We start from the raw sequence: 130,127 nt of genomic DNA, 5'->3' as shown, positions 1-130,127 counted from the left end.
GGTTCCATGGGCTGCCGTGGGACGGAGCCCCCTCCACCTCCGACACCCTTCCTCGAACAAATGGAAAAAAGCAAATGTTACATTTCCCTCCTGGCGAGCGGCCAGGGCAGCCCCGATTGCTCCGCGTTCACCCTCGGGGACGGCCAGCAGTGACACTGTGACCTCTCCACGGGGACACCACGGCCGGAGAACAGCAGCTCCAGGTGGGGCGCTGGCACAGGAGCAGCCAGCGCTGTCACATCCTGCAAATCCAGCGGCAGGGAGTCCTGCCAGTGCCAGCAGAGGCAGGGGAACGCTGTCCGAGCTGGAAACCCCTGGGCAGCACAAGTGGCAATTAGGAAACATCTGTTCCTCCCAGCGCATGGCAACGTAATGGGATTAAAATGTATCACCGGATTAGGGCAGTGCTGCACAGATCAGCTGCCCTGGATGTTCTCGGGGTGAAAAAAAAAAGGAAAAGCAAATTTCTCTCTTCGCCATGGACATAACCTTTATGTTTCTTTTTTATTTGTACCTTATGCACGGTGCAGAGCTGGAGCCAGACCTTCTCTCTGCATGGTTCAGTTCATCTCAAAGGAAACTGGGCCTGAGTTTAAGCGATTTTAGATGAAATGGCTGTGTGAGCAGCCAGCCCCTGGTGCTGCCACCACGGCCGGAGAAGTGGTTTTAGCTGGGAGCCTGGGGTATGACACGGTGGCCTGTCCCCTCTGTCACCTCTGTAGGTGTTGGGAGGTGTGCCATGAGCTGCGTTTGGTCCCTTTGGCAGAGCATTGGGTGGTGGGAGGATGGTGCAGGAGGAGGCTGTGTCTGGAGCATCCCTGGGGCTCTTCCCCTCAAGGCAAACACACAGGCTGCAGAAAATCCCTGAGCAAGCATCAGGAAAGAAGTTTGAGGTAGGAACAAGAGAGGGGCCTGCACTTATTTCTCCCCATGGCTCCCATCAGAAAGGCACAGCCCTCCCACCCCATCCTGGCCACGGGGCCACCCCGGACACAGCTGGGCTGGTCTGGGGTCTCCATCCCTTTGTACCCAACGCCTCCACCCCGGCGGGCCGTGCCAGGCATGGGCCCTGCAGACAATGGGGACATTCTTGGGCAAAGCAAAGCAATAACGCCGAGAGCCGCCCGCTATTTTGGGAACTCATATGCTCCAAGGCAAATGTCATTTGTGTGTAAGATCCATTTAGGGAGCCGCGTAATGAAGTGGTGCATCATGAGGAGGGACCAGCTCACTTAGCAACCTTCCCGCGTGTGACGTCTGGCGCTCCTCTGCAGGACGGGATTGCTCCTTCGGCAGCCGCAGAGAACAAAACGCTGCTCGCAGCTGCCGGGAGAGGCGCCTTGGGCTGCGAGCAGCTCCCAGCTGCTGAGATGACCCTGTGCTGGGCAGGGTTTGGGTGCTGAGAGCAGCTCCCAGCTCCCGAGGTGGGCTTGTGCCCCTGTGCTGGGCAGGGCTTGGGTGCTGAGAGCAGCTCCCAGCTCCCGAGGTGGGTTTGTGCCCTTTTGCTGTGCAGGGTTTGGGTGCTGAGAGCAGCTCCCAGCTCCCGAGGTGGGCTTGTGCCCCTGTGCTGGGCAGGGTTTGGGTGCTGAGAGCAGCTCCCAGCTCCCGAGGTGGGTTTGTGCCCTTTTGCTGTGCAGGGTTTGGGTGCTGCGAGCTGCCCCTGCCCGCGGAGCCTCGGCTCTTTTAAGGGTGCAAGAAGCTACGGGGACAGAGCCCTTTGGTTGTGGGGGTGAAAGGGAGAGCTGCGGTCTCATACCCCATCCGGAACTCCCCCTGGATGGACGTGCGGGTGTCCTGATGTGCTGGATGTGCTGGGAGCTCTGGGCACAGGCTGGCAGCAGGAGGAGGGCAGGGAGGGAGAGGATGGCTGTCTCACACGGCGCGGGAATGTCCGTCCGGGTTCTCTCCAGGTTTCCGGATGATGAGCAATTACGGGAGAGATTTACAGCAGATTAAGTCAGAAGGCAAAGTCCATTATGTGCCCAGATGAGCTGCAAAGGCTGAGGCCGTGCGGGACGGGAACTGGGGCGCTTTAACCCTCATCCCCCTAGACACCCGGCTCTCTGAGGGACAGCTGACCCCTTGGGACAGTGGCCGCTCCAGGCATGGTGGCATCAGGACCACAGCAGGCCCCTTCCCACCGTCATGGGATTTTGGTGCCCGAATTTGCCCTAATTCCCTTAGGGAACACATGGCACCGGCTGTTGCCTGTGGGAGACCTGCAACACCCTCCCCGTTGGAGGTGCCTCTTCCCAGCCCCAGGGCCAAGCTGAGCTGCAGATGCTGAGGCCATGGGGATGCATTTTAGCAGCAAGATGCTTTTGAGGTCACTGAGGGTTTATTCACTGTGCTCTCTGACGTGTAAATCTCTCTGAGAATAGTCCCTGCTCCCCCGGGGAAGGCTGTCCTGGGGGGGCTGCATCCACCCGTGTGGATGTGCCCACTGACCCACTCCAGAGAGCCACCGGGCTGTGGCCTCACTGGTTCCCTCAGCTGTGAAATGAAGGCAATTTACTGCTCTGCTTTACAAGGGCACCGAGAGGGAAGATTAACTGTTTGGCATATGGGGCTGCAGACAGGATGGGCTATGATCCCCAAATCCAAATGTTTTGCTCTTTGCAAGGCACTGCAGGAGAGGATCGGGGGCTCCTTTCCCCAGCCTCACTCCGGACCAGGTGGCCACGGATTTGGCACAAGGGCAGATCCAGCAGCCTGGGGACAGCATGGCCAGTGGCTCTGGTGACCTCTGAGGCCTGACATGCAAAGGGCAGCTCAGTCCACAGCACCTGCGTGCGGGGCGGTGACGCAGCTGGAGGCACTGGCTGCGACACGGAGCTGCCGAGTTGGGATTAAACTTGACACTTAGAGCCCGAAAATCTGCTTAAGGGAAAGCTGACACAAACCTCAGCGCTGCCAGGACCTGTGCTGGGGAGCAGGGTCAGAACTCTCCCTGCACTCGGGCTGAACCGAGGCCAGTCCCCCAAGGGGTGTTACCCACGGCTGTGATCCACACATCCCACAGCCCTCGAGCGAGAATTCCTGGTGTGGGATGATGTCAGGGGCCTGCAGCAGATGTCTCAGCCATGCCAGCTCAACTACAGCTCCCAGCCCTTCTCCGCAGCAGGGGTGTCCCCTCCTCACTCCCTGGGGATGCAGGACCAGAGCCCCATCCCACAGCCCTGCTCCCTGCTCCTTCCCAGTGCAGTGAATTCCCAAACATCCCTGTGCCCTGTCACCAGCACCAGCCTCTTGGTATCCATGCAGCTTGCTGGTGTGCTCCTTGCACTCCTTCTGTGCCAGTCCTGGAGATTTTTGCTGCAGCATCAGGAATTCTGTGGGAGAGGTGGCACCCAGCACCCTTGCCCATGCTTTTGGGCACAGCACAGCTCCTCTGGGACCTGGGTGCTACTGATACCAAAGTGAGCTGTCAGTGTCATCTCCCAGCGAGCTGCAGAAGGCAGTAATGAAGGCTGCTGAGCACGCACTTCTCCCTAAATTACCTCATTTATTCAGGGAATCAGATGCCGCAGTCTTTCATGGCTTCTTGTGAGGCTCGGATCTTGTGGGATGCAAGGCTATTAATAGGACCCAATCTTTCCCCTTCTTCTTCTCCAGGCTAAAGGCAGAGGAATTCAAACAAGGGCCCCTTTGATGTGACAGAAGTACAAATAAACCCCGTGCCATTTCGCTCCCAAGCTGGCAGTGCATTCCCATGTTTCTGCTGGCTTTGCCTGGCTGAGGGCTGGACCAGCAGCTCCTGGGAGCTCCAGGGCCAGGCAGCCAAGGTGGAGGAGCAGCCTGTGGTGTCCCTTTCAGCTGTCACTGCCCCTGTCTGTGGTGACATCAGGAGCTCTGAGACCAGACGGGTGAGATTGGACGCGGGTGAATGGTCAGCCAGGGCAGCAATGCCAATTTGTGTGTAAACAGACTCGGAGCACAAGGAGCCAGGGAACAGGAATAACTAGAAAGCATTTCCCACACAAGCAGACTTGTTTCCAAGGAGCAGAGACAGCCTCTCCAGCGCTCTGGGGGGATTTCAGCCCCTCATCCTCTGGCTGCCGACCCCCTCTCCCTGTGCCTGGTCTGGCATTGCTGTGGCTGGAGTGAGCTCTGAGGCCTCCCAGCTCCTCCAGCACTGACCCTGTCCAGATCTACCCCTGTGATCCTGATCCACGTCTGTGATCCTGATCCACCCAGCAGAACCTCCCATGGGGGAAAGGCTCTCGTTTCCAGCACTGCACAATTTACCTTTCATGGATGCTGTGACAGAATCTGAATTACCTTCTACTGCTTCAATATCTGCACAGTTGTCGGTTTTTCTCCTTCTGTCCTTTAGAATTTATAGCCAAATTAGGCAATTATTGATTTTTTTTCCCCCTTTATCAAGTTACATTCAAGCCAGCCTGTGGAACAGCAAATGCTCAATGGGTCCCACTTGACATCTGTTTGTCTGCTCAGTCTGTGCAGGGAAAATGCTCCTGCAGTGTCTGATCCCACCACAGTGCTCAACAGGGACACTTTGACTTTTTGTGGGGCTCTGAGACATTTGCTGTTCCAGCCCTCATTGGGTTTATTTGCTTTAGCTTGTAACAACACACTCTAGTGTTTTTAAATCAGGGAGTTCTTGAGGATGGGTCGGTTCTGAGCTGGGCATGGGATGTCACAGGCTGGGGGACACGGGGAAGGGGCCCTGTGACCCAGGAGGGGGGGGTCTGTGAAGGTCAGTGCCCCACTGCCCTTGGCTCTCAGGCCCCTCTAACCCCCCTGGGCAGGGCTGGAATGAGCTCCTCCAGCAAGGAGCAAGCCAGATGCCATGTCCATATCATGACTGACCTGTAAGGGCAGCCACAGGTGGAGATTTATGTGTGAAAATGGCTCAAACTACCCTGCCCCCTGAGAGATCCTGCAGAGGAGCCCAGGTGGGTGCAGGGGGATGTACCAGGTGATGCTGTTTAAGGAGCAGAACCAGGGCTGGGTGTTGATGCAGATCCCTGGCTCTCCCTCCTGCACTGGGTGTTTCATCTCTCCAGTGCCACGCCCGTGGTGCCTCCACGAGTCACCCAGGATGGTTCTGGTGTGGCAGGGCTGGCTCTGTGACCCAGCTTTGTGCTGATGCTGCTCCTTTTAAAGCTTGCCCTGGCCAGGTGAGGGGGTGATGCTCCTTTGTTTATCAGTGTGTATGGAAGGAGGGAGGGAGGGAAGCTGTGCCATCAGCAATGTCCCCGTGTGTGCTGCCAAGGGGTCACAGCGAGGGCTCCAGGCTGCAGCTGGCAAGGCACAGCCTGGGGTGGGAGGCAGCACCAGGACATTGCTGTGTGCCATGGAAGAAAATGTGCAGAGGAAAATGTCAGTAAGGTATTTTTATTACATGGTGAGAGGGGTGATGTGATGCAATTGCAAACGGGAGGCCCCGGTCTTCTCGTGCCTGTGTTTTCTCATGCAAGTCTTTATAGATGTTGCATGACTTTCAACTCTGCTCTTATCTCTGCCCCCAGAGGACATAATTATTGCTAGTCTGACTATGCCAGTACAAATGTTTGATGGTGAATAATATTTTTGAGAACTGAATTGCCACTTGTTTCCTAATTAAAACCCAACCTCCTCATCATGTCAGCTATTTGCAAAAGGGAACATGACGATGATAAGGTGCATTGAGGCTTTACCTGTCTGAGGTGGCTGAAGTGGCTTTGTTAAAAGCATTCAGGAGCAAGCAGGAGGGATCCACAGAGATGCAGAAGTGCCACCCTGCTTCTCTGAGAGGCCAGAGCTGAGAAGCTCTCCCCATGCTGGAATTTGGGGTGCCAAATGCAAGGGCACTGTGAGGGCAGAGGCTGCCTTCTGTAAAACTGCTCCTCCTGGAACAGACAGTCAATAAAAGCAGCAGCAGCCGTGGCCATTAATTACTCTATTTGTTTTCCACATTGCCTCTCACCACTTATTAGTGCAGCACTAAGGAGATGGGATGCAACCCCAGCCTGGGTGTGGATGCTGCAGAGGAATGAATGCCTGTGGCACTGGCATGGATGTGCCACTGCAGGGGAGAGGGGCCAAAGCCACCCCAGGGCCTGGCAGAGTGCAGAATGTGACAGGCAGAGGGGATGGAGTGAGGCTGCTTCTTAGGGATGCTGGGCTAAAGCCACGGGAGCGGTGAGGCAGCAGGATGGGGAGTGCTGGCATTGGAATTCCCAGGAATGCATTTGTATTTCTGTCCTACTGGCCTCCAGGCACTGCAGCACTGATGAATCCTCACACAATCTCATTAAACAGGAGCTGTTTCCCCTCCAGGTAACCCCGTGCTCAGGAGCAACTTGGGAACACTGAGGTGAGCGTGGGGAAAGGGGTTCTGATCCCTCCCCTTCAGTCAGGCACCCCAAAAGTACAGCCAGAACTGCAGCAAAACATAATCTTGCTATAAACAAGCCACAGAGTATCAGATTCCCATGGGGATCCATCACCAATAAATGATTCTCCACCAGTGCTGCCAAGGAGGAGCAAATAATTTGTCCTCTCTCTAGAGAGCAGTTCATGGAGGGAACTGAGCTAAACACTCCTTGATGCTCTTAATCTCCACCTATGTGCATTTCTGGCAGTGTATCAGAAATATTAGTAAAAATCATATTAAAAATAATATTTAAGGATCTTTTATGTGAACATCCCCCTTGAGAGATGTTGCTGGCATCAGCATAGAGAGGAGATCTTATTTGATATGGGATTTGGCACAGCTTGGAGGGCAACAGGACGGATGTGGCTCCGTCCTGGGTAATGTGTTGCAGCATTATCTTGATGGGATGGTGTCAGTGTGGGACGCATTAATAAATCTACAACAGCCTCGTAGCTCCCTGGAATATCATCTGTCACGCTGTGAAGCAGAGCAGGGCAAAATTAAACATTTAAATCTCACACAGATGGTAGGAGGAACTCGTTCCTTGGAAGGAAGGAGCAGCAGAGGGGAGGTTGGGCTCCTGGCTCTGCAGTGGATGCAGAGCCTGCAGCCCAGCCAGGCCTGGAGACACACTTCAATTGATTGAGCAGTATCCATCACCATCCCCAGAAATGTCAGGAGATGCTTAAATGCATTCAGAGTGTATCATGTTCTGACCTCTGCTCACCCTGGCATCGATTAACTCTGGGTTTCCTTTACCTGGGGGAATCCCCAGAGCACTGTTTATAAACATTCACAAACACCAAACCCCACACAGGAGCCATAAAACAACACAGGAACAATGCAAACGCTCGGCCTGGGATGCAACACAGGCTAAGGAAAGCTGCAGGCTTGCACCTGGGGAACTGAACTTCCCTGAAAAGGAGGAGGCTGGCACTGCCTGTTCTGCTCACTTTGGGAAAAAAGCAGGTTTGATTTCACTCTGTTATTAAAAAGTACCCGTCCCAGTGACCTTTAAAATATCTGAATATAACAACAAGAAATGCATGTGTTTTACATACTGCTAGAGGTGAGGATGAACAGCCTGATGTGGGCTGCCTTCCCCAGCCAGGGCCTGGGGTGGCTCTGGGGATGTGCCACCACCTCTGACTGCACTGCAGCCACACCTGGGAAATCAGCAGAGCAGAAAACACCTTTGCTTATCACCCACCACCACCCTGGTGGCTGCTGCTGCTGCTGCCACACCAGCACCAGGAGCAGAAAGAAGAGAACAAATTCCTTAACTTGGCCCTCACCAGACCTCACTTCCTAGAAACTGTCACCAGGAATGTCTTCGGTGTCTACACAACAAGAATATCCAGGTAATAACGGTGAAAACGTGGCACAGCAGTAAAAAGGAGAACATTGGGAATTCTAAGGGGCATCTTGGTGGCTGCTTTTGCTGTCACCACCACTGTAAAGCCATCCCAACCTCTGAGCAAACACAGAGCCCTCCTCACCAGGGTGCTGGTTTCTGTTTGCTTGGGGTGTTTAGCAACACCCTCAGGTCAGTGCTGAGATCCTCCCCGTGTGCTGCTGCTGCTGCTGCAGGAAATGAAACCTGGCTCTTCCCGTGGATTTGGGAAGAGGGACTGCAGAACTGGGGAGTCCCCTGGGAAGAGCCAGCACAAGGCACGTGCCCAGTCACATCACCAGGCTGAGGATGTGGTGAGAGGAATTTCCCTTCCATCACGCCCCTGCGAATGGAGAGCCCATGTGGAGGCTCTGGAAGAACTTTGGGAGAACCACGGGAACCATAGCTAGCCCAGGGGATTTCAGGAGATAAAAATACCCCTTTCCATGGTGTAGCTTGGATCAGTGAAACCTTTAAACAGGGCTGGTGGGAGACTTTACCCTGAACCTCTAGGAGGGATGTGCCCCACCTTTTTTTCTGCTCCCTTCCACACTTGCTTGGACACTCTGAGCCTCAGCTTTGCTCTGGAGCCACTGGTGGAGGAGAAACCTTCCCCAGTGGATCTGTTCCGGTGGAAAGTGTTGGCTTAAATTAACATTTTCAACAAAAAGCAGGTTCTCAGACGGTTCATAATGAGGCACATGGTGAAATCCTCCCAGCTGTATGCTCTACCTCGCTTTAATCAGATCATTAACTTTCATAAAGATGTAGGCAGGAGGAGTGGCGGCACTTGAAAAGAACTCAAAACACGCTGAGTTTCAAACTTCAGACTTGTCATTGACTTAGCCTTTCATTGAGCCAATTATTTATGACATATTTGACGAAATTCAGAAAAGAAAGCACTTAAAATCTGCATATCTGCTTGGCTGCAGAGGAGCTACTACTACTTGAAGGAGGAACACGAGCAGGGATCTCTGCTCAGAGCCTGAGGACACCTGGGTGCCTTGTTTTGCATCATTACTTGCCAGCAAGTGGTTCAACGAGCACCGATGGGGTGTCACACAGACGCATTTATTTGTATCCTGTTTTTGTTATGCACGCCTTTTAATAAATTATGAGGAAATTAATTCTGAATTTATGCGTCCAACTGGGTGCTGAGGCTTGCAGGCAGCCCAGCGCTCCGCGGCTGGAGCTGGCTCTGGTGTTCCCCTCTTGTGGAACCGCGGAATCCCAAACTAGTTTGGGTGGAAAGAACCTAGAATTCCCATCCCACCCCTTTACCATGGGCAGCGACACCTTCCACTATCCCAGGTCGCTCCAAGCCCCATCCACCCTGGCCGGGGACACTTCCAGGGATCCAGACACAGCTTCACGTCAGAGCGGGCCCCCGGTACCGCGAACCCCGCGGGTGCCGTCGCCGCTCGGTGCCGGTGCCGTGGCCGCTCCCGGCTCCGGCCGCCGCCAATCCATGTCGGGATTTCGGGCGGCGCCGCGGGGCAGCCCGGTCCGCCCGCCCATGGCTGCGAGCGGCGGGCCCGGGGCCGCGGGGGCCGCGCAGGCTGCGAGCGGCGGGGGCGGACCGGCCGCCGCCATGGGCCCGGCGGGGGCGGGCGGGCGCTGAGGGGGGCGCGGCGGGGGCTCCCTCCTTCCTTCCCTGCCTCCTTCCCTCCGTCCCTCCCTCCCTCTGCCGTCCGTCTGTCCGTCCGTCCCTCCTGCCGCCCGCCCGCCCGGGGCGCAGGGCGGGAGGCGGGAGCGGCCCCCCGCGCTCCGCACACGCGCACCGGGAGCCGCTCGGCCGTACCGGCGGAGCCGCCGCCGCCGCCCGCCGCCAACCCCCGCCCCGGGGGCGGCTGCCCCGGCGGAGCCTCCATCTGCAGCCCGGCGGCGGAGCGGGAACATGGCGGACCTGGAGGCGGTGCTGGCCGATGTCAGCTACCTGATGGCGATGGAGAAGAGCAAGAGCACCCCGGCGGCCAGGGCCAGCAAGAAGATCACCCTGCCCGAGCCCAGGTACCGCCCGCCCCGCCGCGGCCCCGGCCCGGCCCCCGCCGCCCTCCCCGCGCCGGACATAACGGTCCGGCCGTGCCCCCGCGGCCTCCGCCGGCACCGGCTCCGGCCTTGGCGAGCGCGGGGCCGGGCTGGCTGTGCTGGATGTGCTGGATGCGTGTGTTTATTTGCTACAACTTGTGCGGGGTCCCTCGGCGGGTGAACGGGGCACGCCGGTCCCTGCAGGGACGAATCGCCGCAGCTCGGGGGTTTATGGATCCCCAGCCCGGTGCTCCGTCCGGCGGGTGTGGAATTCCCGTCCAGAGCAGTCGGTAGCACCGAACGGAGCCGCTCTGGCCGTGCTGCTCTGCAGAGCGGTTTTTTGGTGATGCCTCATGGGGTTTGACAGGGGATGCGGGAGGAGAACGGGGCCGGAGCTCGCCCTTAGCAGGCGGCTCACGGAGCGGAGGTGCTGGTGCCGGTCTGGGCTCTGTCGCCCCGACCTTCCCCGGTCCCTCCGCGGGAGCAGCCGGGTGCCCTGGCACAGCCGAGGTTGTTTGCTAGGGGCTTGGCGCTAAAAGCAGCTTTTCTTCTGAAAAAACAGCTTTTTCCCGTGGTTATGTGTTTGTTATAAAATCACCTGAGCATCGCTTATTTATTGATGAAATTAAAACGGAGCTTTTCCTTTTTTTCATGGCTCAGTGTGTGTGTATGTGTATGTACATATATAAAATGAAGATTCAGCCAGCAAACAAAATACTGCAACAGGAAAAATCTAAACCAAATTTTACTGCAGAATGTGTAGGCAGTTTGGAAGCCTGCTGGTGGCCTAGCCTAGCTGTCTGCTGTGAGCCAGGGATCGCTGGAACCCTCTTCCCACTTCTCCACTCGTTTTCCTGCCTTTCTGCTGGAATGCTGGGAGGCTGCAGAGCAGGGGAAGGTGAAGGATGCCCAGCCCATGTTTACCCCCCTTGCTGGGGCAGTCAGAGCTCAGGTGATGAAGTTTGGCTGTTGTGCTTAAGGTCTGGTTGAGGATGGTGTTGCTGGACGGTGCCTGCTTTTCTCCTGGTGTGTGTTTACACTTTAAAAGCAGTACAATATCCGTGACATTTCATCTGCCCTGTTAGCCTGAGGTGCAGCTTTGCTGGAGGTGCTGGTGGCTTCATGTGCCTCAGTGCTCTGGTGATGTCAGTGCTGTCCTGGGTGATGTGCAGCGGTGCTGCTCCCTGTTCCCAGCAGGGATGTGACCCCCGTGGGCAGGTGAAAGGTGGGATGTGGAGAATCGCAGGGCAGGAGGAGTCCTCCCAATGCCATGAGAAATATCGGCAGGGTTGGTGCTTGTGGAGAGGCTGGAAGCTGCTGCCTGCGCCGACATCCCTCATGCCCAGCGCGGCGGGAGCCTCGTAGGGAGCGCAGCTCGAGGCCTGAGGAACCTGCTGAGCTTTGCTCTCCTGCTCCGGGATTTAGGTGTTTGGTGGTTTCCCTGAGCTGGGAGAGATGGTTCACCTGTGTTTGGCTCCACAGGGTGGGAAAGGCAGCCAGGTGCCACAGGAGGTTTTGCAGGGAAGGCGAAAGGGTCGGTGGCCAAAGCGCCTCGCTCCTTGGGCTGCCTGTGGAAGGGCCTGTTGGAGGTCAGGAGAAACATGGCTTGCCACCCTCCCTGGTGTGTGATGCTCTGCAGGACGTGAGAAACCTTCAGTGAGGAGAGGTTTGGGGCTGTACGTGGTGCTGTGGGACAGGGACACGCCAGGCCCTCGGCACAGGAGCGGAAGGAAGCGCGGACATAACCAAGAACAGGGACTTACCTCAGCCCAGGACCACAAACGGCTCTAGGGTGCCCAAAATGACTGAACCTCTCAGCTTCTAACTGAAACCAGGGATTTCCTCATACAGTAGGAAATTGTGACCGTTATTCTGGTGTCAGATATCTTTGTGCTGGCTTCTGGCTGGTTTTTTTGATGCCTCTTATTAGAGCAGACATGGTGTGCTGGGTATACTGAAATATTCTGTATCGCTGGCAAAGTGATTCATTTAAAATGACATAAATCGGCTGGTTAAAGGCAGGTTGATATAGTAACAGGAAAAAAAAATACAACACACAGAGTCCTCTCTTGTTTGAAATCAAACAATTTTTCCAGATATTCATTATTTCTGTGTGTGTGAGCAGTTCCTTGGAGGAGCATGAGCCCGGCTCTGTAACATTGGGTGTGCAGCCATCCCTGCCACCAGTCCTGGTTGTCACTGGGACAGAGAGCAGGAAGGTCACTGGAATATCACATCCATGCTTGAGAATAAATGTCCCTGCATTATTGCAGTGCTCTGCTCACAGGAGGGTGTTGGTTTATCTCTGGTGGGCTACCACAGCCCAGGGACAGGTCCTGTGCCCTGGTGTTATCCCCTATTGAAATATTAGAAAGGTTTTACCCCTTGTCTCCTTGCTGGAGCCCTGTACACCTGTAGGCACCCTTTTATCTTTCTCAGATCAGGCTGAGGTTAAATGAAGCAAATGAATTTACTGTAATGCAAATTTGAGGGGGCTTCCTGTTTACAAGGAAATAGTTGTAGTGCCGGCAGAATGAATTCCAAGGCTGCAGGCCAAGGCTTAGCAGCAAATAAACTATGAGGGTGAAGAGTTTATTGGCCGTAGGGCTGATTATTGCTGAGTTTTCCTGAATTATCCTCAGACTGGTTTTGTCCTGAAATCGTTAAATATCACAGTTTGGGGAGGAAGCACAGAAAACACTAATGAGCCGGGAGTGCCTAAGGAAGAGGATTAGTGTGTTTTTGTTTTTTTTTAAGCACCAAAACAAAACAACCCTTCTTCCATCCTCTGTCATCTGCTTTTCCTTCCCTTCTGCATTTCCTCCTTTCGTTCCTAAGAGCCTTGCCAAGAGCTGTGAGAGCTGTGGTATCTTTCTGTTGTACATTGTTTCCTAAAAGCCTGTTTTTCAGGGAGATTCGCATGGGTGGGCAGAACGGCTGTCAGAGGCAGAATATCCTGCTGAAATCAGGCCTGGAATGGGAAGGAAGTCAGCCCTCTGGAAATATGAACAAATATGAAACCTAAATCTTATCCTGCAGGATTGCTCTCAAATGTGTTAAGTTTTGGTGGGAAAGGAGTAAATTAACTGCATTCTGAATTTTTTTGGCTATTCAGCAGGCTGCTGAGGGTTTTTACTTTTCCATGTTGATTTTACATTTCCCTTATTTTGGTCAGAGGGAGTGGAAGATCACTATAGAACAGCTGTTTTTATTTGCCAGCAGCTTGTTCTGGTTTGACTAAAGGATTTGTGTAATGTGAAGCTGAGCAAAATGGTCCAAGAAATCAGGTAACGAATAGGAGGAGAGGGTTCAGGGCTTGCAGAAGCCTCTTGTGTGTGCCTCTGGAAAGTTGACATTAAACCTTTCTTGCTATAAACATCACGTAAGCTTTGGGTGCTTTTGGTGTACAAATACCATGGGCATGGTAACAAAACACAGCATCCATCTGTCCAGGCTTCTCTCCCCGAGGCTGTAGATACTTCTCATCCCGTCTCTCCTTTTCTAATTTGCTTTCATTAATTACCTCTATTCCAAGTTAGTTCTGATTTTTCTCCCACTCTTTTTCTTTGGTCTCCTCTGAATCTTGTTCTGCTGGGGGAAAAGGCAGCATGTTGCAGTCATTTTTTTTTTTTTTATAAATCATGTTTTTAACATGACATTTTCCTTGGGTTATCATCCCATCTTCACTTCACTTGTAGGGGTGAATTTTGGCCCCTGGTACCCAGCTGCTTCTCATAGGGTGGTTGATGTGCCCTTTGCTTTCTCACCCAGTATTCAAATTGGCTTGTTAAAGCTCTGATTAAGGGTTGTTGAAAACACAGAGGTTAATTTGCCTTCCCAATTCTATCCCGAGCTGTTTGTGATTTCTTTTCCTCCTCTCTTGGTGCAGGATATTGCTGAAATCCAAGCGACATCTCCCGCTCAGGGTTAGGCATCATTGCTCTGTTCTCTCTTGCTTCTGATTTTGTAATTCTGTGCTCTTGGCCTTACTTTCCTCTTTCTGTGGATTTCACTTCATTCTTTGAGGTGGCCTTTGGGGACTTCTTGCACCTGGTGAAACTTGTGTAAATCTCCAAGTTGCAGGCTCACATTCCCCTGTCTGTGCTGTCAGTCCGGGTGACTTTGGTGGTGTTTTCTCTGGCATTGTTTAACGCCTCCGTGTTGTGTTTATTCATTTACCCTGCTGTCTCTGGGAACATTTTCCTGACAATTGCTTGTGTAATTTTCATTTTTGTTGCTGTTCCGCCCGTGTCAGCCCTCTGTGTCTCTCTAGGTGCTTCTTTGTTGCTGCAAGAAAACGGTTCAATTTTGGGTAGCTCCTTCCAATCAATGCCTGACAATCCTTTCCATGAGAAATTCTTCCTGATATCCAAATTCTAAAGCCTAAATGAGTAAACCAAAGCTTATCTTGCTATCTGCACTGCTAGTGTGAAAAGACACACCTGAGGGTTCATTGGGAGCCGCTTGAGGAAGGGGAAAAATTTGCTTTTTTCTGAACTAACAGTACAAGAAAGGCTGAACACTTGTGATTTTTGGTGGATTAGCTCAGGGTGAGACAGAGTAGTGAAATTTTGATTGGAAATTCAGCCTCCCTGCTTTGCCATCAGCAGAAGTGTGTGGTTGTGAAGGCAGTAAGAAATGGCTCTCCCAAAATAATTGGGTGTGCATACAGAATGCTGGGGCTGCTGACAACGTGTACTTGCTTTTTATCTCGAGTCAGCTTTGTACTCCAGCACTTTCTTGGGAAGAATGCATGCCTGGGGATGGATTATGGCCTGTCAGTGTAGGAGGATGTATGGGAGGGCTCCTGCTTGCTGTGGGTGCTGCTCTTGGCTCTGTTTGGGTGCTCTCTCTCTGTCTTGGGAATTCAGTTTTTACTGTACCTGCAGTGTCCCATACCCTGATAACAGACAAGCCTCTACAGCAGAGCACAGGAGGATGAAAGCTCTTTGCAGAGCTGTAAGAGACAAGGAATGAGAGTCTGGTGAAGGACAGCTTGTTATTATCTGTATTGCTCAGATCAGGAGCCAGTTAGGAAATACCTGATGTGCCTTTGTTCACATGTAGCACCTTGGGCAGGTGCAGGAGTTGAAGCTGAATTTTCTGAGCCTCAGTGGAGACCCTCGACTGTCTCAGCTGCTGAGCATCCTGTGCTTGGAGCATCTCTGGGCACAGGAAGGAGGGATCTGGCCTTCAGAGAGATGCTCCAGTTACTTCTCCCTGGGGATGCTGCAGGATTGCAGCGTATGTTTTGCAGCACAGACCTTCCCTCGGGTGTCATTATCTTAAGTAAGAAAAAAAAAGGGTAAATCAACGGTGATCTGGAGGGAGATCAGTGTGCAGCCTTCTGTTCCTGTGCTAAAAACGGAGGGATGATGCTAGATGTCTTTTTTGGGGAAAGCTTCCGAAATGTGATGTTGTGTTACAGGTGTTCTCATTTGATCTGGTGCAGGTGAGCTGCAGGGACCTGCCAGATGATTTTTCAGTGAAATTGATGGATTTGTAGCTCTTAATCCTTTTATAGCTGATGGCTTTTCAGTGCCCAGACTTTCCTGTGTAAAATGGTTTCAGCCAACAGTGGAACTATAGCATCAGGACACGAGCGTGTGCAGCCCTTGGTTTCTGTTCTGGTGAAATCATGTGGAATGGCCTGGTTTAATCTTCTTATCAATAATAGCTTTATTTTGTTGGTAATTAATAAAATTAGCAGAAAGCCTATCAGGAGCCGTCAGGTCCAGGTGCATACACCAAACAACAGAATTTAATTGAACTAAATTGGTGCAAAAAGCAGCAGTTTCTAGCTTGGAAAATACAGCTGTTTTCCACTGGAGCTTCACCCCATACTTATCCAAAAAAATCATTTCAATACTGACTAAACACCTATATAAATACGCCTTGCAGAAATAAATAACAACTTTTGAAAGCATTTGAAGGATCATAGAGCCCCTCAGCCCCCTTCCAGCATGCCAGGAATTTGTCCTGTCAGCATGTGTTGTGTCCTGTTGAAGGAGGGAACCAGGGAAAGGGAGGATTTCTCAGGATCTGGTGGAGCTGTGCAGATCAAAGCCATCATTAGGGATCGAGTCTGGGATGTGTGACAGCAGACAGGCACCAGCTGCACTTCCCAGCTCCTGCAGCCTCCCTGGGAGCTGGGAATTGCTGGGTGCTCAGGGGAGTTCTACCTCTGCTCAAGGTGCACATGAGCAAAGAGCTCCTCCGTCCTCCCGGGAAATTAAAAAGCTCCAGGGAAGCCAATGAAACACTCAGTGCTTCAGACCTTGGAGAAAGACACCCCTGTCCCAAGGGGCCCTCTGGGATGTGACAGCTCTGGGATGTGCCTTGGCTGCTGTTGTTTGTTGTGATTCTGCCTCAATTTCAGCAGGGAAATTGAGCTCTGAGGCTGAGCTTTAGGTGGTGGGGCCAGAGGGTGGTGGTGAATGGAGCTGGATCCAGTTGACACCCAGAGGAAATGGCTTCAAGTTGCACCAGGGGAGGTCTAGGTGGATTTTTGGGCCTCAAAATGGTGAAATTTGGAGGGGAAAGGACCCAAAATCCACCCAAAAATCCACATTGGGATAATGAAATTTGGGAAAAGGGACCCAAAATTCCTGGAATTTCAGGGTCCCAAAAATTCCACAAAAATTCAGAGGGAAAGGTGGAAAAACGGTAAAAATTAGAGGGAAAATAGTGTGAAAATGTTGAAAGTTAAATGGACAAAAATCCCAAAATTCACCCAAAAATCCACCCTGGGACCACAAAATTTGGGAATAGGGAACAAAATTCCTGGAATTTCAGGATCCCAAAAATTGGTGGGAGTCTCTATCCCCGCAGGCATTTAAAAGCTGTGTGGCTGTGGCACTTGGGGACATGGGTCAGTGGTGGCCTTGGCATTGCTGCAGGAACAGTTGGTCCTGATGGTCTCTGAGGGCTTTTCCAACCTAAAAAATCCCATACCTCAATTAAAAGAAGACTCTGGCTTCTCCATTTCTCCTCTATCCTCTTCTGTTCATTTTCATGTTTGAAGCAATTCTGTGTTGTGCTCAGTCCTCTGTGTTTTTTTTAATTAAGATTTTGATGTTTGGGTTCTTTCTACCCGAGATTTTCCTAATTGTTCAAAAATATAGGAACATCCCTGTAGTTTTAACTTGTTGTTTAAAAGAGCTTTGAAAGATCTGATTCTTAGGCCAAATATTTCATCTCACTTTTCACTTTTGATCAATCTTGCATTGCTGAACCTTTTAAATGCACTTGTATAAAGAGAAAAAAAACCAACCCACTTTAGGCTGTGGTGGCTCTGGGCTGTTCTGCCAATGCTTTGAATTGTACTTGTTGACCCTGTCATGCTTTCAGTTCAGAGGCCTTTGGGGCAGGATCTTTGGTCCAATTTTAGCAACTTTATGATGGATTTGGATAGTGGAAGTAAACATTTAAAACCTCTGTAAAATTGCATCCTGAGCCTATAAATGAATAAATAAATCAGAGGCGTCTGTCAGTGTTGGCTGTAGTTCTTGGTCTCTCAGTCAAGGTTTATACTTGCTACTTGCAAAGAAAGTTCTAAACATTTGAGATTGAGAAAGATTAGAAAAAATTGGCACGTCTTCAGTAATTTTGTGTTTGTTTAAAAAAAAAAGTAATTTATGATTGGCGAATGCCTTAATTGCAGTCAGAGCGAGGAGATGTGATTTTGCTCTGATTTCTCTTTCTTGTAATTTCTCAGCAGCAGCAATCTGGTGGAAGGGCAAGTCCTTGACACTGCAATTTGGTGTAATTATTCCTGCAAAATTCATGTACTTAGAAGCTTTTATATTAGTTTCAGATTTCAGCTCTGATAATGCCTCAAGGATCTTAGGGCTGGTGTTTTGTGAAGTTGGAGCTACAAAACTCCTGCTTCTGGCTCCCTCCTTGTAAACTTTCTTCATTAAAATAATTTGCATAAGTGAAGCTGCTGATGCAGGAAGGGGAGGGGGTGTGGGCAGGTGTTGCTGAGCTCTAATCCCTTCCATCCCACAGGGCTCTGGGGTGAAATATGTTGCTAATCACCCACGACAGCTCTAAGAGCATTAGTTTGCTGCAGTGAAATGACTTGGCTTGGTGTGAGGGCACAAAATGGGGCAGAAATGGGTGAAGTTGGGCCAGAAAATGGCAGAAGTCCCATGGAGGTGGGGGTGTGTGTGGTGTGATGTGTGTATGGAGAGAAATCAAAGTTTGGGGTCACTCTTTGCTTTGTCGAGTGATGAGGCTGAGCATGTGCATTAATTAATAACTGACTCACAGAAGGATTTGCACTGGGAAAGATCTTCAAGACTGAGTGTGATTGTGTGAGTTTAAAAGTAATACATACATATATCAGTTTAGGTGGTGAAATGATCTTTCCTGTCTTTCTGTGCTGGGAATTTGCCCCATGAACTGCTGGAACCACAGTGACCACGTGTGTAGCAGCTTTTACAGCTTTGAGAGCCCAGTCATTTGGAGAAGTATTGACTTCTGCTGAACTTTGAGCCGAGTGCAATCTGAGAGAAAGCAGAATGAAATGGGTTCAGTGGCTTGTGAGTGTTCAGTGTTTATTACCCCTGACACAGGAATAAATGAAGGTGGCTGTGATGTGGAGATGGGATGCTGGGAGTGCAGAGAGTGGACAGGCACTGCCAAACCTTGGCAGTCAAAGCACTGGCCGTGGAGTTGATGAATATCTGGCATTTTCTTGAAATAATTATTAATTTGAACGTGCCAGGAGACATCAGGAACTTAATGTGGCAGAAGAATGGTACCTGCTCTAATGACAAAGAGGAGGGAAAAAGTAAATCCAGCTTTATTTTACAGACTGGAGAGCTGAGCTGATGAAGTTTATGACCTGCTCTTCACAGTACAGGAAATGTTGGTAGAGTTAAATCCTGAAATGAGCTCTTAGTCTCTGTGAAGCTGCTGTTTCATTCTTATTTTGTTTTTCTGTTCTCCCATTTCAGGCTATTGGAGAATATATTAATGACTGGAACTGCTCATTTTTAATGCAGATGTGGTTCTTCAATGCTGGCCATTGTTTTCCAGCCTGTGGTGTGCATGTGTGCACCTGTACACCAAATAACATCCCACAAATCTGAACTCTTATTGATTTACAAGAAAAAAAATCATCTGCTCTGATGATAAATAATTCAAAGCTCTTTTAAGACCCAGCAGTAGGAAGGGCAGTAGTAAGGAGTTTCTTGACCTAGTTCCAATAGTAGGAGTATTGTACATATGGGTAGACCCCATTGCCTCATTCTGTGCCCTTTCCTCTTCTGAGGTGTGAGGTACTTTCAGAAGAACTTCAGGGACAAAATCTGTGTGAAATGAATGGCAGAACTTTTATAGAGTTGTGGAATAGTTTGGGTGGAAAGGACCTTAAAGCCCATCCAATTCCACCCCTGGCTGTGGACAGGGACACTTTGCACTATCCCAGCTTGTTCCAAGCCCCATCCAACCTGGCCTTGGACATGTCCAGGGATGGAGCAGCCACAGCTTCTCTGGGCAACCTGTGCCAGGGCCTCACCACTCTCTCACAGAGAAGAAATATTTCCTAATATCTAATTTAAACCTCCTCTTTGCCAGTTTGAAATCATTCCCCCTAGTCCTGTTGCTACATGCTCCTGGAAAAAGTCCCTCTCCATCTTTGTCAGAAGTATCAGAGCGAGTGCTGATTGTTTTCCTCTCCTCTGTAAATCCTGGTCTGGGCATATTCCCACATCCATTGGGGCTGTGCTCCAGCTGCCCTGTGGTCAGTTCCTCACTTCCAGTGGCCAGCCTTGGGCACACACACTCAGACACCCAGCAGAAGTTTGATTTCTCCTGCTTGGCATGCTTCTCCTTGGAGTCCCAGGCTGTCCCTGCTGTGTTCCTGGGAGCAGCAGGAGTGGCTGTTGTTGTCCAGTGCTGCAGCCAAGGACGAGTCCTGCCTTTGGCTGAGCTCCTCTCCGAGGCTCCTTCTGCTTTTCTGCTCCTGCTGGAACTCGTCTGAGAGGCAGGATCATAGATGCTCTTGCCTTACATGGCCTTTTCTGTGTTAGAAAGGACATAATGTGTTTTCTTCTGAGCTTTTCAGACGTGTTTTCAAGTAGACATTTTCCGCCTGTGCCGACCTTGGCACTGCGGCTGCTGCCTGTGCCCTGCCAGGCTGCTCACAGACAGTGAGAGCTCTTTCATACCAGAATGGAGCTTAACCTTGAAGGATGCTTTTCAGCAGGTTTCTTTGATCAAGGCTGGGGTAACTACGGCTCCAAGATGCAACTTCAACAGACTGTTCAGCTCGTGCTTGAAATAAATCCCTTTTCTGGGCAGGTGGAGGAGCTGACCAGGTTAGAGCGACCTGTTTATGGTTTGATGAGGGTGCAGATCAGTCATCTTCTGCCTGCTTGGGGCTGGCAGTGTGCTCCAACCTGCTCTGCAGGCCTGGGGTGCTTGTTCAGCTCCTTCTTTGGGGGCAGCTTCACCCAGGGGCTCTCAGAAGTGCAAGAGCACGCAGCTGCCCGTGCCCAGGCACTGCTGGGCATCTCCCTGGAGCCAGTGGCAAAGGGCTTCCCTGTGCTCCCAGTTAAACCAGCAATGACAGAATCCCACAATCACTGAGGTTGGAAAAGCCCTTCAGGACCATCAAGTCCAACCTGTTCCTGGTCCCCACCTTGTCACCCAGCCCAGAGCACTGAATGCCACATGCAGATGTTCCTTGGACACTTCCAGGGATGCAGACTCCACCTGGGCAGTCCCTTCCAGTGCTTGACCATGTTTTCAGTGAAGATAAAGATGCCCAGAAAGAGGTACCCAGGGTCCAAGCTGCATTTCTTACCAGATTTTAGGCCTGACTTTGACTTCCCCTAAACATCCTTCAGTTGACTTGTGGTATGTGGATAGTAAATGGAGTGTTCCTGAATTTTTTGTTGTTTGTGGTTTTCTTCCTCTTTGAAATGAAAAGAATACATGAACAAAAGGTTTTGCTGCAGTCCAGTTGGATGTGCTTTTGTTTCTGAAGTTTCCCTGGATTTTGTTTTTAGCCAACTTTTATTTCTGCTCCTTGTGAGTGCTGCTATTAAGGTGGATCATGCTGTGAACTGAGATGACCTTGTGCAGAAATGGCCACTTCTTGCATTAGTGCGTGGTTTGTGCTGATGGCATCTCTGGCCAGGGAAAGCTTTTCAGAAATGGCTGCATTTCTGTGAAATGCAGTTTTTAATCCCAGATTGTTTATGTCTAGGGCAACTAATGAGTCAATACACTGAAGCAGAGAGGGAACCTTTCTTCCTGTTTGTGGGAATGTGCTAAGCTCCATTTTAAAATTTTCCATTCTTCTGAAGGATGCATGGACTTTGCTTCAATTCTTTGAACTCCAGAGGATTTCTACCTGTAACTTCCATGTGAGAATTAGGAGGTGATTATTCTGGATAGTCATAATCCACTCCATGTCCTTTATTCCTACTTATCCATATGGATAAGTAGCAATGATTTCAAAGCTGTGCGAGTGTCGAGGAGCTGGAACGTAGCACGGACTCCTGCAGCCTGTGATCATTTTACAGATTTGTTCAGTTTCTGTGGCTGCAAAAGACATTTTGTTCCTTTGACGTTATCCATCAGACCAGAAGTATGGGATGTCAGCAGAGGAGGAGGAGGTGCTGGAGAGGTTTGCTCCTTACACAATCACTGTTTTCCTGGGCGCCTCAGTCACACGGTAAATTTTCATTATCTTCTCCCATTGTCTAGACTGAAGATCTGTTGATGTAATTTCTTGCAGTGCACTCGTTGGAGCAGAGGAAAGCTTCCTTGATGTCATTATTATGAAAAAGGCTTATTCTCTTACTGCTGGTCTGGTGGTCAGTGGGAACGGGGACGGTGCCGGGGGGCGATGGCAGCGCCGAGGGGCTCGAGGAGGAGGGGGAGCTGTGGGCTCTGGGAGCTCCTGCCAGGCTTGTTCATCTCCAGTGGCTCCTCTGTGAGCTCAGAGGGAAGAGGGGAAGGTCTGGTCAGCAAAATTTTGGGTTGGATTTTAGGAAGAAGTTGTTCCCTGTGAGGGTGGTGAGGCACTGGTACAGAGAAGGTCTGGCTGTCCCATCCCTGGAAGTGCCCAAGGCCAGGCTGGAGCAACCTGGGATGGTGGAAGGTGTCCCAGCACATGGCAGGGGGTGGAACAAGATATTCTTTAAGATCCCTTCCAATCCAAGCCATTCTGTGATTTCACAATCTCTTATTTACTGCTCCCTCTTCATTTAAAATCAGTATTTTGTTTAGATTGTTAAAATACACAGAGGGCAGACCCAGTTCTTAATGAACAAATAAACAGCAAGTTCGTCACTGAATAATTTATCATCTCAAACCTGATTAACAGTGTTCAGCCCTCCCAGTTCTTGTCTGACTTGATGTGGTGGTTGGCCTCCAGAGCTCTCGCTTTGGATCACACTGTTCAGAGATCCGTGTTCCTCGTGGGCCTTGGAGATACACAGAGAACTATTAATAGGATTTTTTCCTACATGGGAGTTTAGGGCCTTCCAGAAAAGTCCTTGGCTTTATTATAGACTTTTTTCTGGTCAAGTCATTCAGACTTTGTGCCTCAGCTCCTCTGAGGAGGAGTGTGGATGCTTTCCTCCCTCAGTATTTGGGAGGCTTCTCAGAATTTTAATGATGGGGTCCCTGTGAGCACACAAGAGGGGATGTCCCTGAGGTCAGCAAGGCTTAGCTGCTCAGTCTTGCTGCTGCAGAAATATCAGTGATATTTAATGGCCTTGTTTAGAGCATGAGTACTTTGTTCAAGGTTATTTTTATAATAATAAATAGTATAATTATCATAATAAGTAGTATAATTATAGTAATAAATAGCATGTATGGAAATTATTGATTTTAAAATTGGAAACAGAGAAAGTCTGGTGGAATTTTGGCTCGATACTGTGACAGTAGAGTTGCTTTACCAAGGCCCAGCACTGCTGGCCTGCATTGATTTTAAGATTTATGTTCTTGTATTGTTGCCCATATGAAATTTTTATGGGCATTATATTACAATGAATATTGAAGTTACTTGACAAATAAAGGAAATCTTTGTTAATGTGGTTGAAGCGAGTGATTGTGACATTATAAATTAGGCAAAGTAGATGTTAAGTGCACTGCAGCCAAGCAGGGCCTAATGGAGCTGCTGTTGGCTCCTTGTGTGGCTAGCTGGGGGTGACTTGGGCAGTTATTTTACTGTACAAGCTAAACCTGAGACAGGAATAAAGTGGTGACCAGGATGTCCCCTGGGAAGTGACCTCAGGGATCAAAAAGCAATTTCAGGTAACTCCTCTTTTTTTTTTTCCTTTTTTTCTTTCAGTATCCGCAGTGTTATGCAGAAATACCTCGAGGAAAGGGGTGAATTGACCTTTGACAAGATCTTTCATCAGAAAATTGGTAAGTCATGTCTCAATAAAGTGTTATTTGTGTAGATCTTTTCAAGATCACTTTGGTTTTTACATTTCTCTGTGGTGCCTGCTGAGAAGCCAGTGCTGTAGATTGAGGAACACTGGAGGGTGGACAGGACTTGGTGAAACAAAGGTCTTCAAGAAGATGAAGTGTTGTGAAAGGGAAGAAGACAGAGCAAGGCCATCTGTAAACTTCAGGTTCTGGAAAACTACAGGGAAAATAATTAAATTATTTGGAAACATCGAGGAGAAAATGATATTACTTGGTATGGGCTTGTCAACAATGTAATGTGTCACATCAGTTAAACTTTTTTTTTCTTTGCAGAGGTAATGAGCCTGTTGATAAGGGAGCAGGAGAAAAGATCCCAGATGTGTTGTCTTGGCCCTCTGACATGGTGTTCTTGCTCCCAGCATGGGGGGGTGAAAACTGTGTGTGCAGGGGGTGAAACTGCTGGGAAAATGGACTTGTGGAGCAGTTAATCATGGAAAGGTGGATGCAGGGAATGGGAACATCAGAGATCAGTGTTCAGTTAGCTGAGTGCTGCAGTGAGGAGCCTCTGTGTCCTTCTGACACAAGGACAAACACTCCACAAACCAGGGGAGGGGGAAGATGCAGTGCTCCCAGGGAAATCCAGCAGTGTCCTTCCTCTCCACCTGTGCCAGAGCAATCACCAGGCACAGCCTGGGGACCCTTGGGGCAGGGACTTGGCTGTGACAGCCAGCCCTGAGCTGTGTTGGCTCAGCTGCATCACACGACTAAATATAAAATCAGTGTTGTAGCCAGTGAGGCATGTGAAATAATCCTCTTCTGGCAGAAAGTTGTGTCCATCCTGGCAGTGGATTAAAAAAATGTACATGGACCTGCTGGGAAAAGTCCAGGAAAGAGCAGTGGGAATGAGCAGTCTGTTAAATCTGACCTACAGGGAAGTATTGAAATAGGGTGTGATGTGGGCAGTGGAAGGGAGAAGTGAGGTTGAACATGATTCAAAACCAGAAAAGCTGTTGCAGAAATGATGAGGTTAGTCCATTTTCTAGAGCCTTAATGTTTCAATGAAAAAAAAAAAGAAAAGATTTTAGTGGTAGTGTGGGTAATAAAGCAGGGAGATGATTTCATGAGGGGCTCTTGGGATTTTTGGCTGGCAGATTTGAGGAGTTGGCTGGGATAGCACAGCTGCTCCTGTCCTGGAAATGGAGAATGGGCTGGGAAGTCTTGAGCAGGTCAGTGGTTTTATTCCTGTCTGAAATGAGGCTGTAGTGAACAGAGTACCTGATTTCCCAGGAAAAGTGGTGCAATGGGGGCATCTTTGGGCTGCTTGAGTTTTCACTGGCCTCCCTCTGGCTGAAGCAGAAATAGCCCAAAGCCTTCCTGCTTGCCTGGCAGTGTGCAGCTCACTGGAGTGGGAGTTTTAGGTATTGCCAGATAAAAATAATCGTTTTTCCTGTGTCTCAGAGTCTCAGAGCCATTGGAAGTCTTTTCACTATGTTTCAGCAACTGGAGTGTGATCTGTACTTGTGCCTAAAACTATGACTTTTTATTGTGCCCAGAACTTTTGCCATGTAAATGCAGATACCTTGTTTGCTTGTACTGACACCTCAGTGTGTGCTTCAGCTCCAATGCGTGTGCTGAATCATTAATATTTTGCTGTAGCCTGGCAGTTGCAAAATAAGCAGAATTTTAAGCAACCAAACACAGCCTGACTTCAGCTGAGTCTCTTTGGGGGCAGGGAAATGAAGAAGTCCTTTTTTTTTTTTTTTTTTTCTCTATAAAAAGAGAAGTCAAACAGACCATCTTCTATGTAATGGATATTTCTATTTATGTAATTGAATACTTTTCATTACCTGTTACAGCGAGGACTGTTGCAGTTATTTTGATTAGTTACAGCAATTACAGTTAGGTAACTGGAACCTTGGAAGGATTAGATCTTTCTCTTTTTTTCCCCCATGTTGGTAGTAGCCATTAAAGCTGGAATTTTAGAGCCCAGTTTCATTAACATTTTAGTTTCTGTGCACAGAGGAGAGGTTTCTCCTCCTCTCCCCGGGTACAGTCAGAGCAGGACTTGCCCTGGATTACCTGGAAATGAGGAGCAGTTCTGTGAATGCTGTGCAGGAGTTGCAGTTCATTCTGAAGCTCAAATAGGATTTAGAATGAAATAAAAAAAAAAAAAAAGATTAAAGCTAAACGCGACTGTTTTTAACAGCAGACTTTGCATCACGCTGGAAAATACAGGATTTCCTTTACTGTGGTTGTTCATTTAAATTTGATTGCATTTTCTAGCGTGTTCTTTGCCACTCAATTAGCTCTGTTTCCAGACATTAGCATAATTGCTTGTGGTAAAGTACCTGCAGTTTTGAGCGTTTCTGCAAAGGGCTGTGAGAAGAAGTATGGGGAGGTAATTAAAACTCTAATCACCTTTTTGTTCTGCTCCTTGTCTCTTTGGCTGGGGGGGATGTGGTGAGACCACAGGTGGGGCAGGTCCTGGGTGTGCCAGTGTGGGGTTGGAGTCTCCATCAGCCTGGATCTCCAGGAATTCTGCTGGATCTTCCCTGGTTTTTCCTGCGATGATTTTGCTGAGGAGCCATCCAGCACTCCCTGCTTTATCCTTACACACCGACTGTAAAATGCACCCAGCTCCCCAGTTTTTCCTTGGCAACTGCTCTAGATGAGAACTGGTTTGTTTCTTATTTTATTTTTTTTTTTCCCAGACCTAAATTTTTCCTCACGGCTCCAGGTCACTGTTTTTTTTTTTTTTTTTTCTTCTTTTTTCTTGTTTTTCAGTATCCTTTCAAATGTAAACCCAGGCTTTGATCAGCTGTCTGACAGAAGGGCTCTGATGTCAGTATGGATGTTTCCCTGTGCATGTGTCTAATTATGGTGCTGGTCTCATCACCTGCGAGTGTTTATTCTTAGTGAGCCCTAAAATCATTTTAGGGTCAGTGCTTTCCTGGTCCCACAGCCAAAGCTTGGCCCAGATTCCCTTCCTGCCAGGTGTGCAACTGCAGGGAGTCACAGGGGCAGCTCTGGCTTGGAACCCAAAACCTTTAGGATCAGGATAAGAGCAGGAAGCTCATCAGGGATGAAAATGGCCCGGAGGCTCCATCAGATTTGCACAAACAAGTCTGTCCCCGATTTGCATCCCTTCCCTCAGGAAGGCAGCAGGCTGCTCTCATCCCTTGGTGCTGGCACTGCTGTTTGCCCCCTGAGTGATGCTCCAGAAGGATCTGGAGCTCTCTAAGAATGTCCTGGTGAGTCAGAGGACATGGAGCTCGTAGAAGCACCCAGAAGAGTGCTCTGGCAGCCCAGCCCAGCCGGCTGTTCCTTCAGAAGCTGCTTCCTCCACAGCAGAAGCCTCTTGGGGAAGTACAGCCTGTCTCGAAGCCGAATGCGTAACCACCTTAGCTGGTTTTCTTTTACCACATCCTGTTTGCTACAACACCAGATTAGGAGTTTCTTTAGAAAAAGAGACGTTTTGAGAGGTTTTGGAAGCGTTCAAGGCCAGGTTGGGCAGGGCTAGGAGCAGCCTGGGCTAGTGGAAGGTGTCCCTGCCCATGGCAGGGGGTGGGATGAGATGGTCTGTAAGGTCAAACCAAATCATTCTATGACTCTGGTGTCCCAATATTCATAATTTATAAGTGGAATCCACTCTGCTTCTCAACTGTGTTAAAATGGCACGTGGAGTCCTTGTCATGTTCCCCTGCCCTGTGGGGTGGGGACACTTGGGGAGCCCCTGCCCTCAGAGGGCAGGTGGGGAATGAGCAGATCAGGGGCTGCTGCAGCCAAGGCCTTCAAGGGAATCTATGAGATCATAATATTGCTTTGGAACAGGATTCTCCTGGTTATTAAATGCTTTGGAGCAAACTTGCTGCCAGTTACAGCTCAGTGACTCTGGTGTCTGGCTCTGGGCTTTCAGACAAGCTGTGCTGCAAGGCAGGGAATGGAGATGGGTTAGAAATCCTGGGATGTGATCTTAGAGCATCCACAGCTCCATGCCTGGCTTGCTTCAGCCTTGGGCTCCCTGGTGACTGCTGGAGACCCTGGTGAAGGCCAGCAGGCTGCTCTCATCTCTGGAGCTGGGGGACGTGGCAGTTCCTTCACACCCTTCTGAGTTTCTCATCTCTTGCGGGGCCGTTGGGCTGGGGGCAGGATGAGAACAGGACGTGTTTTAGCTGTTTCAGCAGCTGGTCTTGCTGCAGTGTGAGTTTTGCACCTTTCCTAGGAAGTAACTTGATTTTTTTTTCCCCCGAAGGTGGCTTAGGTTTTTTTTTTTTTCTTTGTGAAATAGAGCTAATTAAAACAACTTGTAGTTGACGTAAGAAGTTACAAACCTTTTTTTTTTTTTTTCCTTATTTACCATCCACTTTTGCAGAGTGAGGGATGATCTTTCTGAGGTGATTCATTCCACTGTCTTCCATATCCTCCTCAACCAGCTCCAAGCTGGAGGTTTTCCCAGCAGGGGGGAAGCATCTTGCCATCTGCATCAGGGGCTGGTTCCAACCCACGGGGGTTTGTGGGGGCCCTCAGCCCCTTCCCTGCTCCCCTTGTCCTGATCCAGCTCAGCATGGATCATGTTTGTTCTGCAGCTCCTCAGCTGAGCTTCCAGAGCATTTGGTCTGTTTTGTAGCTCCTTCTGCACAGGGACTTCTGTTCCTGCCCTTCTCATTTTCAGGGAAATGTGCTCAAACTGACCCTGCTGGCTGCTGTTTCCTCCAGCTTGGTCAGGAACAACTTTCTGTTAAAAAAAAAAAAAACAAAACAACCAAAACTGGGGTGAGAACACCTTCAGCAGGATTTTTTTGGGGCAGTGAATTATGCTTTCTGTTGCTTCTTTCTCTAGTTAAGGACTCATATTTCATTATTTCAGAGCTTTGGTGCTAATCATTGGATAGGAGTTAAAATCTGTTGAGAAAAACATTCTTGCTCTTCCTCTTTCTGCTGGCACCATGCTCCCTGAACTGCCTAAAAATAACAGGCTGGGAAAAGTGACTCCCTAGAGCATTATTTAAGCTATTGTTTAATTTAAGCAGAAGATCTATGTGCTGTTGGCATTCTGGACTAATTAAATCGTCCTCTGAGGAAATAACAATGAAGGCTATAAAACTTGGTCGGGAGTGAAGAAAAGCACCTGAATTTTTGGCTGTGAAGTGAGCAGGGATGACTTTTCTGAGCTGTATCATGAGCACTGTGATGAATTTGCTCTGTTCTGGTACTTTGATGTTAAATAATGTGCAGCCAAGTAGCTGGGACATATTGCCTGGTGAGTTTTCTGTAAAAGCAGGGGCACAGGTCGTTTCTGCAAACTGGTTTTATTCTGAGGTTCTGGTTCTGACCTGGCAGCCACCACACAGAAGTAGACACCACCAAAATTAGGAAGTTGCCTTCCAAACAAAAATTGCATTTTAAATGCTGTTTGAGTACTGATCTTCTTCTTTCTCATGGTATTTGTAATTTTCAGTACAAGATCAGCCTGGGATGTGGGGTTGTGGACAGGCTGCAGGAGGCTCTCAGGGGCTGTGGAAGCCCCTCTGGCCCTGCACACTTCTGTGATCTGTTAAAAACAACACAAGAGCCCAAACCACAAGGAGACATCGGAAACTGTGTGGCTGCAAACTGAAACAGAAACCGTTAATGTGAGATATTTCACAGGGGATCTGCTCCTCACACCATGCTCTGCTTGTACCAAACAAGGTCGGGGGCGGGAGGGACAGTGAAAGAGAAAATCCGTGCTCTGAGCCTCCTAAAAGATGGTCTGGTTTTCTGTTTGCAGTGTTTTTTCACCAAATGAGTGTTATATTTAAGATCTCTTTATTATGTCACAATTTTCGGTGTTACTGGAAGCTCCATTTCTTTCAACACCCTCTTGTTTTGTGGTAAAATAAAGTGAGACTTGGCATGATTTACTTCGAAGATCATTTTGAGGGGTGTTGCTGAAGCTCCTGCTGTAGATTTTATGTGCACTGGAGTTGTCTGTCTTGGTGTCAGGGATAAAGAGTATCCAAAGGCACTACCAAAATGCATGTATTCATTTTGGATTTTCTTTTGATGAGAAATAATTGAGCATTTCTTTGCTGGGCTTCAGCCTGCCTGCCTTTGTGGGGGGTTGAAGATGCTGTGTTGTGTGATTTCCCAGGGGAGCTGCAGATTAAATCTGAGCTTTAAAATAGGAAATATATATGCCCTATCATCTGGAACATCCCATGATGGATAATGTACACATCCTGGTAGATTAGCATTTATATGCAGTGCAGTTGTTGGAAGATATAAGGCATGGGGAGAAAGTCTTTATCTCAGCAGAGCAGTGCAATGATACGGTTTTTGGGTTAAATTATCAAGAATTCCAGGCAAACTGGCAATTTGAACTGAAGTAGTAAAATAAGAGAGAAGAAGAGAGTGTTAAGGAATATCACTCTATAATAGAACAAATTAGAAATTATTTACATGACATTTCCCTTGGCTGTTTCCAGGGAAGCTTCAGAGAACACACACAAACACAAGCACCTGCTCTGCTGTGCACCTGCCAGAGGTGTGTTTGCTTTGCCCCTGGAATCCTGTAGGAAAATTCTTTCCTTTTGGATCAGGAGGGCCCTGGGTGGTTGGGTCAGCCCTTTTCAGCCTTTTCTTGAGCTCTCTTTGCCGTGGTTTAAAATCATGTGAGGGAGGTTTAGGCTGGGTTTTAGGAAAAGGTTCTTCCCCCAGCGGGTGCTGGGTGCTGAATGGATTCCCCAGGGAATGGGCACAGCCCTGGGGCTGCCAGAGCTCCAGGAGCACTTGGACACTGCTCTCAGGGATAGCCTGGGATTGTTGGGGTGTCTGTGCAGGGCCAGGAGTGGGTGATGATCCTCTGGGTCCCTGCCAGCTCTGGATAGTCTGTGATTAACACTGTGCAAAGTGGCTTCCATCCCAAAGGTGATGTTCCCTCTCTGCTTGGCCTCACTTGGGCTTTCTTCACCCCTTCCTGGTGCAGTCTTCTCCTTGTGCCCCACCACTATTCACACACGGTCCTGATTTCCTCCTCTTCCCACCCTGCAATTCCTCAGTCAATCTGGAACAGTTGCACTCCCATGGAGTTTTTATCAATGTGTCTTGAAACAGTTCACAGCTAATTAAGCCTCTGCACACCACTGGGAAGTAGGGCAGTGTTGGTTTGCCATGTCTGAGGTGGCATGGTAACAGCTTTAATGAGCTTTACCTGCATAGCTGTAAAAGCATTATTAATGTTGTTAATAAAGCAGATTCTCTGGGCCTGCCAGTGCTGCTCATTCCCCTCAGTGGGATCCCTCAGCACTGACAGCTCAGAACCAGCACCAGTCCGTGGAATCTAAATTACTGGAGTTAAATGTTCTCTCTTTCAGCAGTGCATTTAAGGGATAGAGAGGTCAGAGGAGCTGGAGAGCTCTGGCTGTCAATTACCCCATTTCCAGATCCTTTCATTGGTCCATACAACATTTCCTCTGTAAAAAATGTGGGCAATACACCTGACAAACCCCCTTCCCTGACAGTGTCCTGTCCAGCCAGGGTCTCTGGGACATCCTGCTGTCACCTGTGTGTCCATGGAGGTTGGATAGGTGGGGTCAAAAACCTGCAAACCAGTTTCTTAGTGTTTCTAGATACTTCTGCCCATGATTTCTGTGATTAAAAGAGGAAGAGCAGCAGAACCATCTGTGTCTGAGCCTCCAGCTCACAGCAACTTTCTTAGAGTGCCAGAATGAACCAGAGGAAGAGTCAGAAATTCCTGCAGCAGAATCAGCTGGGCTCTGTCACTGTTATTTTAGTGGTTTTGCTGCTCTTTACCTAAGTGCTGTGTGTATTTACTGACTGAATACTGCTGGCTTTGTGTTTTGATTTTGACCACAGCACAACAGTTCCTCGATGCTCTGGCTGAACAATTTGGCTCTTCACAGTGGTTCAGATATTGAGCAGAGCTTGCTGAGGCTAATGCTGGCACCAGGGGCTTGAGAACACCCTTTTGTTGTGGAGTTATTCCATGTATTCATCAAATGATTCTGTCACCTAGCTGCCACTAAAAACCACACCTGGATTTAGGCCCTTCCTGAGGAGCAGAGCTGCATTTCCCAGTGGAGTTTGTGTGTTCAGTAATTGGTAGCAGTGAAATTCTCAGCTTGGAGCAGGGCAGAAGGAAAAGTGTGTTTCTCAATAATAAAGAGATGTTGGCTTGTGTTATGTAATTAATGTTAAAATGTTTATAATGGAGAAATACTGGTCAGGAAAATAACTTTCACATCCTTGGTAGTGCCTGAATTGTGATGTGAGGAAAAAACAGAGGCAACAAAGCCCAGTCCACCACCATGAGGTTTTTAAGCTGCTCCTGGTTGTTAGCTTGCTGGTACCAACTATTACCAGTTGCAAAGGGCTGTGAGTTTCTTCTGTTTACAAGTGAATTAAAAAGAAAACCTCAAGTGCTGTGTATTCCTTGATGGGATTTAGTGAAGGAATTTAATCACATTCTTTGTAATAACTGATTGAAATGAAATGCTTCCATTCTGTGTTTAGTGGTCCTTTTAAAAATCAGAATATTTTTGTGTATTTTTGTTTAGTGTTTTTACTCCTCCATCTTATAGAGGAGCTTTTTCTTGTGTAAAACCCACTTTTTTCTTTCACCTTTGATATGTTGAATGCCTTTGATTTTCTACTTCAGTCAGCTGGAATCTGCATGTTAAAGGAGACCAGAATATGAAGGCTACATAGTAAATATGGTTCAGAGCTAAGTTTTCCCCATTATTTTCTCTGCATGGCTTTAAAAAATGATTGGTCACATATTCAGTATTCAGAGCTACTATTTCATGAGGATATTCAGAGAATCCCTGAGTGCTTTGGGTTGGAAAGGACCTTAAATCTCATCCATTCCACCTTCCACTATCCCTGGTTTCTTAGAGCTCCATCCAACCTGGCCTTGGGCACTTCCAGGGATGGAGCAGCCCCAGCTTCTCTGGGCAACCTAAATAAGGATAATTGAGTGAAGCTTTCAGTAAATCTGTGTATTCACTGCTTGACATGCTCTACTTGGCTCAAGCTTTTGAGGTTTGACACAGAATTTGTGGATATTCCTCCATTATGTCCTCAGTGTCAGTGCTGGAGGAGCAGCTCAGCTCTCCTGCTCCTCTCCCTGCAGGAATTCCAGGCATGCACAAGTCTGGTGTTTAGAAAGAGGGCTGACCAAGCTTCAGCAATGATTTCCCTGGGTGAAAAGCTACTGGAGAACAGGCCTGGAAATAAGAAGTTTTTCTTTGACAACACTTAAAACCTTTTAGCCAAAGCTTATTTTCATATAAGGATTTCTAGACCTCATTAAACAGGCTACCTGGCAACTTGCAGCCTAATTTTGAGCTCAGTTTGGTTCTGTTCTGGGGAAATTGTTCTGTTCTCCTCACCACTGGATGCACGTCCTCATGAAAGACAGTTTGTTCTTTTCCCCTGCTTCCTATGCACAGGAATATGTTTCAGTCTGTTATAATGTATTATATTTAATGCAAAGGGAATGAACATTAGGCTCAATTAGGAAAGAATGGAAAAAGGAAAGGAAAGTAGTGGAATGTGTGATGCTTTCTGGGCTGGGAGAGTTCTTGTGGCTTTGCACCTTGCCAGAGCACAATTCCTACACAGTTTTCCCTGGTGATCTTTGTTCCTGGAGAGGGAAATTGGTGGTTCTCTCAGCTGTGGAGCTCTTAGGTGGCCTGAATTACTCTGTGCTGTGTCAGCTCTGTGTGGGCACTGCACAGAACAGGAGGCTGAGCCTGGCCTGGTGTTCTGTGACAATTGCAGGCTGGTGGGAATCACAGGTTTTATGTGGTTTTTTTGAGACTGTGTCCCAATGTTTGTGTCTATGACCCAGATCTGTTCCTGGTACTGATGGATCTGAAGGTCACTGAGGGCTATTTCAGGAGGTTGAAGACACCCACAGCTGGATTTAAACACAGCTGTGCTGTGCTGTCCTGTGGCAGGTCTACAGGGAGACATTCCTGAGTAGAAGATGCCCCAGAACCCCAAAATCATGTGGGTCAGGAAATTCCTCCCAGAACCATCGAGTCCAACCTGTGCCAAATGACCACCTTGTCACCACTGAGTGCCACATCCAGGATTTCCTTGGACACCTCCAGGGATGGGGACTCCAAACTCCCTTGGGCAACCCCTTCCAATGCCTGACCACCCTTTCTGGGAAGAAATTCCTCCTGATTTCCAGCCTGACCCTCCCCTGGCCCACCTTGGTGCAGTGTCCTGCCAGGGAGGTGCAGAGAGCAGGATGTGAGACATCCCTCTGGCCGTGGCTTCTTGCTGTTAGCTGAGCTCACCAAGCAAGAAAGATCATGAACCACATCTTGGAGGGACTGAGATTGGAGACCTTCAAGTGTCCTGAGCAGGGACAGAGGCTGTGCTGCAGCCTTGAGCACCATCCCACATTCCCAAAGCTTTTCCTGGCCAGGAGAGGAGCCCGTGTCTGGTGCAGATGTCACTGCTGCTTTGGTTGTCAGGCCTCTGTATTTATACACAGCACGTTTCGGGAGGATTTGGAAACAGCTTGATATTTTTGTTCTCTAATTTGCTATTTTGCCTACTAGAAAGGGGCTACATCAGCATTTTGGACCACGTTCAGGCCTGCTGTAAATAGATGCAGCTTCCTTTCAATCAGTGACATTGTGAACGCTTGTATCGGGGCTAAAGCTGGCTATTTTTAGCTCTGCTCTCTCACCTAGTCACTCCTGTTTGCTTTAATAAGATTTTTATTTACTCCTGTTAAAAGGTCACTTGAATCTGATGCTCATAAAATTCCAGTTAGAATTAGATAAGTCGTTTTCTCCGAGTGTTTTACGATGGAGTTCCTCGTTGTTGTTCTGTTTTATTTTATTTATGATTCCGTGCTCTCAGCTAACTGACAGGGATGAGGAGGTGGTGCTGTGGCTGCAGGTGACCTTTAGACTGCTGGAGAAGGCAGAGGCCAGTGCTGGCCCCTGTGGCTGCTGCCCTGGGGGGAATTTGGCAGGGCCACAGACAGGAAAATGCCACGGAAATGGAAAATGAGAAGGTGGCTTTAATCCTGCTGAGTGGCCCTAGTGAGGCCACATCTGGGCTGTGGTGTTCAGTTCTGGTCTCCACTGCTCAAGAAAGACAAGGAGCTCCTGGAGAGGGTCCAGTGGAGGCCACAAAGATGATGAGGGGTCTGGAGTGTGTGGCTGGTCACCAGCAGCATTTGTGTTCTTTGACTGTGGGAAGGGCTGAATTCTGGAGACAAACAACAGGGGTGGAGGGATGCTGTTGATTAGAGTCAGGACTTCATGCAAAATTCCTGTGCTCATGCTGGAAAAAACCACAATTATTTGAAATAAATACTGAAGTAAACATTCATTTTCTGTTTTCAAGAGATGGGTTAACTTGGTTCCCCTCCTTGTGACAGGGACCTTGTCCAGCTGGGGATGAGCTCTGTGGGTACCTGGTTGTGGGTGAGCTGCCTGACCTGAATCTGCTCTCCCCACCAGCCCATCCCTTCCTGCTTCCTCTGCAAACCTCAAAGGTGGCCTTCATCCCTCCTTGAAAGACATTTTGCCTTGGTCACTGGAGTCAGTGCAATTCATGGCACTTGGCAAATTTGTCTTGGGATTGTAAGTACAGAGCTAAAGGGGAAAATGATTGTCCAGAGGCTGGAGCCCAGAGGGGCTGGGTGCTGCCCCACACTCTGTGTGTGTATTATTGATATCATCCATCACTTTGGTGTTGCCAGAAGAAACTCTTAAAAAATATTTTTCCTTTCCCTTAACAACCAGTGATCTGGTTGTTGCAGAAATTATATAGTTATAGCAGAAGGAAAAGCTGTCAGCATCTTTATTTCATAAATAATTGCTGGTTCTTTTTAGCTGTTACTTAACGCTATCATTTTATTAATTCCTGCTTTCTGTTCCTGGGCTTATTTTTCTGTGTGCTGTTAACTGTGCTTATTGTGCTCCTCGTCAGCTCCCCCTGAACTTCTTAAAACTCCTGTCACTTACTCAATGCTGCATCTGTCACTTCGTTGTGCCATTATGTGAGAGCTGCAGTTTCTGGCTGATCATTTTTCACTCAATCCAAGAGCAGCAGTAAAGGAGGAGATTTCCTTTGTGCTGCAGGGGAAGTGCAGGGTCTGTTGATAGAATGGGAGGGCGAAACAGAAACAATTCCAGTCTGGGGAACTTTAGGCTCTAATTGGATTTGTCTGAATTATAGAATCACTGAATGGTTTGGGGTAGAGGGGACCTTAAAGATCATCCATGGGGTAGGAGCATCTTCTACTATCCAAAGTTGCTCCAAGCCCTGTTCAATCTGGCCTTTGACACCTCCAGGCATGGGACAGCCACAGCTTCTCTGGACACCCTGTGCCAGGGCCTCAGCAACCTCACAGGGAGTGATTTATTCCATATATCTCACCTAAATTTCTGTTTCAGTCTGAAGCCATTCCCCCTTGTCCTGTCACTCCAGTTCCTGATGCAAAATCCCTCTCCAGCTTCTTTGTAGCTCCTTCAGATCCTGGAATGTGCTGTGAGGTCCCTGCCCAACCTTCTCTTCCCCAGGCTGAGCAGCCTCAGCTCTCAGTCTGTGTATTTTGGGTATATCTGGGTTTTTGCAGTGCAGTGCCAAGGGGCCTCAGGGAGGAGCAGCCCGTGTCCTGTGGCTGCATAAGCCTCTGATTGTTCCCTGTGCCATGGGCTTGGGAACCTCTTCTTTCTCTGCCATAATTAAATTTAAAAAGTTTGGAAAATACTAAGCAGGGCTGGAATGTTTGGCGTGGCCCTGCTGGAAATGTGTGTTGGTATATTTTCACACTCCTCCCACAGTTGTCTTTGTGGTTTATTGTTGTGTTTTTTTGTTGTTTGTGGGTTTTTTTGGGCACCAGCCAGGAGCTGGGACCAGGCCAGGGATTTTTCTTTCACTGCATTCAGAGCTGTTTGTGCCACTCTTCAGTCTCTTAATTACCCAATCTTTGGTTCATTGTCCTAGAAAAGTTCAGTCCATTCAGCAGGATTCTGCTCCGTGCTGCTGCTGGTTCCGTCATGTGGGAAATAAGCAATATTGAATCAGCTCCCAAAATGTCACTTTTTGCCCTCAAAAAGCCGAGCTGGCAAGGAGAGGTGCAGGTGCATGGTCTGGCTGAGGAGATGGGGGACTTTGGGTGGGTTTGGCAGTGATGGGGACATTTGTGACACGGATTGCTGTGTGAAATTCCAGGGTAGCAGGTGCCAGCTCAGAGGCAGGGAAAGACAGAGCTTCCATGGGATGAGGCTTGTGACAGTGCATTAAAATGCTCCTAATGGAAGATTCTCATCTGCAGCCTGCTGGGGTCATGCTCTAAATTACTTGCAAAGGAACTGTAAAGACCCTGATGTAATTTATTGAGCAATAAAACCCATTAGAGGTAACATGAACCGGTAATTCTGAAATGGGAGTGCAGAAGAGGTTGTGCTTCATCAGTGAAATGTAGGTAAATCTCTTACAAAAAAAACCCCCAAAACGTGAATAGTGTCTAGTTTTTACTGGGGGGAAAAAAGAGAAGAAAATGTGGTCTGTGAAGAGGAACAGGATATTTTGGTGCATTATGGAAATGCCTCATAAAATCCTCAGCAGGTGGAAGCAGTAATGGGCTTAATACACCTGTGGGAGGTGAGGCAGGCTTGGGATCCTTTTGTGCTGGAAATGAAGAGCTGGAATCAGAATCCTAAACCTTGGCAATTGGGGATGCTCACACAGGTTTATGCAGCCCGTGGTGGAACTCAGGTTGTTTCATGAGCCTTTTTACAAGTGTAATGAGACAAGTTTTTCTGATCTTTCTGTTTTTCTTTCCAGGATTTTTGCTCTTTAAAGACTATTGCATGAATGAGATCGATGAAGCTGTCCCTCAGCTGAAGTTCTATGAGGAGGTAAGTGCTGGTGATGGAGGTTTGGGGCTGTGCAGGGAGTGAGGCTGTCCTGCTCCATCAGGGAATGCTGAGAGGGAAGGAGAGGGAGATTGAAGCAGTGTGGACTGGTAGAAGAGGATCTGGGATGAAGTTGCTGGTGTTGGGGTGACACTGAAACCCTTCAGGTCTTTCCCCAGCAAAGGCATCAGGGGGGGATTGTGGAGGGATGAGGGGTGGGAGCTGCTCAGATGTTTCAGGAGCTGCTGTGACAGAGGGGACACGAGAGGTGGCTTCAGATGGATGAGTTGTGTCCCTTGTCAGGAGATACCCAGTGAAGGAGCTGACAGGCACTGTGCAGGGCACATCCCAAAGGATCAATAATTCCAAGGAATGCCCTGGTCCTCCCCAGCTTCTGCTGCTGCAGGGTCTGAACTCCATGGCTCCATTCATTCATCCATTTCCTGTTACATTTGTGACACTGAATAAAGCCCCAGTGAATCCTGTCCCAGGTGCTGATTTCAGGGCAGACCTGCCCATGCCTGATGCTCAGGGTTAATTAGAGCTGGAATAGCCTTGGCTGCTTCACTCATGAACTGAGAATTTAACTTTTTTCTTGCTATCAGCACAAACAGCTGGTATCAGTTTGGAGATCAGTCCTCAGCAAGATTCCATTCCCCCACTCAGATCAGATACCTGCTGTCAATAAAGAATCTTTTTCTATCATTTCCATCTCTTTATACACTGAAGATATCACTGTCAGAAGTAATCTGAGGCCTGTTGTACCAGATTATTTAGCAGGATATTTTTGGCTGCCTCTTTATCTCTGAAACAATTCAAAATTGTATTTTTAGGTTATTAGCAAAATGTTGCCTCAAAAGAATTTCAGTGCTTTGTCATGTACTTCTGGAAAAATCCCATTAAAGATATTTAAAGAGAGGTTCATTGTGTTTTCCTCTGTGACATACCGGATCCAGGAACTTTTCCTTTTTTTATATATTTGATTTACTTGCTGCATTTCTTACACATAGAATAATCTGAGTGCATTGCTACATTAAAAATTGCTTGATGTAGAAGAGCTCTGTACTCCAGGGATTTCATATCACTGCAGCTGGAGTCACGATCAGGCATTTAACAGGATGAGTGATTCATCCCGATCGGTTGCAGAAGGAAAAGAAAAGAAATTAAAAAGAAAAAGGATGGAAAATGGGTAAAAAAAAAAGAAAAAAAGAGCTTCTAAATACTTGAAAACAAATGCATTCTGATCCCAGTTTTTGGGGAGATCCTTTTGGTCTCTGGGGGACTCTGCTGAAACCCCTGAACACTGACTGGGGAGTTGGGTCCTTTAGCAACCAAACATTGAGGGATAGGAGGTTGTGCTCAAATAAGACAACCAGATATCCATCAGGCTTCCTCCTGTACTGCTAATTATTTTGTGTCATTGCATTAATTAAAAGTGTTTCTTGGGCAAAGACATTTTGAGTCATTTTAATTATAAATTGGTATCAAGGGGGAAGCAGCACAGATGGCAGATCGGGGTGGGACTGGTGCCTTATCATGTCAGCAAACACCAGCAGTACAGCTAGAAAGATACTGACTTTAATTAATGTTCCTCCTCCAGAGGTAGGTTGGTTCCAGTTTGTCTCTTGATAATTGGATTTGATGATCTTGGAGGTTTTTTCCCAACCTAAGCAGTGCTGGGATTGTGTGGCACGGAGCAGATCTGCTCACTGCCAGGGATCTGCATTCCAGGGCTTCACAAGCAGATGCTGGAAGGTCCAGGAAGGCAGTGCTGAGCCTTTCCCCTCGCATGTTTTTTTACATGTTGTCACTTCTGGAAGAGCTCTTTCCCTAAATATGCTCCAGAGGACCCTTGGACTGGGTGAACTTTTTGTTCTGGAACTGGTTGCCAGGTTTTGTTTTGTAAATGAACTGTCTGGGGTTGCTGTTGTTTCACCTGGAACACCCTGATCTGCTACAGCACACCTGAGGAAACTTGATGTATTTTGTAAAACTGTCTTTTAGCCACCTTTAGGGTTCAAATCCACAGTGTAGCTGAACTGTGTGAACATTTTGAAATGTGCTTTATATTCTTTCTTGGACGTCTGTTCCTGATGTGCTGTGACGGTGATTGCAGGGGTCTTAGGATGAGGGAAGAGATGAGAATCTTGACTCCATGTTTCAGAAGGCTGATTTATTATTTTATGATATATCTTATATTAAAACAATACCACAAGAATAGAAGAAAGGATTTCATCAGGAGGCTTGCTAAGAATAGAAAAGGAAGGAATAACAAAGGCTTGGACTGACCGGAACAGTCTGAAACAGCTGGACTGTGGTTGGCAATAATTAGAAACAACCACATGAGACCAATCACAGATGCACCTGTTGCATTCCACAGCAGCAGATAGTCATTGTTTACATTTTGTTCTTGAGGCCTCTCAGGAAGAAAAATCCTAAGGAAAGGATTTTTCATAAAACGTGTCGGTGACAATGTTCTGTGACCAGGGAATTTTTGTTTGGAAGGGCCCTCTCAGCCCATGGAGTCCCACTGTTTACTCAGCACTGCCAAGGCCACCACTGAGCATGTCCCCAAGTGCCACATCTTGTTAAATCCCTGCAGGAATGGGGACTCCACCAAAGCCCTGGGCACCTGTACCAGAGCTGAAAAATTCCAATATTAAAGGGAAATCCCAGCCGTAACTGTGCTGTCGCAGGTGATTTTTCATCAATAAAGAAAACAATAAAATAAAACTTCAGCCCAAGCCCTGTTTTGACCCAAGGAGTGAGAAATCACAAGGGAATGTGTGTGTGTGCTTGTGCTGCAGATCAAGGAGTACGAGAAGCTGGACTCGGAGGAGGAGCGGCTGTCGCGGAGCCGGCAGATCTACGACACCTACATCATGAAGGAGCTGCTCTCCTGTTCCCACGTGGGTATCCTGCCCTTTCCCCCCTGCCTGGAATCTGCATTTCCCTTTGAAATCCAGGATATGGGTTTGGCCAAATTCACAATGTTGCTTTTTTTAATTTTTTTTTTTTTTTTTATTGAGATGTAAAGGTTGGTGGCATGCTGCAATTTTCATTAAACTCAGTGGCAAGCAAAGGAAGTATCAGGAGATTTTTCTGGTTTATGTTTCTTTAGACTAAATGTCTGTTTCCAAAAGGATGAAATAAATGCAGGGTCTGTGTATAGAGATGTGGCTAAAGTCATTGAAAAGACACATTTTCTCTAGCTGAAGTTTGGGCCCATTGATCTGTTCTTACCAGTTTCATGTGCTCTCATTTGAAAGAAGGATTTGCAGGGTGTTGTATCCTGGTGGTATCATGCTTTGGGTGGAAGGTTTAAGCTTTTATTTTTTTTTTTTTATTTCTCCCAGAATGCATTATTTTATTAGTAAAAAGTTCATGTCTGCTTCTGGAGCTGTGTCTGTAAATGGGATTTTTCGTGGATTTGTTAAAGGAGGATCATCACCCCCTTTAATTTTTACCTCCCTCCTCTTCATCTTCCCCTCTCCCGCTTTTCTGCTTCAGAATAATCCTGTTACTGGATCATTCTGCACATTTCACACAATATTCACTGGGATATACCTGTGGGAGGCCCTATTGATTCCCCTTGGGGTCGGTGTTTCCATGTGGGGAAAAGAACAACAGTGCTCTGACCTGAAATGAAACTCCTGACAGTTCCAACTGTTTGAAATCTTCCTTTTTCTTTTCCAAAAGCCTTTCTCAAAACAAGCTGTAGATCATGTACAAACACATTTAGCCAAGAAACAAGTGCCAGCCAGCCTTTTCCAGGTGAGCTTTCACAGTCTGAACATTCAGCTTCTCTGACAGAAAGTGACTTTTTAGATACTCTTTAAAGAGACTGAATAAATGGGACTGGTACATATTCTGTGCTGTAAGTGGGATTGAAGTGCTTTTCCAAGTCAAAATTACAATTTACTCTTGTTATCTATAATATTTTCAAGCACATTTAGAAAAGCAAACTATAGCTTGGTGTGTGAATAAAAGAGTTTTTATAGTTGTGTAATTTTGAGCCATTAAATGATTTAGAGTAAATCACTTTCCATCAGGAAGATGCTCATCCTGTCAGGGTGAACTGAGCTGCAACAGTGGAGAAATAGTCTTATCCATCATGGGGGTGTTTGTAAGCCTAAATGTCTTTTATCTAAATCTGATGTATTTTTATGTGCTGAAAAAAATGTGGAGGTTGCCCCTGCCTGTTGTCTGTTGTGCTCCTGAGCTGTTCTGGCTGCTGCCATGAGCTGGAAATTGGTGATTGCAATGCTGGGCCCTGACACACCCAGGGGAGGGATTTCCCTGGACAAAGTCACCTGTGATTTCAAGGTGCTGATCTCTCAGCAAGGGCAGAGAGGAGAGAGGCACCGCAGAGATGAGGGAGCAGCTCTGGGAAGTTTGGATTCCACAGGGGTGACAATTTATTGGTTAAATGCATTTGAAAGAAGAATTTTTTTTGCCCCCACACCCCTTCAGGTTTTCTAGTTGATGAAAATATTTTGTGTTTGACTTCAGGGCACCTGCTCAGAGTCCTAAAGCCAAAATAAAGCTAAAATGCTGTTTTGGGGCTTCTTTAGGGCAATCCAGGAGCTGTGTGGGGCCAAGGAGAGTTCTCTGTATTGGATGGGATTGAAAAAAGCCATTTATTGTCTGCTTAAATACTAATTGTGTTTCCTCACCCTTTTTAGCCATATATAGAAGAAATTTGTGATAGTCTCCGAGGAAAAATATTTCAAAAATTTATGGAAAGGTATGAACTTGGAATATTACCTGAATTGTCTGCCTGCTGCAGTGGCAAGCCAGGTCCTTTCAGTACTGCTGTAAATAAGGCTAAAAATGTGTATTAATGCATGATTAATCAAATTAACCCAGCTTTGTGGGATATCCTGATCAGAGTCAGGATGGATGAGTGGAACAACTGAAAAACTGAGGGATTTCTCAGTCAGGGCATGCAGAAGTTGGAGTTTGGGCTAAGAAAAGGCAGAACTGGGCTTTTGGGGATATTCTGTGTAATAAAGAACTGAAGGCCCAATTCTGGCTCAGCAGAGCAGCCCTTTCCTGCTCCTGTGTCTGGCTCTGCAAAGCTCAGCTGCCAACCCAGCAAGACCCAAATCCATTTTCTAAACTGGTTTGGTGCCATTCCATGATAATTATAAAAATGCCTCCATAAAGCTGTTTTTTTCTTACTTTGAAAATAAATACTTAATTATTCATGTAGGAATAAGCAACTATTTTATTATTTTTTCCCAAAGCCTGTGGTATTGCTGATGCCTTCCCTATTTTAAGATAAAATGAGTTTAAAATGTTCCTTGGAGTATAGGGAGGTTCATTAACATAAATCGAGCTGCCTGTGTTGTTTGTTTTTTTTTTTAATAATTATCTTTCTCTTGATGTAATTTAAATGTTTGTTAGTTCCAAACATAGTTGTTTAAAAATTGAAGACCATCTTTGGTTGAAAACCATGCAGGAGAGCTGTGGGGGCACAGTGAGCACTTCCAGGGAAAAGGTTATCTGCTCTCTTTCTCTCCCAAGGATGTAGAACATGGAGTGTGCTCTGCCTAGGAATTGTTTTTCTTGGTGGGGGTAAGATTACAGTTGGTGAAAGGAAGGCTGTCATTTATTAAATACCACCCCACGCCCTAGCTCAGACTAGATTTTAAATATCAGAGTCTTGACATTTCCTGTAATACTCTACACAATAGTCTCAGACAACTTTTAAACTTTTTTTTTTTCTTTTGCAGTGACAAGTTTACTAGATTTTGTCAATGGAAAAATGTAGAGCTAAATATTCATGTAAGTACTCACAAGTATATTTATCTTGTCAGAGGCTGATACAGGAAAGAGAATGTTCAGTTTTGAATCCTGCTCTGCAAAGGCCTCATTAAGGAGGGTGGTGGATGTCACTGCTCTGCTATTCTTAGGCACAGCCCTGATGATTCCTGTCTGGACGTCCCCTCTGCCTTCCTCAGCTAATAGAGTTTTGATTTTTTTAATGGCTGAAAGAGCTGAAGTGCCAGAATTTCTCAATCCCTGTCCACATCCCTTTCCCACTCCAGTCTGTGATCCCAGCACCCTCTGAGCCCCTTCCCTTGGCCTCAGCTTTTGTCCCTCTGCACTTCTGTGTGATAACTTGGGCTGCAAAAATAGCCCTGAGAAAGACTGGCAGATTTTGGGAACAACAGCCTCATTCCCCTTGGTGCTACTTCACACTGTAGTGCTTCCAAGTACATGGAAATATCAGCAGTAAGGGGCTCCTTTTCCAGCACAGTAAATGCTGTTGGATTACAGCTGAGGATCTCAACACATTCATGGATCATTTAGATGTTTTCTCAGTAAGTTTTTTTTAATGCTGGAAAAATGAAGGTTTTGTTTTGTTGTTTCTGTTTCCACTTGCAGCTGACCATGAATGATTTTAGTGTACATAGAATAATAGGAAGAGGGGGATTTGGTGAAGTGTATGGCTGCAGGAAAGCAGACACTGGAAAAATGTGAGTATCACCCACTCTGTGGCAGAGGTGGTTGTAAACTCTGGACTAGTGAGGAAATCCTTCCAATCATTTCTCAGGAAATCACTGGGAAGCAGCACCACATTGCTGTCAAGTTGTTTGTGATGAAGTTTTATCCCCAGAACTCTGGTTCCTGGCTCACTGCAGGCCCAGTGGATGCTGTTCCATGCCATGCAGGGGCTCAGTGTCACACAGCTCCTGGGCACATGGAAATGTCCTGTCAGAACCTGTGGAAGATGCACAAGTGTTAAAATCAGGTGTGTGCTCCAACAGTTCCCTGGATCAGAGGATATTCCTGTGGAACCCATGGTGGCTGATCAGGTGTCACCTGCTCCAGGTGGAGCTGGGGGTGCTGCAGGTAGCTGTCCCCAAATCTGGGCAGTCAGGGCTGTGCCAGAGCCCATTCCCAGTGTGCTGCTCCCAGTTTGGGGAATTGCATTAGTGTGGTGGAAGCAGAGATCCTTGCTGCCATCTGGAAGGGAATATCCCACTGCTGGGCTTGTGCTTCCCAGAGCTCTCAGTGGGAGCTCCAGGGTCAGCCCTGGGTGGTTTTTATTCTTTTTGTGATCTTACCATTCACACATCTCCCCTGATCATCAGATTTCCTTTTCTAGGCATCATTGTCCCTTTGTGTTCTGGTGTGAACATCTGGGCATGGATTTAACCAGTTCTCAATATTAATCCATTCCTTTATTTACACCCCAGCCTTTCATCTTGCTTTTTTCTCCTAACAATTTTAGTCCACAGCCCATCCTTAAACATTTCCCTTCCGAGTGAGCAGGGCATGTGTCAGGTGCCCTGTGTCTGGCTCCTCTGGCATTAAAGTGTGCCTGACATCCTTGATAATAATAAACTTCTGACTCTTTAACAAGTGGAAGACATCTTAGTGTTGCTATTCTTATATTCAGTATTTCTGCAGTGACTTCAAGTATTTATATTAATACTCTTACTAACAACGCTGGCTTTATTCTTGCTTTGGTACTTTTTGTCCATGTGCAGTTCATTCAGTTGTCCATGTACAAAAATAAACATTTTATTTAGCTTGAGGCACGCTCAGCAGGCAGTTCTCAGAGTCCCAGCCATCTCCATGTCTGAGCTGGGCTCTGGCAGGAGGTGGATGAACCCTTGGGAAGTGAGAAGGACAGGAAAAGTGAAGCAAAGGACAGGTTTTATTAGATATAAATAGAGCAAAGGGAAGCAAAATGTGGGAAAACCAACCTTCTTTTTCAAATTTGAAGCAAAACTTGAGATGAGGTTCAGCTTGTGGGTAGAGGTTTGGTTTAGTTCTTTCTTGATCCAAACCTGTGTGCCCATCCCTAACCCAGCTCCCATCCTCTCTAGGCTGCCTCTGCTGCACCTAGAGCCTGCAGACTTGATTTGGGGCAGATTCCCAGAGAAGCTGTGGCTGTCCCATCCCTGGAAGTGCCCAAGGCCAGGCTGGATGGGGCTTGGAGCAGCCTGGGATGGTGGAAGGTGTCCCTGCCCATGGATTTGAGGTCCTTTCCAACCCAAACCACTCTGTGATTTCCATCAGCCTTGAACACCCCCAGTGCCTCTCTCTGGTCAGGGCAGGGTCAGGGGTTATTTTTACTCACCCTTCACAGACTCCTCAGCAGGAACACATGAATATATTCCCAGTCTGGAAACTTAAAATTCACCCTCACTCCCCCACTCCCAACACATTGATGTCAGGAATGACGTGGCTGTTTTTGGCAACTGGAGCTCCCAAAATCTGAAGCCCTGGGGCTGGATGGGGATGGGATTGAAACACTGCTGTGATGTGGTGATCTCCTAAAAATCCAGGAGTGCCCATGCCTAGAAGTCTTCTGTGAAGGAGCACACATGTCCTTCTCACTGATGTCTATTAATGAACTCACCAACAGCTTGGAAAAATACCCAGCCTGGATCATATCCTCCTGTGGTTGGTGGTTGTTAGGGTAACATCCTTTGTGAGCAAAATTTTATTAATTTGTGTAGCACAGATGGTAGAAGACTAAAAAAGCTTTCTTGTGTGTATCTGACTTTTTCTGAGTAGAAAGAAAATTAAGGGAAAAAAAATAAATATAAAACTCAGCGTGTGTTCAAGTTATTGCTTTCCTGATAGAGTTGAAATTGTTGGAATTAAATGGTACCATAACAGAGTTTCTGTTATTTAATTCCTAAGGCAGATCCTTGCTTGTAGGTATGAGAAAATGAATATATGTTGTGTAATTCCTATCTCACTGCGATGGTTTGGACATGGAATTATTTGTTAAAGCACATTTCTCTGTCAGGAGGCTTCTGCTGGAAATGTGTTAATTCTGGGAGATTTTGGAGGTTTTTTGTTTAGCCTGAAATGATGGGTTTTTTTTTAGTCTTGGGTTTAAGTCTTTCAAGAGCTTGCTTACAGGATCTTGTGAATGTGCATGGCCTGGCTGCCATTGGATAGTCCTGCCAGAGGAGATTTTTGGTGCTTTTTCTGAATGTTTTTGGTTTTTTTTCAGGTATGCAATGAAATGTTTAGATAAGAAGAGAATCAAGATGAAGCAAGGTGAAACATTAGCCTTAAATGAAAGAATTATGCTGTCTCTTGTCAGTACAGGAGTAAGTATCACTATGTTATTCCTTCTTCCTTCCTATAATGTAAAAGCTGTTACATATGATGCATATTCCATCAATTGCCTTGTGTGACATGCAAAAATGAACCCCCACTGGAGCCTCCCCCTGATTCTTGCAATGTGTCTGAAATGAGAAGGGGAAACCAAACTTGCTTGATCAGTTTGGGTCCTACAGAATGAGCATCTTTGCTGCAGAGGCTTGAGGGGGTGCCCATTTCTGAGGTAATTCATCCTCCCACCCTCCTGATGTTTTAAATATCCTTTTTAAAGTATTTTTCTTTGAAACTTTTCCAAAACACGATTCTGCCTTGTAAAAAAGGTTCCTTTTTTCTTTTTGTAGAGTTAGATAGTACTTTGGTGGGATCTAAAGTGCTCCTGCAGACAGAACTCCAGTTCATCTTCCCTTTCCTGTTAGTCCAATATCCAATTTTTCTCTTTTTGTTTTCTGTGCAGCTGAGTCAAGGTGTACCAAGCCATCTGTTCTATTTATAAATTGGATTAAAATGAGATTTAAAATTGAAACCATCACTGGTGTGTGCAAAAAGCCAGCACCTGCCTGCAGTTGGCTCCCTGGGGTCACTGGGTGGTGGCTGAGCTGTGTTGGGCCCAGAGGGTTCCAGGCAGGAAGGGAGGTGGCTCTGCCCTCCTTGCAGTGACACCGTGGTTGCCATGGCTACGGGGGATGCTGGCAGGAAGGTTCACTTCCCTCACCTTGTGGTGCATGAATTAAACACTGAGTGTGGGAGCACAGCCCCTGTGCCCACAGACAGGGGGGGATGAGGGTGAGGAGGAATTGTGTGTGGTTTTGTGCCAGAGCTGTGCAAAGAGCAGCATTCCCTGCATGGCCCTGAGCAAACTTTGTTCTGTGACCCCAGGGCTGTGTCCCCAGAGATCAGGGGATCTTCTCTGTGGGACTGACCTTGAAGATCCTCAAATCCAGGCATTACCCCCCCACTGCCATGGCCACCACTGAGCCAAGGAGAGCTTAGAGCCTCTTCCAGTTCCTAAAGGGGCTCCAGGAGAGCTGGAGAGGGACTTTGGACAAGGGGGATTGGCTTCCCATTGCAGGAGGGCAGGGTTGGATGGGATATTGGGAAGGAATTATTCCCAGTGAGGGTGGAATTATTCCCAGGGTGCCCAGAGAAGCTGTGGCTGCCCCATCCCTGGAAGTGTCCAAGGCTGGACAGGGCTTGGAGCACCCTGGGACAGTGGAAGGTGTCATTGCCTTGCAGGGGTGGGACTGGATGAACTTGAAGGTCCCTTCCAACCCAAACCATTCTGGGATCTGGGATTTATCCCTTCAGGCTTTTTGAGCAAGTTACCTGTTTTCACCAGAGATAAGGTGTGGTTTGTCCACGTTTGTCAGGATTCCTGAACACCAGTGGGGAGTGGGTCTGAGGTAGGGACTGGACCAGAAATGGAGGCAAATGAGTAATAATTGTCCCATTAACTTTACTTTGTGATTCTGTGGCTCCAGCACTGAATGTGAATTTGCATGTCTAGAGAGTCCAAGAGAAAATAGTTCAGGAGCTGCTGGTGGAAGCAGTTTTCTCCCAGGCCAGCACACAGGGAGGCTTTAAGCAGGGGCAGCAGCAGGAGGAAACATTTGTTTCTTTTGTAAGGGATTATCAGATCATTGGAGTGACATTTCTTTTAGATTCTCAGAAATCTGAAGGACTTTGAAGAGAGGTTTTGTCCAAAGTGCTGCTCATTCAGATCAGGTACACCTGGGCAGGAGAGGCTGGAGCACTTGGAATATGCAGAATGAGATAGGTGAGAAGGTGCTGGAATAAGAGAATTCCTTCAGTCCCTGAACAGAAGCTGGGAGGCTGCAGTGGCTCCTGGTGTGCCCAGGGACAGTTCTGCACTGCCCAGAGCAGAATGGAACTGGGAAATCCATCACAGCACAATTAGTCATTTAACTGGGAATCCAGATGTCTGTGCAGAATGCATAATAACAGCTGTGCAGATGACACAGCTGGTTGTGTAATCAGTTCTGTTAATCCACCTCAAGCTCTGGCATTCCCCAGCAACCCTGGAGTCAGTCATGGCTCTGTGGTGAGAGCAGCTTTCCATGGCCACATTTCCAGTGGGTTCAGCAGTACAACAGGCACCTCTGCAGAGCATCTGGAGCCTCTTGGATGGCCCTGGTGGCACCAAGCTGGGCTCTGCAGGGCTCAGTCTCCGTTGGTGCCTTTGCTGTGTCACTGTGGTGTAACGGGGACAAACTGTCACTGAGCTTTGGGTTTCCTCTCCTGCAAGACACAGGCCCCATCTTCCCCTCCCACAGAGCCCTCCAGGCTGGAAAGGCATTGTGAAATCCTTGGGAGGTCACAGAGTAGGGAAAAGATTTTACTTTCTGTTAAAAAGAAAAATACATTTCATTTCTGTGGTAGCCAATATTTGCCTGATTTCTGTTGAAGAACTGGAATGTGGAAATCACCAAGGTGGTGATGGACCCTGTGAAACCAGCCAGTGCCAAGGTGCTTGTGGAAGGGATGGTGATTCCATTCATCTTTTCCTGAGGGTAGGAGGGGATCATTCCATCTGTGTTGCAAGACTGGGGCTGTGCAGGGCTGTGCCTCCTCTCTGTTGTGGCTCCCAGTTTTTTCTTTGTGAAAAAACCTCAGCAGTTCAGCTGCCTTACCCAGATCTCCTTGAGATGATTTTGCTGATGGCTGCATTCAAGATTTCCTCCAAGGGATGAGAAATATAATCCCAGAATATCCTCAGCTGGAGGGCCCTGCTCAGGACACCCCAGGAGATCAATAATCTGGTTTTTTGGAGCAGAACAGGTACTTGGTTGGTTTTCATGTGTTTCAAGCAGTGACACATCTTTAGGTGACATGTCAGGACAGAGCTGCCCTCCAGTTAAACTGGGACACAGCTGCTCTGTGCTCTGCACACCTTTGTCCTCTGTTTGCTGTCACTTTGTGTCCAGTGCTTGGCTTTCAGGGAAGAATCAAACCCAAAGGTTTCCTCCTAAAGCACTTTTTAGTGTGCTAATGTCTTTAAAATACCACATTTCTACTTTTATTTTATGGTTGCTGTGATTTTTTTTTCCTTCCACATGATCTATTGCCACAAATTTGACTTCAGCAGTTCTCTGGATTCAGTCCAGGATTGCTTGGATGTAAGGAACTCTTTCCAAACTGGTCTTAATTCACACATTAATGTCATTATGTTGCTTATTTTCATCAGAGCAGAAAGTTGACTGCAATGAAGAATTGCTCTCCTGGGAAATTGGTTTTATTGCTTTACGTGTTCTTTAAAAAAATAACTGTAGGGTGTTATTTTTTTTAAATTTATTTTTATGCTGTAGAATACTCTTTTGCTGGGGTTTTTGTCTCAGGAAAATACTGCAGTACAGTTTTTCTCTCTGTTAAGCAAGGAGAGGGTAGTGATGAAATTAGGAATGCTTGCACAAAAATGAGTTATGCATCACATTTACACTTCCAGATAACTTCTATTTTTAAAATCCATAAAAATATAAGCAAGCTATCTTCTGGTGTAGAAAAACCTTTTTATTTGTCTATTTGTGGTGTTTAAATTCTGCCACTAAACCCTTCTGGGTAATTAGATTGCTCTGAAATTTTAGGAGCCCTGCTTGGGGACACTTCTGAATTACCCAGTCGATGCAGGAAATTAAGTTAATAATTCTGCTGAAGCTGCTGTTGTGAAGTTAAGTGGCAGCTACAATAATCCCCAACACAGAGTTCATAACCAGAGGTGGTATCTTGTGTTAGACACCACATCAGCCTCCTTATTTTTAGGGCCATTTAGGAATTTGGCTTTTTTCCTGGATGCTCTGCAGGTGTTTCACACCCATCCCTCCCCTCTGCAAGGGAGCAAAACACAAAGTGCAGTTGGCTTGGAGAGGGGCAGGATGTACCCTGGTGTGGCATTCACATTCTCTGAAAAATCCCTTTGCCCAGGAGTTTTCTCCTGGGAAGCTGAAAAGCCTCAGAGAAAAGGGAAACAATTCTTAATCTCATTTGATTCTCCTGTGTTTTGCTTGTCTGGGATGTGTTTGGAGGTTGTTTACCCACAGGTGATTGTTTCATTAGTTTCTGCTGTGAGTTGTTTTTACTCTTTGGCCAATCAGGGCCAAGCTGTGTCAGGACTCTGGAAAGAGTCACAAGTTCTCATTATTATCATTTTAGCATTCTGTGAGTATCCTTTCTGTATTCTTTAGTGTAGTTTAGTGTAGCATTCTTAAATATAATATAGATCATTAAATAATAAATTAGCCTTCTGAGAACATGGAGTCAGATTCATCATTCCTTCCCTCATTGGGACACCCTGCAAATAAAATACCCTGGCACTGTGGGGATCCCTGAAATACCAATTATAGATATACATATACATAAATAATATATATAAAGATAGAAACATATTTATAAATAGAAATATTTATAAATTTATAAAGATTTAGAAATATAAAGAAACCTTTCTATCTCAGCCCATGGAAGGATGGAGGGGCTCTGAAGTGTCCCTGTCCCTCCCTTTCCTCTCTGCCCAAGGCCACTGTGTTTTGCTGTTTCTAAATTGGGAAGGGAGCAAGTTCCTGTCAGAGATTCCCAGAGCTTTCCCTGCTCCATCCTGCAGCTCCAGGACATTGTTGGAGTCACGTGAGGCTCTGTTTCCTGCGGGGTGTCCTGGGCTGCTCTGCCTTTGGGATCAGATGTGGGATGGGGCAGCCCAGCCCGGCCTGGAGCACAGCCATTCCCAAAGGGATCACTGCAGAGCCACCAAACAGCCCTGCTTTGGTACCACAGGGTGTCCCTGCCCATGGCAGGGGCTTGGGATGAGATGAGCTTTAAGGTCCCTCCCAAGCCAAAGCATTCCATGGTTCCATCCCATACAGCTTTGGAGAAGAAGTTGAGGAGGTGACAGCCACCCCCTGGTCGTTAGCCAAGAGCCTCCTGGCTTGTGTCAGCAGTAGTGTGGCCAGCAGGACCAAAGCAGGTCCATTCTTCATGGGAAGGCTTCTCCAGGCCTGGCACAGCTGCCCAGGGCAGTGGTGGAGTCACATCCCAGACAGGATTTAACAGATGTGTGGATGTGGTATTGTAAATGCAGATCCACCAGCGAGGGGAGAGAGTGATGCATCTGACTCCATGTTCTCAGAAGGCAAATGTATTCCTTTATTATAGTATATTATAATAAAGAATACTATGTATACTCTACTAAAGAATACAGAAAGGATACTTACTGAATGCTAGAAAGATAATAATGAAAACTCGTGACTCTTTCCAAAGTCTCAACAAAACAATTCACAGCAGAATCCAATGGAACAATCTCCAAACATTCCACATGAACACAACACAGGAGAAGCAAATGAAATAAGAGTTGTTTTCCTTTTCTCTGAGGTCTCTCTCGTTGCCTTTCAGCTTCCCAGGAGAAAAACCCTGGGCAAAGGAATTTTTTCAGAGAATGTGAATGCCACAGATGTGGCACTGGGGTTAGTGGTGGCCTTGGCTGAATCCCTCAGTCTCAGAGGTGTTTTCCAACCTCAGCAATTCCATAATCCTGAATTAGCCCTTGTATCCAGCACAGGCCTGGTGCAGAGGAAGCTCTGCCAGCTGCTGCCATGGGGTTTTGAAGGTGTGCCATGGAGGTACCAGCACACGAGCAGACCTTGGGAACAAAGATGTGTTTTTCCAGTGGAATTTTTTACAGCTGCTTGTCTTAAACATGGGGTGAATTGAGGTTCAGGTGCATCAGGAGGTGAGGTAAAACCCATCCCTGCCCTGGCTGCTCTGCTCTCACCTCCTAAACCTGCTCCCACAGCCCTTGTGTTGTGGGTTTTGCAGGATCTGGATGTTGCTGTAGCTGCTTCCTGAACATTGTAATGCTCCAGAATCCCAGCTCCTGCCTGGTGTGTTCACATTCCTTCAGTCCTCTGTTGGAAATGCTGCTGGGGGGACAAACACCTTCAGTGTCACCTGGGCAGGGCCCTCACAGGGGGTCAGGGATTACCAGTGAAGCTGAATTTCAGGAGAGAACCTGGCAAATAGCACAGGAAAAATACCAGATGTATTTTTAGCTTCCCTAAGTCACACTTTGCTTTTTGCCCAAGGTGAACCTCTGCTCTTGCCTTGCAGGACTGTCCTTTTATAGTCTGTATGACCTATGCCTTCCACACCCCTGACAAGCTCTGCTTCATTCTGGACCTCATGAATGGTGAGCAAGGCTTGTTCACATGTTGATGATGATGATGTTACAGAAATTTTGGCTGGAGGATTGCTGAGATGGTTGGTCCCTCAAGCCTGGGCTGCTCTGTGAGCTGATTTATTCTGCTCTCCACAAACCAGTGTGTGGTACAGCCTTTGCTTGTGTGGAAACCCTCTGCTGGATTAGTCACTGAATGCAAATGTTTACGAAATAAATGCATTTTAAAATGGAGTTTCAGACTGATCAAATCTGTGTATGAACTTTCTCAGCTGTTTTGTCACCACACAGATTTGCAGAGGGTGGGGCTGTGTGATCTCCAGGTAATAAGAACCTACAAAAGCTGAGCTGTTCCCCCACAGTGTCACCCTGTCTGCCCGCAGGGTAAGATTTTACTGTTCACTTAATTACATCTCAATTCTCATTTCAGGAGGAGATTTGCACTACCACCTCTCCCAGCACGGAGTGTTTTCTGAAAAAGAGATGAGGTTTTATGCTACTGAAATCATCCTGGGCTTAGAGCACATGCACAATCGCTTCGTGGTGTACAGAGACCTGAAGGTAATGCTTGGTGGGTGCCTGAATCCACCCAGCCCCTCAGAAAACTTCCATGGATTACCCCTCCTGAAACCTTTCCTTGGCAGGATTATTTCTTGATCTGCCTGATTTTTATACTGAGTTTTTAAAGTCCATCTAATCTGTGCCATTATCCAGTTTAACCAGCCTGGGAGAGGCTTCCTGGGGGGTCACAGAAAATCCTGTGAAGTGTTGCTGATCTCCCTGATGGGAATGGTTTAGGGGATGTACTGTATTTCTGGGAGCCCTGAGAGAAGCCTTTGTGTGTGTGATGGGGGACAACAGCAGGAGAGGGGCTGGGGGGTTTCACTGACACTTGGGAAATCGAGGACAGGTCCCTGAGAAGAGTCCCTGGACCAAGTGGCAGCACAAGGGGATGAAAGTCTGCCCAGAGACTGGGAATAAAAGGTGTAAGAGCCACACACAGAGCCACCCTGCTGTGAAGAAAACCAAAAGCAACTTGAGGCCAGAATGGATTATTCATTTCTTACCTGCTTTGTGTTCAAACCTTGCCTGGTTATTCCCTTCTGTTATTCAGTATTTCATAACCTGTGGAGTTGATGGTAGTGCTCTGTGAGAACGTGGATTTTTATCTAGGAAGTGCCTGGTATATTGATGTTAAATAAAAGAAGGCAATTACCAATTACCAGGGAGTATTGATGTTTGAGTTGCTGTGCTGGGAGAGTTTGCAGTTGTCAGCTGGGGAATACCAAGCACTCACCTCCTTCTGTTGGTTTCCAGCCTGCAAATATCCTGCTGGATGAACATGGGCACGTGAGGATATCAGACCTTGGGCTGGCCTGTGACTTCTCCAAAAAGAAGCCACATGCCAGTGTGTAAGTATTCTGTGTGAGAGCTCTGCTGCACACACAGGTAGTGCTAAACCCATCCTGAACTTGTCTTTATAACTTAACTTTGCCTGAAGGGGAGGAATGACACTTGTGTGGCCCAGGCTTGCTGAGCTGGTGGCTCTAATGAGGTTTTTTGGGCTCCTGTCCCTGTTTTCCTGCACAGTTGTAGCAGCTGATGTGTAGGCATGGCTGGGAGATGACACATTATTTCAGGATGATTCACTGCTCAGAGAAGAACCTGACTGAGTTAAAGTACCAGATTGCTTTAATTGTCCCAACCTGGTAATTAAATATTCCCAAACTGACTAAAATCCTGGATTTATTGTGTCTTTCTCTTTCTGGATCTTCATGGAACTGGAGGTAAATTTTGTTCCTTTCTTCCTCTCACCATCAGGATTTAACTGGGATCTGAATTCCTGGAGTTGGGTGTGGATTCACATCCTACCTGGCACGTTTCATTCTTAGCTCCTCAATTGACCTGATTTAGTCTTGGAATTTATGCAAGAAGGGAAACTCCAGCCTGTCACACCTTAAGAGATTTGCAGTTCAGTATCTTCTTGAAAAAAGTCCACATGTTTTGAGTATGTCAAGGGTAAAAGCAATACCTGGTGGCCTCTTCTGGTGGTGCCCAGGGGTGATTTCAGGAGTGTCCTGTGCTCACAGAGGTGACACATAAAACCCATTGGAAGCAAAATAAAATGGTCAAAACGAATTCTTTCCAAACTGGGCTGTCTTATTGAGAGAATACTGATTTTTAATGATTTTTTTTCCCAGTGATAATGTTGGATGTAATGAATGCTTTGTGCTGTTGTGCTCTGCAGAGGAACCCACGGGTACATGGCCCCCGAGGTGCTGCAGAAGGGCACAGCCTATGACAGCAGTGCTGACTGGTTCTCCCTGGGCTGCATGCTCTTCAAGCTGCTGAGGGGGTGAGTGGGGCTCCTGCCTTGCCTTTGGGAGCCTGGTGGCCTCTGTGGGTGTCCCTTGGAACAGCAGGACATGGTGTGTCACGGGTTGGCTGAAGTGATCCCTCAGTGCTGGCCCATGTGTGACAAACCAGGCTTTTTCTTCCAAAGCAAACCCAGCCCAGGCATCCTGTAGCAGCTACAGGTGTGGGGCAGGAGGAAGGCAGGTTCTCTGTCTGCTCTTTGAAATGCTGCAGACAGCAGTTTGCTCCTCTCTGGCAGTGTTTTAAATGTGTTGCTCCTTGGAGTGCTCTAAGCAGCCCTGTTAAATCATGGGCTTTGTGTTGAGACCTGGTGTTGTGAAGTCCTTGGCTGCACTGATCCCTTTTTGGGTGCTACTCAGCCTTCCCTCCTGCAGGGTTTGGGCCAGGTACAAGGTGTGGATCCTTCCATTTGCTGAATCTGGCCTGTCACCTTACCAGTGTCCAAAGGTACACGACAATTGCAGCTTTGTCAGCAATTACCTCCTCATTAAACTCAGAATAGATTAATGCCATGGGATTTATCTGAGCAGTCAACAAGCACTGATGGGCAAGTGCTTGTTGAAAATGGCATCCTCAGTATTAATGGCAAACCAGAAGAAATCTGAGGCTTTTCACAGTGCTTCTCTGTAAAGATTGATCATTAGGTCATCCCGTGTCCTCACACATAATTAATTATAAGCTTTTATCTCCATGCAGACACTGTACAAAGGAAGGATAGTGTGTGACTTGTGAATTGAACTCTAGAACTGTATCAATTTAACATTAATTGTGCACAAAGCAGACTGTGTAAGGGTGCAAATAAAGAAAGAAGTGGTGTTTAAATTGCCAGTCTTTGGGCTGTGATTGTCCCTGGCAGAGATGTTCAGGGTGGTATCAGTGCTCAGCCAGAAGCCAGAGCATTATTCACGGTGAACTCTCATTCCTCATCTGTTCTGGAGCCAATTAAACACATCCCAAAACAAGGGCTGGGCACATGGTGCCATTTCTTGGTATTTGGTAAATTTAGTCTGGCACAGAATCTGCCCATAAGTCGCCAGTGAATCATTTTCTTCCCTGATCTTCTCAGAGCCTTCTTGTCAGAGTACATGAGGCTGTGTGGGAACCATTTACCTGTCATGCTGAAAAGAGAAAAATTGAAGTCCTGGTCCATCCATTGCATTCATCAATCAGAACATTTTTGAGGATAAAAGGAAAATAGCTTGGGAGTAGCAGGTCTCCAGTTGAAGCATGCTGGTACACTCTGCCATGTGGTAAGCCAGAATGCTTTAGAATAGCTAATTAATGGAATTGATAAGTGAGTAACATTTTGATTGTGAAAAACATCGTCCCCTCAAGGTTTTAAAGAAAAGAAGCAGGGAATATATCCTAAATATAATCAAAATGTCTCTTACTACAATACTGCTTCTTTCACGAGGGACTGTGTGATAAATCTCTAATGGGTCACAGTCTTCCATAGCTTAGAGGAAAATTCAAATTCAAGCCAGAATTATAAAGCAGGAAAGGGATGAAGCTGATAATTTACAAGATACCATCAGATATCTTCCCAGTGGCTGATGCTGTGGGATCTGTGATCTCTTATCTCTTTACTCTCCATGATGGGGAATGGTGAGTTCAGTGGGTCATGCTCACCTTCCCTATAGAAATCCTTGGATTTAAATCCCTGGGGGTGATGGCTGCTCGGGGTTTCTTTGTTAGCTGAAAACTGTTCATGTTTTGGGGAGATAGATGTAATTGGTGAGGCATTTGAAGCACATCTTTAAGGCCAGATCACTGTTGAAGAATTACCCAACTTTCTGTTCACCTTCCTGTGGATCAGATTCCTCTGTGGGGCAGGAGTGATGAGGGGGAAGGATGGGACTAACAGGATGCTCCACTCTTTCCTGGCATTGCCCCAGCTGAAATACCCTGATATGCTGAGGCTTGGCATTTATTTATTAGCATTCTTTTTCTCCCTTCCACAGGCACAGCCCTTTCAGGCAGCACAAAACCAAAGACAAGCACGAGATCGACCGGATGACGCTCACCGTGGTAAGGGCTCAGTGACATCCCCGTGTTCCCTGAGCTCCCATTCCCCCTAAAACTGGAACTGCCCCCCTGCTCTCCCTGAGAGCTCTAGCTGCACGGGGGAGAGCTGTTTCCAAACAAGAAAGCAGAGCACACCTCTTCCATCATGGAGCATCTCTTTGTGTTTCCTTTCTCCACAGAACGTGGAGCTCCCGGATTCCTTTTCCCCTGAGCTGAAGTCCCTTCTGGAAGGGCTCCTGCAGAGGGATGTGAGCAAGAGGCTTGGATGCCAAGGAAGAAGGTAGGTGTTGTCTTCTCCTTGGACCTCTGCCTTGAAAAATTTCCACTTCTCTGTCAATGAGTGAATTCATTTCAAGTAAAAATCTGCTTCCTGTTGTGAGGATTTTAATTTTGGAAAGAGAACATTACAAAGTGCTGCTGCATGGAATTACATTTCAGATTCCTTCGGTTTGGACATGTTTTTTGGACAATTTCTGTCCTTAAAGCCTTTCCCTGAGTTCCCTACAGTCATGCTTGCATTGGGTGGTGTTCCTGCTTCTCATCCCTTGGTTGTTTTTCTGGTTTTGCCTGATCTGTTTTGGCATGAAATCATATGACATGACTCAGACATACTGATAGGGAAAATTTATTGCTTATATTGTATCTGTAATGATAGGAGCATATTACAAAAACAAAAAGAAAAAAATCCAAAAAACAATCCCAAAACCACCAAGCAAAATCTGGGAATATTGCTGGTGCTGCCTTTGTCACTTGATTATTCTGAGGAAGAGAGCTTTTGTTTTGTTTCTTGACTACAAAACACTCCTTGCTCCTGCCAGGCTCACCTTGCTTGTAGCTGTTCATGAAATTATCTCCTGCTTCAAAAGCCAGTGTGAGAGTGACATGGAAAAGGAGAGGAGTAAACAACTGTTGAGAAACCATTGGGATGTGTGATAACAGGGAGATGGTCACACCTGAGCCTGGGGCTGCCTCCAGTTCCAGTGGGAGATTCAGAGGGTTTTTGTTTTGGAGCCCTCTTTGGTAATGACCTGAGATTGCTTTTCCCTGGGAGATAACAGGAGTAGTTGATTATTTTCTCATATAATTTGTATAATGTGGAGTAATCTGGTTATTTACAGACAGTGGTTGGGATCTGACCCAGATCCATGTTTGGGATCTGACCAGAGCAGTGGTTGGGATCTGACCTGGATCCATGTTTGGGATCTGACCCAGATCTTTGGGATCTGACACAGATCAGTGTTGGGATGTGACACAGATCCCTGTTTGGGATCTGACAACAGAGGAACTTTGTTTGCTGTTGGAAAGGAGTTCTTGCCTGCCAGCCCTAGAGCGCTGTTCCAAGTGTTTCCACCTGAAAATCTTCTCTCCTGTTGTTTACTGAGGAATTATTTTCTTTTTTTTCTTACAAAAAAGAGCGTTTCCCTGATGTTCTCAAGTGATAGCAATGTGACCTTTGAGGGCTTTGTATTCCTTGAATACACTTGAAAAGCTCCTTCCTTTGTTGACTTCAGTCACTTCTGTTTTGCAGCGCACAAGAAGTAAAGGAACATCCTTTCTTCAAAGGCATTGATTGGCAGCAAGTCTATTTACAGAAGGTAAAGGATAAAGACAGTAATTTAACTGACTTGGTAAAGCAATAAAAGGAAAATAAACCCAAACGGGTACTGAACAGAAAACTTGAGGGTTGCAGTGCCCAGCAGAGTGCTCACTCACACTAATACAGGGAGGGTTGTTGATGAATATTCATTACTACAGATCTTCCTGATTGTTAGGAGTAAATAATAACATTTCCAGGCTCAAATGGCTGCATGTTTCCTTTGCTGTCTCTAAGCTGGGGAGTTTTATCCCCAGACTTTTGAAGGAGCTCTAATTAAAAGAAGTGCCAGAAATTTTGCACTGAAGTTTAATTCCAAGGGGGGCACTCTGGCACAGTCAGGTGTAATCTGTGCAAAAAACCCCAAAGTTGTGCATGACTACAGCATGGAGTTAAATAATACCCATTAATTTGTCTTTAATGATGCTGATTTCCATTTCTAGTACCCTCCCCCCCTGATTCCTCCCCGGGGAGAAGTCAATGCAGCAGATGCTTTTGATATTGGCTCCTTTGATGAAGAGGACACTAAAGGCATTAAGGTACCCAACTCTCAGTGCTGGAGGGTGGCACTGGGGCTGCTGTGCTTGGCTTTCCATGTGTGTGTGGCATTCCTTTGCTTCAGGGCTCTGGATGTGCAAGGAATTCCTTCAGGCTGGGAGAATCAGTCCATGCTGGCACCTTGGGCTGGTTCCCCTGTTTGTTGCTGCTTTCCAAGTCCTTAAGTTTTTAGGTTAACTGAAATCTACTTTCTTACCAAAAGTTTTATGTGGCATAGAAAGTGTTTCAAATAGTCAGGAAAGAATTGGGAGAGCCTCAGTTTTTCAGTTTTTATGGTTTGTGTGTTTAAAAGGTGGGATTTATTTCTGGTAGCTTGGAGAAATGGAGCTAAACCTTATTTTAATAGTTGAGTGGTCAGAGAGTGCCAGGGAAAACTCTTAAAAATGACAGACTGTGTTAATAGTAGCAATGTCATAAGTTAGAAGAGTGGTAAAAGAAATTTTCAGGTTCTGATATTATCCAAAATGTGATGAAAATAATATTAATTATATTAAAAAAGAGAGAAGTGAGAGCTGCTGGCCCCTTTGGTCCTCACATGAAGGGGGTGACCCCCCTGTGAATTCCTCCACTCTCTGAAGTTTCCCTGGGATTTTGGGGCAGCAGGGCTTGGGTCAGTGCCCTTCATTGTTTTCATCACCCATTTCTGCAGTAGAACAGACCTCGTTCTTGTTCTTACAGAAGTGAGTCAGGAGGGAAACTAATTGTTCTAAACTTCATAAGGAAGAAGCCCCATTAAGCACTCACTGAGCCTAAAAGGGAGCTCGTCTGTCAGTGTCACCTGCTGTGGTGACAGAAGTTGGCACAGAAAAGTGCAGGGAGCCCAGGATGTTCTTTATCCCAGAAAATTCCACATCTTCAGCATCAATGTTAGCCTGGCAGGATTCCAGTCTCCTGAAATTCTGCAGTGCCAGGATCCAGAGGAACATTTTGCAAGGAGGAACCAGGGAGTCTTTTTATTCCTTGAGGGGCTCAGAGATTCTCAGTGACATGATTCCTGTCATGGAATGTGAATCACCAGCAGGTCAGTGCTGTGTCATCTCCAGTTTGATCTCAGAATCTCATAGCTCAGGCTGCCCAGGGGATAAATTTACCCTTGGGGGTGAGTCAGGGAGGGACAGCACAGCCCCCCTGGGTGTCACAGGCTTCCAGAGGGGACAGGAGGATTCCTGCCTGAGTCAGCTGCCAGCGAGGTGCCAGGAGCCCTCTGTGCCCTGGGCACCACAGTTTGAACCCCTTGCTCTCCTCCCTGCTCCCTGGGGTTGTGTTTATCCTGCAGAGGGTCCTGTGGCCCCCAGAAGAGCTCAGGAGCTTTGGGGTTATGAGGGGGAACCCTCTGGGGGTGCCTGTAGCTGTTCCCCTCCCTTGGGTTCCAAGGGAGATCTCCTGGGTGTGTATTTTCCTGCTGGGATATAGCATGGATCTCTGAAAAGGAGGAGAATATGAATTCCAGGAGTGTCTGGCCTGGCTGCAGCAGGAGAATTAAGCTGTTCCTGCAGCTGTTGGTGCTGCATCCACACAGCTTCAGTCTCCTCCAGGGATGGGCATTCCACCACTGCCCTGCTCAGTGCTGGGAAACCCTTTTGGTGAAGGAATTTTTTTCCTGATTTTCTTCAGTGCAATTCAGTTTAAGTACTCAAAGGATTAGTGGAGAAAAGAATCCTTATACCAGTAAAATTGAGATCTGCAACACATGCTGATGAATTCTGAGGGTTAATTATTGAGAATATAGAGCCAAGCTGTGGAAGCATGGAAGGCATTGCTGTAGAAAAGGTATCTTTGCACTTACTCATGGAGTTTTTGGGCTGGGGAAGTTTTTGTGCAACAAAATTAAGAATACTGCTGCTTACATGGGAGTAGTTATTTAAATGTCTAGAGAGCATTATGGGGCAGTGTTGAGTGAGGATTTTGGAGCTATCAAACCAAACAAGTTTTGAGCAGGTGGCCTGTTCTCTGCACATAAATTAATATCTTTGCTTAAATTAGTGTCTGTGCTTCTCTTGCTTGCATCTGTTTGTTTTGTGAAGGTTTGAGTTCAATCCATCGTGTAAAATAATACTGTTGCATGGGTAACTATTAACTGTTGGGGATAAGAGTAGTGAAAGTTATTAAAATGTTGGGTTTTTTGTTGTTTTTCTCTTGCAAGTTGCTTGATAGTGACCAGGAGTTATATAAGAACTTCCCTCTGGTAATATCGGAGCGTTGGCAGCAAGAAGTAGCAGAAACTGTTTATGATGCAGTAAATGCAGACACAGATAAAATTGAGGCCAGAAAAAGGGCTAAAAATAAGCAGCTTGGCCACGAGGAAGGTAATCTGTCCTTACACTTCTCTCATCTTTTGCTGCTAGGTAGTAATTCCTGGGTTTGGAGTTCTCCCATTGCTGTCATTCCCAGGAATCGTTAGGATTTGTTTAATTGCTGTCGTGTTGCTTAAGATGTTTCCTAATGTTTTGAAATGCTGAATGATGACATCAGGCTTTGGAAAGAGATTCATGGAATCATAGAGGCCTGGAATGGTTTGGGTTGGAAAGGATTTTAAAGCCCATCCAGTTCCACCCCACTGCCATGGGCAGGGACACCTTCCCCTGTCCCAGGTTGCTCCAAGCCCTGTCCAAGCTGGCCTTGGACACTCCAGGGATGGGGCAGCCCCAGCTTCTCTGGGCACCCTGTGCCAGGGCCTCCCCACCTTCCCAGTCTGTGGGGTTTGATTTCCTGCCCAGGAGCTGGGAAGGGCCCCAGGAGGTTTTGCACAGCAAACTGCAGCTTGCACGGGGGTATTACATCAAACCCCCAAACTTTGGAGAGCGCTTTTAAAACTTCCTCCAGTGAGATACTTCTTTAAGAGCCAAGTGCTGTCCTCGTCCCCTGCTCTGCAGCCACAGCAGCTGTGCAGTTTGGGCAGAGCTGGGGCTCTGTGTGTGATCTGAACCTGCTGGGGGCACGGCAGGTCCGGGGCTCCATCCCCTTGGCACAGGGCTCTCTCAGAATGCTTTCAGCTGCACCTCTGGCACTTTGCTAACCTCTCCTCTTGGTTTAGATTATGCCCTGGGGAAGGACTGTATCATGCATGGGTACATGCTCAAGCTGGGGAACCCCTTCCTGACTCAGTGGCAGCGGCGTTACTTTTACCTCTTCCCCAACCGGCTGGAGTGGAGAGGAGAAGGAGAGTCCCGGGTGAGTGAGGGGCCCTGGGAGCTCTGCTGGAAGGCAGGTGGAGCTGGGACACACCTGGAGAGCCCAGGAGCTCTCCTGGGGAAGGGGTTTTCTCTGAGTAAAAGCCCATTTGAGTATCTCCTCTCCTGTCTCACTGTAGTTAACGCATGGCTTAGCTGCAGACAGGAGACGTAAAGTTGACTTGAGAATCCTTTGTTTGTTTTGTTGTGTTTCTAAAGGATTTTGGTAGTTGATGGTGTTGTTTTTCATTTAGGACCTCTGGAGTATTTATACAAAAAAACACAAACTGGTAAGGTGACAAATGCTATAGCATTTTGTTTCCAAGAAAATGCTATAGTGGCTGTAGTGTAGCCCAGCTGTGCTCATGTGCAGGGCAGATAATTTGTATATTTAAATTAAGGAAGTTTGGAATTTAAGACATTGTGTGCTCTGCAGTCCATAGGGAGAGTTTTCCTGCACACTGCTGTGTATGTTCTCTTTGTAAGTATTCAATGCTGAAATATTCCCTTTCAGCTCTTTGAAGTAGTGAAATTGCCTTTTTTTTTGGTAATAACAGTAATGCTTGAAAAATGTGTCAAATTATATGCAACTCTTGAGGGAAAATAGTTAATATTCTGTTTGCAGACACACCTATTTGTAGATTCTTATTTCATGCTGTCATTACTGGCTTTTAGAAGTGATATTTTGTTGTCACTATTGAAGCAACCAAGCCCCTTGTAAATCTCTCTCTTACCTTACTGTCTATCTTTAGTTCATGACCCAGCCTTCAGAAATAAATGTTTGTATAATCACATTTAATGTTCATCAGGTAATTCATGTGGATAGTCCAGGAAAATGAGGTAGTGGCTTTCTTTGATGGACAACAGCATTTTTTTCAATTAATTCTCTGCTCTTTTGCAAATGCTGCAGCAAAACCTGCTGACAATGGAACAAATAGTATCTGTTGAAGAAACACAAATTAAAGATAAGAAATGCATCTTACTGAGAATTAAAGGAGGAAAACAGTTTGTCCTACAGTGTGAGGTAAGACTTGATTTTTTGATAACTTGATCAGATTGTTTTGCATATGATAAACAATTGACAAGTTTTTCAGCTCATCCTCTTGCATGTTAAGGCACTTGGTGAAGCAGAGCTGAAGTGTTCATCACTCTTGAATTCTGAAAGCAGGAAACCTGCAGCTTGCCATGGATTTCAGTGGTATTTGGGACAAAATGAGTTGGGTTTATTAAATAGCTGAAAACTCCCAAACTTCTCAAGCTCCAAGGGCCTCGTTGGCTCATGTCTCACTTTGGGGAGCTGCTGGAGCTCATGTGTGGAAGGGGGGAGTGCTCAAATCCTCAAAACATTGTACCAGCTTTCATTGGGGTGATGGAGAATTGCACGTGGGCAATATCCAAAGTTGCTCATCCCTTTGGGAAATTAAAATATCTTCCCCAAAGTGCTGTCTGACAAAGAATATCGTAGATATTTTTGCCCCTGACGAAGGAGAGGAATGATGAGGAGGACTCCACTGATAAACTAAGGCTAATTAATTACTTTATTGTACTATATTATTCTATACTATATTACACTATATTACATTACATCTAAACTGAATCTGCCAAGCACTCAACTGCACTCCCCTGCACAGCATCTTGTGACTGTCAGCCCACAGTCCCGACACACACACACCTGTGTTAGGAAAATTAATCCACAAACACCAGAGGTTTATGTCCGAAAAGGAAACAGAGGAGTCCTTTCTGGCTTTATTGAATAAAGGGAGAGGCCATGGGGCATTCCCCTGGGATCTCTCCAATTTTTGGAGGACTCAGCCTCCCTTTTTATCCCAATTTCCTGGCCACATTTCCCTTCTCTCTTTCCCCATTGGCTGAGGTACTTGAGAGGTACAGACTTCCCAGAGCACCTGATCCCAAAGATTTCCCTCTAATGTATAACCCTTCCTTTTAACTTTTAATTCTTGCAGAATTTAGGAGTTTTTCTTCCCCATTGTTTCTTTCATCTTTCAATGCCTAATTTCACTTATCAGCAAACCTAAAGTTTATTTGTAAAAGCAAGTATCTTCTTCCATTCATCAATCAGTGGAATCCTTCCCATTGTTTCTTTTATCTCCCAGTGCTAGTTTTATCTCCCAGCAGACCCCCAGCTGGTTTGTAAAGAAAAATCTGCCATTCCTCTTACCTGGATTCAATTGGTCAGTCAATCAAAACACTCACACCAGAATCTAATTACCAATTCTCTTCAGGTAAACACCCTTCCATAATGCATTACACTTGTGAACAAAACAGGAGCAGCAAACGAGATAAGAATTGTTTTTCCTTTCTCTGAGGTTCAGAGAAACCCAGAAATATTCTTGGGAAGAACTGTGCCTTGCTTTTCTCTGTGAAGAGAAATGTGGCTACAAGAGAAGACACCACTGGCCCCGTAGCATAAAGTGCCAAACTCCTTCTGTGTCTCTTGCAGAGCGACCCCGAGTTTGTCCAGTGGAAAAAGGAGCTGACAGAGGCTTTCACCGAGGCCCAGAGGTTGCTGCGCCGGGCTCCAAAGTTCCTCAACAAATCCCGCTCCACAGTGGTGGAGCTCTCGAAGCCCCCGCTCAGCCACAGGAACAGCAACGGGCTGTAGGAGACACCCACCACCTTCCCGCAGGGAGAGCTGCTTGGTGCACCTGCAGAGCGTCCCAGAATCCTTGTGAACGAATGACTTTGTGCAGTGCTGGAGGCGGGATGTGCCTGGAAGAGGAGGAGTTCCGTGTTTACAGCGCGGCGTCGCGCCAGGACTCTGTCTGCGGCAGGGGGGACCCTGCCCCTGGCAGCAGCAGCAGCGCTGGAGGTCACCAAGCCCAGAGGCTGCTCCTTGCTCCCCACCCCCGGCGGGGCCGAGCTCCGTCCCTCTGGAACTACTGATGGAAGGAAGGAAGAGGCTTTGTCCCTGCCGTGCCCTGGCTGGCAGGGGGGTGACGCTCCCGTGGTGACACCGACGGACCGTGGTGGGTGCCCCCCCTCGCTCTGTGGTGTTGCCGTGTCCTTGCCGACCATTACTGCTGACTCTCTGATCACCTTGCTCCATACTGCTGATGATCAACAGTGTGACTCTGATGCACTTCAAAGTACTGAATTCTTAACTGTCCTGTGGTTTAAATGTTATTGCTACTTCATGGGAGCGTTGAACTCGAATTATTCCCTGGGTTTGTTGTACTCACTAATAGTAGCTACCACCGTTTTGCTTCTTCTACGTATATGCAGTACTATAACTGACACAATAGAGTAATAATTGGTGAAGAGGAATTTATGGTAGCTTCATCTAGTGCTCTGTTGTATAAATTGACTATTTTAGCACAGTTTTTAAAGAGCAGATTCCTTTTGACAAGTTTACAGTGAACATAAAAGACAGTTCTTTTCCATTTCAGGTCAACTGCACTTTTTAAAAAAAAAATATTAAAAAGAAATGATTCAAATCCAGTGCATTCTAGAGCATGTGCTGGGTTCAGGTGTGTGTGGGTACCTCGGTACGTATCCCGGATCACTCCTCAGTCCTGGGACTCGGGATCCTCCTCTGCTGTACACAGGTGTGTTCCCATAGCATAGAAATCCCCAGAAATCCCCTGGAGCCTGGCCCAGGAGGTTCGTGCACATATCACAGCTCAGCTTGGGAAAGGATCTCTCATTTTCTGTTCTGAAGAGTTCAAACTGCCCACAGTGAAAGCAGTGTGAGAAAACTGAGCATGGACGAGCTGATCAAACGCCAGGTTTATGTTAATCCTACCTGAGGCATCAGGGTGGAAAGTCTTGCTGGAGGAAAGATCTCATCCTGAGCTGTCCCACCGCTTCCCCAAGCTGGGCCTTGCCCTGGGTGTTGTGGTGGTTTCTAAGAGAGAAGGTCAGGGCTGAACTTAAGCTGTTTTTCCAATTCAGTGAGCAGCTTAGAGAAGATTTTTCATCCCAGCTACAGAGCTACAACTCTCACAGTCCCTGAAGAGAGTGGAGCTGTGCCTGTGTCAGTGGGAGTAGAAGTTGTGCGTGGTTTGTCGAGCGTGTGTGGCTGTCAGATCACCCCAGAGTTCCTTGGAGAAAAGTAGGAAAAGTGGCTCTGTGTGCTTCTGCATGGGAGCTGGGTTTGCTGCACAGCTTGTGCAAACCCTGGCTGACCACCTGGGGCTGCACCAAAGGGAAAATGCATTCTGGAAAACACCCCCCTGAGAAAGTGGTTTCTTTCAGTGATTTTTTTCCCCCCCCCCCTATTTATTTTCTAAATTATTCTGTGTAAACAGCACCAGCCTCTCTGTCATTCCTGTTGAGCATCTCAGCTCCTCTGGAAGGAGCAGTGTCAGAGATGATTGGTCAAAGGTTGGACTTGATGATCTTGGAGGTCTTTTCTGACCTAAAATAATTCCATGATTCTTTGTGTGGTATTTAAAAAATGTTTGGGATACAAAATGCCTCATCCTGCTGGCTGTGGTTCAGCTTTACCATGCAATGCTTGTATTTTTCTCCTTGATTTAGGAAAAAGCCCTCAGATGGTGTTAAAACCTTCTCACAGTTCTTGTGTAACTTGTTTTTACTTCCTTAGTCCCTGCTCAGTCCCATTCTTCTCCTTCAGTTATTTTCCATGGCTGGATTTCACTCTCTCTCCCTGTCAGCAGATTCCAGTGTCAGTGAGGGAGGAACAGGTCATCAGCTGGGAAATTGTGCCTCAAACCCAGAGATTTTATATGAAATGAAGGCTGTGTATTGTCTTAGGGAAATACATTTATTTTGAAATGTGATGGAATTGGGATGGCCCTGGAATATTCTCATTATTGTGGTCTTTGCTGCCCTGTCCAACCTGCAGTGGGAGGGGCAGGAAAAGATTTGGATTTCTTTAGCCAGCTGTGATTTATTGACAATTGAAAATAGCTTTATTTTTGTGACTTTTATCTAACTGTGCAGCTAGGAGAGGAGAGGTTATCACAGTACAAACTCCTGATTGAAGGTGGGATCCCAGTAAGAGAGGGGGCTCTGTGTGGAAGTGACTGGATGTGCTGGTGTGGAGGGAGAGCTGGAATTGCACCCTCCAAACCAAGAAATCCTGGATGCTGCCCCAGACTGCTCCTTCCTGGTGTAGGAACCAGAGTCTCTGAAGTTTTTGTTTTGGACAAAGATTCCTGGTAGTGTTAATCTGCAGGAGGGTCTTTGGCTGTGTGTTTAGGATCTCTCATTTATTTGCCAATTATTTTGCAAATTCATGAAACTGTTAAAGGAGCATTTACTGTGGGGTGTTTTTTGTGGTTTTTTTTTTTTCAATCCTTCATCCAAGTGTTTGCCATCCACTTCTCCAAGTGTAAATCTTCTTCCTCTTAGTTGTGTTTGATCTTTTTGTGTTCTTGTCCCTGGTCCAGCAGAGCCTCAGCTGCAGGCTCACGGCTCCTTCCCAAAGTGCTGCTGTGACAGAAGCTGGAGTAATGCTGGAGTGGATCCAGCTGGGATTGACATTCCTGGTATGTTCCCCCACCCCCCAGCAGGCTTCAAAAAATCTTGGAGCAGGCTAATAATAGCTGGAAGTGTGTCTGGGAAGGGAAGCCTGGCAGGTAGGGAGAGAGCAGTTTAGGGGATAGATCTTGGCTTAGTCACATTTGAGTTTTCCTGAATTTCTTGGGGCTGCCCTGAGCAGAGACAGGAGTTGGACTCTGATGATCCTTCTGGGTCCCTTCCAGCTCAGGATATTCCAGGATTCTGTGGTTCAGCACCTCCCCTTTAGAAACCCAGTGGAAGATTTTCCTCTCCCACTTCTACTAAGGGGGGAAAACCCAAAAATTAAATGGTGAGGTTGGGTTTGGCTTTGAGGTAAATCAGAATAAATCAGGTGTTTGCAGCCCAGTGTGGAGGTGGTGGAAACACAGGTTTGTGCTAAAAAATGCTTGTTTTGGTTGTGATCCTGCCCACGGTGGCCAGTGGTGCCCAGAGGAGCTCTCGGGGTTGATGCTCCCTGAGCAGGACCAGCCCCAGCATCCTCATTCCTGGGGTTTGCAGGGAATCAGCTCATGAGGAGTGAAATCCCTGGAGCTCTGAGTTGCTCTTTCCCTGGCAGCTGCTCAGCTTTAGGGGCAGGTTCCTTGGTCCCATGTCCATATCCGTGTCCTGCAGCCGTTGGCACGGCGGTGTCACCCCCAGCACGTGGCAGTGACACAGCCCCTCTGCCTCTGAGGTGTTTGCACCCAAAATATCCCCAGAGGAAGGACTGTTTGAAGTGTACAGTAGACAAGAAATTATTCTAGTGGTGTTGATTAATGTAAGGAATGAGTCAGTTCTACGAATTAAAGAAAAAGAAAATCTGAGAAGCGTATTTTGACAAAGCATAGTATTAATTTTAATATTGTAAAAAAAAAAAGGAAAATATCTAAAATATACAGAGAAAATATGTATATCCAAATGTCTGAGGAGTTTCAAGATGATCTACTTTTGTTTCCTGTTGGTTTCTATTCCATGGTGTACATATTGTGTGGATGGAACATCGGCTGTTTTAATACTATTGTTAAATTGTATTTTTATTTTGTGTTGAACTAATCATCACAGACTCAGCTTTATTTTGTTTATGTAAAGGTTGCTATGCTCTGTAGGTATAAACCCGAGAATTCTATTTTAACAGAAAAAGCATTTTATATTATTTATTAAATACATGTTTCTCCAACTTCTGACATTCCACAGAATTTCTGCTCCGTATCTGTATGGAAGTGGCAGCTCCTTTCAAGCAGGATCAGCCAGCTTTATTCTGTTTTTCATGACAAAGTAGGGATAGATTTCCTGAGCCTGTGCAGCCCTTCTCTCCCTGCACAGGGACTCCAGGCTCAGTCAGAACCATCTCAGGTGGAAAACTCCTGCAAATCCACCCCTCTATGGGATATTTCCAAATTTCTCCTTTATCCCTTAGCATTCCCAGAGCAAGTGTTTATTCACAGGAGTCTGTGCTGAGTTAAAGAGAATTAATGACCTGAATTGGGGCAAGGAGTCAGCGTGGTGTTGGATCCAGCTCAGCCATCAGGGAGTTGCAGAGCTCTGTCATTCCCAGGGGAAGGAGCGAGTGGAGGGAGAGCCTGGACACAGGGCTGGGCTGCAGGACCCAAAATGTCCTCGCTGGAGATGGGTTTGGTGTTTCAGGGGGATCACTTGATCCTTGAAAACAGGATCCTGAGGCAGGAGCAGTGCCAGATCACTGTCCTAGAGCCAGGGCCAGGGCAGGACCCTGCTTGGTGTCACATCTCAGGGGGGTGGCGGCCAACAGGGACCCTGCAGGGACTGTCCCTTGGCGTGTGGGGAGGGTGACACCCACGCAGGAACCCTCTGTGGTGCCATCTCCCCGGGAGCTGCCTCTGCTGGGCACACCTGGGCACATCTGCAGAGCCAACCCCAGCACTGCTGTCCCCAGTGAGGTACAGAAATAGCCCTAAATTTATCAGGTCACTCAGTTCCTAAAAATAATTCCAGTTGTGAGCCTGGCCTGTGCAGCTTGAGGAATACTTGAGGAATTCACATTGTGTGCTCTCAGTTTCCACTGTGGTGGGGCTGGGGTCTGTGCTGGTCAGGGCTGATCCCCGTGGCCTTTCTGGGTGAAATGTGGCATTTTCCATTGCCACATTTCCATTGCCACACTGCTGCTGAAGTTCTCTGTGTGCTGAGGGGGAATCCCTGCTGTGCTCCCTGGAGTAATCTCTGCCTTTTTTCCCTGTTTCCCTCTCTGATCCCATTGGATTTTGGGGTGAGCTGTAGCCCAAGCTGTTCCTGGAGGGAGGGAGGAGCTGGCAGTGCTGGTGGCATTGTGGCTCCTTAGTGTCACCCCTGGAAAGGTGCCGTGGTGGGGACAGTGCTGAGAGCAGTGCTGCTGGCCTGGGATGTGTCCAGGCAGGGATTTGGCAGAGAACCTGGGGACAGCTGCAGGAAGGTGGCTTTGTCCAGGGCCAGGTTGGTCTGGGTTTGTGTGACACGTTGTGTTTCCAGGCTGGAAAAGGAGATGGGCTCTGAGGTATGGGCTGGGAAGAGGCTTTCCTGTTGGTAGCAGGCATCTTCTCCTCAGGGAAAGGGAGAGAGCAGACAATGGGTGAGAAGGCACCAAAAAATGTGTGTGAAAAACAGAATAAAGCAGGAGCATCCTCGGAGAGGGGATTTGTGAGCACTTCCAGTGCCTCACTAGGTCTTTAAAACAAAAAGGAGCAGATTCACACGAACAGCTACTCGCGATGAAGGAAACGATCGAAAGAGAACCTGTCCAAAATGTGTAATTAATGGTAAGCGAAGCCAGGATCTGTAAATAACTTTAGATATTGTATCGATGAGATCATTCCTTGTTTTATGTACTTGGCTCTTTCCATATTTATTGTGGGGAGGAGGGTCCCATGAGCTGTGGCCTCGCTCCTCACGGACTGTCCCGGAGTTTACAGCCCCGTCGTGGCGGGTGTGCCACCCTCGGTTCTTGCCGCCAGTATTTTTTTAACGGATTATTTTGGCACAGCTAAGCTGCTTCTGTGTGTTGGTCAGTACAACTGCTCTCCTACGACCAGACCCCAATAAAAACCGTCCTTTGCGTGTGTGCCTGTGTCCCGTTCTTTCCGTGTCACCCGTCCCTTCCCGCGCCCACCGTGAGGCTGTGCTGGGATGTACTGGGATGTACTGGGATGTACTGGGATGTACTGGATGGACCCCACTGCCCCATGCACAGGTAAGTCCCTTCCTCCAGCCCTGTGCATGCTGTTTGTCCTGGTTTTACCAAGGGCTGTGTCCTGCAGGTGAGATGGTGCTGGCTGTGCCAGGACTGGGAGGTGTGTGACAGGTGACCAAGGGTGGCCTTTCATGAACAGTGGCCAGGCTCCCTCGTGGCTGCAGTGCCACCTGGGAAGGATCACGGAAACCACATCCTCGTGCTGTTTCCAGGTGGGATTGGGCTTGGTGAGATGCTCAGCCAACCCTCTGTCTCCTGCCAGGGGACTCCAGACTGACAATCCTGTTTCTTTTCTTACTACCAGAGCCATTCTGGCAGTGGGTGCTGGTGCCCTGGCTGCGTCCGTGGAGCTTTTGGGTCAGATGCTGAGTGGCCGAGGTGGGGACATTGCCCCTGTGCAGCTGGACTTGTCCTGAGCAGGTGACATGCACCCTCACTGGCTGTTGGGAGCTGGGACATGTGGGACACAGGTCCTGCCAGGCCCTGGGAGGGGGTCACCCTTTTCCCCATGTGGTCACCACGTGTCCACCGTGCTGCTCCCCTCCCACCTGCCCTGGCCGGGTGCTGACCACACTGCTCTTGGTGCCAGGGGCTATTTTGAGCTCTGCTCCCAGGTCCTCCTCCAGCTCAGCCCCATTTCAGGGCTGGGGCCGGCAGGGGAATTGGGATGCTCTGGGGAGCCCTGTGCTGGGCTCCCAGCCCAGGGTGTCCCCATCAGGCAGCCAAGGTGAAAGCCCAAGCACAGCGTTCCCCCCATTTCTTTGGGGTGCAGATGTGTGCCCCAAGGAGGGCACGGGTGACACACGTGTGCCAGCCGGTGCAGAAGCCAAGGAACAGGAGGGCCCCGCGGTGCCACCGCCTCTCCCCAGCCGAGGCCCCGGTGCCACCGCCGCGGGTATTTTTAGCAGTGACATGTGTCACCTCAGCTGCCACCACGGCGGGGGCGGGGGGAGGCGGCCGCTGACCCTCTCGGCGCTCCCCGCGCTGCCGCCGCCGCTCTCGGCTCGCCGGGATCCCGGTGCTGCTGTGGGACATCGGCACCCACCGCCCCCAGCAGGTACCGGCGCTCGGGGGACCCCGGGGTGGGGGTCGGGGTCCCCTCGGCCGGGAGGGCTATTTTTAGTCGGGAATGGATGGCGATAGAGGCAACCCCGGCTCCGGGGGTGGTTTTCAGCCGTGGGGCTGTGCCGGGGAAAGAAATGCAGCGGTGGGAGCGGGCATGGGGACGGGGACGCTGCTCCCTGCCCTGTGCAGGGTGGTGGCTGGGGACCCCTCGGTGGCCTCGGCTCGTGGCACACACCAGGGTGGCAGCGGGTCCTGAGTAAGGACCGATCCGAACGGCCTCGGCCCGCCGGGGGCTGCGTTCCGAACAGAGGGAGTGCGGTGCTGGTGGCGCTGGTGCCACCAGCACCGCTGGTGCCACCCCGGGTGCTTGGTCAAGGCACGTCCCTTCGTGCCTCGGTTTCCCCGAGGAGGGTCCCTCTCCGGCCGGGGGGGTGACAATGCCGTGTCGCTCGCCCCCTCCGGGCTCTGCGGAGCCATCGGGGCCAGTTCTGCCGGGACCGCAGAGCCCGGCTGGGGGGACAGCGCGGGGGCAGCGCCGGTCCCGGAGGGCACGTGGCGCTCGGGGCAGCCGCCCGGGAAGGCAAGTGACATTCCCAGCCCGCTCCTGGCCGCTCCTGCCCTTTACTGTACAAGGAGATGCGGCTGCCGGGGAGGCACAGCAGGGCCGGGCGAGCCCCGACGCGCTCGGTGCATGAATGATCCCGACAGGTGAAACCGCGCTCAGCCCCAAGTGGGGCACGGATGGGCTCCTGCGGCCACCCAGCCTGGGGCTGTAGGGTCCCACCATCAATCACCCCCGTGCCACCAACCCTCTGTGCTGCCACCTCCCCACGCTGACCTGGTGGCTGCTGGTGGCCTCCCTGTCCCCTGCCGCACCCCAGTTGGTGGCGTGAGCTCAGGTGGGCAATGCTCGGTGTTAGGAAAATTAATCCACAAACACCAGAGGTTTATGTCCAAAAAGGAGACAGAGGAGTCCTTTATGGCTTTATTCAAATAAAGGGAAAGGCCATTGGGCATTCCCCTGGGATCTCTCCAATTTTTGGAGGATGCAGCCTCCTTTTATCCCAATTTCCCGGCCACATTTCCCTTCTCTCTTTCCCCATTGGCTCAGGTACTTGAGAGGTTCAGACTTCCTGATACACGTGATACCAAAGATTTCCCTCTAATGTATAACCCTCCCTTTTAACTTTTAATTCTTACGGAATTTAGGAGTTTTTCTTCCCCATTGTTTCTTTCATCTTTCAATGCCTAATTTCATTGATCAGCAAGCCTAAATTTATTTGTAAAAGCAAATATCTTTTTCCATTCATCAATCAGTAGAATCCTTCCCGTTGTTTCTTTTATCTCCCAGCGCTAGTTTTATCTCCCAGCAGACCCACAGCTTGTTTGTAAAGACAAATCCACCATTCCTCTCACCAGCAAGGTCAGGGTGCTGCCAGCCTGGCCCAGCTCTGGGGCTGGCAGCAGCCCTGGCTAACTCTGTGCTCTCTCTCTGCCTGGCGTGTCCCCACGTGTCTCTGCACAGCACCGTCTGCCTCGCCGCCACCATGGCCATCTCCTCGCGCCTCGCGCTCTGGGAGCAGAAGGAAAGTCTCGGTCCTGGCTGGCACTGCTGCTGTTTTTGGGCTGGGTGTTCAGGCTGCCTGGGAGCTCAGTGCTGGGGGGTGTCACTGCAGCAGCCCTGGGGTCACATCCCCACAGCTCCCTGTGCACTGCCTCGTGCTGTGCCCGGCCCCCTGGCTCTGGGCTCCCTCACAGCCTCAGTGCTCTGGTTTGAGTGATTTTTGCCTGCCTGGGTGAGCCTGGCAGGCAGGGGTTGATGCTGGTGCTGCTGCTGGAAAAGCTGTGGGGCTGGTTTTGCCCTGGGACCTGCAGGGCTGCATGTGGCTGTGGTGATGCTGGAGCTGCTTCTTGCCTGGTTGCAGCCAGGATGGTTCCTCTGGTGGCCACACCAGGGCTGCTGGCACAGAGCAGAGCTGGCAGCGCTCGTGGGCTCCTGCTGTGCCAGCCCCTGGGGGCTGCACCAATCTGGGCACTTCTCTCTGGCCTTTTCCTCTCGGTGCTTCTGCTCCCACAGCATCCCTGACCCAGCCTGGTGCCCTCAGCAGGAGCCTGGGCAGGATGCAGCGCTCAGCCCTGCTGCCACTAACAGGCTGTGCTGGCTCCTGTCCCTGTGCCTGCCCTGTGACCCACCTGTGCTCCCAACCCCAGATTCGTGACGAGGACCGGGGGCCACCCCCCTCTGCACCCCCCCTGCTCCTGTCGGTCATCCCCGGGGGTTTCATCAAGCAGCTGGTGCGGGAGACCGAGCAGGAGGCCAAGGCGGCGCGGCGGAGGAAGGAGAGCAGGGCGGGCACCAAGGAGGAGGTGAGCACTCAAGGGACCTCACAGCACAGGGCAGCTGGGTGTCCCCAGGTGTCCCCAGGTGTCACAGCAGGCTCCTCTCCTTTGCTTGGCAGCCCACGGGGAAGGACGGAGAGACCCAAGGAGGGGCGGCCGGCGAGGGCCCGCTGAGGAACGGGCTGAAGGCAGAGGGGCAGGGGGGCAAGGGGGTCACAGCTTCCCACCCAAACAAGGAGCTGTCCCCTGTGTTGGGGACTGTCCCCAGCAAAACCCCAGCCCCTGCACCTGGCCCAGCAGCGCCTGTCCCCAAACCAGCAGAGACTGCCCCCAAAAAAGCAGAAATATCCCCCAAAACAGCAGCACCTGCCCCCAAACCGGCAGAGACGCCCCTAAAAAGAGCAGAGATCCCCTGCAAACCAGCAGAGACATCCTCAAAACCAGCAGAGACATCCTCAAAACCAGCAGAGAGATCCTCCAAAACAGCAGAGGCTTCTTCCAAACCATCAGACACCACTCCCAAACCAGCAGAGACCCCTCACCCAGGGGCTCCCAAGGTGGCAAAGCTATCGTGGCCCAGGAAGAGCCCCAAGGATTCCTTCGTGGGGGGCAGCCCCCCAGCTCCAGCCCCTGCACCCAGCCAGGGCTCCCAACGTGGCAGCAAAGTCCCAGTGAAGGAAGGGGACGTGCCCAAGGGGACAGTCCCTGAGAGCACCAAGGAGAAGGGGACAGTCCCTGAAAGTACCAAGAAGGAGAAGGGGACAATCCCTGAGAGCACCAAGGAAAAGGGGACAATCCCTGAGAGCACCAAGAAGGAGAAAGGGACAATCCCTGAGAGCAACAAGGAGAAGGGGACAGTCCCTGAGAGCACCAAGAAGGGGACAGTCCCTGAAAATACCAAGAAGGAGAAGGGGACAGTCCCTGAGAGCACCAAGAAGGAGAAGGGGATACCCCTGAGGCACGAGGAGCCCCCAGCCAAGGTGAAAGCCCAGAGGGAGCTGTTGTCAGCCAGGAAAGAACCAGAGAAGATGAAGAAAGATGTTGGAAGTGGCAAGAAGGAGCCAAGGGAGATCAAAAAGCCTGAAAAAGCCACAAACAAGTCAGAGGGTCTCAAGGGGGAGCCGGGAGGAATCCAAGAGAAGTCCACGGATGTGGGAAAAGAGGTGGGGAAGGTGAAGGAAGAGCTGGGAAAGGGTAAAGAGATGCTGAAAGAGAGCAAAGGGATTGGCAAGAGCACAGACAAGGACCAGGCTGAAGAAACATCAGGAAGGAGCCAAGAGATGAGCAAGAGCACGGAAAAGGACCAGGATGAAGAGGCATCGGGCGAGAGCACGGACAAGGAGCAGGTAATGTGTGGGGTGTTATCCTGGTTTTGGGGCACTGGTGCAGGTTTTGGTTTCATGCAGCTCCTCCCTTTCCCATGGGCTGGGGCTGGTGGCCAAGCCTGGATGGGCAGGAGTGTGGAAACGCCTCTGTCCGTGGGGCAAAGGCAGTTTGTCCAGCTCAGTTTTCCCCCTGCTCCTGCCCACTTCCCCTCTCTCCTCCCCCCAGGCTCCGAGGGACGTTTGGTACGAAGCAGAGAAGGTCTGGCTGATCCAGCAGGACGGGTTCACCCTCGGTAACTCTCCCTGCTCTGCCCTGGGTGAGGCGTGGCGGGAGCAGAGCCGGCTCTGGGCGCTGTGCCCAGCTGTGCCCTGGTCTCAGAACCTCTGTGGTCAGAGTGACTCTGAGACATGTACAAGCTGCTTTTCCCCAGCCTGGCTGTCGAAGAAGGAGTCAGGATTCTTTTGTTCTCATTCTCAAGGTTGTTTATTTTTTCTGTTATCTATAAAATTCTTTCTCTGACCCGCTGAGGTCTGTCCAGCAGGTCGGGTTGAGGCACACTGCCCCCCTCAGAGGTGGGGTTAGCTTTTTGTACTAAAAACAATGTGTACATTATTTACCATAACTTCCCAATACCTATCACCCGTGTTAGACAGTGAGCTTCTACTCTAAACCAGTCTAAAAATGCCAACATCACCCAGAAGATGGAGGCTAGGAAGGAGAAGGAAAAAGGACAAGGCACACTCGAATTCTTCCATCTTGGGACCCTGAGCCCCCATTCTAAAAACCTCAAAAATCTATTTTTCACCCTGTAACAAACTATTATTCTACTCAAACTCTTTTGACTTGTAATTCTTCATATAAAGGTTGACAATTTTTTTTTCCAAGGGCTAAATCAAAGACACAGGGGTCTTGGGCTCCAGGGCAGCCAGAGGGACTTCCTGGGTTCTGACACCCCGGTGGGTTGGGGCTGGGTTTGACCCCAGAGCTGGCTCTGCCCGGGCTGCCCCACCCCAGGGACTCACCAGCCTCTCCTTCAGCCACACAGCTGAAACCAGACGTGGGGACACCGGAGCTGCCGGCAGGGAGGGTGAGGGTGCGCCGGGACGAGGATGGCACTGTCACCGAGGTGGACGAGGACAGCGTGCAGAGGGTGAGCCCCTTCCCCGGGCTGGGCATGTAGGAACAGTGCCAGGGCACAAAGATGCTTCTCCAGCCATCGCCCCGGGCTGGCTGTGCCCAAGGTGTCGGGGTGCCAGCGGGTCTGGCACAGCCCTGCCGTGACAGCAGAGCTCGAGGGGTCTCTGGCTCTCTTCCCCAGACCAACCCCCCCAGCCTGGACCAGGCCGAGGATCTGGCCGCCCTCATCAGCCTCAACGAGTGCAGTGTCATGAACACGCTGCGGCAGCGCTTCCGAGCCCGCCTGCCCTGCACCTACGCGGGGCCCAGCCTGGTGGCCATCGCCACCGGCCCCGCGCCCGCCGACGGCGCCGGGAAGGTGAGAGAAGGGACCGGGGGCAGCGGGATCCCCCGTGGGAAGCGGCCACCAGCCCTCCTGGGGACAGCGGCGGAGGGCGCCGGGCTCGGTGGGGCCGGCAGGTGGCACCGTGGGATCGTCACAGTGCGGGGACAGTCGGGACCGTGAATGCTCTGGGGACATTCGGGACTAGGGTTGCTCTGGGACGTTTGGGACCGGGAATGCTCTGGGGACATTTGGGGCCAGGGGATGATCTGGGGACATTCAGAACCGGGGATGCTCTGGGGACATTTGGGACTGGGAATACTCTGGGGACTTGTGGGGACTTGGGATGCTCTGGGAACACCCGGGACCAGGGATGTTTTGGGAGGGGGATGCTCTGGAGATACTGATGGCCAGGAATGCTTGGTCTTGGGGCTGGGGGAGTTCTGAGGCCTCAGACTCAGGAAGTTCTGCACCCTGGGGAGAAACCATCACCCTGAGGGCGAACACCTTCAGGATTTCCTCCATGAGAAGCCTGTTTGGGATGTGCTCTGTCACCCTCTCCCTGCCCGCAGATTCCCAGGGGGAAGCGGGACAGCCTCCCCCCACACATCTGCTCGCTGGCACACAGAGCCTACAGGAACCTGCTGCTGCAGCGCCAGGACCAGGCCATCGTCCCCCTGGGGCACAGCGGGGCTGGCAGGACCCAATGCTGCCAGAGAGCCCTGGAGTACCTGGTGGGCACTGCGGGCAGCCTGGATGGCAGGGTGTCAGGTATGGGCAGGGGCTCAGGTGTGGGCAGGGTGTCAGGTACAGGCAGGGCAGGGTGCCAGGTGTGGGCAGGGTGCCAGGTATGGGCTGGGCAGGGGCTCAGGTGTAGGCAGGGGCTCAGGTACAGGCAGGCTCTCAGGTAATGGGCAGGGATGGCACTGGGTGCTCGGTGCAGAGGCAGCACACAAAGCCTGTGCAGGCTGGGGGCACACAGCCACACAAAAACCTGGGTTTGTGCTCCCTGGGGTGGCTCCTAAGCAGCCGGTGTGGCCTCGAGTGCCACTGTCGCTGTGGCAGACTCAACAGATTTGCTGCTTGGACCAACAGCAGCGTGAGCAGCGGGAGGGAATCACTCGAGTGACTCCGGTGCTCGGGGCAGCGCTTTCACACCTGCTCGGGTTACCGGTGACGCTGCTCAGCAGGCAGCGCCTTCAGGGGGCAGGGCTGGATTTCACAGCTCTCTCGGGTACACCGTGCTCTTGCAAAGGGCTGAGGGATGGCCTGGAACAGGCTGGGCAGGCTGGACAGGCTGGCACGTCCCCTTCCTGTCAGTGACAGCCGGTGTGGGATGCTGACCCCACACCCGGGCAGTTCCCCGGGGCTGGGACAGAGCCCAGAGGAGCGGCAGAGGTGAGGCAGGAGGAGACACCTCCTCCAGAGCTGCAGGGTGGCTCAGGGGGCTCTGCTGGTGGTTTTGCAGTGGAGAAGATCCAGGCCATGTTCACAGTGCTGGGAGCCTTTGGGTCGGTGACCACCAGGCACAGCAGCAGCTCCACGCGCTTCTCCATGGTCCTGTCGCTGGATTTCAGTGCCACTGGCCAGGTCACTGCTGCTCACCTCCAGGTACCTGTCACCTGCTGAGATGGGAGGGCTGTGCCTGAAAATGGGGGTCCTTGGGGTGGGGATGAGCCACCCTTGAGCTGCACTTCCCAGCCAGCCTGGGCACAAGGGTGATGTCCTGCTCCCTGCTCTGCTCCCTGCTCCTCCTAACCAGAGGTGCCCAAATGGCCCCAAAGGAGCAGAAGCTCTGTCAGCAGTGTGGCAGGGTCTCCCAGCCTGTCCCTGTCCCTGGCAGGGAGCTCGGGGCAGTGCTGGGATGAAATGTTGATGAGGAAATGTATAATTCAGCGTTTCATTAGCAGCACCTCACGGCCGCCTGGAGCTGAGCCTCAGAGGGCTTTTATCACTGTCAGGGCTCTTATCAAAGGCTCTTTAATCAGAGCTGCCCATGCCCCTGGGCCTTGTCTGAGGGAGGAGGGGGCTGGAGCCTTGTCTGCTCCTGGGGAGCACCAGCACTTCCCACTGCTGGCCCTGCTCTGCCCTGGGCACTCACGGGGAGCTGGTGGCCTGGGGGAGCTGTCCTTGTGCAGGAATGTCCCCATCAGAACCACCAGAACCATCCTGGCACGTCCGTGGGACAGTCTGGGGTGGGGACTCCCAGCTCTGCAGACTCATTGCTGCCTCCAGTGCTGGCACTGAACCCTTTGGTGAGGCTGGAGCTGGGCTGGGCTTGTCTGGAGCCCAGGCAATGACTTATCCCAGTGCTGCAGCATCTTTGCTGGGGTCGTGGCACTGCCCAGACCTCTGCGAGCTCAGAGGGACTGTGGGTGTTGCTTTCATGCACTCAAGTTCGCTCCTTGATGCCTGGATCGTGATTCAGCTCTTGCTTGCACAGCCCTGGGTGGGAGGAGCAGCCCCCAAACCCAGCTGAGTCCCTGCAAGGAGAAACCCAGCCCCTCCATGGCAGCATCTCCCCACGTCCCTGTTCCCTTTTCCCTCCCCAGACCTTGCTGCTGGAGAGGATCCGTGTTGCCCAGCAGCCCGAAGGAGAGAGCAGCTTCAACATCTTCCCACTGCTGCTGGCAGGGCTGGATGTGGCAGAGAGGTGGGTGTGACAGCTGTTCAGGGATTCCCCATCCTTCATACCCAAATTCCCTCCATCAGTGGGGTTTTGAGACCCCCTGATAAGAGATTGAGAGAGCAATTGCACAAATGGGATCTTTCTGCACGTACAGAGATTGTCTATGAAACGAGGGCATTTTCTGGTGCCCCTCCACTAAAGCTGAAATTGGGGTGATAAATGACGCAGAGATCCCTTTCCCTCTCACTTCTGGTTCCCACCAGGCTGTGTCCCCAGGAGAAGGCTCCAGCTGATGTCCCTGCGTGGGGCAGTGCTGTGGTGGCCTGTCCCATCCAGGTCCCTCAGGTGGTGGCTGGGGGTGCTGAGGGCAGCCAAGGAGGGAGCCTGACTCTCATTTTTTTGTGACTTCTCCCAGGACGATGCTGCACCTGCACCAGGTGGCTGAGAGCAATTCCTTTGGGATCAAACCCTTCACAAAGGTAGGGAGAGGGAAATGCTGAGGTGGGGTGGTGCAGGGCACCCCCTTGGTCACCACCAGCTGGAGGATGACTTGGATTCCCTGGTTTCTGGGAGACTCGTGATGATGCCACTGTACTGGGAGCCTGGAGGGGAGGGAGGGGGTGTTGGGATGTGAGGAAGGGTCTGCCCAAAGAGCCCCCCCAGCACCCCTCTGCTGGGACTGGGGCTGCCCTTCCTGGGATGCCACAGCCACCTTGGGACCAGATCCTGCTGCTCCAGGGTCACCTACCCCTGATGTTCCCCTGCAGCAGCAACTCCCAGGGGTGAGAGCATCCTTTGGGCAGCCCAGCATGTGAATTTTAGGGGTTAAAGCTCCACAGCTGACTCCCACCTCCAGCCCCTCATTAGTCTGAGCTGTCTGCAGAGCCCCAGCAGATTGTCCACGAGCCAAAGTGCTGGGATGAATCGCAGCAATTTGCAGTTACATCATCTACTGATGAATCCAATATTCCATCTTCATTAGGGAGCTCCTGCTCCACTTTGGCAGCCAGAGGAACTGACTGCTGGAGCGGCAGCTCCACGGAGGGCACAGCAAGCTCCTCACCCTGCTGATGCAGCAGACTTGGGTTCAGAGATGGGGTTTTACCCTCCTTTCACAGCTCTGATTTCAGAGGATTTGCCAGCCCAGAGCTTCCCCTGCTCCCTGCCAAGGTGGGATGCTGCCTGCTGGAGCTGGTGGCTCCTGGCCCCACGGAGCAGCCCCAGCTCAGGGACTGCACAGGGGTGTCCGTGGTGGGAGGTGGCAGGGGAGGTCCTGCTGGTGGCCAGGAGCTGCTCAGCTATGGGCAGGAGTGAGGGGACAGGGCTGGCCTCTGGAAGGTGTCCCTGCCATGGCTTGGAAGGAGATGAGCTATAAGGTCCCTTCCAACGCAACCCATGGGTTTTGGGTGATTCCATGATATAAAACATCCACCTCCAGCTGCTGTTCTGTAGACACTCATGAAGTGGGAATTTCATGTCCTTGTGTGACAAGGTGATGCACCCAGCTTGCTCCTAACACCAGGCACCCCAGGAACCTGCCTGTGGTGGTGTTTGAGGGTCCCCAGGATGAGAGAAGAGATGAGAATCTTGACTCCATGTTTCAGAAGGCTGATTTATATTATATAGTAAATAGTATATTATATTATATTATATTATATTATATTATATTATATTATATTATATTATATTATATTATATTATATTATATTATATTATATTATATTATATTATATTATATTATATTATATTATATTATATTATAGTGTATTATAGTGTATTATATTATATTATTGTGTATTATAGTATAGTGTGTTATTATCATATATCATATCATATTCTAATGATATACTAAAACTATACTAAAGAAAGAGAAAGGAGACATCAGAAGGCTAGCAAAGAAAAAGAATGAATAATAAATTCTTGTGACTGACCAAAGTCCGTACACAGCTGGCTGTGGTTGGTCATCAAGTAGAAACAATTCACATGCTGGGTAAACAATTCTCCAAATCACATTCCAAAGCAGCAAAACATGGAGAAGCTGAAGCTTCCCAGCTTCCCAGGAGAAGAGATCCTGGCAAAGGGATTTTTCAGAAAACATGTCTGTGACACCTGCCAGTGGCTTCACCACTTGCTCCAAATTTTCTGCGGTTCCCTTGCTGTCCTGATGGTTTCCCTCTCCCTTCTGCCGGGCACGGTGCCCAGCAGAGGCAGTGACACCCCTGGCTCTGTCCCCCTGCAGCCTGAGGACAAGCAGAGAGCCTTGGTGGCCTTCTCCCAGCTCCGGGCTGCCATGGGCACGCTGGGCATCACCGCGGAGGAGCAGGCGGCCGTGTGGCGTGTCCTGGCTGGAATCTACCACCTGGGAGCTGCTGGAGCCTGCAAAGGTGAGGGCAGTCCTGCCTCTGCTTCCCTCACACCTCGTGGCTGGGCTTCAGAGGGGAGGGAGCGTGTCCTGGCAGGGATCAGTGCTTGGGGTGTGCTGCTCATCCCAAGGCTGCTCTGTCTGTGGTGGCTCCAAGTTCTTCCTTGCTCCTCCTGCATGGTGGGAGGGGGATGCTGGTGTCCTCCCTGCTTCTGGGGCAGCTCTGTCCTTGCCACACGGGGACAGGGCAGGGGCTGCTGGGTGTTGTGGTATTTTCGGGGTCCCCAGATGAAGGGGGGAAATGATGGTTCTGACTCCGTGTTCTTAGAAGGATAATTTATTGTTTTATGTTATTATACTATATAAAAGAATGCTACACTAAAACTGTACTAAAGAATAGAGAAAGGATACAGACAGAAGGTTAAAAGATAATGATGAATCTTGTGACTCTCTCTCCAGAGTCTGACACAGCCTGACCATGATTGGTCATTAAGTTAAAACATTTCACCTGTTGGATAAACAATCTCCAACCACATTCCAAAGCAGCAAAACACGGGAGAAGCCAATGAGATAATATTGTTTTCCTTTTTCTCTGAGGCTTCTCAGCTTCCCAGGAGAAGAATCCTGGGCAAAGAGGATTTTTCAGAAAATGTGATGGTGACTGGGTGTCACCTCATGCCAGCTCCTTGGGAAGGACTGGGGTGGGTGACTCCTTTGTTGGCACATTGTCCCCAATGACACCACGAAGGGACAGCTTCAGGTAGCACTAATTTCATCATCTCTTGAGTGTCTACCACAGTAACTGAATTATAATAGGCTGAGTCTGGATGAAGATTGTATTTATAGAGACTTTGTTAATACAGACAGGCAGAAATTGTCTTATCCCTTTCAAATTATTTTAGGATGTGCTCAAACCCATTTCAGAGGCAGCCACATTGATTTACACACTTCAGTTTATGAGGGCTGCATAAAGGCTGCCATAAACTAAGGCACAGACGTTTATAAATGTCTCTGCAACATGTCATAACACATCTTATGGTAATTTATGCCATTAATCATTTATTAATTATTTTAAAAGGATAGATGCTGTCATGACTTACAGTGAGTTCTTTTTTCTCCTTCTTTCTGGTGTTCTCTTTCCTCATCTCCATCTACCTTAATGCCCTTCCAGCTTTTATCCATGACCCTGTGCTCTCAGGCTGATGAGTGTCAGAAGGCTCTTGGCCAAAAAATTTGAAAGTCTTTCAGTCCTGTGGGTTTTCAGGAGAGCAGATTTTGGAGACTTGTCTCATTTTGGGAGTGCCCAGCTCAGTGGCAGGTGGAGGGGTGGTCATGGGGAGCTTTGCTTTGCTCAGACTTCCTGCACATTCTGTCCTCAGCCCTCTGTAGGTCAGTCTGGGAGGGAATGGAATGCTGTAGCCAACAAATGCTGCTCCATCCTCTGAGCAGGAGCAGGAATGGGAGTAGCAGACCCAGGCAGGGCTGCAGCTCTGAGCACTCTCTGGTGTGGGATTAACAAGCAGATCATGTCTCAGTGTCGCTCACTCTGGTATCGATTCCCCCACCGTGTGTCAACAAAAGGGGAGAAATGAAAGGAAATATGGATAAAAAATGGATCAAAGCCGGGTGGAGCAAAAGTCTCAGTGGGGGCGACGACTCTTTTAATGTGGTTAAACCTGACTCCCGATAGCCATCTCTTCCCTTCCCCTTTCATGCCCTTTGATGTTGTGTATTCCAAATCCTCTCCTTGAAATCTCGCCGAAGGGAGCCTCAGCACTGCTTTTCCAGGGCATTCAGGAGCTCAGCCAGGCGCCTCCTCCATCCCCATCCCCATCCCTGGCCCCTGCACGTGTTAAACGGGCCCCAGTGTGGGCTAAAGGCACCTTTTTCCCTTCTCTCCTCACCCATTCAGTTTGTGCAGGAATAAACCAGGAGGGAACAGCACCACCTCTCCCTGGCTGGGGGTGGAAAACGCATTTGCAGCTACAAAAACGCTGAGAAGAAAAGGCTGAATTTCAAAAGCTCCTTCTGCTCTGCCCCAGCGTCAGCCCTCCCCGCTGCCTTTGAAACCTATTAGAGCAGCTCTTTTATTAGGAAAGCAGCCTGGCAGCTGGAGGCCAGCAGGGCACCCCGGGCACCATTCACCTGAGTGCTCCAGTCCCTTTGTGGGCTGCAGAAAATCCCCTGGTTTAATTTATTTGCTGTCCCTGGAAGCAGAAGGGAGGTTTGGGGCGCAGCGGGGGCAGCGTTCAGCTCGCTCTCACGCTGTCCTTTTGCTGCCTGACATCAGAATATCAGAATATCTGGATATCAGAATAAAGCTTTGTGGCTCCCAGCTCCCTGTGAGCTTCCCAGCACGCACCTGTAATGGAGGTGGCTGCCATTCCAGCCCTCCTGGTGCTGCCACAGCTGTGTCAGGAGTCACTCCAAAGCCCCTGGCACAGCGAAGATGTTGCAAATCCAGCCTCCAGAACTCCTCTGGATAGAGGAAAACCACAGGGCAGGAGGGCTGGAACACAGGGCAGGGGGCAGATGGGGGACACTGAGCTGCCCCAAACCCTGCAGAGGACAGGGGCACCAGGGCAGCAGGAGGGACAGGAGCACCCAGACAGCCAGGAGGGAATTTTGGGGTCAGTGAGACCACCAGGAATAGCCCAGGGTGAGTGCTTGAGCTGTTGTGGCCCAGAGGGTCCTGCACAGACCCACCCCTGTGGCATCATGTCCTGGGAACCCAGGAAGTTGGGCATTGAGCAGTTTGGGAATGGGCTGGGGCTGTAGCAAGAGAGGCTGAGCTGTCCTCGTGAGTGCTGACCCTGTGTTTTCCTTCTGCTTCTCTTAAATATTGCCTGGGCCAAAGTAATTCCCTTCAGGCGTTAAAGTCAGTGAGTTTTCCATGGTCACATCACACTCAGGAGAGCCATGTGGAGCTGCTGGTTATAGTTCATGGAGGCTAAAATGGTGCCTGGGGGTGCCAAGGCTGAGTGGATCCTCTTGTTTGTGCCAGGGATGCTGGAGTGGGGAGTGTGGGGTGCTGGAATGGGCAGTGTGGGATGTTGGAGAAGTGTGGGGTGCTGGAATGGGCACTTTGGGATGCTGGAATGGGCAGTGTGGGATGCCAGCCAGGTTTGTGCAGCCCCCCCAGCCCTTCCAACTCCCTGGCAGGCAGAGCTTTTGTGTCTGGCAGGAATCAGTGTCTGTCCAGCCAGCTCAGACAAGAACAAGTGGAAGCAGAATAAATCAAAGCCTGGAGTGTTGAGGCAATTCCCCTGCCTGCTCCAGCACAGCCCTTGATGTTGGAGTCCTTCAGTCAGCACAGAAAATACTGGGGAAGGATCAAAGAGGCAGGGAGAAGGGGGGGACTCATGGGTGTGCTGTGAAGCCCCCCCAGCCCTCGAGCCCTGCTTTGTGCATCCCCTCAGCCAGGAGAAGGTCCCCCATGGAGCTTCCCAGGGTGTGGCCACCTCTCCCTCTCCATCCCACACCCTCTCCCTGCCACCAGCCACCAGCTGTGTTTTAAGGGTTCATTTTAGCTGTAAGCCCCCCGAGCTCCTCATCCACCACCCAAAATTGCCACCCTGAGGTCTCTGGGTGATTGAGGTTCCTCCTATTTTTGCTCATCCCGCCGTGTTTCTGAGCTATGCTGCCTCCACTGCACCTTTCTGCTCTGGATTTGTAAAAGGATTACTCCTGCAGATTACTTCCCTATTGATTTAAATCATTAAGCTGGAATCGTTATCACCGGCTGTGAGCCGTGTCCGCTCGAGGGGAGGAACTGCTGCTCCCGCCTGCAGGGACAGCCAACACTGCTGGGACCCTGAAAGGCGATCCCGGATTTCGAGGGATTGGCTCCTAATCCCATCAGCTCCCACCAGCACATCTGCTGCTCTGCCCTGCTGAAACCCTGATGCCCTGTGGTTCGCCCGGTTCTCTTTGGACCATTTTGATGTTGGGGGTGCGCGAGGGGGCGTTTTGGTGATGCTGAGCCCCCCGCGCCCCTCCCCAGTCGGCAGGAAGCAGTTCCTGAGGTTCGAGAGCGCCAGCCGCGCTGCCGAGGTGCTGGGCTGCGACGTGGAGGAGCTCGGCAGCGCCGTCTTCAAGCACCACCTGAGGCTCATCCTGGAGCAGGTGACAGCTCGGGGCCGGCCCCAGGCAGAGGAGAGCCCGCCAGGTACCGGCACGCCCCATCCCTTGGATTTGTGGAATTAGGGGTTTACAATGAAAAACTGTAAAGCGGGTGTGGTTTATTCCAGCTGGGACGCATGGGGGGTGTTTCCACCAAAATCGCTGAGACAGGTGAGACAGGTTTCAGGTTTAAATACACATTGAGCCCCCAAGCCCACACCTCCCTGCCTGCCCATTCATCACCCAGAGTCCTTGGTGGTGCCACACCTCCTGGTGTCCTGGGTGGGTGTTTTTGATGAAGTAGCATCATCTTCCTCGATGAAGTAGCATCATCTTCCTTGATGTTCACTGCTTGACCTTCTCTTCTGGGCAGGCACAGTGAGGGTTTGGCTTTCTCTCAGGCCAAAACCAGGAGCCTGGTTCTTGCTGGCTCCTTCAGTGAAAGTTTCTGCTTTCTGGGTTTCAGCAGTACCTGAGTCTTGCTTTACTGAGTTATCTTTATGGCCTTTACCTAGCAACTAAATTCTTATGTGTTCTGTAACAAGTTGTCTCTACCTAGCAAGTTACAGTCCTGTTACAAACTGTGCTCTGCAATTTGCATATTTGTTAAATAAGCTATATATTATCATATATTTTTATCTCTCTCTATATATAATATACATTATATATAATATATATAACATATATAATATAATATATATTTATATATTTTATATAATTTTTAAAAAATATATCTTTCTGTTTTCCTCCACCCACCTAAGTACATTTTATGCTTCCAAAATTCTGAATTTTCATATACATATATGTTTCCCATATCACCTTTCCCCTTTGCTTCTGAGAGAGAGGGAATGGTGAAGAAAATTGTCCTGTTTTTCTCAGGCTGAGAGGCCCAGGTAGGTCTTAAAATTAATAAAATCATCGACTATGCTGTGTCACATCACTGCCCTCAGCTCTCCAGCTGCCCCTGCCTGACCCTCCTTAGGGACAGGGAAAATGAGATGAATTCAGATAAGTGATGTGGCTTAAATGCTGTGAGAGCTCTGCCTAGAAAAATGGGGGAAATCCCCAAACTCCACAAATTAGCTGGTGTTGTCCAAGCCACAGGTCCAAGCACCTGTGTCCTGCAAGGAGATCTGGATCAGGGATTGTGCTGCTGAGCCACCAGAAACCTTAAATTATTGTATGGCTCTGATTTGTGGAGGCAGATCCGGCATGTGTGAGGTGGGAGGGTGAGATATTGCCTGGATTTCAGGTCAGCCTTCCCACGCTCCTTAAAGGCTGGACTTGATGATCTCAGAGGTCTTTTCCAACCTTGGTGATTCCATGAGAGCAGCAGAATTCCAGGTGGGCCCTGCAAGTTTTCGTGATAAAAGCAGGAACTTGAGGAGGAGGAGGCCTTTGCCATGGCAATAGCATTCCTTAAATCCATGTGAGCTGAAGGCAGGCCAGGGGATGTGCTGCATGGGTTCTCCTGCACCACAATCCAGGGAATCCCAGGTCCCAGCCCAGCTCTGAACTTGGCTGGAAAGAAATGTGTTTCCTGCTCTTCCCTTCGCTGTGCCAGGGCCGAAGATGACGGGAGTGGAGTGTGTGGAGGGAATGGCCTCGGGGCTCTACGAGGAGCTCTTTGCTGCTGTGGTCTCGCTCATCAACAGGTACCAAAGAGCTGCTGGGAGCTGGGGCTGGGGGTGGCAGCCCCTTCTCCAGGAGAATGGAGCAGGGGGCTGATTCCTGCTGGAAGAACAGGCAGCTGTGTGAAAATCCTTATGAGGGAGTGGTGCTGGTATTGCAGAGTGGAGGGAGCCCCCGATGCAGGGAATGGTTGGCATTTGACTCTTGATTCAGAAGGCTGAACAACTGCTTTATTAAAACTACACTATATTATATTAATATCATAATTATACTATAGAGATACTATATAGGAGTGTGCCTCCTGTTAACAGAGTGACAAAACTATCCTTGGTCCCCTCAAAAAGGAAAGAAGCCCAGAAGCTTCTCTCCTCAGTTAGGTGAAAAAGCCACCTGATAGGTCTAGGGGACTTCACCTCAAACTTAAAAATAACTAATTAGACAAAAGCCAAAAAGTCCCACCTAAGCAATTTACTAGAAAAAGAAGTGAACAAAGAAACTAATCACTTTTGTGAGGTGTTTCACCAGGAGCAAGGTGCACTTGGCTTGGTTTTTCTCTGTTTGTTATTTTGCCTTTTATCAAACCTTTTTGTTTCCAGCACTGCAACAGAAGCCATCCTGCTGATTTTTATGCCTCCAAAAGTAGCTGAGCTATCTTGAGTGTGTTATAGACCTCCAAGAGCTTATAAGACCTAGCTCAAAAAAACTACTATAACAATACTATACAATACTATACTAAAAATACATACTAAAGAAAATCTTGTGACTGTCTCCAGACACTTAGGTACAGCTTTGACTCCACTGGCTAAGGAAACAAAACAACTTTCACTGGTCTTTAATTAATTAAATTATTTTAGGTAAATAATTTCCTTAACACATTTTACATCTGTAAAAATAATAGGAGTAGAGAATAGAGATAAGAATTGGGGTTTTTTTTTCTTCTCTCTGTGCTTCTCCAGAAAAAATCTTTGGGAAGCTGTGCCTGCTGCTCTCTGTGAAGAGAGCTGTGGCTACAGCGCTGGCACTCAGGACTGCAGTGTCCTGTGCTCCTGTGGCACTGTGAGGGCTCAGCTGGCACCGCTCTGCTGCCATTGGTGGGTAAATCCTGGTGGTGTGTGTGTCTCTCCCCAGGTCCTTCTCCTCCCAGCACCTCTCCATGGCCTCCATCGCCGTGGTGGACAGCCCTGGCTTCCAGAGCCCGCGGCAGCAGCGCAGCGAGCGAGCGGCCACCTTCGAGGAGCTGTGCCACAACTACGTCCAGGAGAGGCTGCAGGGGCTCTTCTACGAGAAAACCTTCCTGTGGGAGATGGAGAGGTACAGAGAGGTGAGGAGCAGGGCTTGGGAGGAGCTCCCAGCACCTGGGAGTGCCTTTGTGCCCAGGGTCCCGCTGTGGTGTGAGTGAGTAACTCAGGGGCTTTGCTGGGAGGGCTCTGCATGGAGCAGAAGCCTCTCTCTCCACCCCCTGCCTCAGTTCTGAATCCTCTTGGCTGTTTCTGCTCTCTTGGCATCTTTGTGGAAGCTGCCATGGCAGGGGGGTTGGAACGAGATGATTTTTTCTCAACCCAAACCACTTTGGAATTCTGTTATATGCTTGCTCCAGCTCAGGAGACTTGTGCCTTCTGTTGGCACAGCTGACTTTTTCCTCAGGTGATGAATAATAGAGAATAGAAAGGAAAATGATAAATTATTGCAGAAATAAGCTGCTGAGAAACCTACAGGCAGAGATGAACTTATTATAGGCTTGAAGGAGTTACCATAATGCCTCCAGCCCTGGGAAAATAGCTGAATTCCTACGGTTTAATACAGACATCATTGAGTAAGGATAGATGTGCCCTTCCCTGGTGGCGAAGACTTCCAGATGCCATGCCATGACTGAAACAAGCTTTTAAATGATGTTTTCCAGGAAAATGTTGAGGTGTCTTTTGATCTTCCAGAGCGCTCTCCGCTGGCCACGCTGTCCATCATCGACCTGAGCTGCTCCCAGGTACCCTCTCCCCTCTGCATCCTGCAGTGAGGGCTCCAGAGGCAGAGTGGGAGCATCCCAGAGCAACCTGAGGTGTTGCAGGGAGAGGGGGGGCACAGCACCCACCAGGACCTTTTTGGCTTTTTAAAATATAAATGTCCTCCCTTGACCAAGCTCTGTGTTCCATCACCCCTTCCAGCCTGGGGCGATGGGCTCCCCTGGGACACTGCTGTGCAGAGCTGGATCAGGCTGGGGAGGGTCTGCTCGGGGCTGGGGGCACAGCTGGGCAGTGGGAGCAGGGTGGGGGAGCAGAGCAGGCTCCCCAGAGCCCCCGTGTCCCTCGGCAGCCGCAGGTGCTGCCGGGCAGCGCCGGGGCCGCTCGCCGGGGGCTGCTGTGGATCCTGGATGAGGAGGTGCTGGTGCCAGGCTCTGGGGATGGCACTGCCTTCGAGCGCCTCTGCTCCTACTTCTCCACCAAGGCACCCCACCAGGACGGTGAGTTGGGCTTGCTCGGCTGCCCAGCCTCTGGCATCACTGCCTTTGGGATTTGGGGAGATGTGGGTGATTTAACCCCTCACTGGGTTTTTCTCTGGGCTGGTCCTGCGGTGCTGTCGCTGCCACAGGTGAGGGGCACCTGCGCAGGTGTGAGCAGACGCTGCACTTCGAGATCTGCCACCAGCTGGGCACGGCCCCCGTGCGCTACGACCTCACGGGCTGGGTCAGCAAGGCCAAGTTCAACCTCTCGGCCCAGAATGCCATCCAGGTGCTGCAGAACTCCACGGTGTAAGTGCCACGAGGTGCCACAGTGCCCGTGGGAGGGGGCTGGGGATGCCCCTGCCCTGAGCTGCAAACCTGCCCCAGCTCTGGAGACAGAGGGTGGAGCGGGGCATCCCTTGTGTGAACAGGGGGAAATGGTTCCCACTGCAGAGGGCTGTGTTAGGTGGGATACTGGGGAGAATTCCCTGGCTGTGAGGGTGGTAAAGCCCTGTTCCACCTCTGGAAGTGTCTGAGGCCAGGCTGGACAGGGCTTGGAGCATCCTGGGCTAGTGGAAGGTGTCCCTGCCTGTGGGGGTCCAGCACAAGTCAGAGCTGTGAGGCTTCCCCAGCAGCTGCCCAGGTTTTCCCTCTGCTTTGAGCAGCCTTGCAAACAAAATTGGAATTGAAAGGGAGCTGAAGTGCTGCAGGTGTCTGTGCACACAGGGGGATTTTAACCTTCTGCTTGCATACTCCTGGCTCATTTGGTTTGGGCTTCAACCCAGGGAAGCTTTAACAGCAGAGAACAGCTCCATGCTCGGACCAGGGAGGATGGAGAGGGCGGGGCTGTCCCATCACCCTGTTCCACACCTCAGAGCAGCACCAATTTGGAATATGGGGCCCTGGGTGTTGCATCCCTGTGGAAGAAGCCGGGATGCTGACCCGGGGTGTGTGTGTGTGTGTGTGTCCCGGCAGAGCCGCGGTGCGGGAGCTGGTGCGGGCGCGGGCGAGCGCTCCGCTGTGCTGCCGCGCCCTGGCCGGGCTGGAGGGGCGCTCCCAGGCCGCCCTGCACCGCAACGCCTGCCTGAGGAAGACCTTCGCCAGCAGCTTCGCCGCCGTGAGGAAGAGGTCGGTGTGCGCCCAGATCAAGCTGCAGGCGGTGAGTGCCAGCGCCGGGAGCCTGCGGCTGCGGGACGGGGGGGTTGTGGCACACGGCGCGGTGGCACCGCGGGGGCATCTTGCCTTGGATACGGTGCCTTAGCGGGCTGGCCGCACCCCCAGCAGTGAGATCCTGCCCGTCCCCACTGGGGCTGTGGGGGTGCTGAGCTGCTGGCACTCAGGGAGAGCCCCCCAGGCAGAGAGATCAGGCACGGGTGGTGCACAGTTTGCACACAGATCACAGATCTCACACGGATCTCACACAGTTTACATACAGATCACACACAGATCTCATAGACTACACAGACCTCACACAATTCTCACACAGATCGTGCACAGATCTCAGATCACACACAGTTTACACACAGATCTCACAGAGATTACACACAGTTTACACACAGATCTCAGATCATACACAATTTACACACGGATCTCACACGGATCTCACACGGATCTCACACGGATCTCACACAGTTTACAAACAGATCTCACACAGATTACAAACAGTTTACAAACTGATCTCACACAGATCACACACAATTTACACACAGATCACACACAGATTACAGGAGCACCTCGCTGCTTTAATCCTCTTAAGTGCTCAGACAGTAACCAGCCCTTGGCGCTGGGCACATGCCAGGCTCCTGCTGCTCTCACACCTCATTAAGTGGCCAAACTCTCTCAGGAGATGAGGCTCAGGCTCTGCTGAGTCCCTGACCAGCGTGTTTTGGGGTCTTTCCTGTCCCTGGCAAACCCCCTCCCCAGCATCCCTCAACCCCAGTGGTCTTTAATGTTCCTGGTACATTTTCTGGCACATCACCTGAACACATCAGAAGGAAGGGTCCTGCTCACCACCCGTGTTCACCCTCTGATTGAAGCTGTTCCCAACTCAGAGCTGACCCCTCCACCTGCCCAGACACCCTGCAGGTGCACAGGGAGCATTTCCCTCTGCCAGCACGTGCTCACCCTTTGTCCCCTCCATCCCCACTGACCTCTGCCACCCTACAGGATGCCCTCACCAACCTCCTCCGACGGTCCCAGCTGCACTTTGTCCACTGCCTCCTCCCAGGGATGGGCTGGGAAGGGCCGGTCCCTCGGCCCCCAGCGCCACCAGATGCAGCCCCACAGCTGGATGTGGTGGCCCTGAGGACACAGCTGGAGGGGACCCAGCTCCTGGATGCCCTGCGCCTCCACCGTGTTGGTATGTCCAGACCCTGCCTGGCCCGTGCCTGTCCCACCTGCAGCTCCCTGCCCCTGCTCAGCCCTTCCAGCCTTTGCTCATCACCTGCTTCTCAACAGCAGGCAAGGAATCCTCCTTCAGAAATTCCCCATTCAGAAATTCTCCTCCATTTTTATTCCTGCTTTTTGCAGGGGTTCTGAGCCCCTCTCATGCCTGAGCTCTGTAGTTGCAGCTCCAGTGGAGCATCAGGCTGGACCTGCACTGCCCACAGCCACAGCCCATGCCATGGGGACAGGGAGCTGTGCAGGAGGCCCAGGGGCATGTCCTGTGTCACACAAGGTGCTGAGGTGGCATCTGGCCACCTCAAACTCAGCTCAGTGCCCTCTTCCTGCTCTCACTGCAGGGGTTTCTCTCTCATGCAGCTCCTCATGTCCCCTCCACCCCCAGTGCCCTTTGCTGTTCACAGGATGTCCCAGCAGGTCCCTCCCCAGTGTGCCAGAGCCAATGCCAGTGCCCCGGGTGTGGTGCAGCCCCCAAGAGCCCTCTGTGCCCCCAGGCTATTCGGATCATGCCCTGGGTGTGCTGCAGCCCCCAAGAGCCCTGTGTGCCCCCAGGCTGTTAGGATCATGCCCTGGGTGTGGTGCAGCCCCCAAGAGCCCTGTGTGCCCCCAGGCTGTTAGGATCATGCCCTGGGTGTGGTGCAGCCCCCAAGAGCCCTGTGTGCCCCCAGGCTATTCGGACCGGCTGCTCCTCACCCAGTTCCGCAGGCGTTTCCAGCTGCTGGCTCCCGAGGTGATGAAGAAGCACAACTCTGCCTATGAGGTGCCAGATGAGAGCAAGGTGTGTGCTGGGCTGGGGGGCACGGGCTGAGACCCCCAGTGGGGCTGTGAGATGCCAGAACTGAGGGGAGGGTGTGGGCATTGCTGTGGTCCAGTCCCTCTCCGTGGCTCCCCAAAAACCTGGGGCTGAGGACAAGCCAGGCAACATTCCCAGGGACCCAAGAGAGCAGGGGCCGTGGAATCCTCTGGGCATCACCTGCAGCCCGGGGTGACTCCTCATCTCATCTCACCCCCTGATGCTGAAAGCCAAAAGAGCTCAGGAGGGAATCTGGACACCTGCCAGTTTTATTTGTTTCTGAGTAAATTTGTAGCAAAACCAGCGCAAAGCCATGCCTGGAACAAGGCTGTGGGTGAGCCACCAAGAGCTGAGAGGAGCTGAATTAAAGCTGGGCACGTGCTGTGTTGTGCAAACTGCAGCCAGCATGTGCAAAGGCAGTTAAGACCTCGGGATTTAATAAGACAAGTCTGACAATTGGGAAAGGTCAATATTGCTATGAAATGCTGTCGGAGGCAGAGGGTGCCTTGTCAGCAGCGTGTAAGCAGGGGATTTGGAAAATCCCATCCTCCCCAGAGCTTGCTGCCACGAGGGTTTGTCAGCTGGGAAATGCTTCCTAGGACACGGCATTAACCTGGCTGCTGGAGCAGGAGAGAGGCTCAGCTGTTGGGGGACAGGGCAGTGAGGGCTGGCCCTGTGCTTGTGCTGGGGTGGGACTGTCCTGCACAGCCCTGCACCAGTCCTGGTCCCAGCAGTGCCACCAGAACAGGCACAGCCACAGCTCTGCTGCTTCCTCACCCTGGCACGGTGTTTGTGCTCTGTGATCCCTGTCTCATTCCCTGGTGTGCCCCATGCCCTCCTTGCAGGGCTGCTGGTGAGGCCAGGGGTGCAATCCTGCTGCTCCTGGGTCCATGGTGGAATATTCCTTCTGTGGGTTTGTCCTTCATGATGATGTGTGGAGTGAGGTGTTACAGAGGATTTTTGTTACAATTTCTGTAGCCCTGGGGCTTTCAAACCACCCATCCATCCAGTGTGGCTGCCCCGGGAGGGTGGCTGGTGTTGCTGCTGTTATGTCCATGTTCTGGTCTAAAGCTTGGAGTAATTGAGTTCAGGATTCTCCTTGGGATAATCTCCTGCTTGAATCCTTCAGGAGTTCTGTGCTGTGGGCTCAGGGGAGAACTCAGCCCTTCCTCCTGGTTTTTGGCTCCATGGGATGAGCTGTTGGTGAGGTGGGCAGGAGAGGAGCACTGGGTGCAGCTGGAGGGTGCTGGGACAGGCACTGTCCCCTGTGTCACCTCCTGGCCGTGCACCAAGGCTCTGCCAGACCAGGGATGGCAGCAAAAGGAGGAAAATCTCACCTGCAGCTGCAGATCTCTGCTCCCCATCCTGCTGAAAGCCTCGGGGGAGCGAAGTCCTTGCAGTGGGACTTAGGACTGGGCTTTGGCAAGGGGAGGAGGAAAGGAGGGCAGAGCTGGATGAACCCCCACTGGGTGCCCATGAGGACTGGGGGTCTCTGCACCCCATTTCAGCAGCTCCCAGCAGGGTGTGGCTGTTTCCTGAGCAGTCCCATGATGTGTCCCTTCTCCACAGGCTATTGAGGAGCTGTTCCAGGCACTGGATCTGGAGAAGAAGAGCATTGCCATAGGACGCACCCAGGTACCACGACTGTGCCCTGCCTCCCTGTTGCTCTGGTGTGTGTGGGCACAGCCCCATGCCAGCCTCCCCAGCTGCCCAAAGTTCCCCAAACTGGGGACAAAGGCTCTCCTCCACTGCTGCATGTGGCACCAGGTGGCCTGGAAAACTGAGACTTCCTAAATATCAGAGCAAAACCTCATAATTCTCATCTGAAAGCAGTACCCAGGGTAAATCCTGCATCTAATTACCAAAATCCAGCCAGTATTTAAGTTCCTAATTACCATTGATGTCTCCTGGGAGTGAAGGGGGCTTGGGCAGCTCGTGGGTTTGCTGCAGAGCAGGAACTGTCACAGCAACCACATTTGAACTTCAGTGTGATGGTGTGAAAGAAAAATTCATTTCACGTGCGTGCTTGCCTTCAGCTCTGGAGTTTGTAAAGAAAGAATTCACGGAACGGTTCTGTGGAGCAAAATGACTTTCTTTTATCCTGCACTGTGCAGTTTGTAATTATCTCCTCTCTGGAACCCTTGTTCTTAATCAATAGCATGGTGGCAGCCCTGGTCACATTTCGTTAGGGACGGGTTGGCTTTGCCGTCGCTTTGAGCATTGATTTTGTACCAGCTGTGAAACTCGCGGGGTTGGGGAGTTAATTCAGACATTAATGAGGCAATCGAATGGGTGGTGGAGCAATCAGGGCATCAGCTCATGAGAGAGCCACTTTGCTTGGGGTTGTGCTTTGATTCAATTTGGCATGGCTAAAACGCAGCTCTCTCAGCACAGCCCCGGCCTCGCCCGGGTCACTCAGGGTTATTAAAGCTGGGCCATGCAAATGGTTGGGAGCTCCTGATCCTGGATTCCAAGAGCTTCTCCCAGCAGTGACCCAGAGACACTTCAGACACTCAGAGATCAATACTGGCCTGGGTCTGATGGCATCAGCAAACCTGTGTCATTTCTGAGGCGTTTCAGAGAATGAAAGCCATTTGGTTTATTTTGGTTTTGCTAGTGTAACACATCAATGCTGTTACCTGTGTGTGCATCTGTGTGTCACCTGTCAGAATCCTCTGTCAGTGGAGGTATCCATCCCATCCCTCCATCCCATCCCCACAGTGAGAGGAAAGGGCAGCATCCCACAGAAAAAGTTTTGAGGAATTGCACCTTGTGATGGTCGATGCCTCCCTCAAGGAGGAAGAAGAGTTTCCAGCCCTGACCTGGGGTGTGTAACCAGTTCCTTGCTGCCAGGTGTTCCTGAAGCCAGGGGTGATCTCCAGGCTGGAGAAGCAGCGGGACAAGCTGATAGCCCAGAAGATGACTCTGCTCCAGGCTGCCTGCAAGGGCTTCCTCAGCCGCCAGAAGTTCAAGAGATTGAAGGTACCCATCCTGTGGGTTGGGGACACCTGAGCCCACAGCACACAAATAACAGCTCTTCTGAGCTCCTTGAAGCTTTCCCCTGCAGCCATGAGATGCTGTGCTGCCATCCCTGAGCTCCTCTGCCACCCTTCCCTGTCCAACCTGGTGTCCCAGCCTGGTCCTCTCTGGCAGTCCTGGCTGGGTGGGGGTGATGGCTGCTGTGTCCCCACAGATCCAGCGCCTGGCCATCCGCTGCATCCAGAAGAACCTGCAGCTGTTCCAGGCAGTCAGGCACTGGCCCTGGTGGCAGCTGCTGAGCCACCTGAGGCCCCTGCTCAGCGTCAACCTCGCCGAGGAGCAGCTCCGTGCTAAGGAGGTGAGTGCCAAGGGATGGGTGGGACAGGACAGAACAGGACAGTGTCGCTCTAGGAACTAAATAAAATGACTCAGACACTGGAATCTCCAAGGTAGAAAGAAGGGCAGTTTAATTTCTGACTCCAACGTTTATAGATTTTCCAAAGTGACAGTGGATTGGAGGGTGACAGTGCCACCTCTCCAATGACACTGGACAAACCAACAGTCCATCAAATTTCTCCTCCTCTAGAAGAGAATGTAAAACAATAATTATTTAGAGAAAAGCATGTGAGAAAGTTCATTACAGCAATGTAAACATCAGAAGGCTTAGAAGAACTTAGAAGAACAGGGCGACAGGACAGGGTGCTTTAGGAGCTCTGCCTGATGGATTGCTCGAGTTGGAAGTCACTTCTGCCCAGGCAAAGATGTTTTTCCTACTGTCCAGCAGTTGCCATCTGTTCTTAGCCCAGTGTCACACATTCTGCAGCGCTGTGGAGTGACAAGTGACTTCGTGCTTAGAGGAACAGTAGCAAACACACCATGTCCCCAGAGTCAAACTCCATTCCAGGGTTCCCCCACTGCCCTCCTTGTGCCCTCTGCAAGCTCCAGGGGCTGTGTCCCCTGAGCCAAACCCCTGGGGATGGGCTTGTCAGCCCCACCCATGTGGGGTGCTGAGAGATGAGCATTCAAACACCCCTGTGACAGAGGGGACTCCACTCTGTGCTGTCCCCAGTGCTGTGCTGGCATCCACCTGTGTTGCCCCAGGTGATGGGAGATGCTAATGGACATTTTTTGTCCCAGGAAAGGCTCCTTTCACCCCTCTGCACCCTCTGAGACCTGTGCTAAATTCCCATCTTCCCTGGAGTCCCGCTCCTCCTCTTGCCTTAGTGAGGTTTTAACAAGATGTTTTCAGGCTGGCTCGGATGAAATAAAAGCTGCCCAAACCTCTCTTTTTGTCTCCAAACCCATCTGGGATCTATCAGGCCCCATCATCTGTTAACCTCTGTTTTTATCACCACTCTGCACGTTCAGTGTTGGACATCAAAGCAGGACAAGGCTGCATGGAGCAGCTCCTGCTGCCTGGGAAGGAATCACAGCCAACACCGTGCCTCTGCACCGTGCTCTGATACCTGCCAGGGCCCTGGGACACTCCCTGGGCATGATCCAGGCCCCTGGCTGTTCATCCCAGGCTTTTGAGGTTTGCTGCTCTCTCATAAAACATGCTCCACACACAGCAAAGCTGACATTCCCTCTGATGGAATTCATGTCAGGAGCTGTAGTCCCGGCAATTTGCAGTGAGCAGCCTTCAAAGTTGCCTGGTAAATTTTATTAATAAGGCAGCTATGTCTCTTCCACTTATTTTGAACAGAAAACAAGGTTTTCATAAATAAACCGAGGATGCTGGAACTCTCAGTGTGTGTTTTTTTCCAATCTTCCCTAGGAGGAGCTGGCGGCGCTGAGAAGGAAGCTGGAAAAATCTGAGCAGGCATGCAGCGAGCTCAGACAGACTACAGAGAGTCTGGAGAGCAAGGTACAGCCCCAGAACCTCTGGTACAGACCCCAAAACACCTGATATAGACCCCAAAACCTCTGCCACAGCCCTGTTTGGCCAGGTTGGGAAGGGAGCTGATGGGGATGAACAGGAGCAGCAGTTCCAGCAGAGCAGGAGGAGCCATGGGCAGGGGCAGCTGCCAGGGATCCTCTGGACAGGATTCTGGACAGGCTGCAGTGTCCAGCTGCAGAATTCCAGGCTGGCATCACTCCAGGCTGCCCAGAGAAGCTGTGGCTGCCCCATCCCTGGAAGTATCCAAGGTTAGGTTGGATGGGGCTGGGAGCAGCCTGGTCTGGTGGAAGGTGTCCCTGCCCCTGGGGTGGAACTGGATGGGCTTTAAGGTCCTTTCCAGCCCAAACCATTCTGGGATTCCATATTCCCAGCTGGCTGCTGGTCCTCTGTGGGCTCTGCTCTTGGATACGCAGCTCCTTGTGATTGTGCCTGGGATTTTGCCAAGCATCATGAGGAGAAGGAGCTCCCAAGGTTTCTATAAATACTCTGGGTTTTCCCATCTCCCTTGGCTGCAGCAGGGCTGGGCTGGGTCTAGGCTGCAGCTCTGCCTAATGGAGCCAACAGCCCCCAAGGCCAGGACCCTCCTCATCCCTGGGAAGGGGGTAAAGATGGTTTAGTTTAAGCCCTTTGGGAATGCTGAGCAAGGCAACTGCCTCAGGGCAGACCTGGGAAAACACCAGGGAGAGAAATCCTGTGGGATTTGCTTACTGGGTTAAGCTTGTGGGACTCCCTAAGGAGCTGGTGCCTGCACAATGTGAGGTGCCTTAAAATGCTGTCAGACACAGGAGAGGAGTGTTGGAAGGCTGTGTTTTCCTGTGGCTCTGCAGCCCCTCTCTGGACTGGCTGAGCAGGAGGGACCATGTGCCCGTCTGCTCTGCGGAAAATGGAATTGATTTTCTGGATTAATAATTCTCCCCTTCTGCTCCTGGTTTCAAAGGAAATTTAATGCAATAAAGTAGGACAATGGAGAGCTGTGATGAGCCCTGCAGTGCAGGCAGCGTGGCACAGGCAACTGCCACCCAGGAGCCGGGGCTCCCACTGGTGACCCTGGCCAGGGCTGTGTGCACTCCTGAGACCAGGCAGAGCTGTCAGGTGGCTGTGGCATGGCAGAACCCCCCCAGCCATGCCCAGACTGCCCCCCTGCTCCCCCAGATCATCGACCTGACCACGGAGCTGTCGGATGAGCGCTACAAGGGCGATGTCACCTGCCAGGCCCTGGATGGGGAGCGGGCGGAGCGGCTGCGGGGCACCCGCGAGCTGCAGGAGCTGCAGGTACCAAAGTCCTGAGCCCTGTGCGGTGACAGTGGCCCTGCCATCCCCCTGACACAGCTCTCCTGAGTGCCCCAGCACCAGGTAGAGCTGCTCCCTTCCTCCCTTCCCCAGAGCAAACACGACCAACTGCAGAAGAAACTGGAGTCGGTGGAGAAGCAGCTGGAAGAGGCCCAGCAGCTGGTGCAGCTGCGTGAGATGAAGATCAGCGGCTCTGGAGGAGGTAGGGATGTCCCTCCGGAGGCAGTGCATGCTCTGGACATCCAGCCTGAGCTGTGGGGCCACAGAGAAGAGGGCAGAGGTTTGTCCCCCCCAGTCAGTGCCACTCTGCAGCCCCTGGCCTCTCCAGAGTGTTCTGTCACCCCGCATTGCTCATCCAGCGGGAGCTGGCAGTGACAGCTTGGGGATACAGATCTGGATCTGGCATGGGGCTGGTGTGCTGTGCCCCAGGGTGCTGCTGGCACTGCTGGGATGGGATGGGATGGGCACACAAGCTGTGCCTGAGGCAGGGCATGTGTTCTGTGCGAGTGGGGCAGCCCTGGGAACACGAGGCAGATCCATGTCCCATAGCTCTGTGTCGGTGTCAGTCCCTTGTGCATCCCCTCCCCTGCCCCCAGCAGGGCCACAGGGGCTGGTCAGGGCCCCAGCAGCCACCCTGGGTGTCTCTCGTTGGCAGAGGACGAGTGGCAGGTGAGGTTTGACTGTGCCCAGACCGAGATCGTGTTCCTGCGGAAGCGGCTGGCGCAGCTGGAGGAGCGGCTGGAGGCAGAGCTGGGCACCAGGACAGGGCTGGAGCAAAAGGCAAGTGCTACCAGCCCAGGAGGGGACAGGGATAACCAAGGCAGCAGGGCTATCCTAGGGATATTCCTCCTCCTGCTCCCAGGAGCTTTGCAGGGCTGAGGCTCAGCATTGCATCTGCTTCTTGCTGCTGCTCCCACTGACCAGGGAAAACCAGATATTCCCCACAGGTTTGAGCCTCAGAAATCACTTTTGCATAGCAAAATTCCACCTTGGTCAAGTGTGAGCATGGGCACGGGGTGAGGAGCTGTGGGCAGAGGGTTTTCAGTGGTGGGACTTGGTGCTGCTCTGGATTTAGGAGCTGTACAGGGTTGTGCTCTCCCCATCTGTCACACAAAGAGCTGGCAGCTCCCGAGCTTTGCCCTGAGGAAAAAAAAGTCCCTGAGCACTGCCTGGGAGCCAGGTCACTTCCCATAAGGATAAAACAAAGAAATAAAGATTTCTCATGGTACATTAAATAGTAATAAGAAAGAAGCTGACTCTTAGGAGCTTGGGTAAGCGAAGCAGCCCATTTGCTCTCAGTTAGTTTGGAATTACAAGCTTCATTAATGCAAGATTTTGCTTATTTAAAGTCATTCCTTAACGACTCCATTCCCTGGCGTGGGAGAGCTCTGAGTGTCTGTCCCAAACACAGTGGGAATCCTTGGGGATTCCAGTCCTTTTTGCAGAGAAATGGGATCAGGCATCGCCCCGGGGCAGCTCTGCTGACTCAGCAGGAGGGGCTGGGATGCTGCAGGAACTCGGAGGGTGCCTGGAGCTGGAGGAGTCACAGGTTGTCCTTGTTCAGTGAAAAAATCTCTGGGTGAACCAACCCTGGGGAATGCAGTGAGGCTGAATCCTGGTGGGGATCTTATCCAGGGGGTGTGGGGTCAGTGGGGTTCCTCCTCTGCGGGGTGTGTGGGGTCATTGGGGTCCTTCCTCTGTGGGATGAGTGGGGTCCAAGGGTCCTTCCTCTGAATTGAGTGTGCTATGGAGTCTATGGGGTCCCACCTGTGTGGGGTCCATGTGTCCCTCCTCTGTGGGCTGTGTGTGCCTTGGAGTCCATGGGGTCCCTCCTGTGTGGCATCCACGTGTCCCTCTTCTGTGGGATGCCCGTACCATGGGGTCTACGAGATCCCTCCTGCACGGGGCGCACGTTTCCATCTCCTGTGGGGTGCGTGGGGTCCGTGTGTCCCCCCCTGGTGCCACAGCCCCTGCCTGTGCCCCCTGCAGCTGGGCGAGGCGCGGGCAGCGTGCCAGGCGGCGCGGGACGGCGCGCAGCGGCTGCGGCGGCGCTGCCAGCGCCTGGCCTGCGAGCTGGAGGATGCCCGGGTGCTGGCTGAGAGCCAGCAGAGCCGCAGCCACGAGCTGGAGAAGAGGCAGAAGAAGTAAGGCATGGGGAATGGGGAGGGCTGGGGGTGCTGGAGCAGGAGCCAGGGAGTGGGGAGGGTTGGGGTGGGTGAGGAGCTGTGTCGCGGATGTGTTCTGTGAAAAATCCTTTGGTTAGGATCTTGTCTCCTGAGAAGCCGAGAGGCCTCAGAAACGAAATGTAAAAAATAATTATCTGCTGCTGTGGAATGCAACAGGTCCATCTTGGATTGGTCTCATGAGGTTGTTTTTAATTAATGGCCAATCACAGTCTGGCTGTCTCGGACTCTCTGGTCAGTCACAAGATTTTATTATCATTCCATTTTCCTTTCTATTCCTTTTTAGCCTTCTGATGAAATCCTTTTCTCTCTATTCTTTTAGTATAGTTTTAGTATATAATTTTCTTTTAATATAATATTTATCATAAAATAATAAATCAGCCTTCTGAAACATGGAGTCAAGATTCTCATCTCTTCCCTCATCCTGGGACCCCTGTGAACACCACCACAGAGCTGCTGTAAGGGTGGAGCTGTTTTTTCATCTGTTTCAGCTGCTGGGAGTTATTTTTCCATCCCACTGCTGTGTGACTGACACAGGGTCTGAGCCCAGACTGGTTTGGGTTGGAAGGGACCTTAAAGGTCATCCAGTTCCATCCCTATGGAATATTCCCTATAAATATTCTCCTTCCACTATCCCGGATTGCTCCCAGCCCTGTCCAGCCTGACCTTGTTGTGCTGCCCTCCAGGTTTGACCTGCAGTTAGCCCAGGCCCTGGGGCAATCTGCCTTCGAGAAGAGCCTCCGTGAAAAGCTGTCCCAGGAGAACACCAGCATCCGCTGGGAGATGGGCAAACTGCAGCAGAGCCTGGAGGTAAGAGGAGAGCCCACTGTGCTGTCTTGGAGCCAGTTTTGGGAGCAGCACCGATTACCTCTGCAATTAGAGCAGGGGCAATCAGGAAACTTGATTCCAGTTTCTCTTAGCACAGCTCAGTGTGTTTCAGTCTCCTTCTAGAAGGGGTGCTGCTATGTAAAAGTGATCCCCACCCCATGATTCAGCTCATCAGGGTCTCCCCCACTTTCACTGGGGTCACTTGTGCCCTTCCTCCCATGCTTCCCCCAGTCCCACCTTGGGGAAGGTGCTGTCTGTGCCCTGTGGGATGGTGCTGCTGCACCAAATGCCACCCTGGTGGCAGGGGCTGGGCTGGGGGGACCCCCCAGGGCTGCTGCCAGCACCCCGAGGCAGCTGGGGCTGCAGGGAACCCTCGGGGGACACCCCAGGGGAGTGGGAAGCTGAGGTCAGGATCAAGAGGGAAAGGTGGGGATGGGGGTCTGGGTGTGGGGCGGGGGCTGCCCAACCCCTGCTGCTGCTCCAGGGGGTTGGGACGATGTTTTTGGGAATGCTGTGGGTTTTGAGAGTGGGGTGTGAGTGTCCAGGCTCTGACCCTGCTCTGCCCAGCACAAGGAGGCCGAGGTGGCCAGGCTGGAGCAGCAGGTGGCCGTGCTGGCTGGCCGAGTGCAGGAGCTCAGCACCCCCGGGGCCACGGACACGGTGCCTGTGCTCAAGAAGAAGCTCTGGGACCTGGAGGGCAGCGCTGCTGAGCAGAAGAAGGAGCTGGAGAGGCAAACAGCTGCTGTGGAGCACCTGGAGCAGGTAACGGGGGGCTGGGGGGGCCAGGGGGGATCTGTCCCTGCTGGGACAGCCCAACACCATCCTCACCCCTCGGGGCTGTGCATCATCTCTGGGGGTTTCAGCTCCACGAGAGGCTGGAGCTGGAGATGGAGATGATGAAGCAGATCCACCAGAAGGAGCTGGAGGACAAGGACGAGGAGCTGGAGGACACGCAGAAGTCCTGCCAGAAGAGGGTAGGTCCTCACTGGGTGGGTTGGATACTGGGTGCTCCCCAGATCTCCCCAGGAGCCCTTCCAGGGGTCCATGTTCCTGCTTTCCCACCATCACCTCGGTGTGAGCCCCAGTCACAGCCTGGGGGTGCAGATCAGGCTTTGGGTCAGGGCTGAGCCCCTGCCACGCTGGAGGAGCTGTTGGGGACAGTGTGTGAGAGCCACACGTGATGGAGCACATGGACCCACTGCTCCCAGCAGCACCAGAGTCACACCAAGGGCACCAACTCCAGGGTTTCGTTTTTTGGGGATGATTTGCAGAAAATAGCCTTTCCTCAAAGCCATGAGGTTGGTGGGTGCAAACGTGAATTCCAGAGCTGCAGGGGCAGCCTTTGGGCATGTCTGGGTGTGCTTCAGACACCCCATCCTGTCCCCAGTGTCCTGCAGGTCCCTGGAGTGCTTCCTCTCTTCTGCACTGGCACTGCCAGGGGTAGGAGGTGCTCCAGTGGCCCATTCCTGGTCCCCAGTGCTGCCTGCAGAGACCTTGGTGCTCTCCCTCTCCTGGGGAATGCCAAACCCCCACTGTGGCAGTGGCTGTGCCCTGGTGGCACCGTGAGGGCTGGCTGGGCACTGAGCATGGCTGGGTTTGTCCCACGCAGCTGCGGCAGCTGGAGATGCAGCTGGAGCAGGAGCACGAGCAGAGGCAGATGGTGCTGCACGAGAAGCAGGACCTGGAAGGGCTCATTGGCACCTTGTGTGAGCAGGTAAGGGGGCAGTGCCCTCCCAGGGGCTGCTTTGTGGGCCATGCCCTGCCCTAAAAACAGGAGTGGGGATAAACAAGTGCAGCCAGAGCAGCAGCCTGGTGTTGGTGCACGTGCAGCTGCTCGTGGTGCTCTGTTCCTCTGTCCCAGGCACTGGGATCTGGAGGTGTTGGGACTGCAGGGATCAGACAGGAGTTGGGTGGTCCCACTAAGGACCCACAGAGGGGAATTGTTCCTTTTTGTACAGAGAATAATCCAAGCAGGGGAAGGTGTCTGCTTTTTCCTGGTGTTTCAGGAGAGTCAAACTAGCCAGGTCTAGCACTGGAGTGCATCCAGCTGCCTAGAAAAGCAGTTTATCCAATCCTGCTCCTTGCAGAGGAATTATATCCCAAGCACATTTGGTGAACAAATCCTTTTCCCCTCTCTGATCAGTCTGGGGCAGCAAGTGGGAAAAAAGCAGCCCCAGTTCTGCTCCTGTTCAGCCAGCAGGTGAGGGGCTGGACTCAGCCTCCTTGGGCATCCCTTGGCATCACCTGGAGGCCATCCCAGAGCCCTGGTGGCTGAGAGAGGCCAGGGCTGAGGATGGCACCAGCTCAGTGTCACTGTCTCAGTGGTGCTGCTCCCCAGGACTGCCCAGAGGATTTGTCACATGTCCCCATGCTTCCTGCCCACCCTCACGCTGCCTTGTCCCAGTGCCACTCCCCCTGGCACAGAAACCAAGCCCAATGTCCTCTGGCTGTTGGCACAAGCTGCATTTCACCATTTCACCAGCCCTGGCAGTCCTGTGAGTTCACTGAACGGGATGAATCTGGGATCTTTGCAGCACTGGAATGGAGGGAATATTTCAAGCAGACACAAAATGGTCTGACGAGGCTTATCCAGCACAACCCTCCTGCTCCTGGCTTAGAAAATGTTTTGGGAACTGTCACAATAAATAATGCTGTATCAAAGCAGGGGATTATTACAACAGTCCAACGTGTCCTGCTTGTTCAGTGGAGGGGAGCTGAGATGGATGAGGAGGCAGCAGGAGCTGGGGGGGCTCAGGAGGAAAGGCCCCTTCTCCCTCCAGGACAGTCCCCAGCTGTTGCCCTGGCAGCCCCCCAAGGGCAGTCCTGGTGTAAAGGAAAGGGAGAGGGGGACATGCAGCTGGGATTGCTGTGAGACACAAGCACAGCTTGGCAGCAGCTATTAAATCAAATCCTGGCTTTGTCACTTAAAAATCCTGGGCTGCAGTGGTGGGAAGGGGCAGCTGGTTCCAGCTATGGCACCAAATTTATCCCCTGTGGTCGTGGAGAGACCCTGAGCAGGAGGAAAATGATGTGAGCAGTGTCCAGGATCCAGCTGGAGGGATGGCAGAACAGCAGTGGTGGTGCTGCAAACACCCTCTGGTTTGCAGAGGACAGTTCATTAAAAAATGGGAAGAAAACATCCAACCCAGAAAACTAATTAAGGAAATGGAGATGCCAATGATTTCTTGTTCCAGCAAATTCCAGCCAGCTGTAAACCAGGCTACAAGGTCAAATCCACACAGTTGATTTTAGCCAGTGAACAGAAAATAGGAGAAGGAAGGGGTTTGAAACGAGAGCCGTGGAAAACAACCTAAATGGAAAATGTTCTTATACCTCAGTGAGGCTGAAATCGAGCACTGAAACCATGTCCCTGTTTATTTGGTGGCTTTCTAATTCCTTCATCCCTGTAACCATGGTTGCTCTCTCCTTTTCTCCGGGGGGGGAGCACAGAGGATGGGTTTTTTAAGGTACTCCTGGTGGCTGTGTGGCCAGGCTGTCCCTGTGGCCACTGGGGGGGACGCGACTCGTGGGGACCAGGGGTGGGCAAATGTTTCCAGAGGAGCAGCTCTTCGGTGGGGGAAAATATGGAACATCCTGGAGGTGTTCCCTCGGTGCTTTGGTGTAGTTAACCAAAATATCCCTAAACCGAGTGGGGAACGCCTTGGGGTGGGGCGGGAGGTGCTGATGGAGGTTCCGGGGGCCAGCAGGGCTCAGACACCCCCTGTCCCCTCCCCAGATCGGCCACCGCGACTTCGACGTGGAGAAGCGGCTGCGGCGGGACCTGCGGAGGAGCCGGGCGCTCCTGGCCGATGTTCAGCTGCTGCTGGCGGCCCCAGCCGGGCCCGGGGGCAGCGCCCAGGAGCTGGAGCACCTGCGCAAACAGGTGGGGAGGGAGCTGCGGGCAGCGGGGAACATTCCCAGCTGCCCCGGTTAACTGAGCGCTGACACACCGAGAGAGCCTCCTTGGAAAAGGAGCGCTTCCCTGTAATTAAGGCAACGCTGGGGAAGTGTTTTTTCCCTTTTTTTCCTGTTAATTACCTTCTGTTTGGAGCGTTTCTGTGCGTCTCCTACGGCCAGGCTGGGGCGGCGTTGCCATAGGGATGCTGGAAGCGGGAGAGGGATGGGGGGGGATTTGAGCTCGGTGGTGTTGAGTGACCTGGGGAGCGGCTCCATCTCTGTGCCAGCTCTGTGCCACCACACTGGGGACATCCCCGACCTCAGGGTGAGCTCTTAGTCCCCATGGGATGCCTTGTCATGGGGTAAGGGCACCACGGGGCTGTCCATCCCCTTGTGGGCTGTGTATTCCCAAGTGCCAAGCAGGGGCTCAGCTAAAGATGCTGGCCCTCTGAAGCCACTCAGAAATTAATCTGTTCTGCACATTTCCCCTGGAAAGAAATGAATCTGGAGGCACAATCAGCTCCAGCAACATCCAAATATAATTGGGAGGGTCGTTGTGCATAAATAACAGCTGTGAGCAGCAGCTGTTCCCACCTGTGCTGGGGGAGAAAGGAAGGTGAGCTGGGCCTGATGGAGCTAGAGGTGTGTCCATGCCCTTACCTGGATGTCCAGGGCAGGGGGTGGCCATGGCTGGGGCAGGCCACGGTGGGAATGGCCATTTTTGGCACTCTGGTGTTGTTAAACATCATTTATTTACCCAGTGCTGTAGTGCTGCACTTCATTAAATCCCTCATTGTTTCCCAAATCCCACTTTGGGGTTGGAGAGGTTGCACTGCCCCTGTTTTTTCCCAGTCCCTGGTGGGAGGGAAATGGGTCAGGGCCCTGCCCTCAGGTCACTTCCATGGGCTGATCTGAGGGACCTACATCAATGCTGAGGTGGTTCCTCTGCCCATCCCCAGGCCATCCTACCCTGTCCAGCTCCATCTCCCTGGGGAATAATGCCCAGCTCACCTGGGGAGCAGAGCTGGGGAAGTAAATCTTTACTCCAGAGAGTAAAGTCATGGAGAGAGCAGCTGAGGGAGCTGGGAAGGGGCTCATCCTGGAGAAAAGGAGGCTCAGGGGGGGACCTTGTGGCTCTGCACAGCTCCCTGACAGGAGGGGACAGCCAGGAGTGTCAGGCTCTGCTCCCAGGGAACAGGGACAGGAGGAGAGGAAACTGCATCAAACTGTGCCAGGGGAGGGTCAGGTTGGACAGCAGGAGGAATTTCCTCATGGAAAGGGTGGTCAGGGACTGCAAGGGGCTGCCCAGGGAGGTTTGGAGTCCCCATCCCTGGAGGTGTCCAAGGAATTCCTGGATGTGGCACTCGGTGCTCTGGGCTGGTGACAAGGTGGGGATCAGGCACAGGTTGGATTTGGTGACTTTGGAAGTCTTTCCCAACCTTTATGACTCTGGGATTCTGGGATTCTTGCTCCCTGCACACCCCAGTCCCCACAGCAAGGCAGGAGGTCACTCTCTGTCCCTGTGGTTCCATGGCCTCTGCTCATCTCCCTTGTGTTTGGAGAAGAGCAAACAGCCTGGATTTGGGGAATGTGGAGTTTTTGCTGTGCCACCAACACTGAGACTCTGCCTGTGCTTAAAATGCCACATGATTATTCTGTCCTTTAAGCTGAAACAATTTCTAATGGCATTCATGACGACTTTCTCAAAAGCCAATGCATCCTACCCACCAGCCCACGGACCTGCACCAGAAGAAAAACTTTGCTAAAATGCTACATTTCCGTTAATCAAAATCCATATGGCTGGAAGTGCAGCATTGTTTCTTAATAAGGCTGAGGCATCCATTTTATGCAGGTATTTAACAGATGGTGTTCACAGCAAACTAATGTTGTTCCATAGTTCATACATTATGCATTTTTGGGGGGAATTTCAATTTATTCTTCCCAAGTGGGAAAATTCCATTACACCAAGTGAATTGGAAGCTGATGTTTAATGAGGGGTCCTGGAGGTGCTTTTCTGTCTGATGGGACTCTCAGGGGTTTGGTGGGAATTGTGGCAGGGAAGAGGCCAGTCCATGAGTGGGGATGCAGCTGGACAGGTGGGAAAGGCCAAAAAACCAGGAGCTGGTCTGAGTGGCATCTTCAACTAGTCCCAGAAAAGCACAGAGACTTTTTTACAGCTGATGGAAGAAAGTTCTTCCTTCTCTAGTGAAAGGTCTCAATTTCCCCAAAAAGTGGAGGGAAGCGAGCTGAGGATTGATAGCATTCCATTATTCCCCCCACTTTTTTAAATTTTTTTTTTTTTTTTTTTTGAGGGGGAGAGAGAGAGAAAAAAGAAAGTAAAAAAAAAAAAATTCTCAAACTCTCACCATGGTGTGCAGCTTTTCCCGTTGCTCCCTGGAACTCCACAGGGAAACCAGGACCAGGCACAGGAAACGAGCAGCGAGCAGAGGGGTTTATTTTTCTTTTTCGTAGAGGAAAAGAAAGAAACCCCAACGAGCAGGGGAAGGAACTGGATGTTCAGGTACAGCCTACGACAACTCCTCCGCCCAGGCAAGGGGGGAGTTTTCGGGATGACGCTGCAGCTTCCAGATGTTTGCAGCCCATTGAAGATCGCTTGTGATCTTAATGGCTGAGCTGTAAAACCCGAGAGCAAATTAGCGTTTATAAATGGGATCTTCCACGTGTATTTGCAAATGCAATTTACGCCACGTGAAAAGCCCATTTGCAAACCCCCGAATCATGAATTGCTCTAATCAGGAATTACATGTAATTCACATAATTTTGCAAATTAATGATCCCAGCTCTGCTTGGCCGAGGAGGAGGGAGGATGTGCCATCGAGGCACTGGCTGCTGGACTCACCAGGACAGTCAGCAGTGCTGGCAGGTGCCAAGAAAGCTTTGCTTGCCCTGAAAACCAGGAGCAGACAAGCTGAGGAGTTTAAAGGGTTTAAAACGTGGAGATTCTGTGTTCTTTAGCAGGGAAAAAATGCCCTGTTGTTGCTCTAGGACACGAAATAAAAGGACACGGACAGTGGACTCCCCAAGGTAAAAAAGAGGGCAGTTTAATTTCTGACTCCAACATGTACAGATTTCCAAAAGTGACAGTGGATTGGAGGGATGACAGTGCCACCTCTCCAGTGACAATGGACAAACCAACAGTCCATTAAATTTCTCCTCCTCCATAAAAGGATGCAAAACAGTGAGTTATTTACATAAAGTGCGTGAGAAAGTTCCTTACAAGAGTGTAAACACCAGAAGGCTTAGAAGAAGTTAAAAAAATAGGTGACACCCTGTGAAAGTGGCAATAAGCATGGCTGTGTGGCACGGGGACAGCACCATCAGCATGTGGCTTCTGCTCCTTCAATGATGCTCCCCTGCAACTTTTCCCAGCTGGAAGAGAGCGAAGCCAAGTGTGCAGAGGCCCAGAGATGCCAGCAGACAGCGGCCCAGGAGCTGGAGAACCTGCACACGGAGCTGGAGACCCTCAGCAGAAGCAAGACCCTGGTGGGTTCCAGGGCAGGGCAGGTGGGAGGGCACAGTCCCACCTCGGGGGGGTTGGCAGCAATCAGCAGCTGCTTGCTAAATCAGCCACTGCCAGAGTGGTTCATAAATCACCTCACAGCGGTAATTACACCTCTGTGGATATTTACAAAATATCCCAGCATATTTACTGAGTCTCCAAGGATATTCCTCACTAAATCACCTGGATTGTTTGGAAACAGCAGCCCCTGGGGTGGTTTAATGGGTGGACAAAATTCCTTCAAGGGAGAAGCATCCCACGGTCCTGCTCTGCCTCTCGGAAGGGCTGGAGGCTGTTGGAAACATATTCCAGAGGGAATTTGGTGGGTTCCCTGTGGGATCCACGAGCCAGGTGCTGTGGATCCTCCTGCAGGTGGACGAGCAGCTGTTCCAGCTGCAGCACGAGCGAGCCGACCTGCTGAAACGCATCGATGAGGACCAGGAGGACCTGAACGAGCTCATGGAAAAGCACAAGGCTCTGATCGCCCAGGTAGGAGCTGGGGCAGCCTCTCCAGCCCTGGGAGGGCTCTCAGAAAGCCCTGCAGAGCTGGGGGTGCACAGAGGGGTGAGGAGCCCAGGACAGAGATGCTGTGATGGGGAAGGGAAGGCTCACAGCACCAAATCCTCTCACCTGCAGTTTTTAATCTTCTTTCAAGGGGTGTTTTGCCTTTAGTTTCAAGGTTTGGGGAATCCTACAGCTGCCCCTCTGGGTTGTTTTTATTCTTCCTTTCATCATTTTCTCATGCAGAGGTTAAAAAGTGCTGCCAGAGAGCCTTGGGGCTTTCAGGGCCATATCCAAACTATGTCAGGCACTCCCAGATTATTATCCTGGGAGCTGAGGGACCCCAAAACTCCCATGGGAGGGGGCAGGCTGGCCAGGCTGACAGTTCACAGTCTGGTGCCCCTTGCAGAGGTGGCAGGGATCCAGGAGCCTGTGTCTGGAACCACAACAACCTGGTTTCTGTCCTGATCCACAAATACTTGTTCCAAAAATTAGGGAAGCTGCAGTGAGTAGGGAGAATGAAGCTCCATCAGGGCAGTCCAGGGGCAGCTCACTGTCCCAGTGGCAGGAGGTTCAGGCAGGAACCAGCCCTCTGCTTTGAGCCCTGCTGCTCCCTCTCCACATTTTCTGTTTCTGCAGTCGGCCACAGACATTGCTCAGATCCGGGAGCTGCAGACACAGGTGGAGGATGTGAAGAAGGAAAAGCAGAGCCTGCAGGAAAAGGTAATTCCTGCAGGAGAAGGTAATTCCTGCCCAGCCTGTGACACCCCTGCTGAGGAGTGGGACCTCTTGAGGCTGGAGAAATCTTTCCCTGGCAGAGTTTTGGGATTCACAGCCTGGCTTCTCCCTCCTCCCCTGCTGAACTGCCCTGGCTGGGATGGGCTGAGCCCGGGGCTGCCCCGGGGTGGGCACCAGCAGGGGCTGCACCCCCTCGCCTCTGTGGCTGTGCCAGCCCTCCTGGAGTGAGGGATTTAATTTGAAACACATGAGTAATCCCATTAAGTGAAGTGCTTTACTGGAGCGTGGCTAAGCTGCCCAGGAATCAGAAGCAGGACTCGCTCCCTCCGAGGCCGAGCGGGTGGTGCTTTGGAGATAGGCTGGATAAAAGGAGACAAATTCCTGTAGTTTTAGGTCAAATTCAGAATCTGAACCCGGGATCACTAAAAGGGCAGTTTCCTATTGAGATCTCAGTGTAAGAGCTGAGGAAACAGCTTGGCCCAGGCAGCTTTCCACAAAGACTGTGAATTTTTACGCCTGCTGTCCTCAAAGAGTGTGTGAGGAGAGAAAAGCAAAGGAGACCCAGACACGTGTCCCTGGCCAGCAGGTTCTCCATTCAGAGCCACACATCGGTGTCAGGCCTGTTCTGTGTGGCTCCAGCAGCAGGGAATTCTTTGGGAAGGGAGGGCAGTGCTTGGCCACATCAGCTTGGGGGCCAGGAGAGACCCCCAGTGCATGTGAGGGACTGGGGAGGGGTCCAGGAGAGGGGATGAGCAGAGGGGTCCAGGAGAGGGCATCAGGAGAGGGGATGAGCAGAGGGGTCCAGGAGAGGGCATCAGGAAAGGGGTCAGGAAAGGGGTCCAGCAGAGGGGTTCAGGGGAGGGGATCAGAGGGGTTGATCAGAGGGGATCATCACAGGTGTTCAGGAGAGGGCGTCAGCAGAGGGGTTCAGCAGAGGGGTTCAGGGGAGGGGATCAGAGGGGTTGATCAGAGGGCATCAGCAGAGGTGTTCAGGAGAGGGGTTCAGCAGAGGGGATCAAGAGAGGGATCAGGAGAGGGGTCCATCAGAGAGCTTCAGGAGAGGGGATCAGAGGGGTCCAGCAGAGGGCTGGGGATGCTGACTCGGCCCCTGCTCTCCCAGCTGCAGGCAGCTCAGGCCAGGGCAGCCCAGCTGGAGCAGTGCCCGGCCGAGCGCTCCATCGTCAGCCGGCAGGAAGCTCGGATCCGGGACCTGGAGAGCCAGCTGGACTTCCAGGCCGTGCAGATGAAGCGCTTCGAGGTACCCCCTCCTCACCTGGCAGTGCCACCGCCCCACCTGTGGGGACAGGAGCCACCTGGGAAGGGCTGGGAGGGACAGGGGGAGGCTGGGGCAGCCCAGGGGGTTCATGGCACTGCTGCTGTCTCTGTGTGGGGGTTTCTGACAGCCAGCAGTGGCTTGGTGCTCACAGGGAGCTTCCCAACACCTCAGCTTCCCCTCACCCCCCAGGTGCTGGTGCTGCGCCTGCGGGACAGCATCATCCAGATGGGAGAGGAGCTGGAGAAGGCGGCCGAGTCGGAGGCACGGGAGAGGGAGAGCAGCAGGTACTACCAGAGGAGGATGGAGGAGATGAAGGCTGACATGGACGAGCTGGTGCAGAGGGAGCTGGAGTCCAGCCGCCGGCGCGTGGAGCTGGTGAGGGGGTGCTCCTGCCGGGGCTTGGGGGGTCCCATGGCCACAGGGGTTGGCTGCAGCTGGAGGTGACCCCTCATAGCCCCTGGGTTGGTTTGAGGGCTCCAGAAATCATTTTTGTCTGGTCCTCTGTGTGCTCTGGCTATGGGGATGGAGGTGTTCCTGTGCTGGTCCTCTGGGAGGGGCAGGGAATTCCTTTGCAGCTCTCTGCAGCCCCAAACCATTGAACCAAAGCTGTCCCTGAGGGCCCTCATGTTCCCTTTCCCCATGGCTGGTCTGGGAGCCTGGAGAGTCACTCTGCTCCATGGTGTTTTGTGGGAATGATGTGGCTTTGCCTGCTCTCATAGAAATGCAGTTCACGTGTGGATGTGGCACTTGGGGACGTGGTTTAGTGCTGGGGTAACAGTTGGCCTGGATGATCTTGGAGGTATTTCCATCCTGGATGAATCTATGATTCCAAGTTAGGTCATTCCTGCAGCTCCTTATCTCAGGCAGAACCACAGTGGGTGGGACAAGTCTGGCCCTGCAGCAGTCCCTGAGTGCTGGTCCCAGGGCTGGGTGTGCCAGGCTGGGTGTGCCAGGCTCAGCCCAAGCACCAGATCCTCCTGGAGCTCCTGGCTTTGCCAAACCCCCCTGTGTCTGCAGCTCAGACAGTGCCAACCAGCAGCTAAACCTGCTCTGAGTGAGCAGAGCCCCAGCTGGCTTTGGAGAGCAGCAGAAATAGATTCACCTTCACTTTCCAGCCCTTCCCAGAGTCTCTTTTCATGCTGTTTCTTCCAGTAATCCAAGGCAAAGCCTCGCTCCCGAGTGGTAATTGAAAGATATTGCACTTCTGCTGGCAGCAGGGCCGAATTAGGAGCAGTTATTTTATCAATAATCTTTTAGTTAGCAATCAAGGAGATTTCAGGATTTATTCTGCCCCGAGGCTGCCAGCCTTCCCGAGGGGAGTGGTGTGAATGATTCCAATCCTCCCCTGCACCAGGGTCAGGCTTTGCCCTTGCTCTGCCAGGCTGAGCCCTGCCTGCTCCAGCTGCCAGAGCAGCCTCCCCTGGGCATGGAATGGGGTGGGATCTCAGCCTCTGGTGCTTTGCAGAGCCATGAGGTGGTGGAGGGAGAGGCTCTGCTGAGGTGCCGTGGGCATTCTGGGCTCCCTGATCCCTGTGGGACTGGGGAGCAGTGGCTGTGGCTGCTGTGATATTGGGTGTGTGTTGCAGGAAGGGCAGTGCTTGGAAGGTGGATTCTCTGGCTGTTGGGATGGGGGTGGGTTCTTTTTGCTGTATTTTTGGGGCTGTGCCTGTATTTTTAGCAGCTTTCTGAATGTTTCATATTGAGATGTGAGCGACGGGTGAAGGAAGGCACAGGAGCTTCTTGTGTTCTCCCAGATAAAGTGTGCCAAGAGGTCTGAAAGGGATTTTAGAGGCATCTCCCTCAAATAAGACACAAACAGCTGAAAACCAGCTGAACTTGTAAGGCAGGACTGAGGGCTCTGGGTTTATTCAGACACTGAGAAATTTGGAGTCATCAGCAGGAGAAAGGAGCAGAGGGGCTCCCCCAGACCCAGCTCCCCATCCCAGCTTCCCCGTGGTGATTGCTCCATGGGAACTGGCTCCAGGGACTGCTGTGGCATTCCTGGGAGCAGAGGCATCCCCCAGACTGTGTCCTCTGAAGAGCACTTGAATTAAACATGGGGCAGAGCTGTGATCAGGGAGCCCAGCCCAGCTTGTCAGGAGCCTGGTGGGGAGCATCAATAGTTAATAGAAAGCCACTTATGGCTCTGCTCCTGCTAAATCCCCCATCAATTATAAATCCAGCCTGAATTATTCACTTGACATTACTTAAGTCGTGCTCTGCTCCTAACAATTTTTGAAAAACTTATTTAAATACACGGTGGTGGGGTTGTGGACTTAACACACACCACTGTTGAGGTTTAAAGGGAGGTGTTGAATGGAGAAATTCCTGGCAGAGACTGGGTTAAAAATCCTGTCTTGTTTCAGAGCTGCTGCCTGTATATGTAGATATAGATATAGCATATATACCCAATATACAGAATAGGAGGTATTTTGTCCTTACAGCTCATATTTACCAGTGGAAAATCCCATGCCACCATCCCCAGCCAGGCTTAGGCTGTCTCCATTCCATCCCTCCTTCCTTTCCCACCCAGTTTAGGGCACTTGGGAGGCAGCCTTGTGCCTTTCAGCAGGGAATACCCAGTGAGGAGCAGGGATGAGAGCTGGCTGCCAGGCAGATGGCTCTGCCTCATGAATTTTGTAAGAAGGATGGGTTTGAGCACTTTCCAAGCATGTTTGGTAATGATGGGGGTAGGACTGGGCCCTGCTGGACTCTCTTTGCTCTGGCTGCACATCCTGGGCTTCCTCCCTGGAGCTGGAGCTCCTTTTCCAATAAAACCTGGATCCCAGCCTGCAGCAGCTCCTCATTTCTCAGCTGCTCTGCTGACACCAGAGCTTGTCAGGCCAGCCCCAGCCCCCCTGGTGTCCTCAGGCCATGGTGAGGAGTTGGGGATGGATTTCCAGCTGGAAACCCCAGCCCTGCTCTCTGTGTTCAGCGTGGGTGCACAAACACTCGTGCTTGTCCCCTACATGTGTCCCCTGGGGAGTCTGCAGTTCTGGGAAGGGTGGAAAAGGGGCTGGGAAGGATGGAACAGGGGCTGGGAAGGATGGAGAAGAGCTGGGAAGGGTGGAAAAGGGGCTGGGAGGGATGAAACAGGGGCTGGGAAGGGTGGAATGGGCTGGGAAGGATGGAACAGAGGCTGGGAAGGAATGAACATGGGCTGGGAAGGGTGGAGAGGGGCTGGAAAGGGTGGAGAAGGGCTGGGAAAGATGGAACATGGGCTGGAAAGGATGGAGCAGAGTTTGGGAAGGGTGGAACAGGGGCTGGGAAGGATGGAACAAGGGCTAGGAAGGATGGAGAAGGGTTGGGAAGGATGGAACAGGGGCTGGAAAGGGTGGAGAAGGGCTGGGAAGGGTGGAACAGAATCTGGGAAGGGTGGAGCAGAGTTTGGGAAGGGTGGAACAGGAGCTGGGAAGGGTGGAACAGGAGCTGGGAAGGGTGGAACAGGAGCTGGGAAGGATGGAACAGGGGCTGGGAAGAGTGGAACAGGGCTGGGAAGGATGGAGAAGGGCTGGGAAAGGGGGAGAAGGGCTGGGAGCAGCAGGGATGTGGGACAGTGAGTGTCTGGGCCAAGGCAGTGTCTGGGATTTCCCTCCTGAGGCTGCTCTCAGGGGAGGGTGGTGCTGGCTGTGCTGCTGCTGGCTGAGCTGCCTGCACAGCTGGGATCTCATGGCAGAATTCAAACACCTGGATGAGGGCTCTGGAGGGCTCTGGGGTGAAAACTCAGCCACAGGCAGGAGCTGCTCAGGTCTCTCCTGGAGAGCCAGGTGCCTTCCTGGTGCCATGCCTAGGGAAAAACGGGCTGATCCAGCTGGGATGAAGCCCTGGCTGGTTGAGGCACAATCCAGGGACTTTCTGGGTCTCCTCCTGTCCCTCTGTACCCAGCCCAGCTCCACTGAACCCTCCCCCAAGCACACCAGGGGGGCTGGTGGGTGCTGTCCTAAATCAGCTTTCTTTAATGAAGCTGTGAAACTCATCAGCACAATAATTAACTCATTTTACAGAAAACTGAACTACAGGTGTTAAGATATTCTTCACAAGTTGTTTTTTTTTCTTTTGGTTTTTTTTGGTTTGTTTTTTTTTTTTTTTGTGAGAGGCTCAGTGTAATTAGTGTAAATAACCTTTTATTTTTTTTGTGGTTTTTTTTTTTTTTTTTTTTTTTTTGCTGGCAGATCTTTATGCCCTGGCCCTGCTATGGCCACGCTGTGTAACACAACAGAGCTGGAACTCCAGGATTAGGGGGTTTTGCTCATTTGCAAACTATAAAGCTTTTTTTTTTTTGTGGTTTTTTTTTTTTTTGGTGCGTTTTTTTGGGGGTGGGTTTTTTTTTTTGTGATGTTTTCTTGGGGTTTTTTTGTGTGTGTTTTTTTGGGGTGGGTTTTTTTTAATGTTTTCTTGGGATTTTTTGTGTGTGTTTTTCTGGGTTTATTGGGGTTTTTTATGGGTTTTGTTTTTTTTTTTTCTGTGTGTTTTTTTAAAGATTTTTGGGGTTTATAAATTTTTTGGGGGGGCTTTTTGTTTTGTTTTGGGGGATTTTTTGGCTTTTTCATTTTTTGTTTTGTTTTTGATTTTTTGGTTTGTTTTTTTTTTTAATTTTTTGTGGGGTTTTTTTTTTTTTGGTGGGATTTTTTTGAGTTTTTTTGACGCTTCCAGCGAACTTGAGCAGCGCAGGGGGAGCCGTTCGTGCCTCCACCCTCAGCTCCCAGCAGGGTCCCAGCCCGCCCTCTGATGTCCCCGCAGCTCCTGTCCCCATCCCCGCCCGCTCCTGGATGTTCCCAGCTGCTCTTCCCTGGGGAGGCAATGCCTTTGAGGAGCTGTAAGGACAATTTTCATCAAAGGCAGCCGGTCCTTCGAGGTGCTGGAGGAGCCAGGAGTGAGAGCTCGGCTGCTTATTTGCTAATTAGGGCTGTTGTGATTCTGCTTTGCCTTTAAAAGAGTCAATTCCTCGGGAATCCATCAGCTGCTCACGCACCAATTACACGGTGCTCACTCCAGCCTTCAACCCGGCAAATTTTGTCACTTCAAACTTTCCCAAAACCCTGCGAGTTAACGGCTTAATTAAAAATAATAATGATGGATGAGTTCTGCAGGCGCAGGCTGAGTTATTAGAAGAAAAGGGATCCGGGTTGGATTAATTAGATTACACTTGAGGTGGATGGGAGCGAGCAGAGGTGGTGTTGTCACAGCAGAAGCACAAACAAAAATAGGAGGTGGTGACAAGGACGTGGTGCTGGCCTGGGAATCCTTTGGAGTCCCAGGGATCGTTTCTCTGCTGGTTTTGTTTAGCTCCTTTTAACCTCTCTTCAGATAATTCTGAGGCAAAATTAGCTGGAGGAAAAAAAAAGCCTCTTAAGGAAAAGAAGGTTTAGAAATCCCCTTCTGTGAGGGATGTGCAGAATATTTTCAGGAGTCCTGCTGAGAGCAGCTCCCTGTGGGTTTGATGAGTGCCAGGCATCACTGAGTGAGCTCCTGTCCCCTTGTCTTGGGGAAACCTTTAATCCAGGCTCCCTGTCAGCAGGAATCAACCTCAGCCTTCTAAAGCCATGGTTTGTGACCCACCAGCAGAGCCAGTCCTCTGCTCTGGGGCAGTCTCTCCCCCAGTGGGAATGGGAGAATCTGGTTTGGAAATGCATTCAGAACCAGGCAGAACGTATATTTTATTTATTGATGATGGAATCTACATCAGCCAGGGGTGCTGAGCTGGTCAGGCTGGTCCTGCTGTGCATGTCTGACTGGTGTGGTGGAAGCAGCCAGAGCTGCTGGTGCCAAAAGGGGTTTGACAGCAGAGGATGCTCCTTTTAGCCCCTCAGGTCCCTCATGGTGCAGATTGCCCAATAATATGAGTTTTCCCCTTTATTTCTCCCCATTTTCTGCTCAGAGGAAACAAAAAGCCAGCTCTGCCCAGTGTGAGGGTGTCAGCTCTCAGCCCAGGGACTGTGTGAAAAGAGAAAAGCTCCTTGGATTTACATTTAGATGGAAACAACGTGTGTCAAAGGTGTCCAGCAGCTCCCTGGGTGCCAGGGGCCTGGTGCTGGGATGGGCTTTGTCACTTTGTGTTCTGCAGACAGTGTTTTTCCATCTGAAATTGAATCATTGTGGCAAAATTATTCCTTTCCTTGAGACAATTGTAGGGCATGGAGAGAAACACGAGGCATCTCCGTGGATGAGATTTGGGACAGCTGGGATGTGGGGTTGAGCAGTGTCAGCTCTGTTTTCTGGCTCACATTCAAATCACCCCTCAGGTGGGCAGGGGACCCCAGGGTCACCCACAGCCCCCAGTGTCACCCTAGGTCCCCCTCCCGAGGCCACCAGCGTGGCTGCCACAAACTCTGGGTGCCAGGGATGCCCTGGGGGTGGCAGGGGGAGCCCCAGCTCAGCAGCATCACCTGGGGTGGTCCCTTCCCTCTCAGCATTCCCAGGGTCATGCAGAAGGCAGTGAGCTCAGGGAGGACCCCACCAGCCAGGGGCACCCCTGCAGCCCCCAGGGCATTCTGTTTGCTGCTCCCAGAGCCATCCCAGGGGATTTCTGTGTCTGTGGCCAGAGGAAGTGGGTTTGGGGTGCTGGCAGGGGGATACTGTTCCGTGCCTCCCTGCCCATCCCTGTTAACAGCAGAACAGAGGAGTGGAATTAAATGCAACCTTAAATGCAGCCACTGGACTATGTTTGATTTGTGCCATAGCCTGCAGATGAGTCCACAGAGGCTCTTACCAGCCTGTGGAAGGGCTCAGCTTTTATCAGGCAGCAGCTCCACTCCCTGCTCCTGCAGTCCCAAATACTGACCCCCGGCCCATGGGCACACGGAGCTCGGGGCTCTTTCCTCCTCTCAAGTGTTTCACTGTGAGCCCTGTTCTGAGCCCCTGCAGTCCTTGGTGAAACACTTCCCTTGATGAAACAGCTCCTTTCCACCTTCTGCCTGAGCCAGGAGGGAAGTGGGGGGCTTGGAAACACCAAGTTTCAGAAAACTTCTCAGCAGCAGCGAGGTTTTCCCCAACGCCAGCGTGTTCCCAGGGGCTGCTGTGACACCCAGACTGGGCTGTTTCTTTCCATGTTTTGATGAACTGAGATGCTCTTCCCCCAGGCCCTGTGTGCCTGGTGATTCCAGGCCTTCCATTATTTGCTGTGACAGTGTGCCAGCTCCTGTGCCCTGGCCTGTCTCAAGTCATCCCTCACCTTGTCACTGATTTCACAGCTGGCAGCTTCAATCCCTGTGGATCTGCTGCTCCCTCCTCTCTGCCCTGTGATGGCCTAGGAGCAGGAGGAAGGGTTCCTTCCCAGCTGGAAGGACGTGGAGTGTGATGAGCATGGGTGCAGGGCCAGGCTGGTGTCCTTGGTGTGCAAAGTGGGCGATGCTGGTCCATGGAGCTGTGTGGGTCGTGTCACATTGTGACTCCTGGAATGGTTTGGGTTGCAGGGACCTCAAAGCCCATCCTGTCCCACCCACTGCCATGGGCAGGGACACCTTGCACTGTCCCAGGTTGCTCCAAGGCCTGTCCAAGCTGGTCTGGGACAATTCCAGGGATGGGGCAGCTGCAGCTTCTCACCAATCTCCCAGGGAGGAATTCCTTCCCAATATCCCATCTAACCTTGCCTCTGACAGTGGCTAGCATTCCCTGTGTCCTGTCACTCCATGCCCTTATCCAAAATTCCTCTCCAGCTCTCCTGGAGCCCCTTTAAGCACTGGAAGGTGCTGGAAGATGCAGTTTATGTTCCACAGGGCATGGTGCACTAACCAGCCCCCACAGGCAGCACAGGGATGGGGGTGGGATGGTTTAGCAGTCCCCATGCCAGGTGCAGACCCTCACCCGGTGCCCCCCGTGCAGGAGCAGCAGCTGGCAGAGCTGGCAGAGGTGAGGCAGGGGCTGCAGGCTGACCTGGGCACCTCCATCCGCCGCATCGCAGACCTGCAGGTGGCCCTGGAGGGGCTGCGGGACAGCGACGACAGCGATGCTGACAGGTGAGGGGCATGGGCTGGGGGAGCCCTGGGGGGAGCTGGGGGGCTCAGCTGCTCTCTGCTGGGGAAGGGGCAATGCCTGGGTAATTTCATGTCGTCACCCTGCCGTGTTTGCGCTGCTACGAGCAAAAAACTTCGTGTTAAGGGAAGGTTTCATGGGAAGTGTCAGCCTTGAAATCACCCTGGGTGGCCCAGCTTAAAGTGAGCAAAAAGGGTGGGAATAGCCCCATTTGTACAGCAGGTCCCTGGCAGCGGTTTGTTGGTGCCCCCAGTGCTGGTTCATTGAGTGAAAATCCTGCTTTGATCATCCCCAGGAGCTGGAGGAGCCAGGGAAACTGGATGATTGGGTAGAGGGTTTTACCAGGAAAAAAATGAGGAAAGAGTTCCAGTGCATTTTTCAGGTGTTATTTCTAAAGCCCTTCAATTTTCCCCTCTGCCACGCAGCTAAAGGGGCGTCATGACAAATGGAGACCAAACAGAGAAATGACTTTAAAAGAGGGGAAAAAAAAGAAAAATAAAGCTGAGGTGCGCTTGTCACCACTTGCTCTGTGTGGTGATTAAACCAGGAAAGGGTGAGATAGAAATCGTGAGCTTAGACACTCACTGCTTCCCAAAAGAAGAGTGATTTCCAATGCAATTGATGCATCAGTGGAGGTGAGAAATGCTTCCCGGCAGGAGCAGCCCCGGGGAGGAGCATCACTCCCGGAGCATCACTCCCTGTTCTGCTCCCTCCTTTCCCCCCCCCCCCTCCCCACCCCGGGATCGGGATCGCATGCAGGGAGCAGAGAAGGGTCTCCAGCCCCATTCCCTGGGGCTGTTTTGGGAGTGTTCCCCGGTGTCTTGGTTTGAATAGACAGCTGTCTGCTAAGGGAGGCAGGAAATGGAAAATGTAAACCCCCTCCCTCCGAATCATTAGAATTTTGGAATTCAGGGGCTCCCAAGCAAAGATATGGGAATAGGAATTACAGAAAATAGAATACACAATACACACCCCCAGCTGCAGCTTGCAGCCTAAAACACCTGGCTCAGCCCAGCCCCTGCCCTGGCCACACAGGCTCTGCTGCAGTGGGGCTGGGATGTTCTGCACCTCGTGGTGGGTTTGGGGTCCCCAGGAGCCACCCCTGACTCTCTCCCTGCTCCTTGCAGCGTGCGGACGGCGCGGGAGTCGCTGTGCTCCAGGAGAGACATGTGAGTGACCCCAGGAGATGGTGCTGCCACAGGACAGAGCCTGGGCCTGCCTCTGCCACAGCTCAGGGAGCACCAGCTGCTGCACTGGGGGGTTCTGAGCCCTGCAGTGTCTGCTGCAGCTGCTCACACTGGCATCCAGATGTGCAGGTGTTGTGTGCCCCATGCCCATCAACCCGCTCCCATTCCCTGGAGCTCTGGCTCTTATCCCAAGGGATGCTTCCACTCCTCTGGGCTGTGCCTTGAGAGATGAAGATGGTCTCTGGCTCTGAAGGAAAACTGAGATCCTAGAGGATTTCATCCCCTACACGTGATCTGGGGGCTCCTGCTGGGTGGGCTGGGGGAGCCCAGGGGTGGACAGGGCCCTGTGGGGTACCCAGGGTGACAGCAGCTCTGTCACTACAGCTCCAGCCCTCGGGAATCCCGGGGTGTGTAGGGCCCTGTGGGGTGCCTGGGGTCCCACTGGCTCTGTCACTGCAGCTCCAGCCCCAGGCAGTGCAGGGTTTTCCTGCCCAGGGTCTACAGGGCACTTGGAAAAGCTTGAGGAAATAATGAGTGGCAGCAACAGTGGTACAAGGACCAGGCTGCTGGAAAGGTTTCTTTTCCCTCTGCTGGTGCCACAAACCAGCTGCTCTGGTGGAGGTGTGAAGCCCACCCCACTCTGTGCCCTGTGCCACCATCAGGGTGACCCACAACCCCTCCAGCCTGCCCCTGCAGAGCTGACAGGTCTCTTCTGTCCCCTCAGGGATGCCTGCTCCAGTGTTGGCTCCGTGCTCAGCCTGGAGCCTGCAGAGAGTGTCAAGTCCTGGCCGAGCAGCTCCTCAGGCTGGACGTCCCTGCTGAGTGCCAGCGTGGCCGGCAGCGTTTCAGCGCCGTCCGTGGGCAGCCGCAGCACCCAGAGCCTCAGGTGAGGAACCCCCAGCCCATCCTGGGGGAGTTTGGGGGTTTGCTGAGCTATGGGGGCTTCCTCTTGGGACGTGCAGGATGGAGCTCAGAGGGACCTGTGGTGTTTGAGGTTAAAACATCAAATCAAGGGAGGCAGTCACTGCCACGCCGGGATCAGTGAAACACCAGATGAAAGTCACTACATCAAAAATGTGCTTCAAGCAGGAAAATATCCCTTGATGTATTCTCTGGAGATAATTTAAAGAGGCATTGCAGCCTATTTGAGTGTTTGTATGCCATATGCTCGCTGCTGAGGGAGAGGGATGCATTTCTGCTGTTCTAATATCAAATATGTTAATTTTTGGTGGTGATGCTGACGGGCTGGGAGAGAGCTGGAGAGGGGCCCAAGCACCTGCACAGCCCAAATGTCCCTGCTTTGCTCTTTGGGTGCCCAGGTGCCTATCCTGAATTGGTGCCCATCAGAGGGACCACCCAGTCCAGAGAAAAACCCCATTTCTGTGTCAGAGAGAAATTTGTGTTTCATGTGTGAAACAAGCACACAGCTTGAGTTTGGAAAAACTCTGTAAATCAGGGTCTGGGGCTGCATTGTGGTGAGGATGGAGGAGGGTGTCAGATCCCCTTGGTGGTTTGTGAGGGCAGAGACGGAGCAGGGATGGAGTCCTGGGGCAGGGAGCAGAGTGGGCTCCAGAGAGCATCATCCCCTGGTAGGGAAGGTGGAAAAAGTGCCAGCCATCCAAACTCAGGGTGGGCAGGGCTGAAATTGGGGGTGGGCAGGGCTGGCAGTGCCCCTGCTCACAGCCCCTGTGGTTCAGGACCTCCCCACCCTGCTGCTCCCCCAGGGATGGTGTCTCGGGACATGCATTGCTCCTTTTCCTGTTTTTCTCCCCATAACCAGGGCAGGTGCCAGGCTGAGGCTGGGCACAGCTCCCTGCAGGTGTAGATGCTCCAAGGTGACAGGATTTGTCAGTTTTACTGCAGACATTAGTATTAATCTCCCTGTTCTGATTCTGGAGAGCTCCATCCCCACGGCCCCCACCTGCCTTGTACAGGAGAATCACTGTTGTCAGAAATTTTGTTCTGAAGAGCAGTTCCCCTGCAGGAAACACCCTGGGTGAGCTGGAGCAGTTTGGAGAGGAACAAGGCAGGGTGTAAGAGCAGTCAGGCCGGGCAGAGACCTGTGGGGAGGTCACAGAATCCTGGAATGGTTTGGGTTGGAAGGGATCTTAAAAATCATATCTCATTCCAACTCCCATAGACCAGTGATGAGTGGGAGCCCTGGGAGCAGTGGGCTGAGCTCACTGGGACCCTGCACCATAAATAAAGCCCTTCCTAAGTGCTGCTGAGGAGGCTTTGGTCCAAATGACCCAACTCTGGTCATTAATGAAGGACAGAAAAACAGGCATTATGGCTAATATTTCTGAGCTGAAACACCTTGGATTTGTAGAAGATATGCAGGCTTTCAGCTTGGACATTGGGAGGAATTTCCTCATGGAAAGGGTGGTCAGGCCTTGGAAGGAGCTGCCCAGGGAGGTTTGGAGTGCCCATCCCTAAGGAAGGTGGCACTCAGTGCTCTGGGCTGGGTGACAGGGTGGGGATTGGTCACAGCTTGGACTCAGTGCTGCTGGATTCCTTTCCAACCTCAGTGATTCTGGGGTTTGGGGGTTTGCTGGGCTGCCTGTGGCCTTTGTGAAAAACAAATTGTCCTGAGTCCTGGCCACGGTGTGACCATCACCCTCTGTCCTGGGGCTTGTGAAGGGGCAGATTGCAAATGCTGGTGTGGGAGCTGTGTTTGGCTGCAGCTCATCCAAGATGGAAATCGAGCGAGGAGGGGATGAAATGCAAACAGGAGACGAGACTGGAGGTAATAAAAATGAGATCAGGGAAACGAGCTCTTCCTTATTAAGATTCCTTTGTCTTACACAAGCTCCGAGTAATGAAAAACGAGTGCTGCTCGTGTTGGCTGCTCAGCACCACATCTGGGCTGTTTGCTGAACAAACAGCTGCCAAGAGCCAGAGGAGAGCGAGGAGCTCTTATCACCCCTGTGCTTACAGGAGGGAGAGCTTTGATTAATGTTTCCTTTAATTCTCTGCCATTTAAATTCCTGTGCAAAACGCTGGCCAGCAGAGCTAAGCCTTCATAAATATGACACAGCGCAGGGTTGGGATAAATAAGATTATTTATTGTGCCCCTTTCCAGGCAGGTCAGGGTTGTGCTGTGATGGGAGGTTGTCCAGGGGTGCAGTCAGGGAGTAGATCAAGAGCCCAGGATCTGCCTCTCCCACAGGACTGGGGCATCCACAGCCCTGGCATCACCCCAGGATCACCCTGACAGCAATTCCCCTCCCACCTTGGTTCACAAAACCAAGAGCCCTGGTCCCAAAGCTGCTGGGGATCCGACACATTTATTTTTAACCACGACTGTGTCAGAAGCAAATCATTACGTGGGAAACTGGGAGCTCTTGTGTAGATGATGGTGTGACAAGAAAATCCTCTTCTGACAGAAATGAGGCCAATGTCTCTTCCCTCCCTGAAACTGAGCTGTCTTGGTTTTATTTACCAGCTCCCAGGAAAAGCATCCCAGCCACACTTTGGGCCCTGGTCATGTGTTACAAAGCATATGTGGATTTTATTGTATAAATGATTTCAACTAGTATAATTGTAATCATGCTAATTGCTATGTAATCTTCACTAATTATTGTTGTATGTCATTTGGGTTGGTGTGAATGGCAGATTGCAGAGCTCTGTTGGCTTCCAGGTGCCTCCCAGGCATCTTTTGCCTTTTGCTGGGAAAATCATCTTCCCTGAGGATGTTGGAGGAGCAGGGCTCTGCTCAGGGCTGGAGGGGCTCAGGGTTCTGCCACCTGTGGCATCATCTTCTTTTGGGGCTGCCTGTGACTTCTTGGAGTCATTCTGAGCCCTGGGAATTCGACAGGGATTTATGGATGAGCAGAGGATGCTGCAGGATGGGGTGTGACCGTCTGGCTCTTGTGTCCTGCCTTGTGAGGAGGATGAGGATGAGGAAGATGAGCCATGATTTTGGAGAGGATTTTGGTAGGCATTAGGGAACAGTTAAAGAAACAAATCATGGAATGGCTAGGGTGGGAAGGAACCTTCAAAATCATCCAGTCCCACCCCCTGCCATGGGCAGGGACACCTTCCACTATTCCAGGTTGCTCTGAGCTCTGTCCAGCCTGGTCCTGGGCACTTCCAGGGATCCAGGGGCAGCCACAGCTTCTCTGGACACCCTGTGCCAGGGCCTCACCACCCTCCCAGGGAAGAATTTCTTCCCAATATCCCATCCAGCCCCACCTCTGGCAGTTTAATGGGTGCAGAAAATGGGAACTTTTGGGAGAGACAAGGATGGATGGGGCAGTCTTGGCCTTTGGCTGGAAACCAGGGCATGGAGAGTGTGAAGTCCCTGCTTGGACTCTGGGGCAGTCATGGAAGTTGGAACAATCCCACCTTTGCAGCTTTTACTTCATTTCAGACTCTGAAGATTTTCAGGTAAGCCTTTCCTGTCAGTCATGTTGAACAGGACAATAAATACAGCGTGTTCAGTCCTTGTTCACAGCCCATTAGTGGTTCTCACATCTCCAGTCACTTTTATCTCAGCCTTAAAACCCAAATAAAAACCCTGATGCCGGTGTTTAATTTATGAAAGCCATTCATGCAGCACACAGGTTACAATATTATTTGGAAACGTGCAGAATGAATGGAGCAATTTCTGTACAAAACCTCACCGAAGGATTACACCAAGCATTTAAGTAAGATGCAATTTAGGGTACTAAAATCCAGCATTATTGAAATGTCTCAAACTATTAATCAGCTGTGGTGCTTCAGCAGTGTCAGCATGGGATGGCCCTGAAGGGTGCAGTGATTCAGGGAGGTGAAATCTCTGGTTAATTCCTTTTGTGTTGAATAATCAAGAGATTTAGGCTGGTTAAATGGGCAGGGAAAGGTGGTGGGTGCCAGGGGGGCACCTCTGTGCTCTGGGCTGTGCCAGTGGGCACCAGGAAGCTGGAGCTGCTCCCCTGCCCCTTTCCTTCTGCAATCCCGCATTTCCCAGCTCTGGAGTTTGTCTTCAGCCCACCTCGGCATGTAAATTATTTCACGGGTCAGCAGCAGAGCCTGCTCCCAGCGTCCCGGGATTATCCCCTCCCACCCCATTCCCATGGCAACAGCGGCATTCCCAGAGCAGGAAGTTTCATTACTGCTGCTCCCTCCCAGAGATTCCTTTGTTGTTTGGGTCCTGCTGCTTTGCTCTGCCCTGTTCCCTCTTTTCCCCTCCTCCTTTCTTTCCCAAATTCCCATCCCAGTAAGGCCAGACCTCGTTTCCCTTGGCTGAGCAGTGAGGGGGTACCTGGGAGTGGGGACACTGCCACAAAGCAAATGCTTGGAGGGGATCATAAAGTGTCCCAGCAGGGGCTTAGTGACACCAGTGACCCCAAGCCCACTGGTGCCCATCTCTGTGACAGGGACAGCCTGGCTGGGGCTGCTGGTGTGGATCCCATGTGGTTCCTGCACCATCCCTTGTTTGGGATGTGGCCCTGTCTGGCCATCCCCCCCTTGCTGTGCAGGAACATCAAATTGAGGGGTTGCAGGGCTCCTGTTTGAGCAGCAGCCTGGGTGAAACATGCCCAGCAATAACACTGAGATGTGTTGGGGGTGCGCTGCGAGCTGCTTTCATAAAATTTTAGTGAATAATCTTTGGCTTTGACAAAAATAAAATAAATCCTACATATTGCTGTAATCTGTCAAGAAGAAGGATGTTTGGAGGTAAGTGCTGGCTTGGCAGAGCTGAAGCTTCTCACACCACACGTTCTACACCAGGAATTATCCAGGCTGGCTGACCTGGGCTTATTTAGGATGAAATCCTTGGGCATTGCCCAACTGCTGGATGCAGCAGTGAGTTTATCCCCAGATTCCCATGGCAATGCCAGCTTTTCAGTGCTTAGCCTTGTCCTTGCTGGATAACATCCCGATCACTGGGAATCCCACAAGGTAAACTAACACGAGTTTCTCTTGTTCAGGGTGAGCAGAGACACCAAGGACCCCGCTCTGAGCCGGCCTCTCTCCTCCCGGAGCTCTGCCCGCCCCGGCGAGGCTGCGGATCCGGGCAGGACAGCGAGTCCCCTGCTGGGGGCCAGAAGACGGGAATATGGAAAACCTCAGGCAGAAGAAGAGGAGCTGGAGAGCCCAAAGAAGCCCGTGGAAAGGATGGGAGACACATCCCCATCGGTGCTGCGGCGGGGCGGCTCCCCGGCTGCGGACGGGAGGTTCCCCAGCGCGGTGTCCCCGCCGGTGCCCAGCAGGAGGAGGCTCTCGGTGGCATCGGGGTCGGTGCCGGTGGCCTCGGGGCCGGTGCCCAGCTCTGCCGCCCTCTCCGAGTACGTGGAGGAGCTGCGGCGGCAGCGCGGAGCGGAGCGGGAGCCGGGGCTGGGGGACGCCTCTCCGCTGCCCATTTACCGCACCACCGGCGCCGCGGCCCTGCGGCGCTCCAGGGCTGTCCCGGCGGCCGAGGAGCCCCCGGGGAGGCTGGACGGGGATCAGGCAGGGGAAGGGGAGGGAGCAGGTGCCAGCCTCACTCGCTCCTCCAGCCTGCGGAGCATGGCCTCGGAGCCGGCCGAGCCCCTGCGTTCCCCGGTGCTGAAGAAGGCATCAAAATTCGGCTCCTACGACTCCCTCCTGCCGGCCCTCGACGGCTCCGGCCGCCGGCCGAGCTCCCCGGCTGCCGGGATGGAGGTGCCGCGGCTGAGCTCCTGGAGGAGCTGCCTGGAGCCGTCGCTGGAGGATGTGGAGCTGGGGAAGGAGCCGGAGGGATTGCTGAGCTCCCTGTCCAGCGATGTGCTGGGCGAGGGGAAGGGGAGCGACCCCTTCAGCTGGAGAATACCCACCCTCAACTACGAGAGGAGAACCAAGGTTGACTTCGATGATTTCCTGCCGGCCATCCGCAAGTCCCGCTCAGCCAGCAGCCTGGCCAGATCCCGCAGGGACAGGAGGGACGGCCACCGGCCCCTCACCGTGCGCTTCGAGGACGAGGCCATAGCCTCGGGCAGCCTGGAGCCCTCTGAGGCCAAGGGCACGGCCAAGTGCAGCCCGGCGCCCCGGGAAGAGGCCGGGGACCTCTCTGACTCCTCCTCATCCTCGGGCTCGCAGCGCTCCTCCCGCAGCGCCGACAGCATCAAGCGGCGGCCGCAGCCGCCGAGAGCGGCCGGGGAGGGCTCCAGCGGCAGGGCCGGCAGCCAGGGCAGGGCCATGAGCCGCCGAGCCGAGGCCGAGGGCAGGGAGGACGATGTCAGCAGCATCATGAAGAAGTACCTGGGCAAAGAATAAGGTAAGTGTGCTAGCCAGCGATGGCACGGGCTCAGAGCTGTGGGGCGCTGGCCCTGAGACTCGCTGGCTGTGCTGATGCTGGGGAGTGTGTGGGGACAGGATAGCTTGGGACAGCAGGAGTCCCTGTGCTCCTCCTGACTGTCAGAGCATGCCAGGGCTGCCAGGGTGTGGCACTGGGACTGGTCACCCCTTGCCTTTGCACCTTCAGAGCTGCAATGGGGATGCTGCTGGTGCCAGGGACAGTCCCAGAGGCATCCACAGCACCAGCTTGGAATTCATGGGGTTTCCCAAAACCAGCATCACTCAGCTGCCACCCCAGCACCTGGCAGACTCATTCCCCCTAGTGCTCCCTCCTCAGGGGCCCAAGTTTCTTTTGGGTGATTTTCTTTCTTGGTGATGAAAAGTCAGGCTGGATGCTGGGGGTTCCCTCTCTGGAGGATGGGGCTCCCACCTGGCCCAGACATCCTTCCCCCCGTCCTCAACGGCCTCTGACACCCACTTGGATGCTGTGTCTGGATTGCAGCTGACACTTGGAGAATCAGGATTTATTGCTGCAATCCAGGTTTGAAAGCGAAGTCCCTAATGAATGCGCCACAACTGTAATTAAGTGTTTAAAATAGATTAGAAAAACATTTTGTAAAACCATTGCCTTTAGAGTAACTTATTGGATGTCAAGCTGTGACCAAATTGACTAAGCCAACACACGAAGGGAGCGCATGTTAATAAAACATTTCTTTCCAGGAAGCAAATTTGCATAATGCAACATCCCACTTTCTGCAGGATCCATTTCCATCAAGCCCCAGCCTGCAGTGATGAGGAGCCACGTTGGGCATGCAGCATCCTTGCTCCTGCAGAACCACCTCATGAGAGCAGAGACTGCCAAAGGCTCCACAAAAGTCATGGGATGGTTCTACAAACTTTTTTTGGTCCTGGACATACCTTGGTTTCCTCATGCTCCTGCCCCTTTCCCCAGCTTTGCTCAGGGCCAGCCGCGGGGACTAGGACTTTCCTGTTCTCCTGCAGTTGTTTGACTTGGGAGTTGGTGCTTAAATTCAAACCCAGCGGCTGCCACAGATGCTGAGGATGTGCCATGACCCGGGAAAGCCACTCTGAGAGGAGCTGGAGGGACACCAAACCCTTCCTTTGTAACCCAGAGCTGCAGCCCAGGTGTCTCATCCCACACTGCACTGCCCAAAAATCAGCTGATCTTGAGGAGGCTCTTGGGTCTCAGTGTGACACCCAGCAGCAGCAGAGCTCTGAAACTTTCATAATTCCACAGGTATTTGATGGATCCA

The 130,127-nt window shown here is 50.9% G+C and overlaps 2 protein-coding genes across 2 annotated transcripts; both read left to right on the top strand.

Annotated features, from left to right (window-relative positions):
* Positions 1 to 9,426: 9,426 nt before the first annotated feature.
* Positions 9,427 to 70,653, top strand: GRK3 (G protein-coupled receptor kinase 3). The gene is made up of 21 exons (XM_059863913.1): positions 9,427 to 9,785; positions 23,122 to 23,198; positions 37,029 to 37,102; positions 39,907 to 40,008; positions 40,799 to 40,873; positions 41,785 to 41,846; positions 42,838 to 42,889; positions 43,493 to 43,584; positions 46,086 to 46,185; positions 52,307 to 52,385; positions 52,804 to 52,934; positions 53,691 to 53,785; positions 54,622 to 54,729; positions 56,711 to 56,777; positions 56,954 to 57,054; positions 58,303 to 58,369; positions 58,812 to 58,907; positions 61,070 to 61,232; positions 61,961 to 62,097; positions 63,007 to 63,120; positions 64,558 to 70,653. Exons 1-21 carry the CDS (start codon positions 9,673 to 9,675, stop codon positions 64,717 to 64,719), a joined length of 2,067 nt encoding a protein of 688 aa, XP_059719896.1. The 5' UTR covers positions 9,427 to 9,672; the 3' UTR covers positions 64,720 to 70,653.
* On the top strand, positions 64,821 to 129,042 carry MYO18B (myosin XVIIIB). Its single transcript, XM_059863864.1, has 44 exons — positions 64,821 to 64,926; positions 71,555 to 71,839; positions 72,255 to 72,427; positions 74,059 to 74,214; positions 74,307 to 75,533; positions 75,739 to 75,805; positions 76,551 to 76,663; positions 76,832 to 77,008; positions 77,545 to 77,743; positions 78,441 to 78,583; positions 79,525 to 79,625; positions 80,017 to 80,080; positions 81,841 to 81,985; positions 85,967 to 86,131; positions 87,650 to 87,740; positions 88,846 to 89,038; positions 89,618 to 89,698; positions 90,025 to 90,172; positions 90,301 to 90,460; positions 91,127 to 91,310; positions 92,318 to 92,510; positions 93,220 to 93,329; positions 94,914 to 94,979; positions 96,198 to 96,326; positions 96,538 to 96,681; positions 98,101 to 98,190; positions 99,376 to 99,495; positions 99,607 to 99,715; positions 100,169 to 100,293; positions 101,503 to 101,657; positions 102,383 to 102,506; positions 103,092 to 103,286; positions 103,388 to 103,498; positions 104,134 to 104,238; positions 106,261 to 106,407; positions 109,812 to 109,925; positions 110,314 to 110,430; positions 111,082 to 111,165; positions 112,301 to 112,438; positions 112,646 to 112,831; positions 120,278 to 120,411; positions 121,555 to 121,596; positions 122,339 to 122,500; positions 127,530 to 129,042. Exons 1-44 carry the CDS (start codon positions 64,821 to 64,823, stop codon positions 128,830 to 128,832), a joined length of 8,181 nt encoding a protein of 2,726 aa, XP_059719847.1. The 3' UTR covers positions 128,833 to 129,042.
* The last annotated feature ends 1,085 nt before the right edge of the window (positions 129,043 to 130,127 follow it).

This window comes from Haemorhous mexicanus, chromosome 19, assembly GCF_027477595.1.
Source record: "Haemorhous mexicanus isolate bHaeMex1 chromosome 19, bHaeMex1.pri, whole genome shotgun sequence".
NCBI lineage: Eukaryota > Metazoa > Chordata > Aves > Passeriformes > Fringillidae > Haemorhous > Haemorhous mexicanus.
This window is presented reverse-complemented; position numbering and strand designations above follow the sequence as displayed.

What these genes read in the sequence shown, in the direction of transcription:
- GRK3 (XM_059863913.1), top strand. Translation starts at nt 9,673, where the DNA reads ATGGCGGACCTGGAGGCGGTGCTGGCCGATGTCAGCTACCTGATGGCG. An exon ending in AGCTGAAGTTCTATGAGGAG is followed by an intron (nt 37,103 to 39,906) that starts GTAAGTGCTGGT and finishes CTTGTGCTGCAG; the next exon opens with ATCAAGGAGTACGAGAAGCT. An exon ending in GCAGCTTGGCCACGAGGAAG is followed by an intron (nt 61,233 to 61,960) that starts GTAATCTGTCCT and finishes CTCTTGGTTTAG; the next exon opens with ATTATGCCCTGGGGAAGGAC.
- MYO18B (XM_059863864.1), top strand. Translation starts at nt 64,821, where the DNA reads ATGTGCCTGGAAGAGGAGGAGTTCCGTGTTTACAGCGCGGCGTCGCGC. An exon ending in ACGAGGACAGCGTGCAGAGG is followed by an intron (nt 76,664 to 76,831) that starts GTGAGCCCCTTC and finishes TCTCTTCCCCAG; the next exon opens with ACCAACCCCCCCAGCCTGGA. An exon ending in GGGCTGGATGTGGCAGAGAG is followed by an intron (nt 79,626 to 80,016) that starts GTGGGTGTGACA and finishes GACTTCTCCCAG; the next exon opens with GACGATGCTGCACCTGCACC.